Here is a 144,179-nt window from a genome sequence, read left to right as displayed (position 1 = left end):
TTACGAAAAAAATATATTTGGCACAAACAATGCGCTCTTGCAACAGCTGCACAGTGCGGATGCCAGCCTATGGAATAAAAGTGGGGCTTTTATTGCTCAATCATCTGACCTCAACCGAATTGAGTTGGTTTGGGATGAGTTGGACCACAGAGTGAAGGAAAAGCAGCCAACAAACGCTCAGCACATGTGGGAACTCCTTCAAGACTGTTGGAAAAGCATTCCAGGTGAAGCTGGTTGAGAGAATGCCAAGAGTGTGCAAAGCTGTCAGCAAGGTAAAGGGTAGCTACTTAGAAGAATCTAAAATCTAAAATATATTTTGATTTGTTTAACACTTTTTTGGTTACTAGATGATTCCACATGTGTTATTTCATAGTGTTGATGTCTTCACTATTATTTTACAATGAAAAACCCTGGAATGAGTAGGTGTATAAAGGTGTCTAAACTGGTACGGTATCCATTGATTCTTAAAGAATATAACTTATAAATGCCTCATGAGCTTAGTTCAACTGTCACACTCCATGAGAGCCCAAAATGTAAGCTTGTTATTCTCCAATGTTTGTAAACATTGTACATTTAAACAAACACTGTATAGCCTCAAAACATGGTTAAAACAATAATGTGATATCATGGACGGTCAGTACTTGCATCCATAGCTCTGTCTATTAATCTGAAAGTGGTTACATTTCTCCAGGCCCATCCATCAGTTATTTACCAAAACAGAGGCAGGGCGACCGTTTTGTTATTGTTTCATTTGTGGATTTGCCCTTAAAACAGCTGCATATTATCAAGATGACAAAGTGTCACCAACAAAAAGGTAAACAATAGGCCTATAGCTAATGCAGCATATGGCATTCATTTTTCACATGTAAATAGCACTTTTCACTTGTGCTCAAATCTGCCATTCCTTGAGCACAGCATTTATTTTTCAACTCAAATCAATGAGCCCATTCATAAACAACAGAGTAGGGCTGGCTAATAAGTCCTTCGTTGTGGGGTCATGCGCAGGTAAAACAATTTGGCCAATCTATACTTCCATATTTCCAAGTCCTACTCTTGAAGATCAAGGAGTATAACATGTATTGAAATGACTGCAATTCTGATAGACTTTGGTTTTTAATGTAAAGATATAATTTCATTATTATATGTAGTAGAAAACTATGGGTTAAAAGAAACCTAACATGTAACCTTTATTTAACTAGGCAAGTCAGTTAAGAACAAATTCTTATTTACAATAACAGCCAACCCCAGCCAAACCTAGATGATGCAGGGCCAATTGTGCGCCACCCAATCACACCAGATGTGATACAGCCTGGATTCAAACCAGGGACGGTAGTGACACCTCTTGCACTGAGATGCAGTGCCTTAGACCACTGCGCCACTATACTTTTCCACTCGGGTAAATTATATATAAAAAATATATGAACATAACATGTAAAGTGTTGGTCCCATGTTTCAAGAGCTGAAATAAAAGATCCCAGAAATGTTCCATATGCACAAAAAGCGTATTTCTCTCAAATGTTCTGCACAAATTTGTTTACATCCCTCTTAGTGAGCATTTCTGATTTGCCAAGATAATCCATACACCTGACAGGTGTGGCATATCAAGAAGATGTTTAAACAGCACGATCATTAAATCAAATCAAATTATATTATATTTGTCACATACACATGTTTAGCAGATGTTATTGCGGGTGTAGCGAAATGCTTGTGTTTCTAGCTCTAACAGTGCAGTAATATCTAACAATAGTATCTACCAATTTCACAACAATACACACAAATCTAAAGTAAAGGAATGAAATTAAGAAAATGTTTATTTTACATTTATTTAACTAGGCAAGTCAGTTAAGAACAAATTCTTATTTTCAATGACGGCCTAGGAACAGTGGGTTAACTGCCTGTTCAGGGGCAGAACGACAGATTTGTACCTTGTCAGCTCGGGGATATGAACTTGCAACCTTTCGGTTATTAGTCCAACACTCTAAACACTAGGCTACCCTGAATATATAAATACTTGGGCGAGCGGCAAAGACTAAAATACAGTAGAATAGGATAGAATACACTATATATATATGAGATGAGTAATGCAAAATATGTTTAAAAAAAATTGTTTTTTATTATAATTTTTGTTTGTTATTTATTTTTTAATTTATTTTTTAAATGTATTATTTATTACAAGAAACACAAGAAAGGGGTAACATTAAAGTATTAGAACATGGACAAACAATACAGCATCAAGACACTCAAACATGTATCAGTCTTTCCACAACAGAGCCATCCTTATGTGTGAGGGTGCGTGTGCATGATAGTGATATAAAATATATGTCCTAGACTCCTTTTTCATGATCACAATCTTGAGAAACCCGAACCCTCCATCACACCCTTTGAGTTCCTTTGTCCATGACAGGAAATGATTTCACCACCCCATTCCTTTTTCCACGCAACATCATCTAAGGATGTAGAGTAAGTTTCCTGTAAACAGTATATGTTATATTCCTTTTCTTTTCGCCATGTAAAATCGTATTTTTTTATAATCTGCCAAACCGTTACAATTATAACTAGCTATACTTATTTCAACCCTTACCATAACTAGATACTATTCTCAGGCTAAATTGACCATAATTAGTGCTTGTAAAGTTACTGCCATCAGAGATATTATGAAGGTCAAAACTAGAGCTTTCAAATGTCTGATATTTAGAATTCAAGAAATAGGTTCTGGCAATATTTGTTTTATTCCCTTGCCTGTTTGCCTGTGAGCCAATGCCACAGATGTTAGAAAATTGAGACAAATTATGTGTCTAACAAATCTGAGTATGTTGATGTGTATGATATTGGATATGATATAATGAGTGTGTATGATGTCTGTATAAGGGTAAGACTATAATGTGTGATGTCCAAATAAATAATAACTCTGCCAATTTGCAGGTTTGAGTGCCTATGTGTGTAACATGTAGTGCGTATAGCCTTAATATTCATAATTGTAATCCATATCGTATCACCGTCATAGTTGCATCATAATTACATTTAACATCATTCAAAAACACACCCCAGCATTTCCATAGCAATTGACGTTTCACATGATCATGGAAGAGACCTTGCATTACTCTAGAGACGGCTTCACTTCAGTACAAATGTATTCCGTACAATATGTTATTATTCCCCAATGCCCCTATTCTGATATCTTCCCCTTGCTTGTTGTAAACATATATAAACGTGTAGACAAATACATTAAAAAAAATAGACAAACACATTCAATTATAAAACAGTTCTCGACAATAGAAAGGGAAAGAAGAGAAGAGAGCGAGATCAGGTGGGTGTGTGTGTGTGTGTGTGTGTGTGTGTGTGTGTGTGTGTGTGTGTGTGTGTGTGTGTGTGTGTGTGTGTGTGTGTGTGTGTAAGCAAGCATGTAGTTCAGTACATGTGTGTTCATATCCACTTCATAATGTTCAGATATTTTCTGAACAGTTCCCATACCTTCCCTGTAGAATTTAGTACAGCCACGGTGTTATGGAACTGTCTCGGAATAGCTGTCCATCTATAAAGAGTTTGTCCACAATGATAAAGGCACGCCTACCATCCTTCCTTTGTGGTCTTTTTACCGGATATAGTCTCTTACAATGTTCGTTTATCTCCTTTGGAAATTGGTCATTGAGACTGAATTTGGTCCCTTTAAGCTCCCTTCCTCTGCTTTTGATCAGCTCCTTTTGTTGGTAGTGTTCAAATTTTGCGATGATCGGTCAGGGACCCTTGGTCTTGTCGCGCTGAGCTCCAAGTCTGTGTACTCGGTGGAAAGCCACCTTGTTTACAGTCTCTATAGGAAGTTTAAAGACGGATTGCATGAATTCTCTGATCGCGCTCTCTGGATTATTGGATGCGTCCTCAGGAATACCAGAAAAGAAAACAATTTTACGCATGCTACGACTTTGTATGTCTAGTAGGGTCTCTTTCATCACCCTGTTTTCCCTGAGTAGACAATCCATGTTGGAATCGTGTATTTTTACCTTGTCTGTGAGTGTCTTGTTTTCTCTTTGGAGCTTGAGAATTTCACTCTGGCTGAATTCCAAACTCCCCCTCAGCCCTGCTACCTCCTCACACAACTTTTCCATTGTTGCATGGATTCCAGCCAGAGCACTAGCCTCTACCTCAATGGTAAGTAAATCGTCCGCGTCTGTAGATTAATCTGTTTTTCTTTATTTTGTAAAGGTGGTCGGATCTTTCCACGAAGGAGTATGTTGTTCCTCCGTAGCGTAAAGCTGTTGGTACTCGTCGATTTCCCTCAGGATCTCCTTGGTATCCTGATTGGCTCTATACTGCAACTAGTTGATTTACGAAAAGATAACAATGAGTCTTTCCCACGATGACGACAGGTGTCTGTAGTACAGCCAGTTAGCATTTGCGGATTCCACGCACAAAAAAGTAACACAAACTTGCAGTCCCAGCCGTAAAGGCTAACCGCTTCCATTATTAAAGTGGCCAGTGATTCCAAGTCTATGTATATAGGGCAGTAGCCCTATTGATGACTATTTAACAGTCTGAAGGCCTTGAGATAGAAACTGTTTTTAAGTCTCTCAGTCCCAGCTTTGATGCACCTGAACTGACCTCGCCTTGTGGTTGTTGTCTTTGATGATCTTTTTGGCCTTCCTGTGACATCGGGTGCTGTAGGTGTCCTGGAGAGCAGGTAGTTTGCCACCAGTTTTGCGTTGGGCAGACCGCACCACCCTTTGGAGATCCCTGTGGTTGCGGGCGGTGCAGTTGCCGTACCAGACGATGATACAGCCCAACAGGATGCTCTCAATTGTGCATCTGTAAAAGTTTGTGAGGGTGTTAGTTGCCACGCCAAATTTCTTCTGCCTCCTGAGGTTGAAAAGGCTCTGTGCTGCCTTCTTCACTACACTGTCTGTGTGGTTGGACCATTTCAGTTTGTCACCGAAGGGTACAACGAGGAACTTGAAGCTTTCCACCTTCTCCACTGTGGTCCCGTCAATGTGGATAGGTGGTGTTTCCTGAAGTCAAAGATCAGCTCCTTTGTCCCGTTGATGTTGGATGAGATTGGGGCGGAGCTAGCATGTTGGAGTGAACGGCTGTGCGTGAGAGGCTCCTGCAACTTTTTTGCGAAATAATCTAATTTAACCTACTTTATGGCACTTTTTACAACAAACGTTTCTTTCTAATACAAGATTGTAACTTTTTATATGAAAATGCCGAGTAATAAGCGACCAAAGGACAATAAATCCACAGCGGAGGCCTACTCCCCACTAAACAACGAGACAGACATGGCGGGAGGCACCTGCAACAACGTGACACTTACAGAACTTACCCGGGCTTTGGGGGAGCTACGTGTTGCTATAGCTGAGGATCTTAAGACCACTATTGCTGAACTGGACACCAAAATCGAGAGCATCATTTGAACGGTCGCTTCGCATGGCCAGAGTATTGTGGACCTTGAGAAAGCTTCTGAATTCAACGCTGGTAGGATCGACGAGTTAGAGAAGCTATGCACGTCATTGCAGGATACTGTGCAGAGGCTCTCTGTGAAAGTGGTGGACCTGGAGGGCCGATCCAGACGTAATAACCTTCGCGTTGTTGGTCTGGCAGAGGGGGTAGAGGCGGGCTCTCGCCCCACCGACTTCTTCGCCAAGCTATTGAAGGATGCAATGGGATCGGATGTTTTGGATTCGGATCCCCAGCTGGACCGCGCACATCGCTCCCTTGTCCCAGTGCCTGGACCGGGCAAACGTCCTCGCCCAGTAATCATCTGCTGTCACAGTTTCAAGACCAAGGATCTTATCCTGCGTGAAGCTCGAATGAGGGGCAACCTGTCACATAAAGGACATCCATTCCGTGTCTATGAGGATTATGCGCCCGATGTGGCAAAGCATCGCGCCGACTACAGAGATGTCATGACCAAACTCTACAAACTCCATCTTCGCCCAGCCTTACTCTTCCCTGCAAGGCTAAGAATTACCCCGCCTTCCGGTGAGAAGATTTGGCTCTCCTCGGTTTTGGACGCAGAGAAGTTTATCCGGGGATATACACCAATCCCCCGTACAGGTTAGAGTGCCTTGTTATTGCGTGTTAGGGTCTGCTCATGGACTCGAATCCATACTATACCATACTGGGTGAAAACGTATTAAACGGGCTCAACAAGGGCTACCGAACATGTAAAACGCTGAGCAGACCAAGGGATGGCGGTCAGAGCTCTCAATTAACGTTACATTCACTTTCATCCCGGCTGTGCTCAGCGATGCATATTTTTTACTTCCAGGTTTGATCACTGACACCTTCGGACGGATATACTTATATTCCCCCACTTTTGTTTTGTTTCGTTGTTTATTTTACAATCCTTACATTATTCTTACTACCATACCATTTATTTATTGCTTGCAGGGGACTGGGGGTGATGGTTGGGAGGGGGCAGACACCTGGTTAGCAGGTTGATGTTTTGTTCCGTTCTGCCTTTGTCTGGCCGTGGGCCTCTCTCCCGACTAGAGTCCCACCAGCCCGCTGTAGGGTTTATGTCTGTGTAGGTGTGCGTACATATAATTACTATTTGTACTTTATTACTACTTTCTCTTAATACTAAAATGCTATGTATGTGTATATTTTAAATCAGGGTAGATTGTTATTCTGAGGTATGAATGTTTGTATGTGTATGTGTGCATGTGGATGTATATACATATTCTTTAAATATATATTTTTATATATGATTTTGTTTTTTGTGTATGTATACATACATGTATATATGGGTGTGTATATGTGTGTATGTATGTGTGTATGTATGTATGTGTGTATATATGTATGTATGTATGTATGTAAGTATGTGTGTATGTGTATGTATGTGTGTGTGTGTATGTATATGTATGTATGTGTATATGTATATCTGTGTGTGTATGTATGTGTATATGTATATCTGTGTGTGTGTATGTGTATATGTATGTATGTGTATGTGTGTATGTATGTATATATATATATATATATATATATATATGTATGTGTGTATGTATGTATATGTGTATGTATGTGTGTACGTGTGTATGTATGTATATATGTGTGTGTGTATGTGTGTGTATGTGTATATATGTATATATATATGTATATATATATATATAATGTATATATTTGTATTTATTTTTTATTAAACATATTTTGTTTATGGGGGGAACGTTTAATTTAACAAATCCTTGTTCCGATCTCCTGACCCACAGTATGTAAAGGTACGGCTGACTATGTCGGTTGCGGATGGTTTATTTTTTGACCGGCAGTGCTTAGCAATATAATCTTGAGGCTATATCTTGCTTATCTCTGGGATTGACCCAGGATGACGCTTAAATTCGCAATATGTTTAAGTTGCAACTTATTCTGTTTAGGTTTATTAGATGTTAACTGAACACTTAACTCGCGGGAGCCTCCTCAGTTCATATGTTAGTAGAAGTTCTAGGATAGTGAGAGGTGAACGTATAGTTGGGATTTTATTTTTGTTTTACCTCTTGTTCGAGGTCGCGCCGTGCTTTTTTGGCATCGGCCAGACAATGTGTTTATTATTTTTATTTTTCCTTTTTTTTCTCTCCTGTTTGTGCATGCCTGTTAAATGTGGGTTGATGGGGGGGTAAGTGTTGGGGAAATTAGGGGAACAGGGTGGGAAGTAAAGGTGCTTGCAGGGGGGGAGGGGTGGGTTGGATACTGCTCGGGTGTTGGTGCTACATATGCTGATCGTGATGGTTTGGTGCGCTTTCTTACCTTTTTATCAAGTTACATGGTATGCAGGCCACCATAGGAACTACAAACGAGAGGAGGGCGGGGCTTACATTCACTTCCTGGAATGTCAAGGGTTTAAACGAACCAATTAAGAGGGGCAAGGTCCTAGCCCACTTGAAAGCACTCTCGTCTGATATTATATTTTTACAAGAAACCCATCTGAAGAATAACTCTCATGGCAGACTTAAGTGTAGGTGGGTGGGGCAAGTGTATCACTCTAACTTCTCTGCCAAAACTAGAGGCACAGCGATTCTGGTACGGAAAGGAATTCCCTTTCTACATAAAACGACTATTGCGGATAAAGAGGGTCGGTATGTGATCGCAATAGGAGAAATCCACTCTACCTCAGTAACTCTACTAAATATCTATGGGCCAAACATTGACAACCCCTCTTTTTTCAAAAGAGTCCTTGCCCTGATTCCAGATATCTCCCATACTAACCTGGTCATTGGAGGGGACCTTAACTGTGTGCTAGACCAATATTTGGATAGATCCTCTACCCGGCGAACCCCTACCTCCTATTCAAGCGAATTCTTGAATACCTACATAAAAAATTCGAACTTATTTGATATATGGAGGATCGCTAACCCTACGGGTAGGGAATACTCCTTTTACTCTCATGTTCACAAGGTTTACACTCGAATTGACTACTTTTTGTTGGATGCTAGACTACTCCCCTATACCTGTAATGTGAGGTATCATGATATTATAATCTCGGACCACAGTCCACTCACCTTCTCCCTGAGATTGGGTGACATTGTACCAAACGAGAGGGTCTGGAGGTTGAATCCTCAGCTCCTCACAGAACCAACATTCTGTGAATATCTTAAAGACCAAATTACATTTTTCTTTGATACCAACGACAACACAGAGACCTCCCCAGCATTATTGTGGGAAACACTGAAGGCTTATCTGAGAGGCTGTATCATCTCCTTTCAGGCTGCCAGGAGTAGGCAAAACAGAGGAAAACTGGAAGAACTGGAGGGACAAATTCACTTACTGGATAGGGAGAATGCTAGCCACCCATCTATGGAGAAACATAAAAAAATTACCTCTTTAAAATTTGAATATAATCAGATTCTCTCAGCTAAAATTGCTAAATCTTTTCTCTATGCCAAGCAAAAATATTTTGAGTTTGGTGACAAACCACACAAATTACTCGCCAGACAACTTCGAAAAAATGTGAGTGACCGAATGATTCACAGGGTTAAATCTGCATCTGGGGAATTACTCTCTTCCCCCAAAGACATCAACGACAGATTCCGGCAGTTTTATGAGACTCTATATACATCTAAAGCGGATCCTAACCCCTTAATTATGCAAACATTTTTGGAGGACTGTAATCTTCCTGCCCTGAACCAGGAAGATTCTAACTTCCTGAATAAGGAAATATCTCTTGATGAAATTCGAGAAACAATTCAATCTCTAAAGAGTGGCAAGACCCCAGGCCCAGATGGATACCCTGGTGAATTCTATAAAACTTCAGCAACATGCTCTCTCCCTATCTGCACAAAATGTTGGTTCAGGCCAATGAGGATGGAGCTCTCCCTTCTACTTTGGACGAAGCGTTCATTACAGTTATACATAAGAAGGGTAAAGATCCAGAAGAGGTAGGGTCATACAGACCAATTTCTCTCCTTAATACAGACCAAAAGATTTTAGCAAAAACTCTGGCTAACAGGCTTAGCACTTTAATTGGCAAATTGGTCCATTCGGATCAGACCGGCTTTATCCCTAACAGAAACTCATTCTTCAATCTCAGGCGCCTCTTCAATATTATGTATTCTCAGAGGTTACCCAACGTGGACCTTGCCGTCATATCTCTTGACGCCGAAAAGGCCTTTGACCAAGTTGAGTGGCCCTATCTATTCAAGGTCCTACAGAAATTTAATATTGGAGATAGGTTCATAAATTGGATCCAGCTTTTATATAGGAACCCCTGTGCCAGAATACTCACTAACCAATCATTGTCGCCCCGATTTAACCTCAACAGGGGGACAAGGCAGGGTTGTGCGCTGTCGCCTATGCTCTTCGCCCTAATTATCGAACCGCTCGCTCAGACGATTAGATCTCATGCAGCAATACACGGCTATAATACTAAAGATACTCTAAATAAGATCTCCCTATACGCAGATGACATCCTCCTCTATGTAACAGAACCCCAGGCTAGTATCCCAGCTATTCTTGATGTGATCAATTTGTTTGGTACCTTCTCGGGATACAGAATAAATTGGAACAAGAGTGAATTAATGCCCATACGGTCGCAAAATACCTCCTGGCTAGAACATCTCCCATTTAAGTTATCTTCAGAAAAATTTACCTACCTAGGAATTGTAGTTACCAAACAATACTCCTTACTGTTTAAAGAGAATTTCCCCTCTCTGATACAAAAACTCAAAGCAAACATACTATTTTGGAGAACTCTCCCAATTTCTCTGCTCGGAAGAATTAATGCCATTAAAATGGTCTTCCTCCCACAACTGCTCTACCTATATCAGAACATCCCAGTATTCATACCTAAATCCTTTCATAAACAACTGGACTCAATTATCAATCCTTTCATCTGGGATTATAAAACACACAGGATAGGTAAAAAACACCTCTGTAAATCTAAGATGGAAGGAGGATTGTCTCTCCCAAATTTTATATTTCATTACTGGGCCGCTAACCTCCGCATTGTTACGTTTCTGCTGGATGACGTACTTCCGGCATCCAGCTGGCTCAGTATGGAGCGTGAGGAGTGTCACCCCTTCTCTATTGGCGCTGTGATTTTGTCGCCTGTCAATCTGGAGATGTCACTTTATTGTAACAATCCTATTATACATAGCACCGTTCGAATCTGGAAGCAAATTAAAGTCCACTTTGAGCTTAGACCAATGTCATTCATGCTCCCTGTCGCCAGGAATCCCTCCTTTGCCCCTTCTAACCTTGATAACACCTTTGAGCGATGGGGAGAGTTGGGGATAAGTACCATAGGGGATTTATACATAGAAGGGACCTTTGCTTCCTTTGAGTTGCTGAGGGAAACTTATAACCTTCCCAGAAGTAATTTTTTCAGATACCTACAAATTAGAGACTACGTTAGAAAACACCTCCCAACATTTGGGAATGCTAAACCTTCCATGTTTGACGGATGCATAAAAATATGCCCCACCTCCGATAAACTGATATCGCGTCTATATGATGCTTTTCAATCTGTTAGCACACCTTCCACTGATGCCATCAAGGCAAAATGGGAGGAAGAACTAGGGACTGACATCTCGGTGGCAGACTGGGAAGAGAGCTTGGAGTATATCCACACATGCTCCATTAATTCCAGACATCGTCTCATACAATTCAAGGTATTACACAGATTACACTATTCCAAAACTAAACTGCATAGGATATTTCCTGAGACATCCCCTACATGTGATAAATGTCAAGCTACGCAGGGTACACTACTCCACTGCTTTGCCCTATGCTCTAGCTTGCATGGTTATTGGAGTGGAATTTTTGGGATCCTCTCTGAAGTTTTGGAGACTTCAATAGATCCAGACCCGCTTCTGATAATCCTGGGAGTATCTGAGTCCCTAAACGGATTAACCTACCCCCAAAAACAACTAATCTCGTACGGTCTCATCTCGGCAAAAAAACTAATCTTGTTGTTTTGGAAGAGGAGGGAAGCGCCCTCTACCAAATTATGGCTCAGTGAATTGGCAAACACGGTACACTTAGAAAGAATTAGATATATTCTGAACAATAAACTATCAACATTTGATCAAATCTGGCAGCCTTTCCTCTCCTACTTGGACGAGTCGGCGCTATGAATTTGTACTTATTAACGCACTCTCAATTGTAATATTTTAATCTACCTTTGGGCAGCATGTGCTGGCCCCGCCACCCGAGCAGCTGAGCATCTTCCCTCTTTCTTTCTACGTGTCCTTGTTTTGTATGTCGTGTTTTGTATTATTTGTTCTGCACCCAGGACTCTGGGTCTTGTTCCTTTATGCTCTTTTATGTTTAGATGAGAATTGTATACCTGTCTTGTATTCCTTATACACCATTCTTGTGTGTGTTTAATAAAAATATTTGAAACAAGATGTTGGATGAGAGATTATTTTCCTGGCACCACAGTCTGAGGGCCCTCACCTCCTCCCTGTAGGCTGTCTCATCATTGTTAGTAATAAGGCCTAATACGGTTGTGTCATCTGCAAACTTGATGATTGAGTTAGAGGCATGCATGGCCACGCAGTCATGGGTGAACAGGGACTACGGGAGGGGGCTGAGCATGCATCCTTGTGGGGCCCTAGTGTTGAGTGTTTTTTCCTACCTTTACCACCTGGGGGCGGCCCGTCAGAAAATCCAGGACCCAGTTGTACAGGGCAGGGTTCATACCCAGAGCCTCAAGCTTAATGATGAGCTTGGAGGGTATGTTGGTGTTGAATGCTTGGGGCGGCAGGGTAGCCTAGTGGTTAGAGCGTTGGACTAGTAACTGGAAGTTTGCAAGTTCAAACCCCTGAGCTGACAAGGTACAAATCTGTTGTTCTGCCCCTGAACAGGCAGTTAACCCACTAGGCCATCATTGAAAATAAGAATTTGTTCTTAACTGACTTGCCTAGTTAAATAAAGGTAAAAAGAAATGCTAAGCTATAGTCCATGAACAGCATTCTTACATGGGAATTCCAGATGAGATTGTGCAGATCCTTGACTAGTCTCTCAAAGCACTTCATGATGTGCTACGGGTCGATAGTCATTTAGTTCAGTTACCTTTGCTTTCTTGGGTACAGGAACAATGGTGGACATCTTGAAGCATGTGGGGACAGTAGACTGGGATAGGGAGAGATTGAATAGGTCCGTAAACACTCCAGCCAGCTGGTCTGCGCATGCTCTGAGGACACGGCTAGGGATGCCGTCTGGGCCGTGTTACCCTCAAAGCGGATTAAGGTGTTTAGCTTGTTCGGAAGCAAGACGTCGGTGTCAGCGACGTGGCTGGTTTTTGCTTTATAGTTCGTGATTGTCTGTAGACCCTTTCACACACGTCTCGTGTCTGAGCCGTTGAATTGCGATTCCACTTCGTCTCTATACTGATATACTGTTTAATTGCATTATTCCCTCCATAACTACAGTTTGTATTCGGCCATATTCCCAGTCACCTTGCCATGGTTAAATACGATGGTATTTCAGTTTTGAACGAATGCTGCCATTACACAGGTGTACCTGGTGCTGGGGACTATAAAAGGCCACTCTAAAATGTTCAGTTTAGTCAAACAACACAATGCCACAGATGTCACAAGATGAGGGAGCATGCAATTGGAATTCTGACTGCAATGGACAAATGCTCACCTTCGATGACTAGTGGCACGCTGGAGAAAGTGTGTTTTTCACAGATTACTCCCAGTTTCAACTGTACATGGCAGATGGCAGGCAGCATGTATGGAGTTGAGTGGGCAAGAGGTTTGCTGATGTGAACGGAGTGCCCTGTGGTGGTGGTGGGGTTGTTATGGCATAGGCCAGGGGTGGGAAATTCCAGTCCTCGAGGGCCTAATTGGTGTTACAGTTTTGCCCCGGCTAACACACCTGACTCCAATAATCACCTAATCATGAACTTCAGTTTAGTATTCAATTGGATTAATCAGCCTTATTTGCTAGGGATGGAGAAAAAGTGTGACCCCAATCAGGCCCCCGAGGGCTGGAGTTGCCCACCCCTGGTATAGGCAGACATAAGCAACGGACAATGAACACATTTGCATTTTGTCAATGGCAATTTGAATGCACAGGGATACCATGACGAGATCCCGAGGCCCATTTTCATGCCATTCATCCGCTTCCAGCATTATCAGCGTGATAATGCGCGGCTCCATGTTGCAATGATCTATCTGTACACAATTCCTGGAAGCTGAAAATGTCCCAGGTTTTTTTGGGCCCCATTGGACCTTTAAAACAAATGTTCAGCAATTCTACGCATTTTGCCATGGGGTGGATAGAACTTTTTGCCGTTTTCACCTGCAGGTGGAGACATTTAGCAGGAAACGGCTAATGATATCTGAGATGACACGGTTTGACAGATCTTGTTCAAATAAAGTTTCAAAGCAGCACAACAGTAGGCTGAATCAATCTGTTAGCCTCTTAAAATTAGCCTAACATGCCATTTGACAGTCTTATAGGCAGACGTCCAGGCCCTTCTTACATTGCCAGAAGAAGAAAAAAGAATAATAATTATGAATTGGGCGGTGGTTCATGGTCAACAAACATGTTACCTTTTACACAAATACATGAATGAATCACCTCTCAGACCCACTAAAACAAAGCAGCATACATTTATTTTGACATATTTAAAACTTCTTACTATCCAGTTATTTACATAATTTCAAACACATATGAAATGAAAGTACAGAACATCATGATCACACCTATGGCACAGGGGAAATGTTTGTTTTTGAGTTGTGAGATGGCGCAGTGAAAAGTACAGACCTACATGCAGTCCCCCAAAAAATCACTCAGCATTTGCAAAATATACAGCTCATAATAATGGCTGGAATGGAGTATATGGAATGGTATTGGTATAAATTGAACATGACAATGAAATGCAACACTTGTGTCTGAAATATAGTTAGTTCATGGTTATTGCTAGTCAATAGGCTGGTATTAGCAACACAAATTCTCTTTAGAGACTGACACTTCACACAGTATGGCATGACATTACAATACATGTTACTGTTACTTTATAACAGTGTACGAAGTGCTACCCAGCCAATTCACTCCTTACTGGTAATCTGACGTATAATGTACAATACATCAGACATCATAACATTAAAGAATACAGGTAGGAGAACCAATGCCCTATGAATAGGCATGCAGTGCATTTCCAGAACCACCTCAGCTCTATACTGTACATGACCAGAGCCATATCGACACATATGTTTGGCTCCCATATATACATACATGTGGCTTTGTACACGACCCTTCCAGGCAGTGTTTGACACTGCATGTCAAACACTGCCTGGAAGGGTCATGTTCAAAGCCATATGTATATAAAAAATAAACTCTTACAAAAGTATTATATACAGAGCATAAAGGAAGCAGCGAGACTCTTCGTTTTGTACATTTCCCAAGTGTCCTGATCTTCTCCCTTTAGAAGGTGGCAAAACTGAAGAGATCTGCATGGGAGATACAAAATCAAATCAATATTTCATTGAAATGTCACATATGGATGAAAGATGTGGGTCAAAGTATGGTAGTTAATCTGAGCATGATCAAATATAATGTCTTAAGGACACTAAACTAAGACCCAAATCAAGAGAATACAACTGTAGCGGGGAGGACTTATTTCACCTTTATTTATTCACTATAGTTTTATTGGTTCTCCAGACATATTTGTCTTTAATAGATGAGATTAAAAAGATTCCGGAGTCTAGAACGATTGTAGAACAAGAATAAAGGGGCTTACCTTCGTTACAACCTTTAGTTTGCTTGAGATGTTTCAGGTAAACAAACTGATGTGTGACGGGGGGAAGTGAAAATAAATTAAAAGAGCACTCACCAAACCTTGGGTTTATATTTAAAATGTTTTTTTTCAATAGATAATCTCTATGCAGTCAACAAAACATCAACAGTAGTTCATCCTGTAGTATCAGTTATGACAACCAGGTGGCATAAATACATTATACTGAAACCACCATTTTTTTGTTTGTTTAAAGGAAAACTCCACCCAAAAATATGTAACTTTCAAAATACAGAACTCTGCAGCATCATATGATTCAAAATGCATCATAGGGACCAGATTTCTGTATTTTGAAAGTTACATATCTTGAAAACTTGATTGAAACAAATGCCAAAAAGTAGTTTTTGGGTTGTTAAAGAGTTTTCCTTTACTACATGGAGGTAAAAAAATAACGTTTTTTTTCTCTTCTCAATGATCAATTGTGGTTCTTACCAGCTCTCTCTCACTACTTCAATGTCGCTCACTAGATTCTGTGCTAAACAGATCCCAAAAATCTGAAAAAGGGCACAAAGATCAGGCGGGACATCTCTACTTTTGAACGGCTACTGTGGTGATAGATCTAGTTGATTTCAGTGTTTCATGGTCAGTTTTATGATCAGCAATACAGTTTGTTTAATGTCTAAATTATATTCTCAGACAATAACCTAAGTCATCATTTAGTAGCAAGTAAAGTTCACAACCACATTCACCAGCATAGCCAGCTATGAACACAAAAAGCAGATAAACAATGTTTCAAGACATCTTAAGAAATTGAGCATTGACACCACTCTCAAATAATAAAGAAAATCTGGCTATTTCAAGTACATTCCATTCCGACGACAAGTCAGAAGAAACATAATGTTGAAAGTACAGCCCCTTAAAGCTACATTCTGGGATTAGAAAAATTACAACAAAGGGGGTGCCCGCTATTTGTTTGGTTATACATCTGAGGGATGGGGGTTGGGAAATATAACCCCTCTCAAATTCATAGACAGGACTCTAAATGCAAGGTTTGACAGTCGAATACATCTACATGATAATTTCAACCAAAAAACAATTGAAGTCGGAAGTTTACATACACTTATGTTGGGAGTCATTAAAACTTGTTTTTCAACCACTCCACAAATTTCTCGTAAACAAACTATAGTTTTGTCAAGTCAGTTAGGACATCTACTTTGTGCATGACACAAGTCATTTTTCCAACAATTGTTTACGGACAGATTATTTCACTATATCACAATTCCAGTTTAAATACACAAAGTTGACTGTGCCTTTAAACAGCTTGGAAAATTCCAGAAAATTATGTAATGGCTTTAGAAGCTTCTAATAGGCTAATTGACATCATTTGAGTCAATTTGAGGTTTACCTGTGGATGTATTTGTCACGTTCTGACCTTTATTTCCTTTGTTTTGTCGTTATTTAGTATGGTCAGGGCGTGAGTTGGGGTGGGCAGTCTATGTTTGTTTTTCTATGATTTTGGGATTTCTATGATTTTGGGATTTCGGCCTAGTATGGTTCTCAATCAGAGGCAGGTGTCATTAGTTGTCTCTGATTGAGAATTATACTTAGGTAGCCTGGGTTTCACTGTTTGTTTGTGGGTGATTGTCTATGTTAGTTGCTTGTGTCAGCACAGTGCTCGTTATAGCTTCACGGTCATTATTTGTTTATTGTTTTGTATAGTTTGTATTCAGTGTTCAGTGCTTTCTTTAATTAAAAACTTCATCATGAATACATACCACGCTGCATTTTGGTCTGTTCCTTACGACGATCGTGACAGTATTTCAAGGCCTACCTTCAAACTCAGTGCCTCTTTGCATGACATCATCGGAAAAAATCTAAATAAATCAGTCAAGACCTCCGAAAAAAAATTGTAGAACTCCACAAGGTACCAATGGTAGCAATGTCCAAACGTCTGAAGGTACCACGTTCATCTGTACAAACAATAGAACGCAAGTATAAACACCATGGAACAACGCAGCCGCCACACCGCTCAGGAAGGAGACGTGTTCGGTCTCCTACAGATGAACGTACTTTGATTTGCACTTTTCTCACCAATCCCAGAACAACAGCAAAGAGCTTTTTGAAGATGCTGGAGGAAACCGGTACAAAAGTATCTATATCCACAGTAAAACGAGTCCTATATCAACATAACCTGAAAGGCCACTCAGCAAGGAAGACGGCACTGCTCCAAAACTGCCATAAAAAAGCCAGACTATGGTTTGCAACTGCACATGGGGACAAAGATCATACTTTTTGGAGAAATGTCCTGATCTGATGTCCTGGTCTAATGAAACAAAAATAGAACTGTTTGGCCATAATGACCATCGATATGTTTGGAGGAAAAAGGGGGAGGCTTGCAAGGCGAAGAACACCATCCCAACTGTGAAGCACGGGGGTGGCAGTATCATGTTGTGGGGGTGCTTTGCTGCAGGAGGGACTGGTGCACTTCACAAAATAGATGGCATCATGAAGATGGAAAATTATGTGGATATATTGAAGCAACATTTCAAGACATCAGCCAGGAAGATAAAGCTTGGTCGCAAATGGGTCTTCCAAATGGACAACGACCCCAAGTATACTTCCAAAGTTGTGGCAAAATGGCTTAAGGACAACAAAGTCAAGGTATTGGAGTGGCCATCACAAAGCCCTGACCTCAATCCTATAGAACATTTGTGGGCAGAACTGAAAAAGTGTGTGCGAGCAAGGAGGCCTACAAACCTGACTCAGTTACACCAGCTCTGTCAGGAGGAATGGGCCAAAATTCACCCAAATTATTGTGGGAAGCTTTTGGAAGGCTACCCGAAACGTTTGACCCAAGTTAAACAATTTGCTACCAAATACTAATTGAGTGTATGTAAACCTCTGACCCACTGGGAATGTGATGAAATAAATAAAAGCTGAACTAAATCACTCTACTATTATTCGGACATTTCACATTCTTAAAATAAAGTGGTGATCCTAACTGACCTAAGACAGGGAATTTCTACAAGGATTAAATGTCAGGAATTGTGAAAAACTGAGTTTAAATGTATTTGGCTAAGGTGTATGTAAACTTCCGACTTCAACTCTATGTCGTTTGTTCACATTATTCTTGTTTGTAAACAATGGAATAATGAAACCTTGGAGGGGATTCAACCTTGGGGTCGATTTATCCTATGTAGAACCCTTTTTCGCTGTCGACAATGTGCCTTTTAAAGCCAATGTTACCACATACATGGAGATCGCATTCAAAGTAAACATGGCAGATGTCGTCTCAATTGGAAATTATCTTAATATGTCACGTGCCCCATAACGCAGTTTCGGATTGAATTCCGTCCCTTATATTTTGGATTATGGTGAAGACAGACAGTTGTGCTAAACTCATGAGGCATTTACACATTAAATTCTATCAATGCGTCAAATATCAAGAATTGAAATGACCATTGAACAGCTTCCCAAATCCCAGGCTGTAGCTTTAAGACCCAAATGCAATGAAAGGAGACCCAGGTAAAACCAGGGTTCATACGCCGGTGTATTTGGGGCTTATGCATCAGACATGTGTTCCCAACCTGTAGTAAAGCGATTCCTATGAAGATCCCCGCCACCACTGTCAGGTTGTCTTGAAGCCACTTCTCAAACTGAGGCACACAGCCTTTGATGTAGATAAAGGTCCTCTGCTCCGAGACCTAACACAGCAGAGACGACACAAAACAATGACCTTTAATGCTAACACTTTTCTCTTACAGTCTATAATTGAATTGGTGTTTACTCTGTCATCAAGTGTAGCTCAGTTGGTTAGAGAATGGCGCTACCACCACCACGGTCGTGGGTTAGATTCCTGCGGGGGTTACATATATATAAAAAACAGTTACTATACTAGAAGTCGCTTTGGATAACTGGGTCTGCTAAATGGCACAGCTACTTTCTAGTATCGTTATATTATTATGTGAACTGTACACCAGGTTAATCACGCTTCAGTAGCCTAGATGTTAAAGGTCAGCTTTTGTTAGCCACCTTATGAGTCACCTCAAGTGTTTTCACTAGGGGGTGAAGTTTCTCCTAGGTATAGATCTAGGATCAGCTTCCCCTCCCCCAATCCTGAACGCAAAACAGACCAAAGATCAGCGTGTAGGGGCAACTTCAACCTGACCTGCATGCCATATACAGTGAGCTCCAAAGGTATTAGGACAGTGACACATTTTTTGTTGTTCTGAATCATAGGGGACCAAATATTACACTTTGACTACTTTAAACATGTCACAATTACGGCTTGGCTGCAGGTGATTGTCAAGCAAATAACTGTCTGTCTCACGGTAATTGACCGTTAATTAACAAACACATTAAGCATCTACTGGCATACACACACAGCCTACAAGCCACTGATGCAGACCAGAGGAACATCTACACTTTTTTTTAAAGTCTAATTAATCCATGTAATATAGCCTACACCATCACAATAAATCCATTATTTATTTTAGACAGGTCTAAAGAAACATGATATGAAGAAAATCTAGTCTGTTCCAGAAGAACTGAATAGCATACTGTGAGTTGTCCTTATGTTAGGTACTGATCTGGCTATGGGCTACACTAGTTCATTTAGCAGACATGATTTTCTTAGAATTCCATGGCATTGTTGTATAGTATGAAGAATGCAATTGAATAAAATAGAAATGTTATTTTCTCCAAACGATTTGAGGGAGTGAGCACATGTGGCTATTCTGTGTTGATAGGTTAACAAAGAAACAGGTACTCCTATATGCTTCATTTAGAGTTACTAATGTAACTTTAGTTGTGATACAAACATTGAGCTGCTATATGTTTTGATGTTTAATACATTCTAAGGCTGCATGATGCGACTCCAATGATGATTTGAAAGGCATGAGCTCTGCTTTGTTTTTTGCACAGGCTGTACAGTCGTGGCCAAAAGTTTTGAGAAGGACACAAATATTCATTTCCACAAAGTCTGCTGCTTCAGTGTCTTTAGATATTTTTGTCAGATGTTACTATGGAATACTGAAGTATAATTACAAGCATTTCACAAGTGCCAAAGGTATTTATTGACAATTACATGAAGATGATGCAAAGAGTCAATATTTGCAGTGTTGACCCATCTTTTTCAAGACTTCTGCAATCCACCCTGGCATGCTGTCAATTAACTTCTGGGCCACACACTGATGGCAGCCCATTCTTGCATAATCAATGCTTGGAGTTTGTCAGAATTTGTGGGTTTTTGTTTGTCTTCCCGTGTCACACTCTGACCATTATTTGCGTTGATTGTTTCTATGTTTTGTTTGATCAGGGTGTAATATGAGTGGGCATTCTATGTTTCTATGTGTTTTGGCCTGATATGGTTCTCAATCAGGTGCAGGTGTTTGTCGTTGTCTCTGATTGGGAACCATATTTAGGCAGCCTGTTTTGTATTGTGGTTGGTGGGTTATTGTCTATGTGATGTTGCATGTTTGCATACAGTAGTGATAGCGGTCGTCTTATTATTTTGTTTGTTTGTTTGTTTGTTTAGTGTTTCATTCGTCTAACATTAAAAGTATGTATTCACACCACGCTGCGCTTTGGTCTCCTCACTACGACGATCGTGACAACCCGCCTCTTGAGGATTGACCACAAGTTCTCAATGGGATTAAGGTCTGGGGAGTTTCCTGGCCATGGACCCAAAATATCGATGTTTTGTTCCCCGAGCCACTTTTGCCTTATGGCAAGGTGCTCCATCATGCTGGAAAAGGCATTGTTCGTCACCAAACTGTTCCTGGATGGTTGGGAGAAGTTGCCCTCGGAGGATGCGTTGGTTCCATTCTTCATTCATGGCTGTGTTCTTAGGCAAAATTGTGAGTCCACTCCCTTGGCTAAGAAGCAACCTGATATAAGAGAAATTCATATGATTTATATGTTTAAGGTAATGGTAAGATAATGACAATTATTTATATGTTAAAGGTAATGTTAAGGTAATGACAAAGTATTCCACCCTGTCACTGTATAATGGAGTGAAATGTAATGGAATCATAAGACTAGAATTGTTATGATTGTGTGTGCATAGGACAAGTTAAGACTTACCATTTGAAGTATAGGCGAGACAGTGTGTGCCTAAGAAAATACCGAGAACAATTTCAACTGTGTTTGACCCGACCTGGCTAGAACTCTGAGAAATGTATGATAGGACATGGAGTACTTCTCAAGGTTTCTCTAATCTCGGGGGAATGGAACTGTCGGCTGGGTAATGATACACAGTGGTGAGAACTCTGGAGAAGGACACAACTCACCTACTGTTCGTGTGTATGTATGTGCGTAGGATATCTACTGTTTGTGTGAAAGTATGTGCGTATGTAAGGAGCAAGGTATAAAATGGATGTCTTTGTATAATGGACTTCAGAACGTTCTCGTGAAACTGTACTAACCTTTTGCATAAGCTGAGTCTTTGCCTAATTATTATTAAACCCATGGTCTTACAAACCTTGGGGACTGGTCAAAGTTATTGATTGTTAGTTATTATCATTGGGATTGAAAATTCGTATGACACAACCCCACACATGAATGGTCTCAGGATGCTTTACTGTTTGCATGACACAGGACTGATGGTAGCGCTCACCTTGTCTTCTCTGGACAAGCTTTTTTCCGGAAACAATTTTGCCCCAAACAATCGGAAAGGGGATTCATCAGAGAAAATGACTTTACCCCAGTCCTCAGCAGTCCAATCCCTGTACCTTTTGCAAAATATCAGTCTGTTCCTGATGTTTTTCCTGGAGAGAAGTGGCTTATTTGCTGCTCTTCTTGACACCAGGCCATCCTCCAAAAGTCTTCGCCTCACTGTGAGTGCATGCCTGCTGCCATTCCTGAGCAAGCTCTGTACTGGTGGTGCCCCGATCCCGCAGCTGAATCAATTTTAGGAAGCACCGCTCACTCACATGGCTACAAGTGAAGACAGACACGTCGGGGACACAACTGTCCTTATCTGATTCCGAGGCGCAAATTGAAGATACTGGAAGAACTGTCCACATTTACATTTTGTCAGTCAACAAGAGAAGTAGGCCGAACGAACAGCAAAAGCACTAGCCTATGTCAATCTACTATCCCCCATAGAACAAAAGTTGACCTATTCTGTGCGAGAAATAAATATTCCAAACATCGTCTGGGACAGTTGTGGGATGCGATAGATCCCAAATTAATACAACCACTAGCATCAAAAAAACTTTAAGTAATGATGCTGAAGCAACAGATCAGAACATTTAGCTTCAAATGTTGATAAACTATTAGAATATTTTTTCACATTCAAAGCTCAGCAATGTGCACAATGCAGTAGGCTATAAGCACAAATGTTCCATGAAAACGCGGGAAAACACCATTATCAAAAGTGACTGCAAATGCGATTATGCATTTTTATTTTTTTGAATTTTACCCCTTTTTCTCCCCAATTTCGTAGTATCCAATTGTTGTAGTAGCTACTATCTTGTCTCATCGCTACAACTCCCGTACGGGCTCGGGAGAGACGAAGGTTGAAAGTCATGCGTCCTCCGATACACAACCACGCTGCTTCTTTAACACAGCGCACATCCAACCCGGAAGCCAGCCGCACCAATGCGCCAGAGGAAACACTGTGCACCTGGCCACCTTGGCTAGCGTACAGTGCGCCCAGCCCGCCACAGGAGTCGCTGGTGCGCGATGAGACAAGGACACCCCTACCGACCAAGCCTTCCCTAACCCGGGCGACGCTAGGCCAATTGTGCGTCGCCCCACGGACCTCCCGGTCGCGGCCGGTTACGACAGAGCCTGGGCACGAACCCAGGACTCTGATGGCACAGCTGGCGCTGCAGTACAGCGCCCTTAACCACTGCGCCACCCGGGAGGCCCATGCATGTAATGCTTTTATTATAAATGTGTATTTTTTTGGTGCATGAAAGGCATGAGCTCTGCTTTGTTTTTTTTTGTGCAGGCTGTACACACTTCATCAGTCTCTCATTCACAATTTGACAAGCCCTTGATTATGTCTCGAATTTTCCGGCAGCAAATATATAATTCACAGGCTAATATGGTCAACCATCAGACTATTCTTGTTTTAATCTTGTCTTTACATATATTATTTAGTATGTGTGAATTTTATTTATTTAGACTGGACAATTATCATATCTCGAAGCAGGGGCAAAAATATATGTAATCTATGCACTTAAATAGACAGTACCGTGCAGTATCGAAGAGCCCTCACTGCTGCTCAATCATCCTATTTTTCCAACTTAATTGAGGAAAATAAGATCAATCTAAAATGTATTTTTGATACTGTTGCAAAGCTAACTAAAAAGCAGTATTCCCCAAGAGAGGATGGCTTTCACTTCAGCAGTAATAAATTCATGAACTTCTTTGAGAAAAAGGATCACGATCATTAGAAAGCAAATTACGGACTCCTCTTTAAATCTGAGTATTCCTCCAAAGCTCAGTTGTCCTGAGTCTGCACAACTCTGCCAGGACCGAGGATCAAGGGAGACACTCAAGTGTTTTAGTACTATATCTCGTGACACAATGATGAAAATAATCATGGCCTCTAAAACTTCAAGCTGCTTACTGGACCCTATTCCAACTAAACTACTGAAAGAGCTGCTTCCTGTGCTTGGCCCTCCTATTCCAACTAAACTACTGAAAGAGCTGCTTCCTGTGCTTGGCCCTCCTATGTTGAACATAATAAAGGGCTCTCTATCCACCGGCTGTGTACCAAACTCACTAAAAGTGGCAGTAATAAAGCCTCTCTTGAAAAAGCCAAACCTTGACCCAGAAAATATAAAAAACTAATCGGCCTATATCAAATCTCCCATTCCTCTCAAACATTTTAGAAAAAGCTGTTGCGCAGCAACTCACTGTCTTCCTGAAGACAAACAATGTATACAAAATGCTTCAGTCTGGTTTTAGACCCCATCATAGCTCTGAGACTGCACTTGTGAAGGTGGTAAATTACCTTTTAATGGCGTCAGACTGAGGCTCTGCATCTGTCCTCGTGCTCCTAGAACTTAGTGCTGCTTTTGATACCATCGATCACCACATTATTTTGGAGAGATTGGAAACCCAAATTGGTCTACACGGACAAGTTCTGGCCTGTCAGGATCTTATCTGTCGGAAAAATATCAGTTGGTCTCTGTGGATGGTTTGTCCTCTGACAAATCAACTGTACATTTCGGTGTTCCTCAAGGTTCCGTTTTAGGACCACTATTGTTTTCACTATATATTTTACCTCTTGGTGATGTCATTCGGAAACATCATGTTCACTTTCACTGCTATGTGGATGATACAGCTGTACATTTCTATGAAACATGGTGAATCCCCAAAATTGCCCTCACTGACAGCCTGTGTTTCAGACATAAGGAAGTGGATGGCTGCAAACTTGCTACTTTTAAACTCGGACAAAACAGAGATGCTTGTTCTAGGTCCCAATAAACAAAGAGATCTTCTGTTGAATCTGACAATTAATCTCGATGGTTGTACAGTCGTCTCAAATAAAACTGTGAAGGATCTCGGCGTTACTCTGGACCCTGATCTCTCTTTTGACGAACATATCAAGACTGTTTCAAGGACCGCTTTTTTCCATCTACGTAACATTGCAAAAATCTGACATTTTCTGTCCAAAAATGATGCAGAAAAATGTATCCATGCTTTTGTCATTTCTAGGTTAGACTACTGCAATGGCTCTACTTTCCGGCCATCTGGATAAAGCACTAAATAAACTTCAGTTAGTGCTAAATACGTCTGCTAGAATCCTGACTAGAACCAAAGAATTTGATCATATTACTCCAGTGCTAGCCTCACTACACTGGCTTCCTGTTAAGGCAAGGGCTGATTTCAAGGTTTGACTGCTAACCTACAAAGCATTACATGGGCTTGCGCCTACCTATCTTTCCGATTTGGTCCTGCCGTACATACCTACACGTATGCTACGGTCACAAGACGCAGGCCTCCTAATTGTCCTTAGAATTTCTAAGCAAACAGCTGGAGGCAGGGCTTTCTCCAAAAGAGCTCCATTTTTATGGAATGGTCTGCCTACCCATGTGAGAGATGCAGACTCGGTCTCAACCTTTTAAGTCTTTATTGAAGACTCATCTCTTCAGTAGGTCCTATGATTGAGTGTAGTATGGCCCAGGAGTGTGAAGGTGAACGGAAAGGCACTGGAGCAACGAACCACCCTGCCTGGCTGGTTCCCCTCTCTCCACTGGGATTATCTGCCTCTAATCCCCAGGGGCTGAGTCACTGGCCTACTGGTGCTCTTCCATGCCGTCCCTAGGAGGGGTGCGTCACTTGAGTGGGTTGAGTCACTGACATGGTCTTCCTGTCTGGATTGGCGCCCCCCCTTGGGTTGTGCTGTGGCGGAGATCTTTGTGGGATATACTCAGCCTTGTCTCAGGATGGTAAGTTGGTGGTTGAAGATATCCCTCTAGTGGTGTGGGGGCTGTGCTTTGGAAAAGTGGGTGGGGTTGTATCCTGCCTGTTTGGCCCTGTCCTGGGGTATCATCGGATGGGGCCACAGTGTCTCCTGACCCCTCCTGTCTCAGCCTCCAGTATTTATGCTGCAGTAGTTTATGTGTCGGGGGGTTAGGGTTAGTCTGTTATATCTGGAGTATTTCTCCTGTCTTATCCAGTGTCCTGTGTGAATTTAAGTATGCTCTCTCTTTCTTTCTCTCTCTCGGAGGACCTGAGCCCTAGAACCATGCCTCAGGACTACCTGGCATGATGACTCCTTGCTGTCCACAGTCCGCCTGGCCGTGCTGACCTGTTGCACCCTCGACAACCACTGTGATTACTATTATTTGATCATGCTGGTCATTTATGAACATTTGAACATCTTGGCCATGTTCTGTTATAATCGCCACAGCCAGAAGAGGACTGGCCACCCCTCATAGCCTGGCTCCTCTAGGTTCCTTCCTAGCCACCGTGCATCTACACCTGCATTGCTTGCTGTTTGGGGTTTTAGGCTGGGTTTCTGTACAGCACTGAGATATCAGCTGATGTAAGAAGGGCTATATAAATTTGATTTGTAGCGAATGGAGGACGCTATTCCTGTGGTTAATCTTCATGCCATCCTGTTGTTGTCACGTTCTGACCTTAGTTCCTTTGTTTTTGTCTTTGTTTTAGTATGGTCAGGGCGTGAGTTGGGGTGGGCAGTCTGTTTTTTCTATGTTGGTTTTTGTGTTCGGCCTAGTATGGTTCTCAATCAGAGGCAGGTGTCGTTAGTTGTCTCTGATTGAGAATCATACTTAGGTAGCCTTTTTTCCACCGGGTTTTGTGGGTGTTTATTTTCTGTCTAGTGTGTGTTGTCACCTTACAGAACTGTTTTGGTTTTGTTGATTCACGTTTATTATTTTGTTCCAGTGTTCAGTTGTGTTTTTGAATAAATCAATATGGACACTTACCACGCTGCGTTTTGGTCCGATCCTTACTCCTCCTCAGACGAAGAGGAGGAAATCCATTACAGTTGTAAAGAGAAGCAATGTGCTTAATATTAGAAAAGTTGAGAAATAAATATAGTAGGCATAGCTTATAGAAAACTGATGGGATCCTGCTCTTTTCAAGAGACCATCACTCTGTTTTCTCACGCAATTAATTGCATAACCTATAGAAATGTTGCGATCTCATGAAGTGCTTGATTAGCTTTTCGATCATATTTGCATTGATGTCAGAGTGATTAAAGGGACAATATAGTGCTGAGTACCAGGTAGTTTGCAAGTTTGGTAGGCTACTGATGACCATCAACAGCATCCGAGCTTGGAGAAGCCTAATTACTGTGACACAAACGTTCACGTGGAATTTGACTCGTGACCGCCGGTTTAGCGGTAATACAGTCACGGTAACAGCCCTAGTCACAATACTCTTGGTCCCCCTAAAATGGGGGGGACTATGTACAAAAGAGATGCTGTAATTTGTCAACAGTTCCTCCGATATGAATGAAAATACCCTCAAATTAAAAGCTGACAGTATGCACTTTAACCTAGTTTTCTTTGTATCATTTCAAATCCAAAGTGCTGGAGTAGAGAGCCAAAACAACAAAACATTTGTCACTGTCCCAATACTTTTGGAGCTCACTCTCTCACCAAATGGCCATTCCATTAACATCCTGTAGTTCCCCGTGTCCTTTTGTTGAAATATCTCTAATTTCCCTGAACTGAATCTTGTCAAAACAGCTTCTACATTATGCTTTTCTCAGTTTGAGGGTAATCATCAATACCCTCTCCCATGGTACTTGGCCAAAAGCACATTTCTCCATTTCTCTCATTTCTCCATGAGTAATTCCAGGCAACCCATAGTACTGAGGGAACCAGCTGTTGTCAAATGGGGGCTGGGAGAGTGGTGATGGACTGTGAGACCAGTGTTGTGACTTAGACTTGGGTGGGGTGCAGTAAGAATGACCTCATCTAGCTCAACCAACCTGCCATTGGCATTTTTCTTTTAAATGTAACCTTCATTTAACTAGGAAAGTCAGTTTAAGAACAAATTCTTATTTACAATGACAACCTACCGGGGAACAGTGGGTTAACTGCCTTGTTCAGAGATAGAACAAGGCATTTGTACCTTGTCAGCTCTGGGGATCGATCCAGCAACCTTTCGGTTACTGGCCCAACGCTCTAACCATTAGGCTAACTGCCTCCCCTAATGGGAAACAGTTTTCCACAATTCCTATTTTGCAATTCCACTGTTTTATTTTGAGGACTGCCTTTTGATGAAACAACCCATCCCCATGCTGTGGAAAAAACTCTGGAAGCTTGCTTCCAAGTGAACTGATACCTGGCTGCCATAATGATGGATTCTGGGTCTGTTTGTATCAAGTGTCTCAGAGTAGGACTGCTATTCTAGTATAAAGTCCCCCCTTTCCACGTGATGGATTCTGACTCCTAAACTTGGAATAGTGTTAATTATCAGGTATCCAATTGAAATATTGAGTGCTATGGTCTAGAGGGTCTACACTAGAAGTTAATGGTTATCTGTAGGAGGAATGTATATGGTAGAGGCAATAAAGCTTGGAATGTACTGAGTGCAGGGAAGACGATCATATGTTCGCAGGCACTGATAAGGGTGAATAGGTGTGGATTAGTGAGGAAGGGTGTCGAGGTCAGGTCACATTAAGAGAGAAGGAACAGTTTACTAATTGTCTGTGAGTTTAAATAAGTTCATTTAGAAATTAACACATGTAATATTATTCCTTTTGATCTAAGAGTCAAGACAGCAGGTCTCTGAACAACGTTTTCCCCTCTAATACTAAGGCATTGCACCGGCCTCAGTGTGTCAGCTCAACACAAATAACAGCAACTTTCAAATTAGAATATTGGTGCAGACTCTTTGACAAAGTACTTCACAGCATTTCCAGGAATCTTAAATAACATTTTCTGCAATAAGAACGATTCAACTCACCGCTTTAGCTCGAATGTCGTAGCCACACTGGGTGTTAATGACATCCTCCTACAATACGAAAGAGAGGATATTTATAAACGGTATATTCACAGCATTCGCCTAATTGACTCAATACCAAACCTGTGACAAGTTTGCAAACAGTAGATAGAAATGGATGCAGGGACTGCTAAGTGAGAGGATGGTTTAAAACAGGGGTTATTAATGAGCTTGATATAGGCATATGTATATTGACCTGTATAGTGAGCCAAACCATTAGCTTTTTTTATTTTATATAATGGATAATGTCAATGTCAAGGACTTATATTTTGTATGTGCATGTAGGCAAAGAAATGTAATTTGAAACTACATGCCATCTGGTCTTGTTGCATGCTAAAAAAAAAGAGATTTCATCATAAACATCTTCAAATAAGGCTCAGCTAGGGTTATGTAGCCTATTTGTATGCCGTTTGGCTGTAGTATGAGTGAATTCTGTGCGGCACAGGCTGGTTGTGTCCCTCCTTGTGTGTGTTGTATGAGTATGATTTATGGTTATGTGAAGTTAGCAACCGTGAAACGTTAGCCCCTTAAAAAGGGATTTGAGCTAAAATAGGAACACTGCCATCTAGCCAGTGCTTTTGACAGAGAGCGATTACGACATGGCTTCTGACTAGTCACAGAGAAACAACTAGGAAGGTATTGAGCTTTAAGCTACAGACTCTGCTAAGTGTGTTTGCAGGCCACTTTACTATTTCAAGTGTATTGGTATGGACTAATGCAATACGCTGGTGGCTGGACATTAGAATGGAGCATTTTGATAACTCCTCCAAATTAGTTTTTGCAATTGCACTAGTGATGTACTGACTGATCAACTCCAATAAAAGCAGTCTGTATTTCAGAGGATACTGGGTATAGTTCAGTGAAGTGAGAGTGGTGAGAGAACACGTACTGCCGGGTCTTTGGTGCAGCATGAAAAGGGCACTCCGCACTTCTCGCGACTTGGGTTGGAATCTGTGCAGTTGAAGTAGATGTTCAAGTTCCAGTCATCTGCCCCAAAGGCTCCACAACACTCCCACTGGAAAGGCCAAAGAGACAGAACAACATCCCGTTCAGACATCAACAACCTCTTCAAAGGGATATTCAGTGTCTTTTTTTATTTTTACCCATCTACCATTAGGTGATCTCTTTGCAAGGCATTGGAAAACCTCCCTGGTCTTTGCAATTGAATCAGTGTTTGAAATTCACTGCTCGACTGAGGGACCTTACAGATCATTTTATGTGACTTGTTCAGCAAATTTTTAGTCCTGAACTTATTTAGGTATTTCCGCTTTTAATTTTGTATTCATTTGTACAAATTTCTAAAAACATAATTTCACTTTGACATTATGGGGTATTGTGCGTAGGCCTGTGAAACAAAATCTCAATTGAATCCATTTTAAATTCAAGCTGTAACACAGAAAAATGTGTAAAAGGTCAAGGAGTGTGAATACTTTTTAAAGGCACTGTAGTTTTTTCTAGGTGTTCACTCTCAAAATCACACTTTTTAATTTTTTTATATAACAAAAATTGGATGTTCTAAGTCCACAACAATGCTTAAACCATATCAGGAGACCATTTTTGGATGTCTGTGAAATTTTGTGAAATCTATAAAACCTATTTTTTTGGAGGGTGCAGTTGCCCTTTAATTCAACTGAACACTGAGCAACTGATCATTTGGCTAGTGGTGTTTCTGTATTGGAGGCCTATAACAATGTTAGGAGCTGATGGTGGACTATAGGAAAAGGAGGGCCGAACAGGCCCCCATTAACATCGATGGGGCTGTAGTGGAGCGGGTTGAGAGTTTCAAGTTCCTTGGTGTCCACATCACCAACTAACTTTCATGGCCCAAACACATCAAGGCAGCTGTGTAGAGGTCAAGAGACTGAAAAAGATTTGGCATGGGTCCCCAGATCCTCAAAAGGTTCTATAGCTGCACCATCAAGAGCATTCAGACCAGTTGCATCACCGTCTGGTATGGCAACTGCTCGGCATCTGACCATAATGCGCTACAGAGGGTAGTGCGTATGGCCCAGTACATCACTGGGGCCAAGCTTTTTTTTATTTTTAAAGACTCGTCACCAAAGGCATAGACTGTTCTCTCTGCCACCACACGGCAAGCAGTACTGGAGTGCCAAGTTCCCCTTTGTTTTTACACTGTTGCTACTCGCTGTTTATTATCTATGCATAGTCACCTTACAAATTACCTCAACTAACCTGTACCCCCGCACATTGACTCGGTACCGGTACCCCCTGTATATAGCCTCGCTATTGTTATGTAATTTTTTTGTGTTACTTTTGACTTTATTATATTTTTTGACTTTAGTTAATTTAGTAAATATTTTCTTAACTCTTATTTCTAGAACTGCATTGTTGGTTAAGTAAGCCTTTCACAGTAAGGTCTACACCTGTATTCGATGCATGTGACAAATAAAATTTGATTTGAATGTAGACCCATTCTGTGGCAGCTTGCCCGTTAGGGAATTAGGGCTGCGCCCCACTTTTGATTGCCTCCCCCGCACCCCAAAAAAAATGGTGATTAAAAAAAAGTTATATTTTTCAATAAAAATAGTGTATTATATAATTCATAGATTATGTTTTAAATTCTCATAAAAGTGTGGTAAATGTTCAAAACAAGCTGTTGAGCTACTCTGCACCTCAGTGACTGCCAGCAGCAGCAGCTTCGACTCTGTGGGCGCATAGACTGTGCGAGCATTGCTTGGATTGTTTTGCCAGCTATTTGCTATGATGGGGAACTACCCTGGATTGTATTACAAAGCACCGGGTGTATCACAAAGCATGATCAATTAGCCAGCTACAGTAATTTTCAGAAACAGTTTGATGTTTTTGTCAAATTAACCAGTTATCTACCTATAAAAAGCAGCTAGCTAGCTAGCTCCCATGCCAATTTCAAGTCTTTCTAAACTAATATGAAAGTTAACTGGCTAGCGAATCATGCTTTGTGACATTGTTAGCTATTAGTTACATAATGTGTTTTCACTAATTGCATCTGCATGCTTTTTGCATTCTCCCTGGTGCACTTCTTCGTTGGTGAGCTGGCTGTTCGTTCTAAATAGTACAATCTAATCGGTTCAAAAAAAGCGGCAGCATGTGCAGCAGTGGTCATTCGGTTTCTGACATACAAAAGTGAAATAGGTGTATTTATACTTTTGTTCAAATGCACAGATCACTTCATACAGTATATATTTTCTAAGAAAATAACGGTAGTTAAACTTTGCATCATGTTTCTGTCATGCTGCTTTGTTGACAACTACCTTGCGCCGCGGATATTCAGCCAATAAGCAGGCCGCCGCTGCCCACAGTTTGTGAAACAAATGCCCTCCGATTGATACAAATCAACATGATATCATTCTGCCTTGAAGTATCAAAAACATATATAAAAAAAGAAAGATTTAATTAACATTTTTTATTTGGCCTTACTGCTATTAGCCCATACAAACGCATTGAATAACAGATTCCCCAAATGGAACAACAGATAGTTACCCCCCCAAAAATCTAAAGGAAGTTTGTTCTGAAGTGTCTGTCCTATATCTGAGAGATATTTTTTATTAAATGTTTACATGTATTTTATACCTTATTTTTGGCACTAAACAGTCTCCATATATACAGTTGAAGTCGGAAGTTTACATACACGTTAGCCAAATACATTTAAACTCAGTTTCACAATTCCTGACATTTAATCCAAGTAAAAATTCCCTGTCTTAGGTCATTTAGGGTCACCACTTTATTTTAAGAATGTGAAATGCCAGAATAATAGTAGAAAGAATAATTTATTTAAGCTTTTATTTCTTTCATCACATTCCCAGTGGGTCAGGAGTTTACAGATACAACTATTTTCTTTCTCATCAATTTACACACAATACACCATAATGACAAAGCAAAAACAGGTTTTTAGAAATGTTTTCAAATGTATTAAATAAAACACTCAAGTACCTTATTTACACAAGTATTCAGACCTTTTGCTATGAGACTCAAAATTGAGCTCAGGTGCATCCTGTTTCCATTGATCATCCTTGAGATGTTTCTACAACTTGACTGGAGTCCACCTGTGTTAAATTCAATTATCTGGACATGATTTGGAAAGGCACATATCTGTCTATTTAAAGGTCCCAGAGTTGACAGTGCATGTCAGAGAAAAAAAACAAGCCATGAGGTCGAAAGAATTGTCCGTAGAGGTCCGAGACAGGATTGTGTCGAGGCACAGATCTGGGGAAGGCTCTGCAGCACTCCAACAATCAAGCCTTTATGGTCGAGTCGCCCAACGGAAGTCACTCCTCTGTAAAAAGGCACATGACAGCCCGCTAAAGTACTAGGACCATGAGAAACAAGATTCTCTGGTCTGATGAAACCAAGATTGAAATCTTTGGCCTGAATGCCAGGAAACCTGGCACCATCGCTACAATGAAGCATGGTGGTGGCAGCATCATGCTGTGGGGATGATTTTCAGCAGCAGGCCCTGGGAGACTAGTCAGGATCGATTGAAAGATGAACAGAGCAAAGTACAGAGATCCTTGATGAAAACCTGTTCCAGAGCGCTCAGGACCTCAGACTGGGGGCAAAGACCCTAAGCACACAGCCAATCAACGCAGGAGTGGTTTCGGGACAAGTCTCTGAATGTCCTTGAGTGGCCCAGCCAGAGCCCGGACTTGAATGCGATCGAACATCAAAGGAGAGACCTGAAAATAGCTGTGCAGTGACGCTCCCCATCCAACCTGACAGAGCTTGAGAGGATCTGCAGAGAAGAATGGGAGAAACTCCCCAAATACAGGTGTGCCAAACTTGTAGCGTCATACCCAAAAAGACTCATCTGTAACCGCTGCCAATGGTGCTTCAACAAACTACTGAGTAAAAGGTCTGAATACTTATGTAAATGTGATATTTCAGTATTTTATTTTTTATAAATTAGCAAAAATGTATAAAAAACTGTTTTTGCTTTGTTATTATGGGGTATTGTGTGTAGATTGATGAGGGAATGATCATTTAAAAAAAAACAATTTTAGAAAGAGGCTGTAACGTAACAAAATGTGGAAAAAGTCAAGGGTTCTGAATACTTTCAGAAGGCACTGTACCTGCGTATAGCCCACACTACACCACTGGGTGCACCAGTAAATTATTAATCTTATCACACAGAAAGACAGTTCTGAAAAGATAACTGCTCTTACGTATTCTTGGGTGAAATCTATGAGATTCTGCAGGTCAATGTCATCCCGGTACGCCCGGATGTTGTTGTTGATGAAGAAGTTGAGCTGGTCCTTGATCCAGTCCTTGAAGACGAAGGCCAAGACTCCAGCTGTCAATTCCAGGAAGAAGATGATCCCCAGGAACACGGAGAACTGGAACAGAGCAATGTTGGCCAACACTTAATATGGGATACCCAGACAGAAAAATTGGCTCAAATTACTTATGATCAGGTGGTATACTGTTTTGCGATAGGACATTTTGTAAATGTATTTTTTGTTATTTTCTATTTAAAAATGTTTGTGGCCCATCCCCCCTCTTCGGAGGACAAAAATAACATTATTTGTTTTGTTACATGTACATTCTACACAGGTTTACGTATATGGCACTTTTTTCACACTAGTTACATAGCAAGAATATAGTTATTTGATATACAGTTGAAGTCGAAAGTTTACATACACCTTAGCCAAATACATTTAAACTCAGTTTTTCACAATTCCTGACATTTAATCCTAGTAACAAGTCCCTGTCTTAGGTCAGTTAGGATCACCACTTTATTTTAAGAATGTGAAATGTCCGAATAATAGTAGAGAATGATATATTTCAGTTTTTATTTCTTTCATCACATTCCCAGTGGGTCAGAAGTTTACATACACTCAATTAGTATTTGGTAGCATTGCCTTTTAAAAATGTTTAACTTGAGTCAAACGAGTCGGGTAGCCTTCCACAATAAATTGGGTGAATTTTGGCCCATTCCTTCTGACAGAGCTGGTGTAACTGAGTCAGGTTTGTAGGCTTCCTTGCTCGCACATGCTTTTTCAGTTCTGCCCACAAATTATCTATGGGATTGAGGTCAGGGCTTTGTGATGGCCATTCCAATAACTTGACTTTGTTGTCCTTAAGCCATTTTGCCACAACTTTGGAAGTATGCTTGGGGTCATTGTCCATTTGGAAGATCCATTTGTGATCAAGCTTTAACTTCCTGACTGATGTCTTGAAATGTTGCTTCAATATATCCACAATTTTCCTCTCTCATGATGCCATCTATTTTGTGAAGTGCACCACTCCTTCCTGCAGAAAAGCACCCTCACAACATGATGCTGCCACTCCCATGTCCGCGGTTGGGATGGTGATCTTCGGCTTGCAATATCTCCACCTTTTTCCTCCAAACATAACAATGGTCATTATGGCCAAACAGTTCTATTTTTGTTTCATCAGACCAGAGGACATTTCTCTAAAAAGTACGATCTTTGTCCCCATAGTCTGGATTTTTTATGGCGGTTTTGGAGCAGTGGCTTCTTCCTTGCTGAGCGGCCTTTCAGTTATGTCGATATAGGACTCGTTTTACTGTGGATGTAGATACTTTTGTACCTGTTTCCTCCAGCATCTTCACAAGATACTTTGCTGTTGCTCTGGGATTGATTTGCACTTTTCGCACCAAAGTACGTTCGTCTCTAAGAGACAGAACGTGTCTCCATCCTGAGCGGTATGACGGCTGCATGGTCCCATGGTGTTTATACGTGCATACTATTGTTTGTACAGATGAACGTGGTACCTTCAGGCATTTGGAAATTGCTCCCAAAGATGAACCTACAAAAAAAAAAAAATTCTCTGAGGTCTTGGGCTGATTTCTTTAGCTTTTCCCATGATGTCAAGTAAAGAGGCACTGAGTTTGAAAGTAGGCCTTGAAATACATTCACTGGTACACCTCCAATTGACTCAAATTATGTCAATTAGCCTATCAGAAGCTTCTAAAGCCATGACATAATTTTCTGGAATTTTCAAGCTGTTTAAAGGCACAGTCAACTTAGTGTGTGTAAACTTCTGACCTACTGGAATTGTGATACAGTGAATTATACGTGAAATAATCTGTCTGTAAACAATTGCTGGAAAGATTACTTGTGTCATGCACAAAGTAGATGTCCTAATCGACTTGCCAAAACTATAGTTTGTTAATTAACAAGAAATTTGTGGAGTGGTTGAAAAACGAGTTTCAATGACTCCAACCTCAGTGTATGTAAACTTCCGACTTCAACTGTACATTATATCTGGATAGATAGTACTTAAACACATTCGGTAAACATTATATATCGTGTTTTCAGTCATAACTATTATAGAATATGAGCTTTTAAACCCACCCCACAGCCCATCCCACCTATCTCCGTAAACCACCCCTTTATGATTTCCATGTGCCATATATTTTTCAACTGCTGTTTCACATAAATTCTGAACCTTTCTAAATCGCATAGTATCTACAGATTGTAAGTTAAATATGAATATTTCTAATAAAAGTATTATATTGTTGACTGATTTCAATATGGCTTTCCAAATCTCCAAACAGTGCTAAACATCTTTTTAGCAACCAGAAAAACATGTCCTTTAACTGGTTGTTATCTGACTTGGATATGTCATCGTGAAAAAAATTATGTGATTTCTACAACCAGCAAAACAGTTTACAGCCAGGACATGAAGTCATTATTTAGCATTCCAAATGTTTCCCACTGGATCAAAGCATATCACAGTATATGAAACATGAACATACATATTTGTAGATAAAGCAAATTAACTTTAAAAAAACTGAACTAATCAACACTGCCAGCCAAATATATTATGCAAACACATTAGTAATCACTTGTTGTTTTCAAGCTTTCTACTTTCAGCTACCCCCTGCATCACCCAGTTCAAGAGAGAGAATGAATCCATTCTGGACCTCTAACAATTCATTGCCAATCCATTCAACATTCCATTGACATTTTATAATAGAGCTCTTCTAAGATGTTGACTTGGTTTATAAGACTCAATATAAAACTTTTTGTCATAAACCTAAAACCCCCTTTCCTCTACACTCTTTGAAAAAAGACTTCCGAAAGGGTTCTTCGGCTGTCCCCATAGGATAAACATTTTTGGTTTCAGGTAGAAGCCTTTTGAGTTCCATGTAAAAATCCTCTGTGGAAAGGGTTCTACCTGGAACCAAAAAGGATTCTTCAAAGGGTTCTCCTATGGGGACAGCCGAAGAACCCTTTTAGGTTCTAGATAACACCTTTTTTCTAAGAGTGTACCTCATTTCTATCAAAGGCCCACCAATCCCCAGGGGGAAAAATGTTTCTGGTTGTTAAACTGGTTTTCTGGTTGAGAAGTCATCATATAACCAGGTTACAACCAAATGGTCTCTGTTACCCAAGGTCTCTTTCAAGACGACATCAAGAAGTCATGGGATAGAGGTCATATTTTGGTTGATATTACAACCTGATAAAGACATTATTTTCTGGATGTTAAAAAGATGTGAACAAAACGCCCTTATACTGACATAACCATGACTTCATAAAATACATCACAATGTAATAAAGAAGTCATTAAGACATAATTGTGAGCAATAATTCACCAGTCCAAACAACAAAAAACACACACTTGCTCCGTAAAGCTGTGGTTTAGTACACACATTGAGTGGCCCTATAATTGCTTGGTAGGGTAGGGTTAAGTATTGACAGGGGGATGAAAAATACTTCCAATGTTATGTCATATCAATGTAAAATATAATGCTCTCGTATAACAAGGAGAACATACAAACTTGAGAAGGAAAGAGTTCTCCCTCAGTGCTCCGATACAACCAGCAAAGCCAAGGATAAACATAACTCCTCCCACCACCAGGAAGAGCCAGACGGGGTCAAAGCCCCCCAGGTCTGTGATGGATGAGATGTTGGAGAGCACACCCTGGGGGGGAGAGAGAGGGGGGGGGGGGGTCACTAGATATAATAGTCAATAAGTTATGTTTTTTATTCATAGTCAATCATGTCAACTGTTTTATAGAGTTTGAAACACAAAGCTTGAGCAATGGAGACCTAATTGGACATACTAAAATGATTCCACTCTAGGATTCTCATGACAAAGACACAAGCATACAGTATATTGTACAAGGGCTCACACATGCACGCATGCACAAATCCACGCCCGGATATGTACACGCACACACATATATGCATGCACATACACACCGCCTTCATGACAGCTTAGAAATATAAGCCAAAATAAGAGCAAACACAATGAAGAAATTGGGATCCCTAAAAAATACAAATGAACCTGTGAATGTGTCCAATCCATTCAGGAGTCATTGTGAAGTCATGCTTCCCACTGGAAAACTCCAGTGTTTTTTTTTTTAAACATAAATAAATCACATGCAGGGCAGATGGGTGTGGAACACTATTTAACATGGGTCAGTCTCGTCATAGACTTATAAACCTGTGATCTATTAATATGACATATGATACTTCTTTATTGGTAGAACAGAAATAATAAATAACACTAGTATCTCTTCAGTAACACTTTACTTAAAGCCTGCAAGCATAATGCTTTATAACTTGTTATAAGCATGTATATGAGCCTTTATAATGTCTTATAAACAGGCTTATAATGTCGAAAGTCTATGTATGAACATTTCAACTAACTCAAATTGGCTGGTATGTAGTGTGGATCACTATTAAATAATTCTAAGACATTATGCTCAAAAAGTCTTACAATGCATTATAAGTGCATCATAATGCACTATTCCTGCAGACACTTGAAAGTGTTACAAATTCTTTGAGCAGTCAGCTAGCAGATCTTTTTTTTCTCCGCCTTTATTTAACAAGGTAGGCTAGTTGAGAACAAGTTCTCATTTACAACTGCGACCTGGCCAAGATAAAGCATAACAGTGTGAACAGACAACAACACAGAGTTACACATGGAGGAAACAATAAACAAGTCAATAACACAGTAGGGGGGAAAAAAAAGAGTCTATATACATTGTGTGCAAAAGGCATGAGGAGGTAGGCGAATAATTACAATTTAGCAGAATAACACTGGAGTGATAAATGATCAGATGGTCATGTGCAGGTAGCGATACTGGTGTGCAAAAGAGTAGAAAAGTAAATAAATAAAAACAGTATGGGGATGAGGTAGGTAAATTGGGTGGGCTATTTACCGATGGACTATGTACAGCTGCAGCGATCGGTTAGCTGCTCAGATAGCAGATGTTTAAAGTTGGTGAGGGAGATAAAAGTCTCCAACTTCAGTGATTTTTGCAATTCGTTCCAGTCACAGGCAGCAGAGAACTGGAAGGAAAGGTGGCCAAATAAGGTGTTGGCTTTAGGGATGATCAGTGAGATATACCTGCTGGAGCGCGTGCTACGGGGTGTTGCCATCGTGACCAGTGAACTGAGATAAGGCGGAGCTTTACCTAGCATGGACTTGTAGATGACCTGGAGACAGTGGGTCTGGCGACGAATATGTAGCGAGGGCCAGCCGACTAGAGCATACCGGTCGCAGTGGTGGGTGGTATAAGGTGCTTTAGTAACAAAACGGATTGCACTGTGATAAACTGCATACAGTTTGCTGAGTAGAGTATTGGAAGCTATTTTGTAGATGACATCGCCAAAGTCGAGGATCGGTAGGATAGTCAGTTTTACTAGGGTAAGTTTGGCGGCGTGAGTGAAGGAGGCTTTGTTGCGAAATAGAAAGCCTATTCTAGATTTGATTTTGGATTGGAGATGTTTGATATGAGTCTGGAAGGAGAGTTTACAGTCTAGCCAGACACCTAGGTCCACATATTCTAGGTCGGAACCATATAGGGTGGTGATGCTAGTCGGGCGTGCGGGTGCAGGCAGCGAACGGTTGAAAAGCATGCATTTGGTTTTACTAGCGTTTAAGAGCAGTTGGAGGCCACGGAAGGAGTGTTGTATGGCATTGAAGCTTGTTTGAAGGTTAAATAGCACAGTGTCCAAGGAAGGGCCAGAAGTATACAGAATGGTGTCGTCTGCGTAGAGGTGGATTATGGAATCGCACGCAGCAAGAGCAACATCATTGATATATACAGAGAAAAGAGTCGGCCCGAGAATTGAACCCTGTGGCACCCCATAGAGACTGCCAGAGGACCAGACAACATGCCCTCCGATTTGACACACTGAACTCTGTCTGCAAAGTAGTTGGTGAACCAGGCAAGTCAGTCATTAGAAAAACAGAGGCTACTGAGTCTGCCGATAAGAATATGGTGATTGACAGAGTCGAAAGCCTTGGCCAGGTCGATGAAGACGGCTGCACAGTACTGTCTTTTATCGATGGCGGTTATGATATCGTTTAGTACCTTGAGCGTGGCTGAGGTGCACCCATGACCGGCTCGGAAACCAGATTGCACAGCGGAGAAGGTACGGTGGGATTCGAGTTTCTGTTTGTTGACTTGGCTTTCGAAGACCTTAGAAGACCTGTTTGTTGACTTGGCTTTCGAAGACCTTAGATAGGCAGGGCAGGATGGATATAGGTCTGTAACAGTTTGGGTCCAGGGTGTCTCCCCCTTTGAAGAGGGGGATGACCGCGGCAGCTTTCCAGTCCTTGGGGATTTCAGACGATATGAAAGAGAGGTTGAACAGGCTGGTAATAGGGGTTGCGACAATGGCGGCGGATAGTTTCAGAAATAGAGGGTCCAGATTGTCAAGCCCAGCTGATTTGTACGGGTCCAGGTTTTGCAGCTCTTTCAGAACATCTGCTATCTGGATTTGGGTAAAGGAGAAGCTGGGGAGGCTTGGGCGATTAGCTGCGGGGGGGGTGGAGCTGTTGGTCGAGGTTGGAGTGACCAGGAGGAAGGCATGGCCAGCCGTTGAGAAATGCTTGTTGAAATTTTCGATTATCATGGATTTATCGGTGGTGACCGTGTTACCTAAACTCAGTGCAGTGGGCAGCTGGGAGGAGGTGCTCTTGTTCTCCATGGACTTTACAGTGTCCCAAAACTTTTTGGAGTTAGAGCTACAGGATGCAAATTTCTGCTTGAAAAAGCTGGCCTTTGCTTTCCTGACTGACTGTGTGTATTGGTTCCTGACTTCCCTGAACAGTTGCATATCGCGGGGACTATTCGATGCTATTGCAGTCCGCCACAGGATGTTTTTGTGCTGGTTGAGGGCTGTCAGGTCTGGAGTGAACCAGGGGCTATATCTGTTCTTAGTTCTGCATTTTTTGAACGGAGCATGCTTATCTAAGATGGTGAGGAAGTTACTTTTAAAGAATGACCAGGCATCAACTGACGGGATGAGATCAATATCCTTCCAGGATACCCGGGCCAGGTCGATTAGAAAGGCCTGCTCGCAGAAGTGTTTTAGGGAGCGTTTGACAGTGATTAGGGGTGGTCGTTTGACTGCGGACCCATAGCGGATACAGGCAATGAGGCAGTGATCGCTGAGATCCTGATTGAAGACAGCGGAGGTGTATTTGGAGGGCCAGTTGGTCAGGATAACGTATATGAGGGTGCCCTTGTTTACAGATTTAGGGTTGTACCTGGTGGGTTCCTTGATGATTTGTGTGAGATTAAGGGCATCTAGCTTAGATTGTAGGACTGTTAAGCATATCCCAGTTTAGGTCACCTAGCAGAACAAACTCTGAAGCTAGATAGGGGGCGATCAATTCACAAATGGTGTCCAGGGCACAGCTGGGAGCTGAGGGGGGTCAGCAGCAGGCGGCAACAGTGAGAGACTTATTTCTGGAGAGATTAATTTTTTAAATTAGAAGTTCGAACTGTTTGGGTATGAACCTGGAAAGTATGACATTACTATGCAGGCTAACTCCTCCCCCTTTGGCAGTCCTATCTTGACGGAAAATGTTTGGTGGCCTTCCTAAGCCAGGATTCAGACACAGCAAGGACATCAGGGTTGGCAGAGTGTACTAAAGCAGTGAGTAAAACAAACTTAGGGAGGAGGCTTCTGATGTTGACATGCATGAAACCAAGGCTTTTTCGATCACAGAAGTCAACAAATGAGGGTGCCTGGGGACATACAGGGCCTGGGTTTACCTCCACATCACCCGCGGAACAGAGGAGGAGTAGGATGAGGGTGCGGCTAAAGGCTATCAAAACTGGTCGCCTAGAGCGTTGGGGACAAAGAATAAAATGAGCAGATTTCTGGGCATGGTAGAATATATTCAGGGCATAATGCGCAGACATGGGTATGGTGGGGTGTGGGTACAGAGGAGGTAAGCCCAGGCACTGGGTGATGATAAGAGAGGTTGTATCTCTGGACATGCTGGTTGTAATGGGTGAGGTGTGGGAGGTGGGACTAAGGAGGTATCAGAGGTATGAAGAGTGGAACTAGGGGCTCCATTGTAAACTAAAACAATGGTAACTAACCTGAACAACAGCATACAAGGCATATTGACATTAGAGAGAGACATACAGCGAGGCATAAAGTAATCGCAGGTGTTGATTGGGAGAGCTAGATAAAACAACAGGTGAGACAACAACAGCTAATCAGCTAACACAACAACAGCAGGTAAAATGGCGATGACTTGGCAGAGAGGGTCGGATTAACTACACACAGAGCCTGAGTTCGCGACTGGGGCCGACAGATAAAAAATAAATAAACAATTAGTTATCTAATGATACAGGACACCCAGGGATCTCAGCTGGACTCACCTTCTCGCTCCATGCCCAAAGCCCTATGCCAAGGAACGCCACTCCAAGTAACTGTGAACAGACAGACAGACAAGTATTTTTGATATGAGTTATTAATATAAAACTAAAGACATGCTCTCTGGCTTATCGACTGAGTTGTGGTTAAGGAAAATGATTCCAACATTAAATCAACCATCAAGATATGAGAAATGTACTGAATGTTGTTAAGGTTAACATCAACCAATTATTTCTCAAATGTAGGAGGATTCGTGCAATTTTCCAGACAGGAATTTAGAACTGCCATAACTCTATGGAGTGGGACTAAAATGCAAAATTGTGTAACCCTAAAATAATGTGAACAAAAATATTAAAGAACAACAGCCTCCTGCATTTCCATCAATGCATACTACCAACACCCCTAAAAGCTATTGATGAGGGAAAACAGATCTTAGACCAGGCTCGACTAGGCCTGGACTAATTCTGGACTAAAGAACACTCTAAGGGCCAGTTTCCTTGATACAGATTAAGTCTACTAAAAACCATGTTCAAATTGAGATTGTCCATTGAAAATTATTCTTAGTCAAAGAGGCATATATTCAGGAAACTGGCCCAGAATCTCCAAATAGAAAGCGCTTTTTAGTCCAGGACTATGCTTAATTGTGTCCAGTGAACCTGCCTATAGGTTTTATTTCAATGGATGGATCTACATCCTTACAGCAGAAGTCAAACATAAGTGAATTAATATAGGGCACATCCATCTGTAACAAATAGATTTGCCTCACAGTGTATTAGAGTGCTGTAGTGTACATTTAACCTGAAGTTCATATCATCTGTCAGGTTATGCTGTACAAGATGTGAGGATCTACAGTACATGAAAATAAATAATTAGCCCAAAATTATTTGTATTATTTTTTGAAAAGACAAGGATTCCGTCAGTAGTCTATTGAATGTAGAATCTAACCTATCAATCAGCACGGGAACATCTTACAATGGCAACAAATGGTAGGCACTGTGTCAACAGATATCACAGACTATACTGTACGACTCAAACAATCAATCCGATGTATAATGGTTCACTTCAGAAGACATAGTCGAAACACGTCGCATGCACCATATCTGCATTTGCTTTCTGGTCTTTTTGGAGTGTATTGATGGTAAAAATGATATAATGTGTTACAACGTCAATACATTTGTATTTACATGTAATCTCTTATCTCTTTAGATATACTGTAGATGTAATTCATGCCCCCTTATCCTTTAGTGCCACTCAACCTATTGTCACTTGGCAATCATGAATTTTGGGTCCCACATTACATTGTCCCTTAGGATAGATTTGAATAGAATAGATACACTATTGTCCATTTCATAAGAAACTGAAATTTGTATACTGTATATATCAACCTGCCCCCATATACTGTATATATACACACATGTTGAGAGGTGCAGTGTCAGCCACAGAGCTGGAGAGCAGTTTAAGTGTAAATGGCTTGCTCAGATGCACAAATGCAGTTGATGGTACCTGCCAGTATACTTCTGTAATATTTGTGTTGTGGAGAAATGACCAGGCAGGAGACGGGAGTACAGTTAGTTTTCGTTTAGTCAAAACCCCTCGTGCTCTACAGTTCGCGGTACCCCAGTGCGCATGTGCATTTCCTATTAGGTGTAGTAACGTAACACTGCCGTAATGCATTACTGCTTAGTAACAGCACAGTAACTAATATAAACAGATGTAGATCCCAGATACTACACTCCTCCCCCATAGTGTTTAACTCCCAGAGAACAAGGTAAATATGTTAGGTAACTACTAATGCAATATCTGAGCAATGCATTCTTAAACATGTTTCAACTACTGGGTTGAAGCAGACTTTTCAGAGCCCAGCACAAATCCAGGGGATTATTCTGCCCCGAAGATGGAGTTTGTGTCCTAATAACTAACCCAGGTAATGTCCTTTTTCTTTCCTTTTATCTAGGACATATTAAAGTGTTTGTTTTACTGTCCGTTACCTCCTTAACCAGCTCAACTCACAGGTCAAGCTTTTGAGGTGCCCTTCGCTGTCGAATAGGATATCTCCGCTCCTCCTGGGCTTCCTGTGGTGGGCCAGGTTCGGGTGGAAGGTCAGGCTCTGTCTCCGTACGTCCACAGTCAGGAGAATAGTCCTGGGGGTCGTTATTGTTCTTGTTCTCTCGGCATGTCTCTGCTGGGGCGTTGGACCGTAGCAGATGATCCACATGAACGTTGACCTGGCGATGACCAATTTGGACTTGGTAAGTCAAAGGTCCTCTGCGTTGCAAGATCACACCTGAGTTCCACAGGCGCTTGGGGTGTCTGAAATCACGTACCATCACCCTCTCTTCCTCTTTGAATTCTCTGACAGTCTTTGAGTGTCTGTCATGAGCTTTCTTCTGCTGTAGCTGGTGCTTTGCCACAGTGCTTGACAAGTCTGGTTTCAACAATGTCAGGCGGGTACGTGGTTGGCGTTTCAGAAACAGTTCAGCTGGTGTACATTCCGTTACTGTGTGTGGTGTGTTACGGTAAGTAAACAGGAACCGCGGAAGCCTTTGGTGGGTGGGCACAGACTGAACCTCGAGTCTAGTCCAGGCCTTCTTAAAGGTTTGCACAGCTCTCTCCGCTGCTCCGTTTGATGCCGGATGGTAAGGTGGTGACAGGATGTGCCTTACTCCATTGTTCTTGAGAAACATTTCAAAATCGTTTGACGTGAACGGAGGGCCATTGTCCGATACGAGCTCCTTGACTAGTCCAAAGGATGCAAACAGGTGTCTGAGAAGATTGATGGTCTTCTCAGCTGTGGTCAGTTGAGTAGGGAACACTTCCATCCACTTGGAATGGACATCAACGACAACAAGGAAATGTTGCTTGTCAATTTCGGCGTAATCCACATGGATGCGTTCCCAAGGTGTAGCAGCCCAGGACCATGGATGAAGAGGCGCAGCAGCAGGCTTGTTGCGAACAGCTTCACAAGGTGAGCAGTGGCCTACATGCTGTTGAATGTCCTGATCCAGTCCAGGCCACCACAGATAACTGCGAGCGAGTGCTTTCATTCGAGTGATCCCTGGATGTCCCTCATGCAGGTCAGATAGCAGTCTCCTCTGGAATCTGTGAGGTACCACCACCCTTGATCCCCACAGAACACACCCTTGATCAGTGGACAACTGGTCTTTCTTGGAGATGAATGGACGAAGGTTATCGTCATTTACGAAGGTTGGCCAACCGCCTAATGTTAAGTCCAAGACTTTGGAAAGCACTGGGTCTTTCCTTGTTTCCTCTGCTATGTCAGAAGCAGATATGGGCAGTTCATCAATGAGATAGATCTGGAAGACTGCTCTATCATCTTCACTGTCGGAGTCACTATTGCATGGTAGTCTTGATAGTGCATCGGCATTTGCGTGATCACTGGATCGTCTGTACTCAATCTCGTAGTCGTAGGCTAACAATATCAGAGCCCAACGTTGCATTCAAAGTGCAGCAAGGGTTGGTATAGCTGATTTTGGTCCAAGGATGGCCAACAGAGGCTTGTGATCTGTCAGCAGTTGGAACTTCCTTCCGTACAGGTATTTGTGAAACTTCTTCACTCCGAATATTATGCTCAGGGCTTCCTTCTCAATTTGAGCATAATTTTTCTCGCTTGGTGACAGAGTCCGTGATACAAATGCAATAGGGTGTTCTTCACCTGACGGTAGAACATGTGAGATGATGGCTCCTACTCCGTATGGAGATGCATCACACGCAAGTCTCAGCTTAATCTCTGTGTTGTAGTGGGCAAGCCACTTGCTCTTTAGCAGATGCTGTTTGCAAGTCTTGAATGCTTCTTTGCATTGTGGGGACCAATTCCACTTTGTATTGGCCTGCAGCAGTTGGTGAAGCGGATGCAACAATGTGGACAAGTTTGCCACAAACTTTCCGTAATAGTTCAGGAGCCCCAAAAATGACCTCAGCTCTGAGATATTAGTGGGTGCTGGTGCGTTTACGATTGCTTCCACCTTGCTGTTGGTTGGGTGCAGGCCTTGTGCATCAATCTTGTATCCGAGATACTCCACTGAGTCCTGGAGGAACTCACACTTGCTGCGTTTCATTCTCACTCCGTATTTCTCCAGTCTTGACATCACTTTGTCCAGCACTACAAGGTGCTCTGCAATGTTTGGTGCTGACACGAGGATGTCGTCCATGAAGCACACAACATTGTCTATACCGTCCAAGATCTGATCCATTTTGTGTTGGAATATCGCTGGAGCTGTCGAGATTCCATAGGCCAAGCGATTGAATCTGAATAGCCCCTTGTGTGTATTGATGGTCAGATACTGTTCTGACTCCGGATCCAGCTTCAGTTGCTGATAAGCGAATGCCAGGTCCAGCTTACTGAAAACCTTCCCACCAGCTAGAGTGGCAAACAGATCTTCAGCGTTTGGTAGTGGATATTCCTCTGGTAGTATGCAGCGATTTACTGTGACCTTGTAGTCACCGCACATTCTGACGGTCTTGTCTTTCTTTGGGACTACAACAATCGGAGCGGCCCAGTCGTTCCTCGCTACTTTCGTGATTATGTTATTCTTCTGTAGGCGGTCCTGTTCCTTCTCTACTGCTTCCTTAAGAGCATAGGGAACTGGACGTGGTTTGTGAAAGATAGGCTTGGTTCCTTCTTGCACTCTGACTTTTGCTGTGAAGTCTTGTATTTCACCGTAGCCATCTTTGAAAAGTTATTTGTGCTTCTCCAGCATGTTAGTGAGTGTAGCCTGACTCACTGGTTTGTCATTTCTCAGACTGAAGATTTCTCCCCAGTTCAACTTGATCTTTTGTAGCCAGTTTCTGCCTAGCAAGGCTGATTTTTCTCCTTTAACAATGACAAGCGATAGCGTCCACTCCTTCCCTTCATACCGGACTGGTACCTGGATCTGCCCTAACACAGGAATAGTGTCACCAGTGTATGAAGAAAGGCAGATGGACGCGGGCTGTAGAGGGCACTCTTTCAGTTTTTCTTTGTAGAGTCTCTCTGGAACCAGAGATACAGACGCTCCGGTGTCCAGCTGCATTTTAACCTGTTTTCCAGCTAACTCCATATTGAGATAGATTCCATATTTTAGTTGTTGAGCTGTGTACACTGTGAACAGTTCCACTACTGTTTCAGTTGTACCTTCCTCGTCTTGTGCTGCGTCTGACACTTTGTGCGCTCTTGCTGTGCGTTTTGAGGCCTTACACACTCTCTGTAAATGTCCAACCTTTCCACAATTGTGGCACTTTTCATTTTGGAATCGACATTCACTGTGCTGATGATTATCTCCCCCACATCTGTAGCAAATTGGCTTAGACCTTTGAGATGTGGGCTGCTTTGTTCTTGTGTAACCTTGAGGACGGGACTGAAAAAAGTGTGACTTTTGTGAGCTTTTTCCACCACGTGCATCACTGACCTTGTGAACACCTTTCTGACGTTCTGCATGTCCCGATAGCTCAACAGTATCCCTGTGGGCAAGCTCGAGTCCAAGTGCTATATCACAGGCTTTCTTAAAGGTCAGGTCCTTCTCTGAAAGGAGCCTTCTGTGATATGCTTCACCTGTGAGACCACATACAAACTTGTCTCGGAGAGCATCATCAAGAAATCGTGCAAACTCACATGTACTTGCCAGCCTTTTCAAAGCAAGGATGTAGTCAGCCACGGTTTCCCCTTGACTCTGGTGACGTTGGTAAAATCTGAAACGTTCTGCAATGAGAATTGGCTTAGGCTTGAAATACCTTGAAAGAGTTTCAGTCAGTTCTGCATAGTTCAACTCCACTGCTTTCATTGGTTCAATGAGACCTTTCAGCAATCCATACTCAGTTGGACCCAAAACACTGAGAAATACGTCTGCTTTCTTTTCATCTTTGATTTCATTTGCAGCCAGCCAACGCTCAAAACGCTCCAAATAGGAATCAAAATCCTCTTTTGTAGCCTCAAACTCTGGTACTCGACCAATGGTTGCCATTTTCACAGTTAATTGTTCAGTTTCCTTATATTCCTTAATTTTCTGAATTTTCATCTAATTCTTCACTTCAGAAGTTTCTGCAATTACTTCATTCACTGCACTCATTTGTAATAATGTACACACCGTGTTACGTTCCTTCTTCCTTTTTCTTCTTGCCAATATTTCTCCACTGAGATCGCCTAATTTCAATGGGTTCAATGAGACAGTTTTTTTATTTAACCACCAGAGGGCAGTGTCGCTATTCTGGACTCCAATAGTCTTGCTACTTGGCAGCTCCTGAATACTGTACTAGCAGTGCTAGCAGTGCTTAGCCTTCTCTACTGGCGAAAATAATAATAAAATAACTGACGAATTACATAATTATTTTGAGTTTCATTACTCACGCAACATTCTTCCCTTCAAGCAATGTCCGTTTATGTAGTTTAATCACCTCGTCGCCACTGTAATATTTGTGTTGTGGAGAAATGACCAGGCAGGAGACGGGAGTACAGTTAGTTTTCGTTTAGTCAAAACCCCTCGTGCTCTACAGTTCGCGACACCCCAGTGCGCATGTGCATTTCCTATTAGGTGTAGTAACGTAACACTGCCGTAATGCATTACTGCTTAGTAACAGCACAGTAACTAATATAAACAGATGTATATCCCAGATACTACAACTTCCAGTTCAGTTGCCACTTTTTTGCTTGAACCAGAAATATTCCAGTTACTGGTCCATCTAGGCAACCTGCCGCCATGGTAGGCAGGCACAATGAAATTACCGTAGAGAAAAATATGAATATGATAGAGTATTGTGACAGTAGACTACTTAGGCTATAACTTGAGTAATTACATGTTAACATTACATTTGAAATTTTGCATGTTGCAAACATGTACGTTGAAAACGTTGCGCTGTAGCCGACCTGCCAGTTTATTAGGTACACCCATCTAGTACTGGGTTGGACCCCCGTTGCCTCCAGATCAGCCAGAATTCTTCTCGGCATGGATTCTACAAGTCGGAAACATTCCACAGGGATGTTGGTCCGTGCTGACACGATGGCATCATGCAGTTGCTGCAGATTGGACAGCGGTACACCACCACCACTAGCCTGTGCCGTTGATACCAGGCAGGATGGGTCCATGGAATTATGTTACTTACACCAAATCCTGACTCTGCCATCAGCATGACGCAACAGAAACCACGACTCATAGGACCATGCAATGTTTTTTCCCACTCCTCAATTGTCCAGTGTTGGTGATGGCGTGCCCACTAGACTCGCTTATTTTTGTTTTTAGCTGATAAGAGTGGAGCCCCGGTGTGGTCGTCTGCTGCAATAGCCCATCCGTGACAAGGATCGAAGAGTTCCGAGATGCCGTTCTGCACACCACTGTTGTACTGCACTGTTATTTGTCTGTTTGTGGCCCGCCGGTTAGTTTGCAAGATTCTTGCAATTCTCCTTCAACCTCTCTCATCAACAAGCTGTTTTTGCGCACAGGACTGCCGCTGACTGGATGTTTTTAGTTTGTCGCACCATTCTCAGTAAACCCTAGACACTGTCGTGCGCGAAAAGCCAAGGAGGACAGCCGTTTCTGAAATACTGGATCCAGAGCTCCTGGCATTGACATACCACGCTCAAAGTTGCTTGTTCTGCCCATTCTAATGTTCAATCCAACAGTAACTGAATGCCTCGATACCCGTCTGCCTGCTTTATATAGCAAGCCATGGCCACTTGACTCACTGTCTGTAGGAGCAATCCATTTTCATGAATGTGGTGATGTACCTAATAAACTGTCCGGTGAGTGAAAATCTACTCTAGGCCATAATTACATATAGGCCCCAATGCAGTATGGCTATAGGGTTCAGTGGAGAATGCAATTCATTTTCACAGATTTGGAGGCAAGGCCTCAGTTCATGCATTCTACAGCCTACTGACAATTGATTAGATGTACGGCCAGAAGGAAACATTGTATCAGATAAAGTCGTTATTTTTCTAAATACCCTGCATGTTGACATAATTGTCATGGACAGTGATGTTGCCAACTTTCTCACTACCAAATAAGGGACAAAATGTGGCGTGGCGCCAAGGCGGTGTGGGTATGGTGTTGTGTGAATAAATATACAGTGTATATCATATTCTTATTCAATTGGAAAGGCAAAACATTTGTATATTCCATTTACTCAATAGCTTTACTAAAACTGTATCATTATGTAAACTTATGTGAATAAACCTCAAAATAAATGATCAAAGAAATCACAATTTGGACCTTTACAGCTATTTTTTTTTTTTTTACAATTCAAATGCAAAACAGGAAGAAAGGGCATGAGTCACTCACCAAGTCTACTTTTTCTATGGATATTTGTTGCTGCTCTTGACTGATTCAAGCAGCCCTTTGTATAGCCAGAGAGAAGTCATTACATGACAAGTCACAGTTCACAGATATTTGAAGTTCATCAGAGAGAAAATCCTCTCCACAAAGGCATTTGAGCCTCCTGGCACACTGAGGACAAATGAGACAATCCTGAACATGTTGATCAAGTTGGCTTTCCCTAGGTTTTGGAAAACTGCCACCCACTTCTCACTGGTGGATGTTCTGGTATCCTGTCTGGCTTTCTGTATTTCCTCCCAGCTAGCACAAAACTCTTCAGAGTTGGTCCATACTGACTGTCTCTGTCATTTTGAGGGCTGCTCCAGGTCAGTGAAGGAGAGCTCCCCAAAGAGGACGATTGGTTTCAGTTTCACCATTACATATTCTGGTGAGAAATCAAACCACTTGTCAATGTATGTAATGACAGTGTCATAGAACTTCCCGTTGCTGCTTGGAACTTTGTGCTGACAGTTGTTTGTCAATCAGCTGCTTGGTCTGTGATCCCAAAAAACAAAACTGTCCTGTTTCCGCTGAAGCATCTTCATTTTGAACTTTTAGACTTCCTCGTAAACATCTGATGCAGAGCGTTGATTCCTCCAGGTTTTTTATGAGTTGGTCAAAAACACACCCCACGTTGTGGAGAAAGCACAGATAAATCTCAGCAGCTTCATACTCATATTGCTAGCACCGATATTGCTAGCACCTTTAGCTAGCGTGGCTTTCTTGTGCATTTCTGTGGCTGCATGCTGAGTTAGGTCATTCTTCCCTCCATGGCCAATTGAGAATACAAGACGGAATAACGCCGCCACCTCTTATTTCCTTGATATGCCACACCGACCGAACAACAACAGACATGACTTTGCAGGAATTGCCGCGTTTACGCTATACTGTGATTGGATGAATATAGGACAAACCAATTTCGCCCAGTATAAATCCTGGCTAATACGAGACAGTTGGCAACCCTAATTCATTGTTATATGATGTAAACTATAGCTTGCATTTAATTTAAGGAATGCCATGAGCAGTAGGACCTACAGATTTAATGACCAAAAACATATCCAGTATGACGTAATCACATATGGATACTTATAATGACAACGAGCAGCAGGGGGAAAGCTGTCTGTATAGGTCCGGACCCCGCGTTTATCAAAATAAACCATAATTATACTATTTCAGTTCAACATTGCTGCACCTACCATCGATTCGGCTATTATTGGAGTCCCGTACGTTAGTCTCCTGATAAAGCCCCTATTCAACGCTAATAACGGTCGACCAATAACCTAATGTGCACTGCATTCATATTTCAATTCGTTCAATTATCTTATTTATTGCATCCCTTGATGTAAGACATAAAAAACATTCATGACACAAATTCCTTGCCCATTTGCCCCCATATATGAAACGCAGGCCAAGGTTAAAAAGCATTTCAATATGATGTAGGCTAGTCTACAAAGCCATTATAGACACTGAACACGTGATTTAGCACACTTACTTACCCAAAATATTATATTGAATCCAAATATGAAATATTTGATACAGCAACTGACTTCATGAGCCTTGAAATGCTTTCCGGACATCATTTAGCTCGTATTTACAAATGTCGCCCACCAGAATAGGGTTAAATCATATCCAATCTGGTTTACTTTCGACAGATCGTTTCGTAAAACCCACAGTTAACGGTTCAACCAGTAGAAATGCTCTGACAATTGTTCAACATCTTGCTTCCTCTTTGACATGCGTAGGGTCACAAACTATCTGCTTCAAAACAAATACAGAAGGTCGTATCCTAAATATATTTTTCCACCATACAGTATATAAACCGGACCAAATTAAAACCTTTCGTCATTCGAGTCTAGTCCATGATCTAGACATGGCTGTTATTTGATAGACGTGTCCGCCGACCAACGAGAGTTATATATGCTACGTTCAAAACAACCGGGAACTCGGAAATCTACAACTGCCGAATTCAGTGCGTTCAGAAACACTGGGAAAATCGATTTGAACGGTTATTCAACTCTGAATTCCTTTTTCTCGAGCTCCGACTTTCCGACCTGAAATTCACTGAGGTCATGATTTTACCTGATTTTACACTGAGGTCGAGTTCCCTGTTATTTTGAACAAGGCAATAGATCTATACCAAATATGTTTATAACTAACCCAAGATAGATCACAGCCTGTCGTTTCCAGTGGGAACAAATTAGTCATAGTTGGCAGAACAATTAGGAGGGGGGCAGAGCCAAGCACCATCTAGCGAGATCCTATTGGCGCGTTCTAGCAGTATTTGCATATTTACGTAAGAGAACGCCTACTCTGTGAAGTGCGCGTGTGCAAAACTAGATTCGCCCTAGCACTCCTTCAAATCAACGCTTCTTTTTTTCCCTTTTTCCTGGACTAAATTAGTTTAATTGTTTAGAAACTATGTAATCTGGACAATTGTCAAATTGTTGTTTGGGGACATGTGTGTGTGTGCGTGTGAATGGGGGGAATTGTAAATTTATGCCCGGATTTTATCCCCAGATGTTGTGTTAAACACTATACAACAAAGCTTTCTTAGTGTCCTACAAGCTTTCTCTGCCCTTAACCTTGTTCTGAACACCTCCAATGTGGTTTGGTAAGAAGAATGCCCTCTCACCATAGGTGTGATTACTACCTCTGAGGGTTTAGAGCTTGAGGTAGTCACCTCATACAAGTATTTGAGAGTATGGCTAGATAGTACACTGTCCTTCTTTCAGCACATATCAAAGCTGCAGACTAAAGTTAAATCTAGACTTGGTTTCCTTTATATTAATCGCTCCTCTTTCACCCCAGCTGCCAAACTAATCTTGATTCAGATGGCCATCCTACCCATTAATCGCTCCTCTTTCACCCCAGCTGCCAAACTAACCCATCCTACCCATGCTAGATTACGGAGACATAATTTATTGATCGGCAGGTAAGTGTGCTCTCGAGCAGCTAGATGTTCTTTATAGGTACTGAGAGAAGGACAGTATACCACCTAGCCATACTCCCAAGTACTTGTATGAGGTGACTACCTCAAGCTCTAAACCCTCAGAGGTAGTAATCACACCTGTGGGGAGAGGGACATTCTTCTTACCAAACCACATGGCCTTTGTTTTGGAGGTGTTCAGAACAAGGTTAAGGGTAGAGAAAGCTTGTAGGACACTAAGAAAGCTTTGTTGTGGAGCATTCAACACAAAATCTGGCTAGGGGCCAGCTGAGTATAAGACTATATCATCTGCATATAAATGGATGAGAGAGCTTCCTACTTTCTGAGCTATGTTATTGATGTAAATTGAGAAGAGCGTGGGTCTAGGATTGAGCCTTGGGGTACTCCCTTGGTGACAGGCAATGGCTGAGACAGCATATTTTCGGACTTTATACACTGCAAAGGTAGTTAGCAAACCAGGCCAAAGACCCCTCAAAGACACCAATACTCCTTAGCCGGCCCACAAGAATAGAATGGTCTACCATATCAAAAGCTTTGGCCAAGTCAATAGAAATAGCAGCACAACATTGCTTAGAATCAAGGGCAATGGTGACATCATTGAGGACCTTTTAGGTTGCAGTGACATATCCATAACCTGAGCGGAAACCAGATTGCATACCAGAGAGAATACTATAGACATCAAGAAAGCCAGTCAGTTGAAAGTGTTTTTCCCAACACTTTTGATAAACAGGGTAAAATAGAAATAGGCCTATAACAGTTAGGATCAGCTTGATCTTCCCCTTTAAATAAAGGACGAACCGTGGCTGCCTTCCAAGCAATGGGAACCTCCCCAGAAAGGAGAAACAGATTAAAAAGGTTGGAGATAGGTGTGGCGATGATAGGGGCAGCAACCTTAAAGAAGAAAGGGTCTAAAACATCTGACCTAGATGTTTTTTTGGGGTCAAGTTTCAGGAGCTCCTTTAGCACAGACTCAGTGACTGCCTTTGTAGCGGGCAAGGGAAAAAGAGGGAGAAGGGTTGGGAGATGAGGAAATGTTGGACGGGCAAGGAGGCATGGCTGAGTCAAATAGGAATCCTGACTTGATGAAGTGGTGATTAAAGAGCTCAGCCATGTGCTTCTTGTCAGTACCAACCACATCGTCAACATTAAGTGACCTGGGCAGCTGTGAGAAGGGGTTATTTTCCAGAACTTCTTGGGGTTAGACCCACAGAGAGAGATCTGCTCCTTAAAGTAACTAACTAGACCCTCCTCAATCCCCAAATCACATTTAAATCCCCCCCACCCCAGTCCAACCTCAATGACACTATACTTCGATCTTTCTCTCTCTTCAACATACTTACAACAATATAACAACTAATAACAACATGCTCCACCGTTTCATGGACCATACATTCCAGACACAAACCATTCACATGCTTGCCAACCAGATGTAATGACGAGTTCAATGTGCAATGTCAATTGCACAATTGAGCAAACACCACCTCTTCCTTCCTAATCTGACCTTTGAATCTTGGTCCACAACCTTTCTTTGGAGGGCATATAAATGCTGGCGCTTGGGCTCCGAGTCCCATCTTTTCTGCCACACATCTATCAAAATGGCTCTGATCTAACATTTGGCCTCACCTCTACCCAGTGGAACATTAATATCAATTATATATTGTTTCAAAGCTCTTTTTGCTAACTGGTCTACAATTGAATTTGCTGTAATTCTTCTTCTTCTTCTGTGGATTTTATATGGCAGTTGGCAATCAACTTCGATGTGCATTACCGCCACCAACTGGACTAGAGTGTTGACCAGAGACAGGGAATGTCTAAATTCTACCCATTATTCTCGTCTCCTGAAGGAAATGGAATACATAATTAAATACTAAATCCCTTGAAGATTTCCTCAGCATTTCACTTAATCTTGGCTCTTCCACCCCATTACTCCATAAATCTACCTTTCCCTCCATGTTTCTGGCACTGAAGTGTGGTGTAATCTCTGGTAGGCCTACTCTTGAATACAGCAACAAATTGTAACACATGCATGATGATGCAGAAGTATACTTTTCCAGACAGACAAAAAAAGTGAATTTCAGTATATTGAAAAGCCTATAGTTGACAATAAAGAAGGCTGGGGAAGGCTGTCATTGTAAATAAGAATTTGTTCTTAACTGACTTGCCTGGTTAAAAAATGTTATTATTAGAGACCAGGTTCATGGAGGATTTAGTTTTATATTTACATGTTTCATTTAGGAGTATTAAACTGAATGTTTCCATTACATTTATGCATGCAGTTTAAAATACTGATGAATCATCTTTTAGTCTTTGCTAGGTAAAGCTCCGTCTCACTGTTCTCGATAACAACACCCACACGAAGCACGCGCTCTAGCAGGTATATCTCACTGGTTATCCCCAAAACCAACACCTCTTTGGACGCCTTTCCTTCCAGTTCTCTGCTGCCAATGACTGGAACGAATTGCAAAAATCACTGAAGCTGGAGACTTACATTTCCCTCACTAACTTTAAACATCATCTATCTGAGCAGCTAACCGATCGCTGCTGCTGTACATAGCCCATCTGTAAATAGCCCATCCAATCAACCTACCTCATCCCCATATAGTTTTTATTTACTTTTCTGCTCTTTTGCACACCAGTATTTCTACTTGCACATCATCATCTGCACATCTACCACTCCAGTGTTAATTTGCTCAATTGTAATTACTTCGCTACTAAGGCCTAGTTATTGCCTTACCTCCGCACGCCATTTGCACACACTGTATATACACTTTATTTGTTTATTTTTGTATTATTGTAGGCTTGTTTATTCCATGTGTAACTCTGTGTTGTTGTTTGTGTCGCACTGCTTTGCTTTGCCTTGGCCAGGTCGCAGTTGTAAATGAGAACTTATTCTCAACTAGCCTACCTGGTTAAATAAAGGTGAAATAAAAGTAATAATAAAAAATGATTCATATGAGAAAAACGCAACGTTGTAACTTCATCACGTGTTATCGCGATAGCCTATGTTGCCTATGTGAGACTGCGAAGCCAACATCCGGTCTCTTTCGGTGGCAGGCTGTCGTCGAGTCAGTTTTAGAAAATGAAGGTAAGAGAAGTCAACTCATGTACTAAATAACAAATCTCTCCCTGTTAATGTCCAGGCCGAATTGAAGTAGTCCATTCAAATATTATAAATCCGTATCTCGTTTAGTCAGATATTGCATCGTCTTTTAGGATGCATATTGATTTTGTTGCTAGTTAGCTAGCTGGCTAGCTATGGCTGACAACGTTAGTACATGAACCTGAAAATATGTCCGTGTGCATGCATGTTTGACGGGCGTCATTCATATAACGGCAACAAAGTATATTCTGTTCTTGGGTGGGGGAATACGAATATTATCCTTGATGTGGGTTTGTTCACGTCCATATTTCGCGAATCCGTTGCAACATAGTCACCCTCAAGGCCACTTCCAGCCAACTAGCTTCCAACATCACTTAACTGCGTGTCATTTGATCGTTCCAAATAGTGTAGCTGCAGAATTAATTTCTGTATAACTATTATTGTTTCTAGGAAACTAGCTAACAAGAGTTAAACCAATTGCATTAACTAGCCAACATGCTAGTATCTGCCAATTGCCCGCATCCCGTTTACAGCTGCATCATGTTGAACTCAATTCAGAGGTCTCGCCATACAGGCATGTGGTTAGGTAGTAGTTAATTATTTGACTCATCTAAATTTGTTATGGATGGGTAGCTTAGGTGTAAGGTGATCGTCTAGCAGGTAATCTGCCTGATGTACATTACTATGTCCTCAACTAGGAAAGCTTGCTACATCTGGTCAATCTACAAGCACTGATCTGTATGTCTGTCTCTCAGCTGAATATCTCGTTTCCTGCCACTGGCTGTCAGAAGCTCATTGAAGTTGATGATGAGCGCAAGCTGCGAACCTTCTATGAGAAACGTATGGCAACAGAGGTGGCTGCTGATCCCCTGGGAGATGAGTGGAAGGTAAGCTGTGGACCCTAAGAAAGCTACTCAGTTTTCAGATCCTTCTGGTTATGTTTTTTTTAAATTTTTTTTAAATATAGTTCAATTAATTAGTCCCAAGCTCGTGATTGTGATCTTCACTTTATGTCAAGTTCATTGACTAACATTGGGTAATTTTGGAATAGTCAACTTAATGCCTTGGATCCCAGTGTCTTGAAACAGAATGTTGATACTGCTCATGTTCAACTCAACATGATCTTGCACACCTTAGTAGACCCTTTCTGGCTGGTCTAGCCTCAAAGGGGGGACAGTGTTGTGCTACAGAAACTGCAGAGCTGCTTTACCAGATGCAACCTTACCCTCTGACCATGGCTGGTTGAACTGCATTGCTCTCCCAAGCCTTTGCCTATTAAATTCCACTAAACAAATGTCTAACTGTTGTGCGATAAACAAATCCTTGTACAGAACAAGTTTTTCTTCATTTTGGCACATCTCTCCCAGGGCTACATGGTGCGCATCAGCGGAGGTAATGACAAGCAGGGCTTCCCCATGAAGCAGGGTGTGCTGACCCACGGCCGTGTGCGCTTGTTGCTTGCCAAGGGCCATTCCTGTTACCGCCCCCGTAGGACAGGAGAGCGCAAACGCAAGTCTGTCCGTGGCTGCATCGTTGATGCCAACCTCAGTGTGCTGAACTTGGTTATCATCAAGAAAGGTATGGAGTTATAATGATGGTAACCACTTGCTCTGGCACACCTTAGTAGACCCTTTCTGGCTGGTCTAGCCTCAAAAGGGGGACAGTGTTGTGCTACAGAAACTGCAGAGCTGCTTTACCAGATGCAACCTGACCCTCTGACCATGGCTGGTTGAACTGCAATGCTCTCCCAAGCCTTTCCCTGTTTAACATTTGGTTGTTTTAAAGGTTATACATTTTTTATTAAACCTTTATTTTGACAGGGAAGTCCTACTGAGACTAGGGCCTGTATTTTTATTGATTAAAAAATATTTTTTTTTACAGATGAGTCCTGCATCACACATAAAATATACCTTATACAAAAAGACAAAACATATTAAGAAAAACGACATGCGCATGTTTCATGACTATTTACCATTGAAACTTACTTGAACATCATCAGTGCTGGTCTGTTTCCGCTGCCAGCGCTTGGATGTGGTTAACCATTTGGGTGGTGACTCTGTATAGACTGTTTTGAATCTAGTGGCTTCACATTTTTTCCTCCATCTCCCAGGCGAGAAGGACATCCCCGGCCTGACCGACAGCACCGTGCCCCGCCGCTTGGGACCCAAGAGGGCCAGCAAGATCCGCAAGCTCTTCAACCTGGCCAAGGAGGACGATGTCAGGCAGTACGTTGTGAGGAGACCACTGACTAAAGAAGGTGAGCCCAGCACTGCTTCTAAGTGGTTCTGTTAATGAATGGATCGGTAAACTCATCGGTGCTCATAAACCCTTGACTGTGATTTTTATTTTTAACTCCTATTATTTCTCCTTGCCAAATTGTGCGAAAATTGTCTGGCACACCAGTAGACCCTTTCTGGCTGGTCTGTAGTCTCTAAGGGGGGACAGTGTTGTGCCACAGAAACTGCAGAGCTGCTTTGCTAGATGCAACCTTACCCTCTGACCATGGATGGTTGAACTGCAATGCTCTCCCAATAAGTCTCTATTCAATACGTGTATTGTCTAAAATCTGATTTGAGTTAACTTATAATTCTGTGTGGGACATATTAGAAATTAATGGGATGTTTTGTCTGTCATATGTGAATGTTGGTTGGCCAAATGAGTTGACACACACAAAATGGTCAAACATTCCCAAACTATTCAACATTTGGGAATACTGGCTAGACTGAATAACAGCTGCAACTCTCAATCGCTAATCTGGACAGACATTTCATAAACATTGAAACCCATAACACTTTTTCCCTTGTTCATGCTTTGTAGTAAATTCCACTGGTAACACCTCTCCTCCCACACCTTTTGAAGGTAAGAAGCCCAGGACCAAGGCTCCCAGGATTCAGAGGCTGGTGACACCCCGTGTGCTCCAGCACAAGCGCCGCCGCATTGCCCTGAAGAAACAGCGCACCCAGAAGAACAAGGAGGAGGCTTCCGAATACGCCAAGCTGCTGGCCAAGAGGATGAAGGTATGGAAAGGGAGACCACTAAGGCATTTAGCTGTAATATTAGTCATTATCTGTTCTAATGTGTAATGAATTGCCCTGAATGTTGTGAATCCCATTCATTTTAATCCTACAATTGCAAGCGAGTTGATATGGTTGCAAGTTGATTCATAAAATGGTTAAAATATTACAATTGAAATGTCCATAGGTATAATATCACCCATGAAGTCAGCAACATTGCCATTGAATAACTTTTAGTCCGTAGGAAGGCTAACACATCCCGTTTGTTTGTAGGAGGCGAAGGAGAAGCGCCAGGAACAAATTGCCAAAAGGCGCCGTCTCTCCTCCCTTAGGGCCTCCACATCCAAATCTGAGTCCAGCCAGAAGTGAAATGTGGAATTGAATTAAAAAATGTTTTGCTGAAATTCTGCTTCTGGTGTCTTTACTCAGATCAAAAAGAATGTCCATGCCTGAAACACATCCTGATTGTATTTCTAGTGATCAGTCACATCCCTAAGAGGCTCCATGGCTCTCAAAACTGCTAAATAATTGGTGAACGCTAAAATCTAATCTGTAAAGGCCTGTAGAGAACAAGACTTGTGATGGTATCTGTTTTAATGACTGCTGCAAACCAAAGGGCAATCAATCGTAAATAAATGTAGGTATCCACTGCTATGATTTGGAGTGGATTCTCATTCAACTGTGGCCATCTTTTGGGTGCTGTGGTAATGAACAAAGATTGCATGACACTCATGCTGATTGATGTGCCTGAAGCTGGGGCCAGACTGAAAAATCGGTTTGTGCGTTGACGTGGAACTTTTGCATATACATAACTACATTTCAGATTCTCTTGTTAAATTAAATTGTTCTCTTAGTGTGTGTCAATATTAGTCCTGCACTTCCACTGTCTGCTGAACAGGAGGATCTGAAAATGGTGATGCTTGTGGATAAGCAGTCTAATTCTGATCATTTTCAATTGGTATTTTGACCAATCTGAGCTTGGGCTGCCTGTGTAAATGCAGACATAACGTGACCCAGATATACTGACTAGGGAGAAACTACATAGTGGCTCTGGTAGAAAATTCGAGGATGTCCTGAGGCATGGATAACATCCACAAAGAAACGGGATGAATTTATTCTGTCAAATTAGGAATTGAACAGGTTGGCAACTCTGGATCATTCATGCTGTGGGTGTCAGGTTGATGGCTGCATGCTGGTGTTGTATACCAATAGAGTATGATTTAATTTGAATGAGGTAAAGGTCAAGTAGTACACAGTATTGTAGGAAGGATCCCATGGCTGCATTTAGTCTTTTCACGTTAGAAACATTTCGTTAGAAACATTTCATTTCAGGAATTAGCCCTGTCATTCGTTTGATCTCAATCTCGTGGACAGACACGTAACTGGTGTTGAAGCATCAGTCAAGACTGGAATGTGACGGTTAATGTGGAGCTTTGCTCCTGTACGCAGATTTTTCAGCACTGATCATTTTGCCTGGCTTGGTTAACAGGCTAGACCTTTTGACATAACCTCATTCCACTCCTTATCATGCAAAACAGTTTTGCATGACAGTGTATTTGCACCACTGGTGTAAAGTACATAATTAAAAATACTTTAAAGTACTACTTAAGTAGTTTGGGGTATCTGTACCTTACTATTTATATTTTTTACAACTTTTACTTCGCTACATTCCTAAAGACTTATGAACTTTCTACTCTGATTTTCATGACACCCAAAAGTTGTTTATGCTTTCCACCGTCGAATCCAGTGCTTATCAGTCGTTCATACACCTCTGATGAGTGCATACTCGGAAAGCTGTGACTGTTCAGCTGAACTCCAGGCCTGCAGTTGATACAGATTGTTACATCAATGTGATTTAACTGGGAGTTACAGGTTAGTTACTGTTTGGTATAGGACAGTGAATTTGACCAACCTTAACTTGGCAATACTATCTTCGTTCTCGATTCGGTCAAGCATATCTTCTAAAATGTGTCCAGTTGCAGGTGGGGCATTTGAATTTAGAAAATGCTGAGTTTATTTAAAATGGGTAATCCAACAATTGTACGCTGCCATCTTGTCTATATAAAATCTTCTCTCATTGAGATGGGTGGGTCCACCCCAAAGTGCTGCATGTCATAATCAATGAGAGAAGATTTGAAATAGACAAGATGGCTGCGTACACCAGGATTGAATATTTTCCTGGTATTTTACATATGTCCCATCCTGAGAATCAATCACTTTTCTTCTGGGTAACCCGGTATGTCATTCAAAGGCATTATAACGCATATAAATATCTGGAGGGCCTCCCGAGTGGCGCAAGGCAGTGCTAGCTGTGCCACTAGAGATTCTGGGTTCGAATCCAGGCTCTGTCACAGCTGGCCATGACCGGGAGACCCATGGGTTGGCACACAATTGGCCCAGCGTCTTCCAGGTTAGGGGAGGGTTTGGCTGGCGGGGACGTCCTTGTCCCATCGCGCACTAGCGACTCCTGTGGCGGGCCGGGCGCAGTGCACGCTGACACGGTTGCCAGGTGTACGGTGTTTCCGCCGTCACATTGGTGTAGCTGGCTCCCGGGTTAAGTGTCAAGATGGGGCGGTGGGGCTTGGTTGAGTTGTGTTTCGGAGGACGCACGGCTCTCGACCTTTGCCTCTCCCGAGTCAGGGGCGTGAGATGCAGCGATGAGCCCCAAAAAAAGTCTGGATTTGATTAGAGCTTTGATCAACATGAAAATGCTAACCTGATGCTACTTGAGCCATATATAAAATACATTTTAGAAGCCCTACATTAATGACATGTATCAAGCCCAAGCCCCAAAAAAGATTACATGATTGTGCATTTGGAAAGTTTTCAGACCCCTTGACTTTTTACACATTTAGTTACGTTACAGCCTAATTCTAAAATAGATAAAAATCCTCAAATGACAAAGCAAACAGTTATTTTTTTTATTTTTGCAAATGTATAAAAAAAATTTAAAAAATAAATATTTACACAAGTATTCAGACCCTTTGCTGTGAGACTCAATTGAGCTCAGGTGCATCCTATTTCAATTGATCATCCTTGATGTTTCTACAACTTTCTTGGAGTCTACCTGTGGTCAATTCAATTGATTAGACATGATTTGGAAAGGCACACACCTGTCTATATAAAGGTACCACAGTTGACAATGCATGTCAGAGAAAAAAACCAAGCCATGCGGTAGAAGGAATTTTCCATAGAGCCCCCGAGACAGGATTGTGTCTAGGCACAGATCTGGGCAAGGGTACCCAAAAATATCTGCAGCACTGAAGGTCCCCAAGAACACAGTGGCCTCCATTATTCTTAAATGGAAGGCGTTTGGAACCACCAAGACTCTTCCTAGAGCTGGCCCCCTGGCCAAACTGAGCAATCAGGGGAGAAGGGCCTTTTTCAGTGTGGTGACCAAGAACTCGATTGGAGGTCTGTCAGAGCTCCAGAGTTCCTCTGTGGAGATGGGAGAACCTTCCAGAAGGGACAACCATCTCTGCAACTCTCCACCAATCAGGCCTTTATGGTAGTGGCCAGGCGGAAGCGACTCCTCAGTAAAAGGCACATGACAGCCCGCTTGGAGTTTGCCAAAAGGCAACTAGATTCTCTGGTCTGATGAAACCAAGATTGAACTCTTTGGCCTGAATGCCAAGCGTCACATCTAGAGGAAACCTGGCACCATCCTTACTGTGAAGCATGGTGTTGACAGAAACATGATGTGGGGATGTTTTTCAAAGGACCTCAGACTGGGGCTAAGTTTCACCTTCCAACAGGACAACCCTAAGCACACAGCCAAGACAAAGCAGGAGTGGCTTCGGGACAAGTGTCTGAATGTCCATTGAGTTGCCCTGATCAAACTCCTCTGGAGAGACCTGAAAATAGCTGTTCAGTGACGCTCCCCATCCAACCTGACAGAGCTTGAGAGGAATGGGAGAAACTCCCCAAATACAGGTGTGCCAAGCTTGTAGCGTCATACCCAACAAGACTCGAGGCTGTAATCACTGCCAAAGGTGCTTCAACAAAGTACTGAGTAAAGGGTCTGAATTGGGGCTGGGCGATGTGGCCAAAATATATCATATGGTATTTTTCAAATGTTTATGTTTTTATTTGATGTATTTTATGCTTTTGATTTAAAAGTTCTAAATTTGCTTTATGAGTAGTGCACGACCCTTGGGTGGCAACACATATATTCTAAATTATTTCAATGGGTCTTTCTCCATTTGGATTGGTTTATACTGTTCAATTCAACTTGAAACTAAAATAATTTCCCGCATTTCCATCAATTTCTGCATTTCCTTCACTCATTTGAGATAACTTACACTGCCACAATATGGCCAAAAATACTAGGCCTTATTTTTAACCAAGTTGCAATTGCGATTAAAATAAACACTTTGGTGAACTTTTGGAATCATGGAAATAGGATGTTTATTATAACTCTATAGTTAGAATATAAATAATAGTGGGCACTTTGAATTCAGTGTTGTTTGACATGACGAATGAAAATGCCATGGATGAGTTATTAGCTAGCCAGCTAACTAGCGATTAGCATTAGTGGCTAACACGATTTAGCTTAACTTGCTAAGAAAATACAAACTAGCTGTTTGCAGATGTAAGAAACACAAAACTAACATTGTAATTATAGAACGCTTGTGGATTTATATTTAATGGAAACAACATCGTTGTCATCAACATTGTTGCATGTGCTGCATTGTGATGACGACGACTCTTTCAAGCTGTTGGTGGGAGATGGCTTGAAAGAAACAAAAGTGATGACGACGACTCTTTCAAAGTTATCAAAATTCAGCTCACTGCTGCATACAAGCACATCATTCAAAGAGGTGTTTGAGGCACCCCTGCTGCTGTCAACAAAAGATGGAACTCAAAACAAGTGAAGGCAGTTATCCAATGAGACCATCTAAAGCTCTGTCATATTCTGGAAAAGTCTGGGCACAAGGAGTTGTTGTTCACAGTACGGGAGTGGAATGAATACGTTGAAAGAGTTGGGCATCCTGAAGCCATTTGGAGAAGCAACAGATTTGACACAGGGGGAGAAGATAGTCACAATCAGTTCCGTTGTTCCCCCTGTCCTGTCCCTGAATCACTGCCTGGAGCAGCGGAAGCCTCAAGTAAATTTCCTGAGTGGCCTGCTCAGAAGTCTCCAGAACAAAACATTTTAAAACAAAACAAGACATTTCTTGGAATCTTCATCAATGTGAAAATATCCAGGACACAAGATGGAATCACTGCTCCTTTTTAGATCCAGTCTACCTCAAAGAAGCTGCCTTGGCTTTTTCTCTATGAGTGGAGCACCATGTGCTGGTCAAGGAGGTGGTGGCACAAAGAGTGAAAGGTAACTTTTTATCATAATTTAATCCAATTGACTGAAACAATAATACTTTTTCAGTTTAACCCACTGGTCTTTTTGTTTCTGCTTTTACATGTTTTTCCAGAACCGATTCTGCAAGATGCTGTAGGGACTGAGCAAGCTGTGCCTCTTGTTGATGAGGAAGAGCGAGAGGACCATAGTCTTAGACAATAAGGGCTGTTTGCAGCATACTGTAAGAGGCAGAAGAAAGCTGTTGGGACCACCCCAGCACTACAGCTAAGTCACTACCTTGACATATGCGAAGGACAAAATGCCCTCTTGTTCTGGGCAATGAACATGAAGGCTCTTTCTTCACTGTCCCGAGTGGCCATCAGGGTCTTGGTAGTGCCTGCCTCCAGTTCTCCAGTGGAGCGTGTCTGCAGCCATGGTGTCATTGTGCACAAATGACTGAGACTTTTATCGATTTGGTCTTTTGCAAATGCAATGCATCATAGGGCGCGGAGATAAGAGGAAAAAATGAAACTGTTTATGCATTACACACACGTAGTCTCCATGTTCAGGTTTATTCTCCCATCTTTGGGATCTGTATTTCTCTCAGACATTCAGGCCAGTGTTCAAATTGTAGGCCTACTCAAAGTTCAGTAGCAGTTGTTTTGATGTACCTTTTAATAAATGTATGGCAGGATTGTTTTAGGTGCCTAGATTATATCTGGAGAGGGAAAGCACTACAATATTTTGTTATATTGATGTCTTTCTCATGGCTACCCATGTATTTCCATGGAAAAGCATTCATGATTTGTATATACTAACTTACTCGTTAAAAATATGAAATGGTATTCAATTTGGTGAAGAGCACATTGACTTCTTTAGGACTCGAAACTTGACTTGTCGGTCTTTACTTCAGACTTGACTCGGGACTTGAGTGCTAAGACTTGAGACTTTACTTGACTTGTAAAACAATGACTTGGTCCCACCTCTGCCATTTACTGAGGTAAAAGGTATGAGACTTCAAGAATGACTAGCCATTAAGTTTACACCCAAGACACTTAAAATAATTGTGACAGTCACAGCACATAGATACCAATAGCAGAACGTATTGAGGCCTATTGAAAGTTTATTTACAGTTTGACTAATTCCCATGACGAGTGGTAGAATTAAACAGATTAGACAACTCTAGATCGCACAAATGGGCTAAATAATATTTTCCATCGTCAGTTGAACATAAACAAGTATGCCATACTACAGAAGATAGGATGATTCAGATGAAGAACCACAATGCCAATGTGCATTTTATGAAATGGAGATAAACATGCATCATTACATCATTATTAAAAATGAATAAAAACAAAATAGTGTATTATTTGGCAAGTATCTTTCAACTATGCTAATGTGGAATACAAAAACATTTCATTATTCTAAAATGGACCAATATGCACAAAGGCCTATATGGTTCTTCACTGCGAGGATTCAATTAGGCAACATGAATTATAGCTTCCAACTATCTTATTTTGTGACCTTTGGAAGCAAAAAAAAAACTAAGACAGCGGGTGTTCAAAACCTGCTAATATACAAACACTTTAAAAAAAAGTCAGTGACAGCATCCATAGCGCTTCCAAAATCTCAATCTAAGGAATTTAACCAGAAATTGATTTCATCCACTCAGGCACACGATCCAACTAAAAGGCAGCCAAGTCGCATTGGAACGTAGATCCAGGTATCAGGCCCAAAGGACCGCTTCAGCACCACAGTTAGCATTGTAAGTTAAGAGAATAAAAAATTAAAGATGCAGATTGTGCACGTTTCCGGAGGGGCCTGGGGTTAGAGGTTGGAGTGAGGTGATGGGGTCTTATGAGGTCTGGCACTGGACCCCACCAGCAGACGGGTAGTCATCCTCCACCATGTAGTGGTATTGACTGCGTCTTACTCTGGCCGGGTCGCAGTCTTCCAGGTCGGCGTAGATGTAGAGGTCGTCGTCCATACTCTCGGGCTGCTCCGCCTCACTCTTGGCAGGAAGGTAGTGCTCTAGCTCCTTCAGCTTGTGCTTGGGGAGGAAGTTGGCTGTGGGGAATACCACCTTTGGAAAAAACAAAACAAAAAGGAAAATGGTTTTAATTTCTACACCATAACTTTTTCTTTAAATGTCATGAAATTAAGAACCAACTGAAACATTCACAAATCAACGGTTAAAGTGCAGACTTTATAGTGTCAATTACATAATCAAAATAAAAGTGCTACGACAAAATGGCCACTGGCCAGTAGTTTTCCAGTGGTTTAATAAAACAACAATACTGTCTGTTGCAGTTTAAAACTGAGGGAGTGAATTAATATATATATAATATATATATGCAAGTCCTCAATGGGCTCGGGAGAAGCGAAGGTCGAGTCATGCGTCCTCCGAAACAAACTACTCGCTTGATCCGAATGTCATCCACACCAATGTGTCGGAGGAAACACCATTCGATTGACGACCGAGCTGAGTCAGATCGCAGGCGCTCGTCACAAGGAGCACGATGAGCCAAGGAAAGCCCACCGGCCAAACCCTCCCCTACCCTGGACGGCGCTGGGCCAATTGTGCGCCATCCTGTGGGTGTCACAGCTTAATTAGGACGCCATTTCAATAAGATAACCCAATATAAATCCAAACAACTTCACAGATCTTCAAGGGTTTAAACACTGTTTCCCATGCTTGTTCAATGAACCATGAACAATTAATGAAGACACAGCTTACAGACAGACGTAAGGCAATTAAGGTCACAGTTATGAAAACTTAGGACACTAAAAGAGGCCTTTCTCCTGACTCTGAAAAACACCAAAAGAAAGATGCCCAGGGTCCCTGCTCATCAGTGTGAAAGTGCCTTAGGCATGCTGCAAGGAGGCATGAGGATTGCAGATGTGGCCAGGGCAATAAATTACAATGTCCTTACTGTGAGATGCCTAAAATAGCGCTACAGGGAGACAGGACAGACAGCTGATCGTCCTTGCATGGGCAGACCACGTGTAACAACACCTGCACAGGATCGGTACATCCGACCTGCGGGACAGGTACAGGATGGCAACAACAACTGCCCGAGTTACACCAGGAATGCACAATCCCTCCATCAATGCTCAGACTGTCCGCAATAGGCTGAGAGAGGCTGGACAGAGGGCATGTAGGCCTGTTGCAAGGCAGGTCCTCACCGGCAACAACGTCGCCTATGGGCACAAACCCACCGCCGCTTGACCAGACAGGACTGGCAAAAAGTACTCCTCACTGACGAGTCGCGGTTTTGTCTCACCAGGGGTGATGGTCGGATTTGCGTTTATAGTCGAACGAATTAGCGTCACACCGAGGCCTGTACTCTGGAGCAGGATCGATTTGGAGGTGGAGGGGCCGTCATGGTCTGGGGCGGTGTGTCACAGCATCATCGGACTGAGCTTGTTGTCATACAGGCAATCTCAACTCTGTGCGTTACAAGGAAGACATCCTCCTGCCTCATGTGGTACACTTCCTGCAGGCTCATCCTGACATGACCCTCCAGCATGACAATGCCACCAGCCATACTGCTCGTTCTGTGCGTGACAGAAATGTCAGTGTTCTGCCATGGCCAGTTTAGAGCCCGGATCTCAATCCCATTGAGCACCTCTGGCTGGGACCTGTTGGATCGAAGGGTGAGGGCTAGTGCCATTCCCCCCAGAAATGTCTGGGAACTAGCAGGTGCCTTGGTGGAAGAGTTGGGTAACATTTCAAAGCAAGAACTGGCTTATCTGGTGCAGTCCATGAGGAGGAGATTTAATGCAGCTGGTGGCCATACCAGATACTGACTGTTACTTTTGATTTTGACCCCCCGTTTGTTCAGGGACACATTATTCCATTTCTGTTAGTCACACTGAAATTGTTCAGTTTATGTCTCAGTTGTTGAAACTTGTTATGTTCATACAAATATTTACACATGTTAAGTTTGCTGAAAATAAACGCAGTTGACAGTGAGAGGACGTTTATATACACACACTGGTGAGGATGATGAGCATGCGGATGAGCTTCCCTGAGACAGTTTCTGACAGTTTGTGCAGAAATTCTTCAGTTGTGCAAACCCAGTTTCATCAGCTGTCCGGGTGGCTGGTCTCAGACAATCCCGCATGTGAAGGTCCTGGGCTGGAGTGGTTACACCTGCGGTTGTGAAGGCCAGTTGGAAGTACTGCCACATTCTCTAATATGACTTTGGATGTGGCTTATGGTAGAGAAATTAACATTCAATTCTCTGGCAAAAGCTTTGGTGGACATTCCTGCAGTCACCATGCCAATTGCACGCTCCCTCAAAACTTGAGACATCTGTGGCATTGTGTGGTGACAACTGCATATTTTAGTGGGCTTATATTGTCCCCAGGACATGGTGCACCTGTGTAAAGATCATGCTTCTTGATATGCCACACTTGTCAGGTGGATAGATTATCATGGCAAAGGAGAAATGTTCACTAACAGGAATGTAAACAAATTTGTGCACAACATTTGTGAGAAACAAGCTTTGTATGTATGGAACATTTCTGGGAACTTTTATTTCAGCTCATGAAACATGGGACCAACACTTTACATTTTATGTTTTGTTCAGAATAAATACTAAATAGTTCAACATCTACAGTTTCAAGTCCTGAATGGTGTGTGTGTTTTACCGAAAAGAGGATAATAAGGCGTCCCTTTTCAAACGGCCGGCGGTGTATGGGCATCCCCTCATTCAGGACACACTTCTTGTCGCCAGGTTTGATCAATTCCCCTGCAAAGGTTAAAAAAAAATATATATTTTAGAAACTATCAACTGGTACGGTCACAATACCAACATTTTACTAAACCGAGTAGTATAGCGATACCATTGGGAATTTTTTTTAGTGGCCTAGCATCCTGTTCGCCCCCCGGACACTTGTTCCCATTTTCTAAACATTATGTGCTACCCAAAAACCCTGTCACTGATATTCACACTTCTAATCAATACAACACATAAGGAATGAACTTCACACTGTTCACTGCATAATAGAATGCTGCGTAGAATGTCTGATTATCTCATATTTGCAAAGGCTTACATCTAATCTGGCTGTAGCAATGGGAGGAAGGAATATACTGTACATGCATAATGATGTGCATGTCAAATAAAATCTAATATTATGCAGTAATATTATGCAGTTCAAGAAATAGAGTTTAACATTTGTTTACTAAATAAAACAGAAAATAAATAAACAATAAAATGACATATCAATAACGAGGCTATATACAGGGGGTACCGGTTCTGAGTCAATGTGCAGAGGTACAGGTTAGTCGCGGTAGTTTGTACATGTGGGTAGGGGTAAAGTGCCTATGCATAGATAATAAACAGTGAGTAGCAGTTGTGTAAAAACAAGGGGTGGCCAATGTAAATGATCCAGGTTAATTGTTTAATTGTTCAGCAATCTTATAGTTTGGGGGTATAAGCTTGCCATGCGGTAGCAGAGAGAACAGTCCGACTTGGGTAACTGGAGTCTTTGATAATTCTTTGGGCATTACTCTGACCCCGCCTCGTATATAGGTCCTGGATGGCAGGAAGCTTGTCCCCAGTGATGTATTGGTCTGTACGCACTACCCTCTGTAGCGCCTTACAGACGCCGAGCAGTTGCCATACCAGGCGGGGATGAAACTGGTCATGGCGCAAGCTGTAGAACTTTGAGGACCTGGCGACTCATGCCAAATCTTTTCAGTCCCCTGAGGGGGAAAAGGCCCTCTTCACGACTGTCTTGGTGAGTTTGGACCATGATAGTCTGTTGGTGATGTGAACACCAAGGAACTTGAAACCCTCAACCCACTCCACTCCAGCCCTGTCGAATTTAAAGAGGGGCCTGTTCGGCCCTCCTTTTCCTGAAGTCCATGATCATCTCCTTTGTCTTGCTCACATTGAGGGATATGTTGGCCTACCACTGTTGTGTCGTCAGCAAAGTTAATGGTGTTGGATGCTTGGCCATGCAGTCGTGGGTGAACAGGGAGTACAGGAGGGGACTAAGCACACACCCGAGGGGCCCCCGTGTTGAGGATCAGTGCGGCAGATGTGTTTTTGCCTACCCTCACCACTTGGGGGCGAAATTGTGTTATGATAAACTGTAAGCTCTCCTCTTCAGGAGACGTGTGTGTGTGTGTTAAAACCTGTTTTGAGTGTTGTGCCCTTCAGACACTATCAGAAGACAGAAACCGTCTACAGTACGTTCATACTCCTCCTATCTGGGCCCCACCTGGCTATCTGAGGTTCTGAGAATAGGACTGGTTTTCTGAGAACACAAGGCTACCGCAGGCCTGATGAAAACAGCCACCTGTCGGAAGATGCTTGGACTCGTTCACCTTGTTATGACTCTATACTTGTGATGAAAGGTCAAGTTTTGGCAAACCCACTTCTGAGCTTTTAATTGCTGATGTCAGGGGAAGGTTAGATTTATTCAAATGTTGTTACCAGGGAAACTCACGCAAAGAGGACTGGGAGAGGCTATATGAGTTTCAGGATGTCTTAGACATTTTGCAGAACCTGGGGAGGAGAGCTATTATGTACTGTACTCTGTTCCAACTTCTGCCTACAATTGTATTAATAAATTAGTATTTTAATACTTAAACAAAGAGTCTGTTTCCTTTCCATTACTAATGTATGTTTGATAATTATTTTGACCTGATCATTTGTTGAAGAAATTGACCAACACTAGTTGGTCAGCGCATGCTCAGAGTACACGCCCTGGTAATCCATCTGGCCACGCGGCCTTGTGAACGTTGACCTGTGTAAAGGTCTTGTTAATATCTGTTACGGAGATCACACAGTCGTCCGGAACAACTTGTGCTCTCATGTATGCTTCAGTGTTGCTTGCCTCGAAGCGAGCATAAAAAAGCATTTAGTTCATCTGATAGGCTTGCGTCATTGGCTGGGTTTACCTTTGTAGTCCGTAATAGTTTGCAAGCCCTGCCACATCCAAAGAGTGTCAGAGCCGGTGTAGTAGGATTCAATCTTAGTCCTGTATTGACGCTTTGCCTGTTTGATGGTTCGTCTGAGGGCGTATCGGGATTTCTTATAAGCGTCCGCCTTGAAAGCGGCAGCGCTTTCCATGGCTTCTGATTCGGATATGTACAGTCTGATGTGGTAGCACAAAAAGGGGCTCTGAGGACACCTCCTTCGCTGGATCAGCACACACCGTCACCACCGGCTCCGCCTCGAGTGGGGGCCGGATAGCTGGCCTGAGGAGATGCCTTGCATTTGGGCACCGCCCCCAGAAGGGGGAGAGAGCGTGCCATCGATGGAACGAGGAAGAGCTAGACTAGCAGTAGAATTTGAATGGGTTAAACTGATGCAAGGGTTGGAGATAGAGGATGCATCTGTCATTAGTAATGTTTCACAGTAACATGTCAAACTAACCCTTTACAGAAATAGCTCGCCACAAGGTTAGAATATGACCTGGTCCCGAAAAGGGTATAAGGAGAGTGCCTTCCTTAAGAGGGCATGATAGTGCTGCTTGGCTTATCACCGACAGACAGCTCGTGATACTTCAACTATCATCAACCTAAAAAGGTCATATCTGACTTTCATACTCTAGAACATTTGTATCTCTTGACTTCTGAACGAGACATACTGAGACAACTACTCTCCACACTCCCCGTGCTGAATAAATCCGCCTCCTGGTGGTGTTATAATTTTTTTTTGTCTCGAACCGTTCTCTTCACTAATCAGTAAATCATAGTACAAACTTCTAGTAGGAGAAACAGATACTAAGTGATTGGATAAGCCTCTGGAGAAATTGTGAGTGGAAGAACATACTCTTTGGGGACCAACCAGGTCAACCTGCGCTAAGGTAATTAACCGCTTGTTGTAATACATACATAAAGGCATTAATAGTAGTAAGTGTTTTGAGGATTGTTGATGTTATAAATTAAGGACAAAGAAGAAACTGTAATAACGTGTAGAACTGTGTGACTTGCAAACATTGAATAAAAAGTAGAAACTAGACCCAAAACCCTAGGGGAGAGAACGCCTCTGACACTGCCGTTCTAGGGGAACAAGTCTAGTTTCTACACAAAAGACAATTTAAAGGATTGGACAGCCAACTCATTTATATTGTAAAAAGCAAAGTTACTCTATATTAATATTCAAGCAGTATTAACCGACGGGTGTAGGAATTAAATCGTAAATTGTTTGTCTAGATACTAGAGTGATTGGGAACCCTATAGAGCAACGGCGAGTTGAAGAGTCTACTCTTTGAGAACTAAAGATGCCTGGTAAAGGTACCACAGGGAAGAGGTACTCTAAGTCTGATTGATATTATCTAAGATCCCGAAACACGCCTAACGGCACCACATAAGGCTAATCTCTGAATAAAAGTGCAGGATACATAACCAGGCCAGTCCGGCGGGCCTGTGAATCACCTGTTAGCCGGGTGACAAAAGAACTTGAGTGAGACGACTTGTATCATTCTCGACAGGGGGTACCTTAACGGTCCTATAGCAAAATCCCCTACCGTGACAAGTCGTGGCCAAAAGTTTTGAGAAGGACACAAATATTAATTTTCACAAAGTCTGCTGCTTCAGTATCTATAGATATTTTTGTCAGATGTTACTATGGAATACTGAAGTATTTTTCATTTACATTTTATTTCACCTTTATTTAACAAGGTAGGCTAGTTGAGAACAAGTTCTCATTTGCAACTGCGACCTGGCCAAGATAAAGCAAAGCAGTGTGACACAGACAACAGAGTTACACATGGAGTAAACAATAAACAAGCCAATAACACAAAGAAGTCAATAACACAGTAGAGAAAATAAAGTCTATATACAGTGTGTGCAAAAGGCATGAGGAGGTAGGCTATAAATAGGCCATAGGAGCAAATAATTACAATTTAGCAGATTAACACTGGAGTGATAAATGAGCAGATGATGATGTGCAAGTAGAGATACTGGTGTGAAAAGTAAATAAAATAAAAACAGTATGGGATGAGGTAGGTAGATTGGGTGGGCTATTTACAGATGGACTATATACAGCTGCAGTGATCGGTTAGGTGCTCAGATAGTTGATGTTTAAAGTTGGTGAGGGAAATAAAAGTCTTCAACTTCAGCGATTTTTGCAATTCGTTCCAGTCACTGGCAGCAGAGAACTGTAAGGAAAGGCGGCCAAATGAGGTGTTGGCTTTGGGGATGATCAGTGAGATATACCTGCTGGAATGTGTGCTACGGGTGGGTGTTGCCATCGTGACCAGTGAACTGAGATAAGGCAGAGCTTTACCTAGCATAGACCTATAGATGACCTGGAGCCAATGGGTCTGGCGACAAATATGTAGCGAGGGCCAGCGGACTAGAGAATACAGGTTGCAGTGGTGGGTGGTATAAGGTGATTTGGTAACAAAACGGATGGCAGTGTGATAGACTGCATCCAGTTTGCTGAGTAGAGTGTTGGAAGCTATTTTGTAGATGACATCGCCAAAGTCGAGGATCGGTAGAATAGTCAGTTTTACTAGGGTAAGTTTGGCGGCGTGAGTGAAGGAGGCTCTGTTGCGAAATAGAAAGCCGATTCTAGATTCGATTTTGGATTAGAGATGTTTAATATGAGTCTGGAAGGAGAGTTTACAGTCTAACCAGACACCTAGGTATTTATAGTTGTCCACATATTCTAGGTCGGAACCGTCCAAGGTGGTGATGCTAGTCGGGTGGGCGGGTGCGGGCAGCTAATGGTTGAAAAGCATGCATTTGGTTTTACTAGCGTTAAAGAGCAGTTGGAGGCTACGGAAGGAGTGTTGTATGGCATTGAAGCTCGTTTGGAGGTTAGTTAGCACAGTGTCCAAAAAAGGGCCAGAAGTATACAGAATGGTGTCGTCTGCGTAGAGGTGGATCAGGGAATCGCCCGCAGCAAGAGCGACATCATTGATATATACAGAGAAAAGAGTCGGCCCGAGAATTGAACCATGTGGCACCCTCATAGAGACTGCCAGAGGACCGGACAACATGCCCTCCGATTTGACACACTGAACTCTGTCTGCAAAGTAGTTGGTGAACCAGGCAAGGCAGTCATCAGAAAAACCAAGGCTATTGAGTCTGCCGATAAGAATACGGTGATTGACAGAGTCGAAAGCCTTGGCCAGGTCGATGAAGACGGTTGCACAGTACTGTCTTTTATCGATGGCGGTTATGATATCGTTTAGTACCTTGAGCATGGCTGAGGTGCACCCGTGACCAGCTCGGAAGCCAGATTGCACAGCGGCGAAGGTACGGTGGGATTTGAAATGGTCAGTGATCTGTTTATTAACTTGGCTTTCGAAGACTTTAGATAGGCAGGGCAGGATGGATATAGGTCTGTAACAGTTTGGGTCTAGGGTGTCACCCCCTTTGAAGAGGGGGATGACCGCGGCAGCTTTCCAATCTTTAGGGATCTTGGACGATACGAAAGAGAGGTTGAACAGGCTGGTAATAAGGGTTGCAATAATGGCGGTGGATATTTTTAGAAAGAGAGGGTCCAGATTGTCTAGCCCAGCTGATTTGTACTGATCCAGGTTTTGCAGCTCTTTCAGAACATCTGCTGTCTGGATATGAGTGAAGGAAAATCTGGGGAGGCTTGGGCGAGTAGCTGCGGGGGGGAGCTGTTGGCCGGGGTTTGAGTAGCCAGGAGGAAGGCATGGCCAGCCGTTGAGAAATGCTTATTGAAATTTTCGATTATCATGGATTTATCAGTGGTGACCGTGTGACCTAGCCTCAGTCCAGTGGGCAGCTGGGAGGAGGTGCTCTTGTTCTCCATGGACTTTACAGTGTCCCAAAACCTTTTGGAGTTAGAGCTACAGGATGTACATTTCTGCTTGAAAAAGCTAGCCTTTGCTTTCCTGACTGACTGTGTGTATTGGTTCCTGACTTCCCTGAACAGTTGCATATCGTGGGGACTGTTCGATGCTATGGCAGTCCGCCACAGGATGTTTTTGTGCTGGTCATGGGCAGTCAGGTCTGGAGTGAACCAAGGGCTATATCTGTTCTTAGTTCTGCATTTTTTTTGAACGGGGCATGCTTATCTAAGATGTTGAGGAAGTTACTTTTAAAGAATGACCAGGCATCCTCAACTGACGGGATGAGGTCAATATCCTTCCAGGATACCCGGGCCAGGTCGATTAGAAAGGCCTACTCGCAGAAGTGTTTATAGGAGCGTTTGACAGTGATGAGGGGTGGTCGTTTGACAGCGGACCCATAGCGGATACAGGCAATGAGGCAGTGATTGCTGAGATCCTGATTGAAAACAGCGGAGGTCTATTCCTTGATGATTTGTGTGAGATAGAGGGCATCTAGCTTAGATTGTAGGACTGCCGGGGTGTTAAGCATATCCCAGTTTAGGTCACCTAACAGAACGAACTCTGAAGCTAGATGGGGTGGCGATCAATTCACAAATGGTGTCCAGGGCACAGCTGGGAGCGGAGGGGGGGGTTGATAGCCGACGGCAACAGTGAGAGACTTATTTCTGGAGAGGTACATTTTTTAATTAGAAGTTCAAACTGTTTGGGTATAGACCTGGAAAGTATGACAGAACTTTGCAGGCTCTCTCTGCAGTAGATTGCAACTCTTCCCCTTTTGGCAGTTCTATCTTGACGGAAAATGTTGTAGCTGTGTATGGAAATCTCAGAATTGTTGTTGGCCTTCCTAAGCCAGGATTCAGACATGGCAAGGACATCAGGGTTGGCGGAGTGTGCTAAAGCAGTGAGTAAAACAAGCTTAGGGAGGAGGCTTCTGATGTTGACATGCATGAAACCAAGGTTTTTTCGATCACAGAAGTCAACAAATGAGGGTGCCTGGGGACACGCTGGGTCTGGGTTTACCTCCACATCGCCCGAGGAACAGAGGAGTAGGATGAGGGTACGGCTAAAGACTATCAAAACTGGTCGCCTAGAGCGTTGGGGACAAAGAATAAAAGGAGCAGATTTCTGGGCGTGGTAGAATATATTCAGGGCAAAATGTGCAGACATGGGTATGGTGGGGTGCGGGTACAGCGGGGGTAAGCCCAGGCCCTGAGTGATGATAAGAGAGGTTGTATCTCTGGATAAGCTGGTTATAATGGGTGAGGTCAACACATGTGTGGGAAGTGGGACAAAGGAGGTATCAAAGGTATAATAAGTGGAACTGGGGGCTCCATTGTAAACTAAAACAATGATAACTAACCTAAACAACAGTATGCAAGGCATATTGACATATGAGAGACATACAGCGAGGCATAAAGTAATCACAGGTGTTGATTTGGAGAGCTAGCTAAGACAACAACAACAGCTAATCAGCTAGAACAACAACAGGTAAAATGGCGATGAATGGGCGGAGGGTCGGTTAACTACACACAGAGCCTGAGTTCGCCAGATAAAATTAAAATAAAAAATAAAAGTAAATAAATATATAAACAGAATGGAGTACTGTGAATAATGGACAGTCCAGCGTGCATCAGCTATGTAGCCAAGTGATCATAGGGTCCAGGGGGCAGCAATAGATGGAACAGGGAGGCCGCGGAGTAGTCGTTACTACGCTAGCACGCGGGTGACGCAGCGTTTAAAGTTAGTAGCCCGGGGCTAGTAGAAGTGTATGCTCCGACGGAGGCTGGTTGAAGGCACAGCGGATGGAGTATTTGTCGGCAGACCTGTCGTGGTGGTGCGGCAGGGCGCTGTGTCGACTAACGATCCAAGCCAGGTGGCGAAAGAGGTATTGTAGTAATTTAGTTCTGTCCGGGAGATGCGCCTGGCTCACGGCTAACTGGTGCTAGCTTCCGCTCGGTAGCAGGGGTGTTCCGGTGCCACGGTCCAGAGCTTACGGAAAGGATCCGGTGGAGTAGTGTGTTCTAGCCGTGTTTCGGTGGAGCCCGGTTGAACAACTGAGTAGGCCGGGAGGTGGGCCTCAGGGATAGCTTTGGTACTGGGTAACTCGGTGGGTGCTAGCTAGCTGTGAAGATCAGGAGAATATTCCAGGGATTACGGCAGGAATCCGGCGTTATAGTGGAGAGACAGTCCGATACTGGTTGGCTGGCGAGTATTATCCAGGCTAAAAAAAAATATATATATATATATATATATATATATATATATATATATATATATATATATATATATATATATATATATATATACATATATATATATATATATATACAGTGCCTTGAGAAAGTATTCGGCCCCCTTGAACTTTGCGACCTTTTGCCACATTTCAGGCTTCAAACATAAAGATATAAAACTGTATTTTTTTGTGAAGAATCAACAACAAGTGGGACACAATCATGAAGTGGAACGACATTTATTGGATATTTCAAACTTTTTTAACAAATCAAAAACTGAAAAATTGGGCGTGCAAAATTATTCAGCCCCTTTACTTTCAGTGCAGCAAACTCTCTCCAGAAGTTCAGTGAGGATCTCTGAATGATCCAATGTTGACCTAAATGACTAATGATGATAAATACAATCCACCTGTGTGTAATCAAGTCTGGTTGATTCAAGTTGATTCTTCACAAAACAATACAGTTTTATATCTTTATGTTTGAAGCCTGAAATGTGGCAAAAGGTCGCAAAGTTCAAGGGGGCCGAATACTTTCGCAAGGCACTGTATATATATATATATATATATATATATATATATATATATATATTTTTTTTTTAAAGGGCTGGTACTTGTGCAGAAGGTAAAGGCCGCTAGCAGTGGCTAACAATGACTAAATAGCTTGTAGCTAATTAGCTGGTGGCTGTGGTTCCTGCTATAAGGTCTAAAAATGACAATAGCGGTTCCGTATTACATTGGGTGAGGCAGGTTACTGGAAGGTATAAATGAACTAAAATGGAGAAGAGATTGAAAATAAAATTGAAATATATACCAAAAAATAAAATAAAAATACAAAAGTACACGAGAGGACGAACAAAACACGTCTGCACTGCTACGCCATCTTATAATTACAAGCATTTTTTAAGATGTCAAAGGCTTTTATTGACAATTACATGAAGTTGATGCAAAGAGTCAATATTTGCAGTGTTGACCCTTCTTTTTCAAGACCTCTGCAATCCGCCCTGGCATGCTGTCAACTAACTTCTGGGCCACTGATTGGCAGCCCATTCTTGCATAATCAATGCTTGGAGTTTGTGAGTTTTTGTTTGTCCACCAGCTTCTTGAGGAATGACCACAAGTTTTCAATGGGATTAAGGTCTGGGGAGATTCCTGGCCATGGACCCAAAATATTGATGTTTTGTTCCCAAGCCACTTAGTTATCACTTTTGCCTTAGGGCAAGGTGCGCCATCATGCAGGAAAAGGCATTGTTCATCACCAAACTGTTCCTGAATGGTTGGGAATAGTTGCTCTCGGAGGATGTGTTGGCACCATTCTTTATTCATTGCTGTGTTTTTAGGCAAAATTGTGAGTGAGCCCACTCCCTTGGCTGAGAAGCAACCCCACAGATGAATGGTCTCAGGATGCTTTACTGTTGGCATGACACAGGACTGATGGTAGCGCTCACCTTGTCTTCTCCGGACAAACTTTTTTCCGGATGCCCCAAACCATCGAAAAGGGGATTCATCAGAGAAATGACTTTACCCCAGTCCTCAGCAGTCCAAACCCTGTACCTTTTGCAGAATATCAGTCTGTCCCTGATGTTTTTCCTCGAGAGAAGTGGCTTCTTTGCTGCACTCACACCTGCCTGCTGCCATCCCTGAGCAAGCTCTGTGTACTGGTAGTGCCCCGATCCCGAAGCTGAATCAACTTTAGGAGATGGTCCTGGCACTTGCTGGACTTTCATGGGCGCCCTGAAGCCTTCTTCACAACAATTTAACCTCTCTCCTTGAAGTTCTTGATGATCTGATAAATGGTTGATTTAGGTGCAATCTTACTGGCAGCAATATCCTTGCCTGTGAAGCCCTTTTTGTGCAAAGCAATGATGACGGCACGTGTTTCCGTGCAGGTAACCATGATTGGCAGAGGAAGAACAATGATTCCAAGCACCAACCTCCTTTTGAAGCTTCCAGTCTGTTATTCAAACTCAATCAGCATGACAGAGTGATCTCCAGCATTGTCCTCGTCAACACTCACACCTGTGTTAACGAGAGAATCACTGACATGATGTCAGCTGGTCCTTTTGTGGCAGGGCTGAAATGCAGTGGAAATGTTTTTGGGGATTCAGTTCATTTTCATGGCAATTAATTGCAATTCATCTGATCACTCTTCATAACATTCTGGAATTTATGCAAATTGCCATCATACTAACTGAGGCAGCAGACTTTGTGAAAATTTCTATTTGTGTCATTCTCAAAACTTTTTGCCCACGACTGTACATACGGTCACTGTGGGGACGACATCATCAATGCACTTATTGATGAAGCCGATGACTGAGGTGGTATACTCCTCAATGCCATTGGATGAATCACGGAACTGTACTGCAGTCTGTGCTAGCAAAACAGTCCTGTAGAGTAGCATCCACATCGTCGGACCACTTCCGTATTGAGCGAGTCACTGGTAGTTCCTGCTTTAGTTTTTGCTTGTAAGCAGGAATCAGGAGGATCGAATTATGGTCAGATTTGCCAAATGGAGGCCGAAGGAGAGCTTTGTATGCATCTCTGTGTGTGGAGTAAAGGTGCACGTTTCCTTCTGGTTGCACGTGAAATGTTGGTAGAAATTAGGTAAAACGGATTTAAGTTTGCCTGCAATAAAGTCCCCGGCCACTAGGAGGGCAGCTTCTGGATGAACATTTTCCTGTTTTCTTATGGCCTTATACAGCATTGGTTTGTGGCTACGGATAACATAGATGAGAACTCTTGGTAGATAGTGTGGTCTACAGCTTATCATGAGGTACTCTACCTAAGGCGAGCAATACCTTGAGACTTCTTTAATATGAGACATCGCGCACCTGCTGTTGTTGACAAATAGCCCCTCGTCTTACCAGATGCCGATGCACGGAAAATCCAGCCAGCTCTATATTACCGTGTCGTCGTCCAGCCTCGATATTGCAGTTAATGTCCCGCTGGTAGGACAGTCTCAACCGTAGATCCTAAAGTTTTTTTTCCAATGATGTTGCACGTCAGCCAATAGAACCGATGGTAATAGGGATTTACTCACTCGCCTACGAATCCTAACAAGGCATCCCAACCTTCTCCCTCTGTATCTACACCTTTTCTTCAACGCAAATGACTGGGATTTGGGCCTGGACTCTGGAGAGCAGTATATCCTTCACGTCAGCATCATTAAATAAAAACAACTTTGTCAGGTACAAGGTGAGTAATCGTCGTTCTGATGTCCAGAAGCTCTTTTCGGTCATGAGAGACGGTAGCAGAAACTTAGAAAAATAAGTTAAACAATGCGGGGAAAAAAAATAGCACAGTTGGTTAGAGGCCCGTAAAACGTCAGCCATCCCCTCCGGTGCCATTATAATGTAATTGTGGCAGTAAGGGGAAAACACTGCATGAAACCTTTACTCTTCAGTTAACACTCTCCCTCCCTCCATTTCCCTCTCTCTCCCCCAAACACTTACGCACAGCGCTCCCAACTTTAAAAACATTAGGTACCAAACATAATTTAAGATGTAAAGTCCCCAGTTTAGGGGACCTGTGTGGTTCTGGTACCGGTTCCGACCAACATTTTCATTTAAATCGATCTGTGGACACCATAGATCGAAATGGCTTGCATTGAGCGTTCTTAAGGACACAGGAAGGAGTATGTCTCTTGCCTGTGTGAAGCAGGATGTGAAATCTGACATCACTTGAGACTTGAGGGATGTCCCTCCTAACATTTCATTCACTCTTCAGACTGTCCATCAACTCCTGGCTGAACTCTATGTCACAGCCACTAACAACATTAAACACTAACACCATATGCCTGAAATCCTTACATTGTAACACAGGAGAGAGTGGTTTCATCGCTGTAGCACATTCAGAGAGATTTATAGTCAGTAATCAAAAATACTTCAGATTTGAAACAAAAAACACTCATAGACAAGATTAATATGAGATGAAAGGCGAATTCAGGAAGCTAGAGCTATGGGAGATGTTCACAGCGATGGGGGCAGACATTTTGATCAAGAGAGACCTTTAGAAAATATGCACACTAACACTAAATATACAAATACGTATTTTACAGTTGTAAGGAAGGAGAAATCTTATAGTTGGTCGTTTTATGAATTGAATATACTATATTTAGAAAAAATGTAAGTAATTTCAAGCCTTATTCATAGAGTTGTCGAAATATTTAATATTTTCATACTTTTATCATTTGTACTGTACTTGAGCTTGTGTTCTCAAGTGACTACACCTAAGCAATTTATAGTAATTTTTTACCTGAAAGGTTAGATTTTAACCTTTGTTTTGGAGTATGCAGCATTACTAGTTATTGTTTATGGCCCTTTCATGATAAATAATTACTTTTGGGGATTCCATTTATTTACATTTGAGGTTAATGAGCACCAGAAATATATATTTTTTATATATACAGTGCCTAGCGAAAGTATTCGGCCCCCTTGAACTTTGCGACCTTTTGCCACATTTCAGGCTTCAAACATAAAGATATAAAACTGTATTTTTTGGGGAAGAATCAACAACAAGTGGGACACAATCATGAAGTGGAACGACATTTATTGGATATTTCAAACTTTTTTAACAAAACATAAACTGAAAAATAAGGCGTGCAAAATTATTCAGCCCCTTTACTTTCAGTGCAGCAAACTCTCTCCAGAAGTTCAGTGAGGATCTCTGAATGATCCAATGTTGACCTAAATGACTAATGATGATAAATACAATCCACCTGTGTGTAATCAAGTCTCCGTATAAATGCACCTGCACTGTGATAGTCTCAGAGGTCCGTTAAAAGCGCAGAGAGCATCATGAAGAACAAGGAACACACCAGGCAGGTCCGAGATACTGTTGTGAAGAAGTTTAAAGCCGGATTTGGATACAAAAAGATTTCCCAAGCTTTAAACATCCCAAGGAGCACTGTGCAAGCGATAATATTGAAATGGAAGGAGTATCAGACCACTGCAAATCTACCAAGACCTGGCCGTCCCTCTAAACTTTCAGCTCATACAAGGAGAAGACTGATCAGAGATGCAGCCAAGAGGCCCATGATCACTCTGGATGAACTGCAGAGATCTACAGCTGAGGTGGGAGACTCTGTCCATAGGACACCAATCAGTCGTATATTGCACAAATCTGGCCTTTATGGAAGAGTGGCAAGAAGAAAGCCATTTCTTAAAGATATCCATAAAAAGTGTTGTTTAAAGTTTGCCACAAGCCACCTGGGAGACACACCAAACATGTGGAAGAAGGTGCTCTGGTCAGATGAAACCAAAATTGAACTTTTTGGCAACAATGCAAAACGTTATGTTTGGCGTAAAAGCAACACAGCTCATCACACTGAACACACCATCCCCACTGTCAAGCATGGTGGTGGCAGCATCATGGTTTGGGCCTGCTTTTCTTCAGCAGGGACAGGGAAGATGGTTAAAATTGATGGGAAGATGGATGGAGCCAAAACAGGACCATTCTGGAAGAAAACCTGATGGAGTCTGCAAAAGACCTGAGACTGGGACGGAGATTTGTCTTCCAACAAGACAATGATCCAAAACATAAAGCAAAATCTACAATGGAATGGTTCAAAAATAAACATATCCAGGTGTTAGAATGGCCAAGTCAAAGTCCAGACCTGAATCCAATCGAGAATCTGTGGAAAGAACTGAAAACTGCTGTTCACAAATGCTCTCCATTCAACCTCACTGAGCTCGAGCTGTTTTGCAAGGAGGAATGGGAAAAAATGTCAGTCTCTCGATGTGCAAAACTGATAGAGACATACCCCAAGCGACTTACAGCTGTAATCGCAGCAAAAGGTGGCGCTACAAAGTATTAACTTAAGGGGGCTGAATAATTTTGCACGCCCAATTTTTCAGTTTTTGATTTGTTAAAAAAGTTTGAAATATCCAATAAATGTCGTTCCACTTCATGATTGTGTCCCACTTGTTGTTGATTCTTCACAAAAAAATACAGTTTTATATCTTTATGTTTGAAGCCTGAAATGTGGCAAAAGGTCGCGGGGGCCGAATACTTTCGCAAGGCACTGTAGTTTAGGCTTACATTAGGCCTATATGAATCCTACCTTTGAAGCACATCTCATGAGTAGCAGAGTCTTTTCCTTTCTTCCTACACCTAGGGAATTTGCCTAGACTTACTGTAAAGTGAGCAGGTTGTTAGCTAGCTAGGTAACTTGACAGAACGTTGTTTGTTATCAAACCAATAATTAACGACCCAGGATTAGTTTGAAACATCCCGCAACACGGTTGTGAAATTCTAACCAAATGCATGACCGCAAACTTGCTATTGCATAGTATAATTAGACTGGCCTGTGCTCTTGATTATACCAGGCAATAAAATGTTCCAATGTATCAACTTTGCTCGCTCTGCTCCAATGTAACAGAAGAGTCATCAGGGTCTGCGTCCCCGCTCGCCATTAAATTATATATTTTTTTAAACTGATGGAGGAATAGAGATGAGCAGGAAGAGTGGACAGAGACAAGCAGGTGATGTTGGTATAAGTATCATGACGTTTTGGTACCGTTATATTATGATGGTACCGGTATAACGTGCAATACGATCAACAACAAAAATAAAATGCATATTTATTTTAAAAAATTGCCCAGTTTCTGTTAAGTGAAATAATCTAGGAAGTGTACCTGGGTGGCAGGTGATGAGGAGGCTTCGGTTGTCCAGAGTTTGAACAGGCTTCTGGAAACCACACAGGGCCTCCACCAGCTGCAGCTCCACAGTCATGGTCAGATTTTCCCCTTGCCTGGAGAATAGAGCACAGTCAATAGGGCTGCGATCGATTGCATTTCAATTCAGGAAGTGAAATTCAAGAACTTATTGGCTGTCAATGAGGATTTTTTTGTTGTTGTTGTTGAATTGGCCAAATTTAAATTTTGCTACATGCCTGGATGCATAGACCTTTTTTCCAGTACACGACACACTGACGTCACACAGATGCGTGCGACTCTTGGAGCATTAAGAAAGCCATCGCTATCTGTGCCCATTCAACAGCCTAGATTTACGTTTTTATTACTGCTAAACAAAATATATTTTTGGGGTTCAAATACGCTTACAATGATGTTTGGATCCTTGCTTGAACAGTTGCTAAGATTATATTTGGTTGTGATTTTTGCTAAATAACTTTGATCCACAGTTGTTAGCTAGAATGCCAACCCTCATTGATATAGGCTGAAGCAAAAGCTAGCCAGAGAGCCATTTTACTGGTTGACGTGTTTAAGTAAATCCTATTATAATCCAAGAGTAGTGTGAAATGCACTCATAAGCAACATGTAAATAGAGGCTTTTTTGCTGGCATTCTATAAGAACTCCCCCTTGTTCTGCCACCAACTTCCGCGCATCGCCCTCATGCGGCAATGTTTGCAAACACAGAAAGAGTTCTATAGGCTAGTACAGAATACAGACCAATACAATACTGAAGAATATAAAAAGTATTGAGTAGAACAATGGAACTGCCAAATTTGTGCACAAACACATTTGTTGGTCCAATTAGACAATGTAATATAGACATAGGGTTGAGGCTGGTAGTGAATAAGGACTAGCATGAGAGGTTTCATCTTTTACCTGGTGAAGACAGGATGGACTCTCTGATCCAGGACAATAATGATGTCACCAGGCTCTAGTTCTGGCTCCTGATCTCCCTCCCCATGGAAAACTAACTTCTGTCCATCCTTCATACCTGCAACAAAAATGTACGATTTATTTAACTCAACTGGCCCATATTTAACTGCATTAAGAGAAGACGGATCAGAATTATCTGGTAAACGCCGTTGACACGCAACCATGCCTGGAAACATTTAGGGCACTTCCACATATCCCTAGATGATTTGGATCCTGGAGCGTTTGGTAACCAGATCCACGCTATAAAGCAGATGTGGAAGTGCTAACCAAACCTGGCCCTGTAATGCAGTAGTGCTTGTCGCATGAAACTTAGTTACAGAAATTATATCCGGAACCTGTACATTTCCATTATTGTCAAAGCAAACCTTTAGTTGAATTCTCAAAAATGCTCCAGGGTACCAAATTCATATGTGAAAAAGTCCTGACTGTTGCCTTGGACAACCAGCGCCAAAGAGTAGGGGGACAACCAACCACAACAGAATTCACAGTACACACTACAGTTTGCTTCAGTATAGGGATGTCACTATGGCTGTCTATTGGATAAATTCACAAAAAGGTTTTAGTATCACAACTCAAGGATACACTAAGTGAACTTGCTGAATGAGCTTTCTTAAATGGGCAATTCCACCCCTTTTGATTATTTCCAGCACAATACCAGTGTCTACATGTGAAAACGGCACATTTCTACATTTTGTAGAAAAAAAAGTTAGTTCTACCGATGACATCAAAAGTTAACATTGATTTTCAAACAGGTTCGTGGGGAGCAAGAAAATACCCTCCTTCTGGCTAGAAACTTGTTGCAGGTTTTGAAAATTAACGTTTGAATTACTTTTAATCAAACCCTGCAATGTTATAGAAACATGTATTTTTACTTTTTAACTACAGATCATAGAAACACCATTTTCACATACAGGTAACTACCAAAATAAAAGAAAATGCAAACATAGTGTCTTAATAGGACGTTGGGCCACCCAAGCCGCCAGAACAGCTTCAATGTACCTTGGCCTAGCTTCTACAAGTGACTGGAACTCGAGGGATAGAGTTCCAGACCATTCTTTCATAAGATATTCCATAATTTGTTGATGGTGGTGGCAACGCCGTCTCAAGCACCGCTCCAGAATCTCCAATAAGTGTTCAATTGGATTGAGATCTGGTGACTGACACACTTTAAACCCCCTATGCTCCTTTGAGAACCATCTTTTAAAATCACAGATCTTTGCTAGCCATGGTAGGCAAAAATAATGTGCAACTGGGCATTTTTATACATGACCCTAAGCATGATGGGATGCTATAATTGTCTAACTCAGGAACCACACCCTGTGGAAGCACCTGCTTTCAATACACTTTGAATCCCTCATTTACTCAAGTGTTTCCTTTATTTTGGCAGTTACCTGTATGTAGACACTGATTTGGTGCTGGAGAAAAATGAAAAGGGAGGTTGAAAAGTGACCCTTTAAGCTGTGTGTGAAGTACAGTGCATTAGGAAAGTATTCAGAACCCTTGACCTTTTCCACATTTTGTTACATTACAGTCTTATTCGAAAATGAATGAAATCGTTTTTTTCCCCCAACACACAATTCCCCAAAGCAAAAACAGTTTACATTTTTGGGAATGTATATAAAAAAATAGAAATATCCCATTTACATAAGTATTCAGACCCTTTACACAGTACTTTGTTGAAGCACCTTTAGCAGCGATTACAGGCAAGTCTTTTTGGGTATGACGCTACAAGCTTGGCACATCTGCATTTGGAGAGTTTCTCCCATTCTTCTATGCAGATCCTCAAGTACTGTCATGTTGGATGGGGAACATTGCATTACCGAGGAGCGTCTTCCGTCTGGCCTCTACCATAAAGGCCTGATTGGCAGTGCTGCAGAAAGGGTTGTCCTTCCAGGAAGGTTCTCCCATCTCCACAGAGAAACTCTGGAGCTCTGTCAGAGTGACCATGGGGTTCTTGGACACCTCCCTGACCAAGGGAGGTCTCCCCCAATTGCTCAGTTTTGCCTGGCGGCCAGCTCTAGGAAGAGTCTTGGTGGTTCCAAACTTCTTCCATTTAAGAATGATGGAGGCCTCTGTGTTCTTCAATGCTTCAATGCTGCAGACATTTTTTGGCACCCTTCCCCAGATTTGTGCCTCGACACATTCCTGTCTCGGAGCTCTGCAGGCAATTCCTTCGACCACATGGTTTGGTTTTGTCTGACACTGTCAACTGTAGGACCTTATATAGACAAGCCTTTCCAAATCATGTCTAATCAATTGAATTTACCACAGATGGACTCCAATCGTTGCAGAAACATCAAGGATGATCAATTGAAACAGGATGCACCTGGGCTCAATTGAGTCACATAGAAAGGGTCTGAATACTTGTGTAAATAACGGTTTTGTTTATTTTTTAAATACATTTACAAACCTTTCTAAAAACATGTTTCCGCTTTGTCATTATGGGGTATTATTTGTAGATTGAGGAAACATTTTAATTTAATACATTTTAGAATAAGGCTGTAACGTAACAAAATGTGAAAAAAGTCAAGGGGTCTGAATACTTTCCAAATGTCGGCACCTGTTAAATCCACTTCAAATCAGTGTAGATGAAGGGGATGAGACAGGTTTAAGAATGATTTTTTAAGCATTGAGACAATCGAGACATGTATTGTGTGTGTGTGTTTGCCATTCAAAAGGTGAATAGGCAAAACAAAAGATTTAAGTGGTTTTGGACAGGGTACGCCAGGCGCACCAGTTTAAGTGTGTCAATAACTGCAATACTGCTGGGTTTTTCGTGTGTGTTTTCGTGTGTGTTTTCGTGTGTATCAAGAATGATCCACCACCCCAACGACATCCACCCAAACTGTCAACTGTGGGAAGTCAACATGGACCAGCATCCCCTTTCGACACCTCAAGGCTGTCCTGAGAGCAAAAGGGGTGCAACTCAATATTAGGAAGGTGTTCCTAATGTTTTGTACACAAGTTGATATGTAGCCAGCATTTTGTCAATTGACTGCCATTCTACACTATAGGGTCAAACTGAGCTGTACGGGGCTGGCCTGGTTAAGGATCCGCCACAGATCCTGGAAACGTTTTGGAAAGGACAATGTGAAAAGGAAATATGTGAGCCAGCACACAGTATGCTTTCGTTGGCCCTGTATGGTATAAATCAGGAACTGATATGTCACTCCCTATGTCATCTTATCACAATGCTCTTCATTCCTGGTCCTAGAAGACTGCAGTGTGTTGCATGCCTTTTTCTAGCCCTGGGCAGAGACATACTGATCCAACTAATAATCAAGATTTTGACTTCAAGAATCGGGTGTATTAGCCATGTAGCTCTCCAGGACCAGAAGTGAAGAAAATGTAGGTTGTATCACATAACAGACATCCAAAACTCTGGTTAAATGGACAAACATCTAAAACCTCCTACATCCTCAAAATGGAGTAAGAAAATCTTCACAATTTTAACTGGAAAATTGGCAGTCACTCTGCTAGCATTCCCATCCACAGGTAGCTTGGTCTGTCAACTAACGATGTCAACAGGGCCCAGGGCCATGGTGCATCCCGTGTCAACATGCTTAACCCCCCCATTGCTAAACAAAAAATACATTGAAATAAGTATATGTAAATTGTAAGCTGTGGAAAGGCTTCTCTTGATGGACAACAACGAATCAACCGCCTCACCTTTATCAATGTGGACCTCCAGGATCTTCTTCTGCCGCAGGATCTTGCGTCCACTGCAGGCCTTGCAGCGGTCCTTGTGGCTGATGCGCTGACCCTGGCAGCCCCCACACACGGTGGACACCTGCTGCACCATGCCCGGGCCCAACTGGTGGAGGCGCACCTGTATGCCTGTGCCCCGACAGGACATGCACATCTCCACCGCGCCCTTCCTTCCCCCGCGACCTACCCCAAAACACAGCCATGTCAGTCCATATCACCCCGGTTGTTTGCAGCAATAACTCTATTATTACATCACCTTTTACTATGCATGCATGTATGCATTTTAAATGTATGCATTTTATAATCAGAGCAACAAAAACAATGGAACCAAACAATACAGTTTGGGCATCGTATGACAATGATCTTGGAAATGTTTTATCCTAGCAGAGGCATTTACCTCCCTCTAACAGTCAATTGTTTAATGTGATCTTGTAAAAACCTTAAATCACTACAACAAAGTAGAATGACATCCAATCCATGCACGATCACACAGGGCTATTGAACCCGATGACTTTAGGGTCACTACACTGGTCATTTTCATCCTTTTAATAAGGGACTGATCAAGACCTAGGTTAACCAACAATGTAACATGTGTAGTAATGTAGCACCTTCACATCGCTCGCAAATAACATTCTTCTGGACAGCAAGTTTCCTCGTGGCGCCATTGAAGAGGTCTTCCAAAGAGACAGTGAGCTGATGAACAACATTCTTTCCTAGGTTTAGAGAGCACATTGGGGCAAAGCATTAGCTTTATAGATGTTAAGAAGAACCACAGAAAACCAAAGGCCAGAATTTGAAGTCTGACGTCTGTGGAAGGTAATATTTGTCTCTGTACTATTCTGTACTATTTTGTTTTACCTCTCCTCTCCCGGTGCATTCGGCCACCTCCTCCAAAGAACATGTCAAAGATGTCCATGGGGGATCCAAAACCCCCGCCACTGCCCCCTCCTTTTATGGCTTTCTCCCCACCCCGGTCGTACACCTCTCTCTTCTGGGAGTCCGATAGCACTTCATATGCCTGAGAGATCTGCTTAAACTGGGAAGAAAAAACAGAATTATCAATTCTCAGAGCACAAACTACTAATAGAAATCTCAACTAGTACTCAAAAATATTAATGTCTCACAGAACTGTAGAAACAATGTATGTATTTTCCATATTCATCTCTTAAATTAACCTTGCACAACTGGTATCAGTGTGCTGGATTAGCATATAGCTGCCTCCCTGAACTTGCCTCTGACTGGGCTTGAACCAGGGTCCTCTACCTTGCCAACACACGTGACCACCCGCTCAATAATGTGCAAACCGTTTGTGCTATACAAAATGTACCAATTGGATAGCCCCGTCTGCGACATTTCAAGCTGGCTGTGGAGTGAGTTTACTGTAAGTTCTTAATACCGCTACACTGGCATGCATAACTTTTCTCCACTCAACCACTGGTAATAAATCAGAACCTATTCACAGAAGCAGTCTCACATTGTTTATAACATACACAGCTCAGAAAAGTTAAAGGTGGTATGGAAAAATTTACTCTGTGACTATGGTGGATGCAAAGTGGTTTTCTGAATAAATCCACTCACTTTCTCCCCCTCCGTAGGGTTCTTGTCAGGGTGGTACTTCAAGGCCAGCTTACGATAAGCCTTTTTCAGCTCATCTGGAGTGGCATTGGGCTTAACACCCAACATATCATAAAAGCCGGTTTCCTTCACCATTGTTGTTTGTTACAGACTGCAGAGGGGGAAAAATGCTGTTCACACAAGTGTCCGTTTCTCTTCCTGTATGACATATAGTGCTGAGCCATGTACTTTTTGAGGTCGGTTCAGTTATGGCTCGATTAAAAAAATGTGTGGGGGGGGGGGGGGGGGGGGTCTTACGCAGTCTTATGAAATCACTATTTAGTAGTTCAAAGTAAATTTGGCATACTTTTACGACTGCTGAATACCAACTATCAATCTCTATCTCTTTCGATCGTGCGTTCTTGTCTCTTCTCTCCGTCTCTTACCGGACAAGTAGGCGCGCAATTGGTTATGTTCATTGCAGTTAATTACCACCTGTTTTGTTCTAAACTATGTAGAATATTGGCCTGTTGGAAACATTGCACAGTTTGGGCTTGATCTGATCAAGAAAAACTGCAGATTGCACTCTCACAGAAAAAAAACCAAAATGGAAATCAAATAATTGAACCGAACTTAGACAATTAGTTGCTTAAAAAAAACAACATTTTGGTTAATCGCTCAGAACTAATGACATTATTTGCATTTGTAACCGCTTCTTGGTATGACAACTTCCTCCCCCACCACAGCAATTTGACAATAGAAATCTCCAATCAGATAGCATTAGAAACCAAAGTTGGTGAATAGCAACATGTATTTCAACATGAAGGGTTAGCTCTTAACATCTGATCTAACCAATACCACAAGAGTTTCTGAACCCAGAAGCGCAACATGGTGAGACTTCTGAGAACGCTTGTGAAACAGGTCAGAGGGGTGTCCTACAAAGCAAGCTAGATCTACTCAGGGTTTTCTAAAGCCAACCAGCTTCGGTTAGCTTCACATTCCACCTTCATCCGTCCTACAAAAGTATTTATTGCTCATCCACCTGCCACTAACTCTAGCAGGCTTGTAAGTGCACATGGCTAGTCAAAACACTGAACTCTTCATTGAGACTATGCTGAAAAAATCCATGGGCAAGTCCATGCCACATTCATTTGTGCCGAAATCAAAATGGGAAAAATTATCTTGCAAATTTGGCAGGCTATGGTGTAAAATAGAAGTGCCGTCTTTATTATTTTTTTCTTACCATTAATGCTGTCTTGCACTTTTCAAAGCACAACAAGTATATTCCCCCCTCTCCTATCGATCAAATAATTGTATTGTCAAACAAAAATATTACTGTGTGTGAAGTTTAAAATGCATTCTGTCTTTGCTAAATGTGCAATGTGATTTTAACATTACTCTTTTTTTAACACAAACATTTGATTTTTCCCTACAGTTTTCAGCCGTCAGCTTCGCCCAGGACTTGTTCATGTGAACTACAATCCTGACGCTGTGTTTGAACATCAATAATCATCCCTTGGGAAACGGCTTTCAAAACATATGGCTTTCATCAGCAAGAAATAATCTTTAAATAAAGAGATACACTTACTGTAGCAGTTATGCACAGATCCATACAGCTATGGTAGCCCAATATTGGACTAAAGGAGCCTAACACTACTCCTTAAATAAAGGATATTAAATGTTCTGTTTAAAGGGCGAATTGGCTCTTTCAGCCAAAACAGCCAAATGTGCCATTTAAACGTGAATCGATTCTCAATTGCGGTATGGTTCTAGAAATATAAATAGCTTTACTTTCATATTAACAAAATAATTTCACAAATGCTAAAAACAATTACTGTACACTTTTAACACAATTGCAGAGGACAGTATTTTCAGTGACACATTTGGGGCCCCGAGAGGCACATCGGTCTAAGGCACTGCATCTCAGTGCAAGAGGCGTCACTACGGTCCTTGGTTCGAATCCAGGCCGTATCACACCCAGCCGTGATTGGGAGTCCCATAGGGCGGCGCACAATTGGCCGTCATTGTAAATAAGATGTTGCCTAGTTAAATGAAAGGTTAAATAAATAAAGTTTTTTTTAAAATGTGGCGTTTGTCTTCAGTTTACTCACAGGTAACACGTTAGGTGTTCAGAGACGAAGATAGCTAAGTAATTAGAACAGGTAGTCCACTGACTTGTGTCCGTAAACAAAAGCGCTATTAATATCAAATAAAAATCCTCATGCTTCCACGCATTCTTCCAATTACTCTTGTATGTTTATTGGAACTGTGTCATAATCAAGGGCTAGTAGTAATGGAAGGGAACTGTGTCGTGATCAAGGGCTAGGAGGTGATCTCTCGTATTGGAGAAGCAGTTTCTGCCAATCTTCATACTGTAACGTTACTGTCTTTGCCAATACTCTAGAAGCGCTAGCTAGCGTCGAGCGTTAGCTACAATAACGTTAGCTAACGCTGGCAAGCTACATTATTTTACAAAACGCTTAAAGGACAAGAGACCAATCTAGCTAGTTTCCAGTATCCAATATAACATTAAGTTAGCTAGGTAACTTACCTAGGTTTGATAGCTAGCTAGGCTAACGTTAGCTGGCTAGCAATCCCAGACCTAGCTGAGAGTGATAGTAGTAGCTTAGCTAGTAGTTTGTTACCAATTAGGAACACTACTTTTTTTGCAGAAAGAAAACACCATTATATTAGCTACCTGTTACAAAAGACGTCTGTAGAGAGAAATTATTATTATTATTTTTACTTAGACCCCCCCCTCTCGTCCTGGCGATGAACTTCCAGAACCTTCGACTTGCGCCGCCTACTTTGATGCTGCTTTCAAGACAACTCGGGAAAAAACGAGGTCAAACCATGATGTCGGTAATCTTCAGGGCGGAAAGTCGGAGCTATAGAAAGATGCCCTAGTTTCCGACTTGGGATTCCGAAGTTGATGGCCGTTCAAAACGATTTTTTCCAGTCGGAGCTCGTTTTTTTGTCCAGAGTTCCCAGTTGCCTGTAACCCACTAAAGTCGGAGATTTCCCAGTTCAGAGTTCCCAGTTGTTTTGATTTCCAAGGGAAGCCAGGCCTCACAAAAAAATTGACCAAGGATTTTTAATTAAAAAAATAAAAAAATTGTGTTTCATAATTTTCCTTAAATTCACAAGAGGCTGAATGTATATCACCAGAAAAAGCATCCGAGCGGGTGAAACAGAGCCCCGCTGTCTCTATGTGTAGGCCATCTATCTGATGCTGGCTGGACCAAAAGAGTAATAGGCTGACCACACCGGTTGCGTCACGTACAAAATATATTTAGAAATCAATGTTATTCAATTATTGCAACCACACTGCTCGCACGCGCCAACGAGCGCCTTCGTTACCAAGGGCTAAAATAGAAACCAGTTCTATTTCTGACGCAGATCACGCTGCAAGTCCTGCCTCTCCCATCTCCTCATTGGTTTGTAGAAGCAGGTACCCACATGCCTTCTCTTCATTGGTTATACCCACATGGGTGATCATCCTACCCTGCCTTTCTAAAGTATTTCGAAAGCTAAGTTAACAAACACATCACCGACCATTTAGAATCCCATCGTACCTTCTCCGCTATGCAATCTGCTTTCCGAGCTGGTCATGGGTGCACCTCAGCCACGCTCAAGGTCCTAAAAGATATCATAACCGCCATCGATAAAAGACAATACTGTGCAGCCGTATTCATCGACCTGGCCAAGGCTTTCGACACTGTCAATCGCCGCATTCTTATCAGCAGACTCAACAACCTTGGTTTCTCAAATGACTGCCTCACCTGGTTCACAAACTACTTATCAGATAGAGTTCAATATGTCAGATGCCTCCAACTGCTCTTAAATGCAAGTAAAACTAAATGCATGGTCTTCAACCCATCGCTGCCCGCACCTGCCCCCTTGCCTAGCATCACTACTCTGGACGGTTCTGACTTAGAATATGTGGACAACTACAAATACCTAGATGTCTGGTTAGAATGTAAACTCTCTTTCCAGACTCACATTAAGCATCTAGAATGCATCTCATGCTGCCAAACATACCCTCAAAAAATGGACTATCCTACCGATCTTTGACTTTGGCGATGTAATTTACAAAATAGCCTCCAACACTCTACTCAGCAAATTGGATGTAGTCTATCACAGTGCCATCCGTTTTGTCACCAAAGCCCCATATACTACCCATTACTGCGACCTGTATGCTCTCGTTGGCTGGCCCTCGCTTCATATTCGTCGACAAACCCACTGGCTCCAGGTCATCTATAAGTCTTTGCTAGGTAAAGCCCCGCCTTATCTCAGCTCACTGGTCACCATAGCAGCACCAACCCGTAGCATGCGCTCCAGCAGGTATATTTCACTGGTCACCCCAAAGCCAACTCCTCCTTTGGACGCCTTTCCTTCCAGTTGTCTGCTGCCAATGACTGGAACAATTTTTTTTTAAATCACTGAAGCTGGAGACTTATATTTCCCTCACTAACTTTAAGCATCAGCTGTCAGAGCAGCTTACCGATCATTACACCTGTACATAGCCCATCTGTAACTAGCTCACCCAACTACCTCATCCCCATATTGTTATTTTTTTTGCTCCTTTGCACCCCAGTATCTCAACTCACATTCATCTTCTGCACATCTATCACTCCAGTGTTTAATTGCTAAATTGTAATTATTTCACCACTATGGCCTATTTATTGCTTTATCCCCTAATCTTACATTTGCACACACTGTATATAGACGTTGTGTTATTGACTGTACATTTGTATATCCCATGTGTAACTGTGTTGGTGTCACACTGCTTTGCTCTATCTTGGCCAGGTCGCAGTTTTAAATAAAGGTTAAATAAAAAATAAATATTATACAATCTCAATCGTACTCCACACTGCCCTTTCGCACGATGAGACAGCCTATAGGGAGGTGAGATACCTGGCTGTGTGGTGCCAGGACAACAACCTCTCCCTCAATGTGAGCTGATCGTGGACAATAGGAAAAGGAGGGCTGAACAGGCCTCCATTAACATTGACAGGGCTGTAGTGGAGTGGGTCGAGAGTTGCGTTCCTTGTTTGACAGTTCTGCAAACAATTTTACTTAAAGAGTGCATTAAAAATGATTTAGACCTTGTTTATGGAAAAGTGCTTATTTCTGTATTTCATGGATTCAGCTTGCTGAAAATTGTCCACAGTGTTCCTATCATCTAGTTCAAACAGCACTGCACAAATAATTACTTAGAGTGTATCAAACATGATTTAGACCGTGTTTATGGAAAAGTGTTTATTTCTGTTTTTCATGGTTTCAACTTGTTGAAAATTGTCCACTGTGTTCCTATCATCTCGTTTAAACTGTACTGCAAAAAGTTTTACTTACAGAGTGCATCAAACATGATTTAGACCTTGTTTATGGAAAAGTGTTTATTTTTGTATTTCATGGTTTTAGCTTGCTGAAAATTGTCCACAGTGTTAGTATAATCTAGTTCAAACAGTACTGCAAAAAAAAATACTTACAGGTTGCATCAAACATGATTTAGACCTTGTTTATGGAAAAGTGTTTATTTCTGTTTTTCATGGTTTCAACTTGCTGAAAATTGTCCACAGTGTTCCTATCATCTAGATTCAACAGTTCTGCAAGACTGTTGTTGTGGTCTTCATGGACTGTTGTCATTTTCATTGTCCATTTAATTATAGACCAATGCTATAATTTAGCGTTGTTGCCTTCCATTGAACAAGACTTGTATTCCCCAGTTAACAAAGACTAATCTCAAATCAAATGAATAATCACAGAAATGGCTGTTATTTAACCCAACACTATATCTGCGTCACAAATGACACCCAACTTCTTATGGTTGTACTCCTTTTGACCCTATGGGCCCTGGTTTAAGGTATTACACTATGTAGGGAATAGGGTGCCATTTGGGATGCACAATATATCGTGGGAGGACTTTATTGTCAGTCATTAAGTCCATAATATCCTTTGACATTATGGATCATCCAAATACTCTCTAGCAAACTTCAGACGGGCCTGGACATGTACTGGCTTAAGCAGGGGGACACGTCTGGCACTGCAGGATTTGAGTCACTGGCGGCGTAGTGTGTTACTGATGGTAGGCTTTGTTACTTTGGTCCCAGCTCTCTGCAGGTCATTCACTAGGTCCCCCCGTGTGGTTCTGGGATTTTTGCTTACCGTTCTTGTGATCATTTTGACCCCACGGGGTGAGATCTTGCGTGGAGCCCCAGATCGAGGGAGATTATCAGTGGTCTTGTATGTCTTCGATTTCCTAATAATTGCTCCTACAGTTGATTTCTTCAAACCAAGCTGCTTACCTATTGCAGATTCAGTCTTCCCAGCCTGGTGCAGGTCTACAATTTTGTTTCTGGTGTCCTTTGACAGCTCTTTGGTCTTGGCCATAGTGGAGTTTGGAGTGTTACTGTTTGAGGTTGTGGACAGGTGTCTTTTATACCGATAACAAGTTCAAACAGGTGCCATTAATACAGGTAACGAGTGGAGGACAGAGGAGCCTCTTAAAGAAGAAGTTACAGGTCTGTGAGAGCCAAAAATCTTGCTTGTTTGTAGGTGACCAAATACTTATTTTCCACCATAATTTGCAAATAAATTCATTAAAAATCCTACAATGTGATTTTTTTGATTTTTTTTTCTCATTTTGTCTGTCATAGTTGAAGTGTACCTATGATGAAAATTACAGGCCTCTCTCATCTTTTTAAGTGGGAGAACTTGCCCAATTGGTGGCTGACTAAATACTTTTTTGCCCCACGGTATCTGCACTTTTTGAAAAGGAGACTGTGTTTCTTGGTGTGAGGCATCTCAACTTGAAATTTGCGGGCAATGAATTCAATCTACGCTTGTACAATTGCCCTTATTGGTACAGCTCACGCAATTAACTTCTATAAAAGCCTTCCCAGTCTGTCCATCCATCCATCACACATGACCTGATTCTAATTCCTCTAGATGTCTACTAGCCTCCCAAGCATCCTGGTAGTCATGCAGTACTGTCCAGAGCCGTGGTCAAGTGAGTAACACTCCTGGCCAGTACATGCCTCCTCACTGGAGACCAGGCTTCAATCTCGATCTACACTCTTCCTCCTGTGTCTCCTTTTTTTAATCTCCCTATCGGTTTCATGCTATCTAAACATACTAAAGATAAGAGGGAAATTCTTGCCTGAGTACCAGTCTGTTTGTTCCATCATGCCACTCCTTGGCATGACAAGGAATTCCACTTTCCTTTTTAATCATAGTACTTAAGGACCTGCTCAATGAGGTGACAGTGTCACCCTAATAATGAATTAAGTGGAGAGTGGGATGAAACCTGGTATTTCATTACGCAAGAGCAAAGAGGGTGGTTTGTCCCAAATGGCATCCTATTCTCTACATACAGTAGTGCACTCCTTTTGAACAGGAACCAGGGACTATAATAGAGAATGGGATGCAGCCCAAGTCTATGCAGAAGGCTTGAATTGTCACGTGCATACTGTCATTTTTCTGGATGCCCTTTCAATATTTGATAGCTCTTCACTGTAGTTATAGGCTATGTTATCTAGGCAGAAGCCATCAGCTTTGACATATCTTAGTTTTTTTGTGATCAGATGAAGTGTCTTGTGATGTCTTCTAATGATCGTACTACGTAGCGAGTTTCCGTTGACCTTAATTCCCTTCTGTCGCTGTTTAATGTTGACATTTGCATGCATGTGTGTGTGTGTGTGTGTGTGTGTGTGTGTCCAGCTGTGTCTGCGAGTCACAGTCTGTGTGCGTGTTTATCTATGTGTGTGTGTCTATTTGTATGTGCATGCATTGTGCCATTGAGGCTGCCTTTTTGATCTAAGCCGACTGGCAGCACACTTCTTCTCCGTCTCTCTCTCTCTCGTCCAGTATTTCCCAAACTCGGTCCTCAGGACCTCAAGGGGTGAAAGTTTTGGTTTTTGCCCTAGCATTACTCTCATTAGTCAGCAATATGTGTATACACACGCGCACTGCTGCTCCCTTTAATCATGTTAGTTTCTGCCTCATTGGTTGCCGAGCTGACCCACGCCGGCTACTCCCTGTCTCATTGGTCGCTCTTCAAGATGCCAGCCAATCCGCACCCTGCAGCTTACTGACGCTGCTGCATCCCTTTCCCAGGAACCCTTGTTAGCTCTTCTGCAGTGAGCCAGCATTAACTTGAGAGAGAGAGAGAGAGAGAGAGAGAGAGAGAGAGAGAGAGAGAGGAGAGAGAGAGAGAGAGAGAGAGAGAGAGGAGGGAGGGATGAGGAGAGGGGAAGTGTGAGGGGGAAAAGAGGGGTAGAGGGTGAGTGGGAAACAGGGGAGGGAGACAGAAAGAGGGTGAGGGGAAAAAGGAAAAGCGACAGTAAGAGGGAGGGAGGAAAGCAACAGAAGGAGGGAGGAAGAGGGGAAGAGATGTAAGAAATTGATTGGCTAAGAGTCCAGACATAGGTCCACACTGTTGGCTCTTGCTATTAATCCTGCTCTCTCACTCTCTCTCCTCTTGATATGTGTCGTCATCTCTTTTCAAGTTTAGCAGCTCTTTATGCAGCTCCTAATTTCTCTGCTACCTGGACAGGAGCGTCTTTAGGGGGCAGAAGCATGCGCTGCGTTTTACTCAGAGGATGACTCAGCGATGGTAGGGCTCCTACAGAACGTGGTGGGTAAATGGCATGGTGGCACAGTCTTATGTTGGCAAGGGTAGCACTGGGTGGGTGACAGTGTCACTGACTTTATCAGCTTGGTGGTGACGCCTGTTGATTGTTTCACAGATGCTGTGACTGTGTTTGGGATAGGGATTTTAGAGTGATTCATATAGTGTCTTTGCAATGTCGTCATATAGTCGGGGGATGGACTGTATATGCTTGAGTAATGGATTTGTGGTTTTGTTTATTGACTTGATTGATTAATATTGGGCATTTTCAAATAGGGTCATTGTTAATGCTGATATCTACAGGACTTAAGGACTTTTAACAAATATGTTTGTTCATGTAAGTTGCACTCGGCTTCTCTGATTGGTCAAGATAATTTGACATCTTCAACAGTAATGTACCTTTGTCATCTGTCATCAATCATCTTTTGCCCATGAGACTCTGCTTGTGGTAAATTGATGGATTAATCAAGCAAGATTTATTTAGTTGCATTTCAAGCTGCCTTACATAAAGATTATGTAACAGCGAGACCTCCCTTTCTGAGACGACAGGAGTTTTGTATGTGTTCTGTATGTTGTTTGGTGTTGTTTTCGTTTGTCTGTTGTGTCTGACTTATTGTGCCCTTGTTGTGTCTGTGTGTCTCTGTTGTGGCTGTGCTGTGTCTGTGTCTGAGAGAAGGATTTGTGGAATAGTTTCATAGACACATTCATGCGCTGCAAATCCACCTAGATATGCAGCTACATTTCATGGGAATTGATAAATCAGTGAAGGAGCTGGATTTTGATTAATCAAATCATCTATTTGATTGACGAGGCTTTCGAGAGATATTGAGTGTTATGATAAAAAGCATGAGCTGACGCACACCCAAAAATATTCCTACATAACCTGGTTCAAGCATTCATTATGCAACCCTGAAGAAGGCACTGCGTTGCCAAAACATTGGTTATTAGGTTTACCCATTCAATTGTTGGGAGCATATAAGAGTGTGCAACTTTCTTTCTTTATGTTTGAGTGTTATGGTGTCATAAATATTCGGTGGTATCTCAATACACCATGAACCAGATTGTCATTCTCTGAAAGGTCCCCAGTCCCCACATGTGGAGCGTTAACCCTTAGTTGACACAGGAAGTGAAAAGGATTGTGCATTGATGTCTTTCCAGATAAATCTAGCTTGATTTGACCGCAAATCTTTTTTTTGTAAATTTGTAAAATATTTTTTACATCAATCCACCAATTTGTCTGAAACCCACTAAGCTTCAAGGGCCGCACAACCAAAGTTATGTAAATATTGTAGGTTAGATAAACTAGCGACAGACACTATGAATGACTTGACCCCTGCTGTGTACTGTCGAGTAGTTAGCATTTAAGATTTAAACAAACTATACGTAAAGGGTTAAACCAAGGGTCTCCATCCTGGTAGCTATGGCAATGGTATTTTTCCTGTCAAGCTATTTTCTGGCACATACTATACGAGACATCTGCAAGGGAAGGAGAGTCTCCCTCAGGGCCTTTTTCTACAAGCGGGCAGAGGCATCCTGTTTCTTTGCCTGTCTTAAATACATCCTGAGACCGCTAGCTAGCTGACACACATGCTTTGCTTACTCTGCTCACACAGTCTTGTCTGACAAGTGTCCCCTATCCTCTAGCCAGCCTTGCAACATGTCAGAAAAAATATGCTTTTACTGACTGTGGTAAGAAACTACTATCCTTATGACTGGCACATATGAATCTGATGATTCATGATGACAGTCTAAGAGAAAATGACAAACTGCACGTTGACAATGTAAAGTCCTATGGTGGTGGTAGCTGCATTACATTAATTTAATTTAATAAACTTTATTCATAAAGGAAGAAATTGGATTCTTCAAAAAACAGCAACAACATATGCATACATGCATATAATACAGTAGGGTATTTCCTTCGAAAAGGACCCATGAACACCAACATGTGAAGTTCATAGGAGCATGTCAAATTAAAGCATGCACTCAGTGGCCAGTTTATCTAGTACTAGGTCAGACCCCCCTTTGCCTCCAGAACATCCTGGATTCTTCGGGGCATGAGAACGTTGCTCAAATGGTATTAAGAGACATAATGTGTGCCAGGAAAACATTTCCCACTCCATTACGCCACCAACCTGTACCGTTGACACCAGGCAGGACGGGGCCATGGACTCATGCTGCTTACGCCAAATCGATGATCATTTTTAAAAAATGTATTTCACCTTTATTTAACCAGGTAGGCAAGTTGAGAACAAGTTCTCATTTACAATTGCGACCTGGCCAAGATAAAGCAAAGCAGTTCGACACATACAACGACACAGAGTTACACATGGAGTAAAACAAACATACAGTCAATAATACAGTATAAACAAGTCTATATACGATGTGAGCAAATGAGGTGAGATAAGGGAGGTAAAGGCAAAAAGGCCATGGTGGCAAAGTAAATACAATATAGCAAGTAAAACACTGGAATGGTAGATTTGCAATGGGAGAATGTGCAAAGTAGAAATAAAAAATAATGGGGTGCAAAGGAGCAAAATAAATAAATAAATTAAATACAGTAGGGAAAGAGGTAGTTGTTTGGGCTAAATTATAGGTGGACTATGTACAGGTGCAGTAATCTGTGAGCTGCTCTGACAGTTGGTGCTTAAAGCTAGTGAGGGAGATAAGTGTTTCCAGTTTCAGAGATTTTTGTAGTTCGTTCCAGTCATTGGCAGCAGAGAACTGGAAGGAGAGGCGGCCAAAGAAAGAATTGGTTTTGGGGGTGACTAGAGAGATATAACTGCTGGAGCGTGTGCTGCAGGTGGGAGATGCAATGGTGACCAGCGAGCTGAGATAAGGGGGGACTTTACCTAGCAGGGTCTTGTAGATGACATGGAGCCAGTGGGTTTGGCGACGAGTATGAAGCGAGGGCCAGCCAACGAGAGCGTACAGGTCGCAATGGTGGGTAGTATATGGGGCTTTGGTGACAAAACGGATTGCACTGTGATAGACTGCATCCAATTTGTTGAGTAGGGTATTGGAAGCTATTTTGTAAATGACATCGCCAAAGTCGAGGATTGGTAGGATGGTCAGTTTTACAAGGGTATGTTTGGCAGCATGAGTGAAGGATGCTTTGTTGCGAAATAGGAAGCCAATTCTAGATTTAACTTTGGATTGGAGATGTTTGATATGGGTCTGGAAGGAGAGTTTACAGTCTAACCAGACACCTAAGTATTTGTAGTTGTCCACGTATTCTAAGTCAGAGCCGTCCAGAGTAGTAATGTTGGACAGGTGGGTAGGTACAGGTAGCGATTGGTTGAAGAGCATGCATTTAGTTTTACTTGTATTTAAGAGCAATTGGAGGCCACAGAAGGAGAGTTGTATGGCATTGAAGCTTGCCTGGAGGGTTGTTAACACAGTGTCCAAAGAAGGGCCAGAAGTATACAGAATGGTGTCGTCTGCGTAGAGGTGGATCAGAGACTCACCAGCAGCAAGAGCGACCTCATTGATGTATACAGAGAAGAGAGTCGGTCCAAGAATTGAACACTGTGGCACCCCCATAGAGACTGCCAGAGGTCCGGACAGCAGACCCTTCGATTTGACACACTGAACTCTATCAGAGAAGTAGTTGGTGAACCAGGCGAGGCAATCATTTGAGAAACCAAGGCTGTCGAGTCTGCCGATGAGGATGTGGTGATTGACAGAGTCGAAAGCCTTGGCCAGATCAATGAATACGGCTGCACAGTAATGTTTCTTATCGATGGCGGTTAAGATATCATTTAGGACCTTGAGCGTGGCTGAGGTGCACCCATGACCAGCTCTGAAACCAGATTGCATAGCAGAGAAGGTATGGTGAGATTCGAAATGGTCGGTAATCTGTTTGTTGACTTGGCTTTCGAAGACCTTAGAAAGGCATGGTAGGATAGATATAGGTCTGTAGCAGTTTGGGTCAAGAGTGTCACCCCCTTTGAAGAGGGGGATGACCGCAGCTGCTTTCCAATCTTTGGGAATCTCAGACGACACGAAAGAGAGGTTGAACAGGCTAGTAATAGGGGTGGCAACAATTTTGGCAGATAATTTTAGAAAGAAAGGGTCCAGATTCTCTAGCCCGGCTGATTTGTAGGGGTCCAGATTTTGCAGCTCATTCAGAACATCAGCTGAGCAGATTTGGGAGAAGGAGAAATGGGGAAGGCTTGGGCGAGTTGTTGTGGGGGGTGCAGTGCTGTTGACCGGGGTAGGAGTAGCCAGGTGGAAAGCATGGCCAGCCGTAGAAAAATGCTTATTGAAATTCTCAATTATGGTGGATTTATCAGTGGTGACAGTGTTTCCTATCTTCAGTGCAGTGGGCAGCTGGGAGGAGGTGTTCTTATTCTCCATGGACTTTACAGTGTCCCAGAACTTTTTTGAGTTAGTGTTGCAGGAAGCAAATTTCTGCTCCTGTAAAAGCTAGCCTTGGCTTTTCTAACTGCCTGTGTATAATGGTTTCTAGCTTCCCTGAACAGCTGCATATCACGGGGGCTGTTCGATGCTAATGCAGAACGTCATAGGATGTTTTTGTGTTGGTTAAGGGCAGTCAGGTCTGGGGAGAACCAAGGAACCAGGAACCAGTATCTGTTCCTGGTTCTAAATTTCTTGAATGGGGCATGTTTATTTAAGATGGTTAGGAAGGCATTTAAAAAAAATATCCAGGCATCCTCTACTGACGGGATGAGGTCAACATCCTTCCAGGATACCCCGGCCAGGTCGATTAGAAAGGCCTGCTCGCTGAAGTGTTTCAGGGAGCGTTTTACAGTGATGAGAGGAGGTCGTTTGACCGCTGACCCATTACGGATGCAGGCAATGAGGCAGTGATCGCTGAGATCTTGGTTGAAGACAGCAGAGGTGTATTTAGAGGGGAAGTTGGTTAGGATGATATCTATGAGGGTGCCCGTGTTTAAGGCTTTGGGGAGGTACCTGGTAGGTTCATTGATAATTTGTGTGAGATTGAGGGCATCAAGTTTAGATTGTAGGATGGCTGGGGTGTTAAGCATGTTCCAGTTTAGGTCGCCTAGCAGCACGAGCTCTGAAGATAGATGGGGGGCAATCAGTTCACATATGGTGTCCAGAGCACAGCTGGGGGCAGAGGGTGGTCTATAGCAGGCGGCAACGGTGAGAGACTTGTTTTTAGAGAGGTGGATTTTTAAAAGTAGAAGTTCAAATTGTTTGGGTACAGACCTGGATAGTAGGACAGAACTCTGCAGGCTATCTTTGCAGTAGATTGCAACACCGCCCCCTTTGGCAGTTCTATCTTGTCTGAAAATGTTGTAGTTTGGAATTAAAATGTCTGAATTTTTGGTGGTCTTCCTAAGCCAGGATTCAGACACAGCTAGAACATCCGGGTTGGCAGAGTGTGCTAAAGCAGTGAATAGAACAAACTTAGGGAGGAGGCTTCTAATGTTAACATGCATGAAACCAAGGCTATTACGGTTACAGAAGTCGTCAAAAGAGAGCGCCTGGGGAATAGGAGTGGAGCTAGGCACTGCAGGGCCTGGATTCACCTCTACATCGCCAGAGGAACATAGGAGGAGTAGAATAAGGGTGCGGCTAAAAGCAATAAGAATTGGTCGTCTAGAACGTCTGGAACAGAGAGTAAAAGGAGGTTTCTGGGGGCGATAAAATAGCATCAAGGTATAATGTACAGACAAAGGTATGGTAGGATGTGAATACAGTGGAGGTAAACCTAGGTATTGAGTGATGAAGAGAGAGATATTGTCTCTAGAAACATCATTAAAACCAGGAGATGTCATTGCATGTGTGGGTGGTGGAACTAATAGGTTGGATAAGGTATAGTGAGCAGGACTAGAGGCTCTACAGTGAAATAAGCCAATAAACACTAACCAGAACAGCAATGGACAAGACATATTGACATTAAGGAGAGGCATGCTCAGTCGAGTGATCAAAAGGGTCCAGTGAGTGGAGAGGTTGGTTGGGGGTCACGGCGATTTAGACAGCTAAATCGGTAGCAAGCTAGCATAGGAGCAAGCTAGCATAGGATGGAGGTCTGTTATTAGCCAACTCTTGCGTTCCGTCAGTAGATTAGTGGGTTTCCGTGTGGTAGAGGGGATTAATCCAAATCACACAACAACAACAAAAATAAAAACAATAGATATAGTTATAGAGGCCCAAGAAGAAAAATAAATAAATCAATAAAAATAAAATAAAATAAAAATCGTACCACGTTCAAGGTTGCTACGGTCACTCGTTTTGCCCATTCTTATGTTGTCGAACAGTAACTGAATGTCTCAATGCCTGTCTGCCTGCTTTATACAGAAAGCCACGGGCATGTGACTCACTGTCTGTAGGAGCGAACCATTTTTGTTAACGGGGGGGTATGCCTAATAAACTGGTCAATGAGTCTATAATACTGCCATACCAAGCAAAATAGCAGTAACTCCACATTTGGTCAAAAAATAGGTTGACATTTTCTATCCATTAATAAATATGTTTAAGGATCTGACCCTTTTTAAAATGTTCGCCTAAAATTACATACCCAAATCTAACTCCCTGTAGCTCAGGACCTGAAGCAAAGATATGCATATTCTTGATACCATTTGAAAGGAAACACTTTGGAGTTTGTGGAAATGTGAAATTAATGTTGGAGAATATAACACATTAGATCTGGTAAAAGATAATACAGACACAATACATGCGTTTTCTATATATATTTTTTTGAAAGGCAAGAGAACAGCGATACATTAACATAGGAGCCTTGATGTCATTTCGATTTTGTCTGCAAGTTGGCAGCAGTGTGTGTGCAAAGTTTCAGACTGATCCAGTAAGAATTACCTCACTACACAACATTTTGCACCATAACTATAGAGAACATTCAAAAATGCTATGGTAATACAAATTTAAGTTTACACACTCCCAGGAATGTCATATATGATGGATCATTAGCTTCCCTACAGAAAAGACACATCTAGATGGCAGAGTGGGATGGGTGTGGAGCCAGAGACAGCAGTGGGGTCAAACTGTAGAACCCAGTTCCTACATTTGAATTATTTTTTCAAACAAAACTACCTACATTTTATCTCTGGGACCCTCAGGACGACAAATTAGAGCAAGATTACTGAATGTTATACATTAGTTACCTTTAGAGGTGAATGTATCAAACCAGTTGCCGTGATGGTGTTTTGTTGTTGTGCACTATCCTCAAACAATAGCATGGTCTTTTTTTTAATGTAATAGCTACTGTAAATTGGACACTGCAGTTAGATTAACAAGAATTTTAAAGCTTTCTGCCCATATATATGACATGTCTATGTCCTGGAAATGTTTTCTAGTCACATTATCGCATATTGAGCAACAACCATCCCGGTTTAGGGACACCGATCCTGTTAAGTACATGCTTTATCATGTGGACAAATACCATGCCTCCATTGTATAGTGTTATGGAGGAAATGGGGGGGGGGGGTCATGTTTGCAGTAACTGCAAAAAAGTTACAGTGATCAGTTCAGGTACTGCCTTTTATATGTGTGTGTGAACCCCTCTAACCCCCCTCTCTCTGTCTCTCTCTGTAGGGCACAGGGTGAGAGGAAGAGAGAACTTTATGACAGAATATTAGGATGGCCAGTGAAGGCTCCAGTAGCATCTCCAGCCCTGTGGTGCGACAGATCGACCAGCAGTTCCTGATCTGCAGCATATGCCTGGACCGCTACGACAACCCCAAAGTGTTGCCCTGCCTCCATACCCTCTGTGAGAGGTGAGTTGTGTGTGTGTGTGTGTGTGTGTGTGTGTGTGCGTGCGTGCGTGCGTGTGTGTGCGTGCGTGCTCCCTGCCTGTCTCATTTTGTTCTTCATGTCCAGTTTGGGAGAGTGCGTGAGCTTGATTGTCTTTGAGATTAAATGTGATTAAATTAAATGTGAAATTAAATGTGAAAGTCACATTTCGGTTAGGTCATATTTAAGGAAAGGGGGACGGACACCTTGTCAGTTGAATTCCACAGGGAACAGTGACCAGTTCCAATTGGTGCCAGTTGGGATGCAGGCATGTAGCCTGTATTTTCTGTCATGACAGGTATTAGGGCTGTGGCGGTATAAAAATAGTCTAGAAACACTAGTAAGTATATCCACATCTCAGACATTTGACTCCACCCTTCTACCCTCCCTCTCCCCTATCCAGGTGCCTGCAGAACTACATCCCCGCCCACAGCCTGACGCTGTCGTGCCCCGTGTGCCGTCAGACATCTATCCTGCCGGAGAAAGGCGTGGCGGCGCTGCAGAGCAACTTCTTCATAACCAACCTGATGGATGTGCTGCACCGGCCCCCCAGCGACAGCTGCAGCCAGGAGAGCGCAGTGTTGGAGACCATCAACTCTATGGCCACGGGACAACCGCTCTCTTGCCCCAACCACGTAGGATATAACGACAGACAGACTCTCTCTCTCTCTCACACACACACACACACCTAATAATGTCCATCCATCAGTGTCCATATAACGTTATTGCAGGAGTAAATTATTCTACCGATCGGTCACCTTATTGAAATTACAGTGATGGTCGGGGGGAGTGTGATCGATGGCATTTAACAGTCTAGACATGTCTGTGGCACCTCAGCAGGAGATTCCATGACATTCAACTTTCTTGCTTATCGCTCTAGCTCGTCACCATAGCAACAGGTTTATTTTTATGGGATACTGGCTGGATGGATTCTCATACCGTTTCTTCACCTTGACCTTTAAACTCTTGCCTAGGTGGTGGAGTTCCACTGTCCACCGTGTGAGACAGCCATGTGCCAGGAGTGTACGAGCGCCGAGCACTCCACTGTGCCCCTCAAAGATGTGGTCGAGCAGCACAAGGCCTCGCTGCAGGACCAGCTTGATGCCGTCAAAAACCGGTAGGGGCCAATACATACCCCTGGGGGACACCAAGACGTTATAAAACATATTTACAACAATAAAAACAAATTACAACCCCAAAAAATAAACATGTAATAATAATTATGACATCCAATTGTATTGGACAAAGTAAAAAAAAAGGTAATGGCCCAACACACACCCCTGGGGAAAGTGGGTTAATGTGGGTTAATAGACTCAAAGTTCTTCATCTACCCAAGTATTCAGACCCCTTGACTTTTTACACATGTTGTTACGTTACAGCCTTATTCTCAAATGGATTAAATAAAACAAATTCCTCAGCAATCTACACACAATACCCCATAATGACAAAGCGAAAACCGTTTTGGGGAAATCTTTGCAAATGTATTAAAAATAAGTAAACCTTATTTACATAAGTATTCAGACCCTTTGCTATGAGCCTCAAAATTGAGATCAGATGCATCCTGTTTCCATTGATCCTCCTTGATATTTTTCCAGAACCTGGAGTCCACCTGTGGTAAATTAAATTGATCGCACATGATTTGGAAAGGCACACACCTGTCTATATAAGGTCCCACAGTTGACAATGCATGTCAGAGAAAAAAACCAAGCCATGAGATCGAAGGAATTATCCGGAGAGTGCCAAGACAGGATTGTGTCGAGGCAAAGATCTGGGGAAGAGTACCAACACATTTCTGCAGCATTGAAGGTCCCCAAGAACACAATGACCTCCATCATTCTTAAATGGAAGAAGCTTGGAACCACCAAGATTCTTCCTAAAGCTGGCTGCCTGGCCAAACTAATCAATCGGGGGAGAAGGGCCTTGGTCAGGGAGGTGAGTTCCTCTGTGGAGATGGGAGAACCTTCCAGAAAGACAATCATCTCTGCAGCACTCCACCATCAGGCCTTTATGGTAGAGTGGCCAGACGGAAGCCACTCCTCAGTAAAATACATGAAATCCCATTTGGAGTTTGCCAAAAGGCACCTAAAGCCTATCAGACTATGATAAACCAATATTTAAGTATTTGACCTGAATGCGAAGCTTGACATCTGGAGGAAACCTGGATTGAGGTAAAGATGAACAGATCAAAGTACAGAGAGATCATTGATGAAAACATGCTCCAGAGCACTCAGGACAACGACCCTAAGCACACAGCCAAGACAACTTAGGAGTGGCTTCGGGACAAGTCTCCGAATGTCCTTGAATGGTCCAGCCAGAGCCCGGATTTGACACTGAGCGAACATCTCTGGAGAGACCTGAATATAGCTGTGTAGTGACGCTCCCCATCCAACCTGACAGAACTTGAGAAGATCTGCAGAAGAATGGGAGAATCTCCCCAAATAGAGGTGTGCCAAGCTTGTAGCGTCATACCAAGAAGACTCAAGGCTGTAATTGCTGCCAAAGGTGCTTCAACAAAGTACTGAGTAAAGGGTCTGAATACTTATGTAAATGTGATATGTTTTTTATTTTTAATAAATTAGCAAACATTTCTAAAAAAAAAAAACAATGTTTGCTTTGTCATTATGGGGTATTGTGTGTAGATTGAGGGACAATTTTAGAATAAGACTAACCTAACAACGTGTAAAAAGTGTAACCTAACAACATGTGTAAAATATGTGTCAGAGGCAACCTAAGAATTATCTCCGATGGCCCAATAGTTTGAGGGTCAAAACACTCCAGCTAATTTTGACCTATGACTGATCGCACCCACCCTCTGACTCCCTTCCTTCAGGCTGCCTGAAATCGACTCAGCTCTGCAGGTGCTGTCGGAGATCCTGCAACAGCTGACCAATCAGGAGAGCTCCATCGAGGGGGACATCAACACCACGTTCGACGAGTTGCAGAATACCCTGAACGTCCGCAAGAGTGTCCTACTCATGGAGCTTGAGGTCAACTACATCCTCAAGCAGAAAGTGAGGCCCCAATGTTTGATAAATGGGGGGGGGGGGGGGAATTTATTAGAACCTTTTCTTGTGGGTTTCTGTTTCGTCAATCTGTTTGGTGCACACAGACAATATGATACGAAATTAGAGGCAGGTGGTCCATGAAAGTAAACAGATATATGATTAGGAGAAAGGAAAAACATTTCTAAACATGGGCATAGTTTTTAAACCAAGAATGAACGGCATTATACTCATCATGTGAACAAGAAAAATACTGAAAATAGATGCTTCCCAATTTGAAAATGTAGTATATATTGAAAGTAATAGGTGGTAATTTTACAACAACTGAAACATTTTCTGTGCCTTCCTAAAAGAGATTGTTTAATCTCAATTAAATTAAACCTGTACTAATAAAGGATAAATAACATAGAAATAAAGTCCTCAGTTAGTTCTACTATCCCACACAGCTGCAGAGGCTCTGTTTACACTGTTTCTACTTTGCATGCCTGTGGCTCAGCTGTCGATGAGGCAGTTCTCTGATAAATTATTAAATAAAACATGGATTGGGGAGGGCTGGAGAGACGGACTGCCAGGGCAGAAAAGCTGATGCCTTACCCAGCCCAGAGAACCAATCACCCAGGCTGGCCTAATAGGAATGATTCACAAGTAGGACCGGCTGGCTAGAGCAGGCAGAGTGCTGCATAAAGGAAGATAGGACTTTTATGTGTCTGCCCTTTCCTATAGGGAGTGGACACTTTCTACTGTTCTTTGGTGTTGTCATTATGTCTATCTAGTTGGTAATTTAGGCTTTGAAAGTGCTGTATCTTCTAGCTAGCTAGCTGAGCTGTTCATGTTTAAAGAGAGGGTGAGTCTTGGAAGCAGAGAGGGGTTATTCTGCCCTTGAGTTGCGTTCTCATGCAAAACTAGACAGATAGCTAACAACTAAGTCTTCAATAAAACTCCCAAGGCGTGACTTTTCTTGAATGAATATATTGAAAACGTTTGTTGTGAAACTGCAAAATATAGAAAATAATATACTTTAGACATACTGTAGCTGTACATTATACATTTGAAGTTGCATAAATACAAAACACGTGCTAAGGTACCATGCATCTGGCATGATGCCAAACCATATAGCTAATTGTTACTCATATGGTAATTGGATAACTCCTTTCATTACTCTAATGTACAACCATCTATGTAGAATAACAAAGCATATTACACTAGAAACAGTAACAAAACTACAGTATTGTATATTTTACAATTCGTTTACGAGCAAAGTAATACAGCTAACGACATACATGAAAGGCATTGCAATTTGTATGAGTAAATTCAACCAACATTGATATGTAAGCAACTCTATCAATAACAAGATTATAATCATTAGCTAAATGCTTGAATCGAACTTACAAACAATTATTTTCCAAGGCTGAAGCATGACAAGAAATAACTACACTGAAGGACCTGCAGTTTTTAGCTGCTTCTATGCGTGCAGAACAAATGATCTACTTCCTGTTTGCGTAGTCTTTCTAAGTACCAGAAAGCTCCACTATGGGGGCGAATAACACCATGGAACACAATGAAAATACATTTTAACCATTGTGATAAAATAATATGTTACCTTCTAACAGGATGGCAGCACAGGGGTTGATAAAGTGGGTAGGTACAGTGGTGTAGGTTTCCACAGTGCACTGCACTGAGTAAGTGTGCACTGCACTAAGTAAGTGTGCACTGTATCTCCCTGCCTTTATGGCGTCCTCTTTCTCTATCTGGAATATATTTGTGTTAGTCTTTCAGAGTGTGAGTCTTATACAGTATGAAGCAAGGGTTGATATAGATAGTGGTGGAGAAAGTCGTTTTGGCTGGGGGCTTTGATAGCTCAATGGCCGCTCGTGTTGTCGAAGAGGATGAGTGTGGTAGCCAGATGCAGGTGAGTGTGTGTGTGAGGGAGACAGTGAGACTGTGTGCGTGTGTGCAATGCTCAGTGTTTTGACCCAACCCTGTAGCATTTTTGTGCTGTGGTGTTATGTTAACAAGTGATAACTATGATAGTTAGTCAACACTCTACCATATGCCTATACCAGTGGATGTGTCAAAAGTACACTTAGCATATTCTGCACTTCTATGCTTATTCTTGGTAATGGAAAACGTAGCTTTATTCTCAATACAGCAAATTGACTGGTATTCATGTGGCATGTGGACAGCTGTCTAAAAGAAAATGTGTGTTTTAATTTGTTGTGTATGTTTCCAGTGCCCTGCTTACAGTATATATTTGCATGTCTGTGTCCGCACATTTGTTAGGTGAATGTGTTTGTTGATCAGATGTTTGTGTGTTTACATTGACAGATTGCGTGTGTACATTGACAGATTGTATACAATGTTTGCACATGCGTGTGTGTGTGTGTGTGTGTGTGTGTGTGTGTGTGTGTGTGTGTGTGTTGTCAGCCCCTCACACTGACAGATGTTTGCATGTCCACATGTGCATCTCCATTCACACCCACCTGACACCCTTATACACCCTCACCCTCTCTACTATCCCACCCCTTCACTCTTTTTCCTCTCTCTACATCGTGTTTCTCTCAGGTGCTCCAAGCCCAGCTGGACTTGTTATTCCAGGGCCAGGATGGCATCAACAGCAGCTGCAACTTCACCGAGCAGGCCCTGAGCCACGGCGCCGAGGTCCTGCTCGTCAAGAAGCAGATGAGCGAGCGGCTCAGTGAGCTGGCCAGCCAAGGGCTCCCCCTCTAGCCCGGTGAGAATGACCAGCTGTACTTCCTGGTGGAGACAGAGGGCCTCAAGAAGTCCATCCACAACCTGGGAACTATAGTTACCACAAATGCCGTGGCGTCCGAGACGGTGGCCACAGGCGAGGGCCTGAGGCAGTGCGTAGCGGGTCTGCCCACCTCTGTCACCATCACGACCAAGGACAAGGACGGTGAGCTGTGTAAGATGGGGAAAGCCAACATCACGGCGGAGATCGCCACGCCGGACGGTAGCGTGGGCGACGGCGAGATACTGGACAACAAGAACGGGACGTACGAGTATCTGTACACGGCGCCGAAAGAGGGTAGTTTGACGCTGTCGCTGCGTCTGTACGACCAGCATATTAAGGGGAGTCCATTTAAGATTGAAGCGACAAAGTCGGCGGATGTGTCGCCCAGTACGGAGAGCGCTAAGAAGAGGCTGAAGTCACCGGGGAGTAGCCACGTCAAGCAGAAGGCCATCAAGAGGCCAGCCAGTATGTACAGCACGGGGAAGAGGAAAGAGAACCCCATCGAAGATGACCAAATTTTCAGGATCGGTAATTGGTGTTTAACACATTTAAAAGGAACAGTTCACCTAAAACATTTAAAAGGATAGTTCACTTATGGTCTGGCGGACTCACTAAACACAAATGCATCTTTTGTAAATAATGTGTTGGAGTGTGCCCCTGCCTATCCGTAAATTTTTAAAACAAGAAAATGGTGCCGTCTGCTTTGCTTATTATAAGGAATTCGAAATTATTTATACTTTTACTTCTACTTTCAATACTTAAGCATATTTGAGTAACTTTTAATACTTTTCAACTTTTACTCAGGTAGTATTTTACTGGGTGACTAACACTTTGACTTGAGTTTCTATGAAGATATCGTCACTTTTACTCAAGTATGACTATTGGGTACTTTTTCCACCACTGCGGTATACCGAAACATCAGTACTTTTTCGATACTAGAACATGAAAATTGGTTTGGTACTTGAATTTTCGTGATGTTCAGTACTTCTGTAAAAATGTATCTCACGGATCAACTCTATCAGCTCAGCGATGTCCAGTTATAGTGTGAGGCGCGCGTCGTGCCTGCTACACTTACTCATTGCTAGCCTGCACTGGGAATCTGGACTGCATCATGTTAGCTCCCCACTCTGCACAGAAGTTAACACACTTGAATAATGCGAAACGGCATGTTGAAATGTTGAAACTGTTAATTACTGTTCTCAAAACAATGTCCATACAGGCTGAACACTTTAAAATGCAAGAAGATACGAGATAGAAGAAAACCGTTACAGAATCACCCACCACCAACGGACCAAGCAGCGTGCCAACAGGCAGGAGCAGCGCGAGGAGAAGCGCAATAAGGATTTCTGGACATGGGAGGAAATCCTCGACGGGAGAGGACCCTGGGCTAAACCAGGGGAGTGTAGCCGCACTAAGGTGCAGCGGGAGAAGAAACAACAACAGCAGCGTAAAGAGGAATGGACATGGGAGGACGTTTTGGATGGCAAGGGCTGTTACACTTGGGAGGAGATACTGGCTGGAAGAGATCGCCTCCCATGGGAACAGGTGGAGGCACTTAGGAGAGCTGAGGCAGCCGGAGAGATGAGCCGGCGATATGAGGGAACACGGCTGGCAAGGAAGCCCGAGAGGCAGCCCCAAAAATTTCTTGGGGGGGGGCTAACAGGGAGTATGGCTACGCCAGGTAGGAGACCTGCGCAAACTCCCTGTGCTTACCGGGGGGCTAGAGAGACCGGACAGGCACCGTGTTATGCAGTGGTGCGCACGGTGTCTCCAGTGCGGGTGCATAGCCCGGTGCGGTATATTCCAGCTCCGTGTGTCTGCCGGGCTAGATTGAGCGTCGAGCCTAATGCCATGAAGCCGGCTCTACGCAGCTGGTCCCCAGTGCGTCTCCTTGGGCCGGCTTACATGGCACCAGCCTTGCGCTCGGTGTCTCCGGTTCGCCTGCATAGCCCAGTGCGGGCTATTCCACCTCTCCGCACTGGCAGGGCGACCGTGAGCATTCAACCAGGTAAGGTTGGGCAGGCTCGGTGCTCAAGAGCTCCAGTGCGCCTGCACGGTCCGGTTTTTCCAGTACCACCTCCACACCCCAGCCCTCCGGTAGCAGCTCCCCGCACCAGGCTTCCTGTGCGTGTCCTTGGCCCAGTACCACCAGTGCCAGCACCACGCATCAGGCCTACAGTGCGCCTCGCCTGTCCAGCGCTGTCGGAGCCCTCCTCCTCTCCAGCGCTGTCGGAGTCTCCCGCCTGTTTAGCGCTGTTAGAGCCTTCCTTCTCTACAGCGCTGCCGGAGTCTCCCGCCTGTTCAGAACTGCCAGTTAGCATAGAGCTGCCAGTTAGCATAGAGCTGCCAGTTAGCATAGAGCTGCCAGTTAGCATAGAGCTGCCAGTTAGCATAGAGCTGCCAGTTAGCATAGAGCTGCCAGTCTGCAAGGAGCTGCCAGTCTGCAAGGAGCTGCCAGTCTGCAAGGAGCTGCCAGTCTGCATGGAGCTGCCAGTCTGCATAGAGCTGCCAGTCTGCATGGAGCTGCCAGTCTGCAAGGAGCCGCCAGAGCTGCCTGTCTGCAGGATGCCGCCAAAGCTGCCAGTCTGCAAGGAGCCGCCAGAGCTGCCAGTCTGCAAGGAGCCGCCAGAGCTGCCAGTTAGCATGGAGCAGCCAGGGCCGCCAGTCAGCATGGAGCAGCCAGGGCCGCCAGTCAGCATGGAGCAGCCAGGGCCGCCAGTCAGCATGGAGCAGCCAGGGCCGCCAGTCAGCATGGAGCAGCCAGTCAGCATGGAGCAGCCAGTCAGCATGGAGCAGCCAGAGCAGCCAGTCAGCATGGAGCAGCCAGAGCTGCCAGTCAGCATGGAGCAGCCAGTCAGCATGGAGCAGCCAGAGCTGCCAGTCAGCATGGAGCAGCCAGTCAGCATGGAGCAGCCAGAGCTACCAGTCATCATGGAGCAGCCAGTCAGCATGGAGCAGCCAGAGCTGCTAGTCGTCCAGACTCTTCCAGATCTGCTAGTCGTCCAGACTCTTCCAGATCTGCCAGTCGTCCAGACTCTTCCAGATCTGCCAGTCGTCCAGACTCTTCCAGATCTGCCAGTCGTCCAGACTCTTCCAGATCTGCCAGTCGACCAGACTCTTCCAGATCTGCCAGTCGACCAGACTCTTCCAGATCTGCCAGTCGACCAGACTTTTCCAGATCTGCCAGTCGTCCAGACTCTTCCAGATCTGCCAGTCGTCCAGACTCTTCCAGATCTGCCAGTCGACCAGACTCTTCCAGATCTGCCAGTCGACCAGACTCTCCCAGATCCGCCAGTCGACCAGATTCTCCCAGATCCGCCAGTCGACCAGATTCTCCCAGATCCGCCAGTCGACCAGATTCTCCCAGATCCGCCAGTCGACCAGATTCTCCCAGATCCGCCAGTCGACCAGATTCTCCCAGATCCGCCAGTCGACCAGATTCTCCCAGATCCGCCAGTCGACCAGATTCTCCCAGATCTGCTAGTCGACCAGGATCTGCTGAAACCGCCAGCCAGCCAGGTTCTGGTAGTTTCTACTACCTGCCTGGGCTTCCTCTCAGTGCTGAGCTTCTTCTCAGTGCTGAGCTTCTTCTCAGTGCTGAGCTTCCTCTCAGTGCTGAGCTTCTTCTCAGTGCTGAGCTTCCTCTCAGTGCTGAGCTACCCATCTGTCCCGAGTTACCTCTGTCCCGAGCTGTCCCTCTGTCCCATGTTATCATTGTGGTGGGTAACCTATTTAGGGACGTTTAGGAGGGGGATTAAAACTGTCATGGAGTGGGGTCCACGTCCAGCGCCAGAGCCGCCACCGCGGACAGATGCCCACCCAGACCCTCCCCTATAGGTTCAGGTTTTGCGGCCGGAGTCCGCACCTTGGGGGGGGGGGTACTGTCACGCCCTGACCATAGTTTACTTTGTATTTTCTATGTTTTGATTGGTCAGGGTGTGATCTGAGTGGGCATTCTATGTTTCATGTCTTGTTTGTCTATTTCTATGTTCAGCCTGATATGGTTCTCAGTCAGAGGCAGGTGTTCGTCATTGTCTCTGATTGGGAACCATATTTAGGTAGCCTGGGTTTCACTGTGTGTTTGTGGGTGATTGTTCCTGTCTATGTGTTTTTCACCAGATAGGCTGTTTTTTCGGTTTTCATTACATTTATTATTTTGCACTGTTTGTATTTTGATTCGTGTTTTACGTTTGTTCATTAAAACATGGATCGCAATCTACACGCTGCATTTTGGTCCGATCCTTGTTCTACCTCTTCATCAGAGGAGGAGATAGAAGAAAACCGTTACAATACGGGTAGCATCAAGCTTTGTAGGCTAACTTTGCTAGTTTACAATGGAAGCAAACATCAATTTACTACCATAGTACTTTGTTTGTGATTGAATATGGAAACTATAATGCAAAATGTACGGATTTCAAAACGGATTGCCACCAAAACTATATTCATTCACTTTATTGGTCTCCTATTTATTATGCATTCACCTGTATTGTGAATAGGCCTAGGCTACATTTACATTTGAGTAATTTAGCAGATGATCTTATCCAGAGCGACTTACAGAGTGAGTACATACATTTTGGAACCAAACCCACAACCCTGGCATTGTAAGCGCCATGCTCTACCAACTGAGGAACACGGGGCCTAATTTTATCAATAGAGATTTACAATTTAAATGAATTATTACCATTTGTGTTATTTCGTTTAGATTGGTAAAAACAAAGTCAAATTGATTTCATGACTGTATAATTGATTCAAACATTTTGATGTAAAAAAAACCTCAAAAGATGCCAAATGATTGAACAGAGCAGTAGCTGAGTTTCTCTGTCTGGATCAAGTGCCATTCAGTGACTTTGGCTAATATACCTTTTTTTGTTGCTGTGGTATGTTTTTGGTGTAGATTATTGTGATGGTATTGGGTATCATGATACTAAACCTGGTATTGGTATCGAAGTCAAAATTCTAGTATCATGACAACACTAATATGTTATGAGTTACTTGTCAAAGTTATACATGGGTGGAATTGGAAAAAAGTTTCTCCGGGAACTGACCAATGTAAGAATAATACAGTTCACCTTAAAAAAAATAATATGTCAAAATGTTTTCACTTTGGAAACTTAATCTACACTCATATGATGAATAAGCATTACGGGGGAATTTGACACTTGTTTATTTCATGCCTTCCAGGTACAAAGCAAAGAAACAAATGGGAATTTACCAATCTACAGGGTGTGGCTGCCTCCTCAGTAGGCAAGGTGTTGATAGCAGACAGCAATAACCAGTGTGTTCAGGTAAGGGAACTGTCTGGAGAATGCCATCTCTAGCTTCATTTCATAGATCATTAATTAAACCCATGTTATTGACGCGACTCAAGACCATGTCTGAATCCCAAATAGCACCCTATTCCTTAGTGCACTGCTTTTGACCAAGGCCTGTTAAGCTAATGCTTTACTGTTAGAGCTAACAGAGGTCTCAAGGCAAGGTTACTTGTCACACAAATGTAGTTCAGCCAACTACCTCACTAAAATAATTTGGCTTCAAAAGATAACTAGCGGTCATATAATGGATTGCAATAATAGATTGAGTTTACATCTCAAAGTGGTTAACAATGTACAGTGGAATGTCTTATATTCGGATGATACCAGTTGTTCAGGGTAGGATCAACAAACACATTATGCTTCTTCTCATGGCCTGAGGGAAATATCTGAAGGAATTGTGGGATGCCGGTAGGCTGAGGACAATGACTCATCATCGCTATTGAACATAATCAGCTTGGTGAGAGCTGCACTTTGTCATCATCATGGAGACCAAACATCAGCTGTCCGTCCTCCCTTTAATGCATTTGAGTTGAACAGGGCTGAGAATATGTTCCATCAAATGAACATACAGGCACTTGTGTCTTGATTTTCTTTTGTAGATTTGCGATGTTGATCTGTGGATTTGCATGGCTTGAATACCAGATGAATAATAGAAATTGACAAAGGTTTTAATTAATTAATTTACTACAGCACACATTCATTTTGAGTGAGCACATAACATTTCTTATTTCATGTAATACAAGTTAGTGGGGCACGGCAATGGTGAGTGTACTAACCAGTATCAAGACTTTTGATACGGGTTTTTGATCGATCTGTAGGAGGCTTCCACCCTGTCTTCCCTATGTCAAGGCAATCGATCCATAACAGACTACTCTTTATTTCCACTCTTGCTGTCTCCAGTGGCTGGAACGAGCCGGCCTTGCTCGCTCGTCTTCTGGAGGGTTTCCGCGCAGAGGTAAAGGATGAGATTCCAGGTTCCTTCCAATTCCTTGAAACTCGCTATTCGCATTGAGCGACGGGTTGATCTTCTTCGTGGAAAGGAGCTCGCGCTCTCCGTCGCCTCCCTCTCCGCATCACTACCATCTTCCTCTGCCGGCTCGGGTGCTGAGTCCATGCAGCTGGGAGGTATCCGCATCTCGACTGAGGAGAGGGAACGGAGAATCACCAACCGCCTCTGTCTCTATTGCGGTTCCGCTGGTCATTTTGTCACTTCATGTCCAGTAAAAGGCCAGAGCTCGTCAGTAAGCGGAGGGCTACTGGTGAGCGCTACTACTCCTGTCTCTCCTTCAAGATCCTGCACTACCTTGTCGGTCCATCTACGCTGGACCGGTTCGTCAGCTTCCTGCAGTGCCTTAATAGACTCTGGGGCGGAGGGCTGTTTTATGGACGAGACCTGGGCTCGGGAACATGACATTCCTCTCAGACAGTTAAAGGAGCCCACGGCCTTGTTCGCCCTGGATGGTAGTCCTCTCCCCAGGATTCAGCGTGAGACGCTACCTTTAACCCTCACTGTTTCTGGTAATCATAGTGAAACCATTTCTTTTTTAATTTTTCGTTCACCTTTTACACCTGTTGTTTTGGGCCATCCCTGGCTAGTTTGTCATAATCCTTCCATTAATTGGTCTAGTAATTCTATCCTCTCCTGGAACGTCTCTTGTCATGTGAAATGTTTAATGTCTGCTATCCCTCCTGTTTCCTCTGTCTCTTCTTCACAGGAGGAGCCTGGTGATTTGACAGGGGTGCCGGAGGAATATCACGATCTGCGCACGGTGTTCAGTCGGTCCAGGGCCACCTCTCTTCCTCCACACCGGTCGTATGATTGTAGTATTGATCTCCTTCCGGGAACCACCCCCCCCCGGGGTAGACTATACTCTCTGTCGGCTCCCGAACGTAAGGCTCTCGAAGATTATTTGTCTGTAGCTCTTGACGCCGGTACCATAGTCCCCTCCTCCTCTCCCGCCGGAGCGGGGTTTTTTTTTGTCAAGAAGAAGGACGGGTCTCTGCGCCCCTGCATAGATTATCGAGGGCTGAATGACATAACAGTGAAGAATCGTTATCCGCTTCCTCTTATGTCTTCAGCCTTCGAGATCCTGCAGGGAGCCAGGTTTTTCACTAAGTTGGACCTTCGTAACGCTTACCATCTCGTGCGCATCAGGGAGGGGGACGAGTGGAAGACGGCGTTTAACACTCCGTTAGGGCACTTTGAATACCGGGTTCTTCCTTTCGGCCTCGCTAACGCTCCAGCTGTCTTTCAGGCATTAGTCAATGATGTCCTGAGAGACATGCTGAACATCTTTGTTTTCGTTTACCTTGACGATATCCTGATTTTTTCACCGTCACTCCAGATTCATGTTCAGCACGTTCGACGTGTCCTCCAGCGCCTTTTAGAGAATTGTCTTTTTGTGAAGGCTGAGAAGTGCACTTTTCATGCCTCCTCCGTCACATTTCTCGGTTCTGTTATTTCCGCTGAAGGCATTAAGATGGATCCCGCTAAGGTCCAAGCTGTCATTGATTGGCCCGTCCCTAAGTCACGCGTCGAGCTGCAGCGCTTTCTCGGCTTCGCGAACTTCTATCGTCGTTTCATCCGTAATTTCGGTCAGGTGGCAGCTCCTCTCACAGCCCTTACTTCTGTCAAGACGTGCTTTAAGTGGTCCGTTTCCGCCCAGGGAGCTTTTGATCTCCTCAAGAATCGTTTTACATCCGCTCCTATCCTTGTTACACCTGACGTCTCTAGACAGTTCGTTGTCGAGGTTGACGCGTCAGAGGTGGGAGTGGGAGCCATCCTTTCTCAGCGCTCCCTCTCTGACGACAAGGTCCACCCATGCGCGTATTTTTCTCATCGCCTGTCGCCGTCGGAACGTAACTATGATGTGGGTAACCGCGAACTGCTCGCCATCCGGTTAGCCCTAGGCGAATGGCGACAGTGGTTGGAGGGGGCGACCGTTCCTTTTGTCGTTTGGACTGACCATAGGAACCTTGAGTACATCCGTTCTGCCAAACGACTTAATGCGCGTCAGGCGCGTTGGGCGCTGTTTTTCGCTCGTTTCGAGTTCGTGATTTCTTATCGTCCGGGCTCTAAGAACACCAAGCCTGATGCTTTGTCTCGTCTCTTCAGTTCTTCAGTAGCCTCCACTGACCCCGAGGGGATTCTCCCTGAGGGGCGTGTTGTCGGGTTGACTGTCTGGGGAATTGAGAGGCAGGTAAAGCAAGCACTCACTCAAACTCCGTCGCCGCGCGCTTGTCCTAGGAACCTTCTTTTCGTTCCCGTTCCTACTCGTCTGGCCGTTCTTCAGTGGGCTCACTCTGCCAAGTTAGCCGGCCACCCTGGCGTTCGGGGTACGCTTGCTTCCATTCGCCAGCGTTTCTGGTGGCCCACCCGGGAGCATGACACGCGTCGTTTCGTGGCTGCTTGTTCGGTCTGCGCGCAGACTAAGTCCGGTAACTCTCCTCCTGCCGGCCGTCTCAGGCCGCTTCCTATTCCCTCTCGACCGTGGTCTCACATCGCCTTAGATTTTGTCACCGGACTGCCTTCGTCAGCGGGGAAGACTGTTATTCTTACGGTTGTCGATAGGTTCTCTAAGGCGGCTCATTTCATTCCCCTTGCTAAGCTTCCTTCTGCTAAAGAGACGGCACAAATCATCATCGAGAATGTTTTCAGAATTCATGGCCTTCCGTCAGACGTCGTTTCGGACAGAGGTCCGCAATTCACGTCTCAATTTTGGAGGGAGTTTTGCCGTTTGATTGGGGCTTCCGTCAGTCTCTCTTCCGGCTTTCACCCCCAGTCTAACGGTCAAGCAGAACGGGCCAATCAGACTATTGGTCGCATCTTACGCAGTCTTTCTTTTCGCAACCCTGCGTCTTGGTCAGAACAGCTCCCCTGGGCAGAATACGCCCACAACTCGCTTCCTTCGTCTGCGACCGGGCTATCTCCTTTTCAGAGTAGCCTCGGGTACCAGCCTCCGTTGTTCTCATCTCAGTTCGCCGAGTCCAGCGTCCCCTCCGCTCAGGCTTTTGTCCAACGTTGCGAGCGCACCTGGAAGAGGGTCAGGTCTGCACTTTGCCGTTATAGGGCGCAGACTGTGAGAGCTGCTAATAAGCGTAGAACTAAGAGCCCTAGATATTGTCGCGGTCAGAGAGTTTGGCTCTCCACTCAGAACCTTCCCCTTAAGACGGCTTCTCGCAAGTTGACCCCGCGGTTCATTGGTCCATTCCGTATCTCTCAGGTCATTAATCCTGTCGCAGTGCGACTTCTTCTTCCGCGATATCTTCGTCGCGTCCACCCGGTCTTCCATGTCTCCTGTGTTAAGCCCGTTCTTCGCGCCCCCGCTCGTCTTCCCCCCCCCCCCCCCCCCCATCCTTGTCGAGGGCGCACCTATCTACAGGGTCCGTAAAATCTTGGACATGCGTCCTCGGGGCCGTGGTCATCAGTACCTAGTTGACTGGGAGGGGTACGGTCCTGAGGAGAGGAGTTGGGTTCCCTCTCGGGACGTGCTGGACCGTGCGCTGATTGATGATTTCCTCCGTTGCCGCCAGGTTTCCTCCTCGAGTGCGCCAGGAGGCGCTCGGTGAGTGGGGGGGTACTGTCATGTACTGTCATGTTGTCTTGTCTCTGTCCTTTCCCTTCACCCTGTCTCCCTCTGCTGGTCGTGTTAGGTTACCTTTTCTCCCCCGCTTTCCCCCAGCTGTCCCTTGTCTCCTCTAACTACCCATTCACCCCGTTCCCCACCTGTTCCCTTTTTCCCTCTGATTAGGTCCCTATATCTCTCTCTGTTTCTGCTCCTGTCCTTGTCGGATTCTTGTTTGTTTGTGTCATTCATGCCTGAACCAGACTGTCGTCATGTTTGCTGTAACCTTGTCCTGTCCTGTCGGAATCTGCCGGTCCATCTGAGCCTACCTATGTTTGGTAATTAAAGAAGCTCTGTTTAAGTTGATTCGCTTTTGGGTCCTCATTCACGCACCGTAACAAGTTAGGCATGGTAAAATACTTTTCTACTGTAGTTACTCTTTCATTCTAATATTTTATCCCATTTACAGTACCAGTTAAAAGTTGAGACACACCTTCTCATTGCAGGGTTTTTCTTTATTTTTTACTATTTTAAAAATTGTAGAATAATAGTGAAGACATCAAAACTATGAAATAACACATGGAATCATGTAGTAACCAAAAACAATGTTAAACAAATCAAAATATATTTGAGATTCTTCAAAGTAGCCACCCTTTGCCTTAATGACAGCTTTGCACACACTTGGCATTCTCTCAACCAGCTTCTTGAGGTAGTCCCCTGGAAATCATTTAATAATTAACAGGTGTGCCTTGTTAAAGTTAATTTGTGAAATTTCTTTCCTTAATGCGTTTGAGCCAATCAGTTTTGTTGTACGGATGGTATACAGAAGATAGCCCTATTTGGTAAAAGACCAAGTCCATATTATGGCAAGAACAGCTCAAATAAGCAAAGAGAAACGACAGTCCGTCATTACTTTAAGACATGAAGGTCAGTCAATGCGGAAAATGTCAAGAACTTTGAACGTTTCTTCAAGTGCAATCACAAAAACCATTAAGCGCTATGATGAAACTGGCTCTCATGAGGACCGCCACAGGAAAGAAAGACCCAGAGTTACTTCTGCTGGCAGGAAGCTTGGCCCGGTGATGTACTGGGCCGTACGCACTACCCTCTGTAGTTCCTTGCAGTCGGAGGCCGAGCAGTTGTTATACCAGACAGTGATGAACCGCATCAGGATGCTCTCGATGGTGCAGCTATAAAATCTTTTGAGGATCTGAGGACCCATGCCAAGTCTTTTCAGTCTCCTGAGGGGGAATAGGTTTTGTCGTGCCCTCTCCTCGACTGTCTTGGTGTGCTTGGACCATGTTAGTTTGTTGGTGATGTGGACACCAAGGAACTTGACGCTCTCAACCTGCTCCACTACAGCCCCGTCGACGAGAATGGGGGCATGCTCGGTCCTCTTTTTCCTGCAGTCCACAATCATCTCCTCTGTCTTGATCATGTTGAGGGAGAGATTGTTGTCCTTGCACCACACGGTCAGGGCTCTGACCTCCACCCCAACAGTCTGTCGGTGATCAGGCTACCACTGTTGTGTTATCGGCAGACTTAATGATAGTATTGGATTCATGCCTGGCTGTGCAGTCATGCGTGAACAGGGAGTACGGGAAGGGGCTGAGCACGCACCCCTAAGGGGAGCCCGTGTTGAGGATCAGCGTGGCGGATGTGCTGTTACAGTGGGGCAAAAAAGTATTTAGTCAGCCACCAATGTGCAAGTTCTCCCACTTAAAAAGATGAGAGAGGCCTGTAATTTTCATCAAAGGTACACTTCAACTGTGAGAGACAAAATGAGAAAATAAAATCCAGAAAATCACATTGTAGGATTTTTTATGAATTTATTTACAAATTAAGGTGGAAAATAAGTATTTGGTCACCTACAAACAAGCAAGATTTCTGGCTCTCACAGACCTGTAACTTCTTCTTTAAGAGACTCCTCTGTCCTCCACTCGTTACCTGTATTAATGGCACCTGTTTGAACTTGTTATCAGTATAAAAGACACCTGTCCACAACCTCAAACAGTCACACTCCAAACTCCACTAATGCCAAGACCAAAGAGCTGTCAAAGGACACCAGAAACAAAATTGTAGACCTGTTACGACAGAACCTGGGCGCGAACCCAGGGTCTCTGGTGGCACAGCTGGCGCTGCAGGACAGCGCCCTTAACCACTGCGCCACCCGGGAGGCCATGACCAGCCTTTCAAAGCATTTCATGGCTACAGACGTCAGTGTTACGGGTTGTTAGTCATTTAGGCAGGTTTTTGGGCACAGGGACTATGGTGGTCTGCTTGAAACATGTTGGTATTACAGACTCAGACAGGGATAGGTTGAAAATGTCAATGAAGACACTCCAGTTGGTCAGCGCATGCTCGGAGTACACGTCCTGGTAATCCGTCTGACCCTGCGGCCTTGTGAATGTTGACCTGTTTAAAGGTCTTACTCACATTGGCTGCGGAGAGCGTGATCACACAGTCGCCCGGAACAGCTGATGCGCTCATGCATGTTTCAGTGTTACTTGCCTCAAAGCGAGCATAGAAGTTATTTAGCTTGTCTGGTAGGCTCGTGTCACTGGGCAGCTCTCGGCTGTGCTTCCCTTTGTAGTCTGTAATAGTTTGCAGTGGTTCACCGATGGTTCATCGGAGGGCATAGTGGGATTTCCTATAAGCTTCCGGCTTAGAGTCCCGCTCCTTGAAAGCGGCAGCTCTACTCATTAGCTCAGTGCGAATGTTTCCTGTAATCCATGGCTTCTGGTTGGGGTATGTACGTACAGTCACTGTGGGGACGACGTCATTGATGCACTTATTGATGAAGCCAGTGACTGATGTGGTGTACTCCTCAATGCCAATGGAAGAATCCCGGAACATATTCTAGTCTGTGCTGGCAAAACAGTCCTGTAGTTTAGCATCTGCTTCATCTGGCCTCTTAAAAAAAAATGTATAGACCAAGTCACTGGAGCTTCCTGTTTAAATTTTTGCTTCTCAGCAGGAATCGGGAGGATAGAATTATGGTCAGATTTGCCAAATGGAGGGTGAGGGAGAGCTTTGTACGCATCTCTGTGTGTGGAGTAAAGGTGGTCTCGAGTTTTTTCCCCTCTGGTTGCACATTTAACATGCTGATAGAAATGAGGTAAAACTGATTTAAGTTTCCCTGCATTAAAGTCTCCGGCTACTAGGAGCGTCACCTCTGGATGAGCGTTTTCCTTTTTGCTTATGGCGGTATACAGCTCATTGAGTGCAGTTTTAGTGCCAGCATCGGTCTGTGGTGGTATGTAGACAGCTATGAAAATACAGATAAAAACTCTTGGTAGATAGTGTGGTCTACAGCTTATCATGAGATACTCTACCTCAGGCGAGCAAACCTAGAGACTTCCTTAGCACCGGCTGTTGTTTACAAATATGCATAGGCCCCTGCCCCTTGTCTTAACAGAGGCTGCTGTTCTATCCTGCCAATACAGTGTATAACCCACCAGTTGTATTTTATTAATGTCGTCGTTCAGCCACGACTCGGTGAAACCTAAGATATTTGTTTTTAATGTCCCGTTGGTAGGATGTACGTGCTTTCAGTTTGTACCGTTTATTTTCCAGCGATTGAACGTTAGCTAACAGTACGGATAGCAAAGGCAGATTAGCCAATCGTCGCCTGATCCTATTTCCCAGAAATCTCAGTTTCTTTCTCCAGCGAATGACGGGGATGAGGGCGAGGGTGTTGAGTATATCCTTCCCGTCCGACTTATTAAATAAAAATTATTCGTTCAATTCGAGGTGAGTAATCGCTGTTCTGATGTCCAGAAGCTCTTTTTGGGCATAAGAGAGCAACATTATGTACAAAATAAATAAATAAAACACAATAGCTTGGTTGGTTAAGAGCCAATAAAATGGCAGCCATCCCCTTCGGCGCCATCACAACCAATGAGTGGTAGTTAGAATCTAGCTCAGGGCTGTTCAATTCCAGACCTGGAGGGCCAAAACATTTTTTTTTTCTACCTGGTAGTTAATTGCACTCACTTAGTGTCCCAGGTTTGAATTAGTCCCAAATGAGAGGATGAAAAACATAAGTGTTTTGGCCCTCCAGGAACGGAATTGAACAGCCCTGCATCTAGCTCATCTCTTTGAAGTCGTTCTGCCTTGACTTAGTCCCAGTGATATCTTTTGACTGTGAGTTCTCACCAGAGCTCTTTGAGGTGTGTCTGAAGAATAGTCTTCTGATATAGACTGGATGATAACAAGACTTGGTTAGGAGCTCTGACTGCTCAGATGGTTTGTATTGATTTGCTGTATATCATGGTACTTTTGCAAATTTGCAAGTATGGCAAACATACCAACTCTAAATTGGTATTAGGGCAATAACAATTCCAGTTCATAAAAATTGAAAAGTGTCATTTATCATATCAAAGAGGATTTTCTAATTATTTCCTTAAAGGACCATTCGGCATGATGGCACTGACAGAGACGGTCGCCTCGCTTTGAGTTCTTAGGAAACTATGCAGTATTTTGTTTTTGTATGTATTGTTTATTTCATTGTTACCCCAGGACATCTTAAGTCTTATTACATACAGCTGGGAAGAACTATTGGATTTAAGAGCAACGTCAACTTACCAACATTATGACCAGGAATACGACTTTCCCGAAGCGGACCCTCTGTTCAGACCACCACCCAGGACAATGGATCTAATTCCAGTAGTCGACCCAAAACAGCGGAAGGGGCAGACGAAGCGACTACCTGGTCAGGCTCCGTAGACGAGCACATCGCCCAACTCTCCTGAGTATACTACTAGCCAATGTCCAGTCTTGACGACAAGGTAGATGAAGTTCGAGCAAGGGTTGCCTTCCAGAGAGACATCTGAGATTGTAACATTCTCTGTTTCACGGAAATATGTCTCTCTCGGGATATGATGGCGGGAATCGGTTCAGCTACCGGGCTTCTCCATGTATTGCGCCGACAGAGATAAACACCTCTCTGGGAAGAGGAAAGGAGGGGTGTATAATTCATGATTAACGACTCATGGTGTAATCTTAACAACATACAGGAACTCAACTCCTTCTGCTCACTGACCTAGAATTCCATACAATCAAATTCCGTCCATTTTACCTCCCAAGAGAATTCTCGTCAGTTATAGTCACAGCTGTGTACATTCCCCCTCAAGCAGACACTAAGATGGCCATCAAGGAACTTCACTCAACAATATGCAAACTGGAAACCATATATCCTGAGGCTGCATTTATTGTAGCTGGGGATTTTAATAACAAAGCAAATTTGATAACAAGGCTACTTAAATTCTACCAGCATATTGATTGTGCTACACATGCGCAATACCCTCAACCACTGCTACTCTAACTTCCACGATGCATACAAAGCCCTCCCCCGTCCTCCCTTTGGAAAATCCGACCACGACGCCATCTTGCTCCTACCGTCTCATAGGCAGAAACTCAAACAGGATGAACCAGTGACGAGAAACATCCAAAGCTGGTCCGACCAATCGGAAGCCACGCTTCAAGATTGTTTTGATCACACATACTGGAATATGTTCCGGACAGCCTCAGAGAACAACATCGACCTATATGCTGACTCTGTAAGTGTGTTTATAAAGAAGTGAATTGGAGATGTTGTACCCACTGTGACTATTAAGACCTACTCTAACCAGAAACTGTGGATGGATGGCAGCATTTGCCAAAACTGAAAGCGCGATCCCATGCCACGATTTAACCATGGAAAAAGGTCTGGGAATATGACTGAATATAAACAGTGTAGTTATTCCCTACACAAAGCAATCAAACAAGCAAAATGCTACTATAGGGACAAGGTGGAGCCGCAATTCAACGGCTCAGACCGTATGTGGCAGGGTCTACAGGAAATCACGGACTACAAAAAGAAATCCAGCCACATCACGGACACCAACGTCACACTTCCAGACAAACTAAACACCTTCTTTGCCCGCTTTGAGGATAATACATTGCCACCGTTGCGGCCCGCTAACAAGGACTGCGGAAGGCCAAAAAGATCATCAAGGACATCAACCACCCGAGCCACTGCCTGTTCCAAACGCTACCATCCAGAAGGCGAGGTCAGTACAGGTGCATCAAAGCTGGGACTGAGAGGCTGAAAAACAGCTTCTATCTCAAGGCCTAAACAGCAACCACTAACTCAGAGAGACCGCTGCCTACATTGGGTCTCAATCACTGCCGCTTGAATAAATGGTTCACTAGTCACTTCATACAATGCACTCTAAATAATGCCACTTTCATAATGTTTACATCTTACATTATTAATATCACATGTATATACTGTATTTTATACCATCTATTGCACCTTGCCTATGCCGCTCGGCCATCGCTCATCCATATACTTACATGTACATATTCTCATTCACCCTTTTATATTTGTGTGTAGTTGTTGAGGAATTGTTAGATTACTTGTTAGATATTACTGCACTGTCGGAACAAGAAGCACAAGCATTTCACTACACTCGCATTAACATTTGCTAACCATGTGTATGTGACAAATAAAATTTGATTTGAATAAAAAAGAGCCCTGACTATCCATTGATTTAAGTTTTATATTTCAAAGCATTTTGACAATCAGATCATCTTCAGTCATGTGATTCGGCCCTGTGTTTCTTTCGCAGATTTTCTCTAACGACGGTCTGTTCAAGAGCCGCTTTGGGGTGCGTGGACGGTCTCCAGGGCAACTGCAGCGGCCCACAGGAGTGGCGGTCCACCCCAGCCGACTACAACAACAAGTGGGTTAGCATCTTCTCCAGTGATGGGAAGTTCAAGGTGAGTTCAAAGTTTATACAATGCTGTCATTTATCCTGGAATCCACATTAGATATCGCTCTGTTCCACCGTACTGATTCAGTCTGGACCTGCCTTCATTGAAATCCGTTATGCTGCTTTCTAGCTGCCCCAATTGTCGGTCCGAGTGCCTCTCTGTTGGAGCAGGTCCAGACTTCATCATTTACGTGAAAATATATTGAAATGGAGGGCTATTCAGTTTGGATTCCAGTCTTTTCCGTCATATCAACTAATAACTGCTGTCAGAATTGCTTTATCCTAAGTGATGCTTTGGATGGCTGATGCTTACTGATAATGGATAGCTCAATGTGGGTATGTTTTCTGACTTAATTAGTCTTTTTCTACCCAGCAGCACCTGGAAAATATGTTCCCATGCCACTATGAGACTTTGACGTTAGCCTGAAACATTAACTTGCGAGAACCTGTTTGTTATTTCTTTATATAAAATCACCAACAGCAATACTGGGGTATTATCCCACTGTCCTTCTGTAGAAAAGGCCCATGGAGTTGGTGGAATACTCCTTTAATTCATTGCCATTTACTCAGCTGGACCAGGGGCGCTCTAATTAGGTCAGGTGGAAATGTCCGACAGATCTCAACTCCATAAAAGGAGGAAATTGCCATCGCCTGATCTCGCTGCTTTCTCTTCCTTAACTCCATCTGATCCAGAAGTTCTGTGCGTCCATGAATCCACGTAAGTCCACCGACTATGTTACCTTTCATCTGAATTATCTGTGGCGATCGGGAGAGTGGGCCATTCAGTTATTGTTTATAGGTTTTACCGCGGAGCGCACGCTTCAAACATATTGTGTAATGTGAATTGTCAATGATCACGGCCCTACGGATCCTCATAGGCCAATTATGCAATCGATATGGTTCATATGTATTGAAACGAATTATATGTACACATGAAGACAATTGAAAGAGTGAAATGAGAAACGTCATTGTTTGCTAACTGATTGACTTTGATGGGGATTATAGATTGTATAACTGATAAATAGTTACGAGCCTAAATGACTCGCGGATGATTACTATTGACTTAATGAACTGAACTGTTGACCTCCCTAACTTGTGTTAATAATGAATGATATGATTTGATCTTTGATTATGAATCTGATTGGATACATGTTATTTGTTTCCTTTGTGATGCAGCACAGACTACTCAGTAAATATACCACTTTATGGTTAAAGGAATTCCTGCCTCAGTCTCATCCATTCCTCTGTCACCTGACACGTGACCACCTGTTCACCTTCACTGTCAGTCATCCTACCTGTCCAGCTACTCACACAGATTCCACTAATCTTTCACCTTCTATCTCAGAATAAGATTGGCTCGTGCAAGCTGTTGGGCCCCAAAGGCGTGTCGGTGGACAGGAACGGCCACGTCATCATCGTGGACAACAAGGCGTGTTGCGTCTTCATCTTCCAGCCCAACGGAAAGCTGGTCACCAAGTTTGGTAACCGTGGAAACGGCGACTGGCAGTTTGCAGTTACACTCAATGGTAATGGTGTTGCACTCCCCTCTCAGCTCCCTCTCTTATGCTCTCACCAAATGCATGCGGAATGAGGACTCCCCCAGGCGAGTGACCTTTAGAACGTGACCGTGACCTTTGACCTTTTATTTGATCAAGGGGGACTTCCCTTATGCTCTTCCTACTGTCTCGAAGCCAATTGCTTTTGTCAGTCATGTGTGTTTGTGTGTGTGTGTGTTTCAATTCAATGTTTCAATTTTAAATTAACCTTATCTTAAAGGGGCAATCAGCAGTTGTGACATCCATTTTTGTACTTAATGATATGTACCCATTGATTCCTGAAGAATGTAACTTTTGCCTCATCAGCTTACTTCAACAGATATACCCAATCAGAACCCAAAATATAGCTTGTTTAACTCCAATGTTTGTAACCACAGTAAATGTAAACAAACACTGTATAGCCTCAAAACATGATTAAAACTATACATATTGAATTTGAGTGGTTACATTTCTTCTGCTGCATCCCCCCCTTTTTACAGAAACAGTGGTGGGGAGTACGCTTTGTCATTGTTTCAACTGCTGATTGCTGCTTTAAAAAGGTATGGGTTAACCTTACCTAGACGTGAAAGAGTCCACTGGATCACTTGTCACTTTATACAATGCACTCTAAATAATGCCACTTTCATAATGTTTACCTATCTTACATTACTCATATCACATGAATATACTGTATTTTATACCATCTATTGCACATTGCCTATGTAGGGTTGCACATTTTGGGGAATATTCAGAGGTGGAATCATTCCGTGGGAATTAACGGGAATATATGCAAATGAATATAAATACCATTTAAATATAGATGTTTTTGCATTGGATATATTTACCATATCATATGGAGAAACTGAAAGGGAATATTGAATGATCCCAAATGATCCATCGCATCTCCCAAAAACGTTTTCAACATACATCTGTAAAATGATAGTCTAGCTTTGGTTGTCTTCCTCTCAGGCTTCCATGTCTTCGCCCTGGACCTCCTCAATGTCCACTTCTGAACATCAGACTCTGAGGCCTCATCTTCACTGTCACTTTCCAACCTTGTGGATGATGGCTCGTTGTCAGGCTCAAATTTGCCCGGATGGCCGTCCATTTTTCAACCCTTGTATTGGTCAGCCTATTGCGTGCTTTTGTGTGCGTGTTCCCAAACAAGGACCAGTTGCAATCTAAGGTGGCTGATGTTGGTGGGTTTGGAGGATGATGGAGGCAACAGGGGAAAGAGCCTGAGATCCACAAAGTCCCTTCCACCAGGTGGCTGATGAGATGTGTTGGCATCTCCAACCCAAAGCCCTTGCTTGGAAGTGTACTTCGCAAGACTGCCAAGAACCGAGACACGGTAGTGATGACACCATAGGCCTTGTTGATCTCTGCACCAGACAGGATTCTATTGTCAGCATACTTGGGGTTCAACATGTACGCTGCGGCATGTATGGGCTTCAAGCAGACGTCTTCACGCTTTTTGATGTATTTCAGAACTGCAGTTTCCTCTGCTTGGAGCAACAATGAAGTGGGCATGGCAGTACGGACTTATTTTTGTACATCTGCAAACAGAGTCTGAACATCACAATAGATGGCATTGTTTCCCTCAATCAGTGCAATGGCTACTGCTATAGGTTTCAGGAGTTTCAGGCTGCTTTACCGCTCTCTCCCAAAATACATCATCCAGGAGGATCCTCTTGATTGGGCTGTCCATATCGGCAGACTGTGATATGGCCATTGCTTGGAGAGACTCCTTCACCTCCAGGAGACTGTCAAACATGATGACAACACCACCCCAACAGGTGTTGCCAGACAGCTTCAATGTGGTGCTCTTATTCTTCTCACTTTGCTTGGTGAGGTAGATTGCTGCTTTAACTTGATGACCCTTCACATTTCCATGGCTCTTGTAGTGTATCCATTGTTTTCAGTGCCATGATGTCCTTGAGGAGCAGATTCAATGCATGTGCAGCACAGCCAATTGGTGTGATGTGAAGGTAGGACTACTCCACTTGAGACCAAGCAGCCTTCATGTTTGCAGCATTGTCTGTCACCAGTGCAAATACCTTCTGTGGTCCGAGGTCATTGACTGCCTTCAGCTGATCTGCAATGTAGAGACCGGTGTGTCTGTTGTCCCTTGTGCCTGTGCTCTTCAAGAATACTGGTTGAGGGGTGGAGATTATGTAGTTATTTATTCCTTGTCCACGAATATTTGACCACCCATCAGAGATGATTGCAATACAGTCTGCTTTCTCTATGATTTGCTTGACCTTCACTTGAACTCTGTTGAACTGCATCCAGAAATTGAGTAGATAAAGCATGTCTGGTTGGAGGGGTGTATCATTGTTGCATTCTTTACATATGATTTGGCACAGTATTTGCAAATGTACACAGCTTTTACTTCTACATTAGCTGCAGTGAATTGTCTCCACACATCAGATGGTGCCTGTGGCATTTTCCTGTAAAGATTAGAAACAAATGAGTAAAAAAATAACAAAATACAATTCCATGTACAGATAAATAGTTAAGCAGTTAGAATATACAACTCCTTTGTAAGGTAAATGTTTTCAAATTAAACATGTATGGAAACAGGTGAATTGACAGTCCTCAGTTAGCAGGCTCAAGCAAGCTAAAACCCACATGGTAGCAAAAACTAACATGCAGAAATTGTTAAGTTGGAAATTATTTAAACACACTTTGCTGTAGGCTACTATTTACTAGTTAACAAAAAATCATGTATGTCATAAAATATATTCACCCCGCCCAGTATTGTAATCAAAACTTACCAGAAAGCATGTAGTCCTTGGCTCATACAGTGTAGTAGTTAGTGTGGGTTCAATAGCATCTCATTAGTGTGCAAGATCTTAAGAATCAGCTGTACATGTGTACTGTGCATGCAGAGGGTTGCAATTCCATTGAATAGTTTAACCAAAATATGCCACAAGACCTAGAATTGCCTGCCTTGTGTATCCCACAAAAAAAGCTAACTTAAAAAAAAAATGAAAAAAAAATGTAAGCAAAATTCCCAAAAGTTTACCAGAAAGTTTACAACCCTTTGCAACCCTACTTCCATGTACATATTCTGATTCACCCCTTTAGATTTGTATGTATTAGGTAGTTGTTGGGGAATTGTTAGATTACTTGTTAGATATTAGAAGCTCAAGCATTTCGCTACACATTACCATCTGCTAACCATGTGTATGTGACAAATAAAATGTGATTTGATGTTTTTTTTTTTAAAGAAATGCTTTATTGAAGTTGCTTCATTTGTTTTCTTCTCCTGATGTAATTGTCCTATATAATGTACTATTCTTAATTCACATGACAAATTTAAATGTCGAAATATTGTCCACTTGAAATCCAATCATTTGTATTTAACTTAGTGGCAGCCATGAAATACCCATTTGGAGCAGCAGGCTGGTTGGAGATGATCACCAGGTTAGGGTTGGTCCTCTCCTTGTAGCGGTCCATCCTCTCCTTGTTTTGGTTCGTGAGGAACTTGACACGCTGAGCCTTGTGCTGGGGCCACATATATTGGCTTGGTGTCCACAAATGACCTCTGCCTTGCTAGCACACATGGCCACCCTACTGCAGCATCTTACCAGTCTGCCCCATGCAAAAAGTGAACTATTCTGTGGCGCAAGTGGGGACACTTTAGGCTGAAGAGTAAGCGCTACACTGTGCTACACTAGCAGCATTCCGTTTAATTTTGTTATAGCTCTTTCAGAAGTCTCCTTGGACGAAGGCATAGCCTTTAGACTGCCTATTCTCGTCACAAACCAGCTTACTGGACACAATGTCTGAAGGCAGATGGTCTTGTCCAGGTTCTTCACAAAAGTATTCCCTCTCTGCTCTTTCTCAAGGATGGGTCACGCTGAGACCACATGATCCGCATAAGTTTTACATGGATGCTTTCAAAGTTGCTCGTGTCCAGGGCACGCTCTGTATTGGCTGGGCTAAGAAAGTTGACCTATGTGCTTGTCATTGAATAATGGGTGATTTGGTCCCTAACGACCTGGATAGAGTGTATACCCTGAAAGGCCTAAACTTGCAATACAAAACAGCGTCAGTAACCTCAAAATGAAGATCACCAATGGAAAGGGGAGGCCCTGGGGTTTCTGGGCCCATTGGGAGCCATGTATGACAGAGCATACATTCTTGTGTTGTCCACATTGGTTTGCTGGCAAATCCTGCTGCTGATGTAAAGCTTGGAGAAAAAAAAAGATATTGAAAAGTTTATGCTTTGGCTGTTGACTGATCGTTGCTCAAGATAACAATGACTGGAAAATGAAAGAATCTCAGGTTCTGGAAACCCCGGAATGTCCTCGTTTGTTATGTCATAACGTAAGTCATGTTTGATACTCCAAGTCGATATTCGCGCCATAAGGAATTCCCCTCAACCACGCCCACAAATTGGAGAAAATAAAAATGATTTCCCATTGACCCCCATTGTAAAAGAGCCAACTTCATAGATTGTTTTTGTTATACTGAAATAACAAAACATGCCGAAAAGCTGCATTGTTTTTCAATGTACCCCGGTAAAAAATCCCAACCCACGGCTTCCTGAGTCGCGCAGCAGTCTAAGGCACTGCATCGCAGAGTAGTCACTCCCGTCCCGGGTTCCATCCCAGGCTGTCGCAGCAGGCCCTGAGGGGTGTACATTCTGCCCATCGTCGTCTGGGTTAAGAGAGGGTTTGGCTGGCCGGGGATATCCTTATCCCATCGCGCTCTAGCGATTCCTTGTCGCGGGCTGGGTGCATGCACCTTGAATTCGGTCACCAGTTGTACTGCATTTCCTCTGACACATTGGTGTGGCTGGCTTCCGGGTTAAGCGAACAGTGTGTTAAGAAGCAATATGGCTTGGCAGAGTCTCGTTTTGGAGAACGCACGACTCTCGAACTTCGCCTCTTCCGAGTCCGTACGGGGTTGCGGTGATGGGACAAGATTGTAACTACCAATTGGATATCACAAAATTTGGGAGAAAAAGCGGTTTAAAAAAATCCCAACCTAAAGTAGGGAAATAGAACCTGCGAGAAGAGCCCTGTGGCTTCAGGCTATTCAGCGTGGGAGAGTGAAAAATGTGGTATCCCAGTGTCCAAGTAGGCTACACGTAGTTGTGTGTAGAAAACATTTAATCACAGGTATGACATTAAACTTATTTAGTCCGTTAGTAACTCCACTCACTACATGTAGCAGTGTAGTCCGTTTGTTTGTGTTGTTGGTCTTGGCTAGCAAACCTTTTACGGCTGCTGTCCCTGTACAGGGATCAACATCAGCGGAAATTTGTGACAACTAATAATACTCGATACAACTCAAACTTTCATTAAAACACATGCAGGGTACTCAATTAAAGCTACACTCGTTGTGAATCTAGCCAACATGTCAGATTTTTAAAATGCTTTTCGGTGAAAGCATGAGAAGCTATTATCTGATAGCATGCAACCCCCGAAATACCCAAAGGGGACGTAAACCAAAATAATTAGCATAGCCGGCGCTACACAAAACGCAGAAATAAAATATAAAACATTCATTACCTTTGACGAGCTTCTTTGTTGGCACTCGTATATGTCCCATAAACATCACAATTGGGTCTTTTTTTCGATTAAATCCATCCATGTATACCCAAAATGTCCATTTATGAAGCCCGTCTGATCCATGAAAAAGCACCGTTCCAAAACGCACCGTCATTTTTTTAAATTAAAAAAGTTACCTATAAACTTTGACAAAACACTTCAAACTACTTTTGTAATCCAACTTTAGGTATTAGTAAACGTTAATAATCGATCAAATTGATCACGGGGCGATCTGTATTCAATAGCAGCACGTTTTGAAATCATGGTCCACATTCTCTCTTTCATAACTTCCTCTGATGTACTCGACGACAGGAAGTGCCTATTCCTCATTTTACCAAGGATAAATTTTAATTTTATCAATTGACAGTACTGGCGACATCGTGTGGAAGCTGTAGGCATTGTAAACTGGGCCCTATATATTTTCCCTTGCCATAGACAATACAGAGACTGGCGGAGGGATATTTTTTGGGGGGTTTTTGTTTTCCTTGGGATTTTTCCTGCTAAACACGTTCTGTTATAGTCACAGACATGATTTAAACAGTTTTATAAACTTCAGAGTGTTTTCTATCCACACATACTAATCATATGCATATACTATATTCCTGGCATGAGTAGCAGGACGTTGAAATGTTGCGCGACTTTTAGCAAAAAGCTGCAAAAATTCGCAGCCTCTTTAACAGGATTTATTAATGTTCTTGTCGGTAGCTAGCTTGCACCATCATGAGGGAAGCCCTACAACATTACGTCTTTGTAAGTAGTCAGAACATTCAGGAGCTGGCAGTGTTGAAAAGTAATCTTTAGGCATGTTGTACTTTTCTTCCATGTAGTTTTGTAATTGCTAAAACAAGCAGACAACAAGAACATTGCGTTTGAAAAAGGTGTGAGCTGTGAGCCAATGGGGGTAACCACAGGTTGTTTTCCCCGCTGGAGGCCTTGATGTTCTAGTACCAACTGGGACTATCAAATATAATCTATACAATACTTTCTTTATTGCATCAAAATCAGAATTCATGATTTACATAATAAAATGTAAATTAAATAAAAAACAAATGAATAAAAAAAACGAACAAACAAAAAGCACTGTAGGCCTAAGCATACACGTAAATAGCAAATAACCTGTCAAAACATCCAATAGGGGAGAGTGGGGTAAATTGAGCCGGTACCCCCGGTATATAGCCTCGCTATTGTTATTTTACTGATCCTCTTTCATTGTTACTTTATTAGTTTTTTTTGTTGTATTTTTCTTAAAACTGCATTGTTGCTTAAGTGCTTGTAAGTCAGCATTTCACTTTAAGGTGAATTATTCGGCGCATGTGACAAATACAATTTGATTTGATTAGGTTTTTTATATTTATCATCATACCGACATATATTTCAGGATGTTGTGTATCCCTGGAAATAAACAGAATTAAAGTAAAGATTACAGTTTTGAAAAGTAGTCTCTTGGCACTTGTTGAGCCGCGGGATAGGGTAAGTTAAGTCGCCTACACATTTTCTCTACTGAATGAAACAGTGCCTTGCGAAAATATTAGGCCCCCTTGAACTTTGCGACCTTTTGCCACATTTCAGGCTTCAAACATAAAGATATAAAACTGTATTTTTTTTTGTGAAGAATCAACAAGTGGGACACAATCATGAAGTGGAACAACATTTATTGGATATTAACTTTTTTAACAAATCAAAAACTGAAAAATTGGGCGTGCAAAATTATTCAGCCCCTTTACTTTCAGTGCAGCAAACTCTCTCCAGAAGTTCAGTGAGGATTTCAAATCAATTTTTCAGGTTTTGATTTGTTAAAAAAGTTTTAAATATCCAATAAATGTCGTTCCACTTCATGATTGTGTCCCACTTGTTGTTGATTCTTCACAAAAAATACAGTTTTATATCTTTATGTTTGAAGCCTGAAATGTGGCAAAAGGTCGCAAAGTTCAAGGGGGCCGAATACTTTCGCAAGGCACTGTATGTGACCGACCGCCTTGATTCATTCAGTCTCATGTAGCAAAATGTAAATGTTTTATTTTTATATTGGATAAAAGCAGAGACAGAGCTTAAAAAAATGGAATATCATACACTACATTTGAGGAACAATGGGAAAGTAATTCTGCTTTTAATATTGATTGCCTTTGAATGTTTTTGTACACCCTTTGTCTACACCCATTCAGCATCGTTCATACCCTCTTAAGCTATAGCCCGACCCATCTCTTTAAGGGTTGAACCGAGCGTTCTGTTCTGTACTAACAGCAGTCAAGCACCCAAGCTAACTGGCTAACTTGCTAGCTACTTCAAAATGAGAGAACAGCTCACTGAACATTACTCGCCCTAGCAGAGCTGGTTAAAGCTGTTTTTATGTTATCCAGAGAGTTGGTGACTGCAACTGTTCTGTCAGATTGTTCATTCTTAAATTCAGAGCGTTTGGCTCTCGGAGCATTCAGAGCGCACACTGGCCGATGAGAAGGGTTGATCTGAGTGTTCGGACCTCACAACGGCAGTCAAGCATCCAAGCTAACTGGCTAACATTGTCAAGCTTGCTAGCCACTTCCAGACACAAATGAGAACACCCTACTCTGACCATTTTACTCGCCCTAGGAGAGCTGGTTAGGCTTTTTTCAACAATTAAACAGTACACTAACTTGAAATGAAAACGACTTTGTTAAAATTAGTAACATGTAATACATGAAAATTTAGCTAGCTAGACTATTTTACCTATTTTACATCATGGTTGGACACTTTTCTGTCACGGATGCCATGGTTGCTCATAGTTTGAAGATGTAATCCGGAGACAGGTGTTTTCTCCATCTCCTTAGGAATCATACTCTAATTCCACTGATTTCAAAACTCAGTCCTCCATAAAGTGGAGATCAACACTTATGCAGTTCTAAACAATATAATATATTGGGGCGGCAGCGTAGCCTAGTGGTTAGAGCGTTGGACTAGTAACCGAAAGGTTGCAAGAACGAATCGCCAGGGCTGACAAGGTACAAATCTGTTGTTCTGCCCCTGAACAAGGCAGTTAACCCACTGATCCTGGGCCATCATTGAAAATAAGAATTTGTTCTTAACTGACTTGCCTAGTAAAATAAAAAATAAAACGATTTTTAAAAGCCACATACCTACACATTCTAACCAGATCAAATAGACAGAAGCTTGCTATATATGGCAGACCAATCCAAACTAATCTCTCGGCATGTCCAGCCCACTCATTATCTTAGCCAATCATGGCTAGCAGGAAGGTTGCTAGCTTTTTCTGTGGCTAAACCAACTAGACTCGTCATTTTAACAATTGTATTTGTATTTACAGATGGCATACAAGTTTGTTATTAAGGAACATGAAAGTTCACATGTCCCAGAAGGCAAAAAAAAACGCATTTAGATAAAAGTTTTTAAAAATCCATTCAAATGGCTCCCGTGTGCAGCAGTGACTCGCAACATAGGCCTAGTTTCCTGAAATGGGTCACATATTACAATTACCTTTTTAAAACCATGTCTCTTTATTTCCCAAACACTATTCAACACAACTACGATCGCTTTTTTGTAAAATAATTTATACAAATTGTCACGAGTTCGACCGAGGGTGGCTCCCCTTCCTGTTCGGGTGGCGCTCGGTGTCGTCGAAGGCCTACTAGCTGCCACTGATTTTCTTTTCCTCCCCATCCTTCTATGTTTATTGTTAGCACCTGTATGTTAGTAATTAGTTGGCCTTTATTAGACCGCCGGCCCGCCTGTTTCTTTGTGCGGGATTAATTATTGTAATCTTCGTGTATGTAGTAGACAAACGTGTTTGTTCCTGGTCGTGTATTCTGCTGTACTGTTTTCGTCCCCCGTGTTTGGGGCATTTGTTTTTGAGCACCAAGTGTTTCGTGAGTGCATTAAATAGCACAGTAGTGAACTCTCTGTTTCCTGCGTCTGACTCCACACCCACGACACCCGGAGCGTTACACAAATAAAAAATGGGACCACTTTTTCCATATGGTTTCTTCCTTTACCGACTCCATGAAATGATAATCCTTCTTAAATATTTGGTCAAATTATGAATGTTGTTTATGGTTTCCTAGAAACAAGGGTGGCTCAACTTACCCCTTTTGCTCAATTTACCCCACTCTTTCCTATAGCTTTCCATTTCAGTTAAATACATGTCTTTTCATTTAAAATTGTGTTAATGATTGTAGTTTATTATATTTGTTTACAGTTTAAATAATAAAATACAAACAGTGGAATCAGTTTCTACATGTGTTTTGGCATGTCTTTCATAAACATATCACATCAAATGATACATTGTTTTAAAGCAAGCCATTTTCAACTTTGTCAGCAGTGTCTTTAGTAGTAGTTTTATTACATTTACATGTAGGCCGTGGTATGCCAGCTTAAAGCTGAATTATGTATACAGCACAAATGTAATTAAACAAGGAAACAAAAACAGTAAATCAGGAAGTCAGGATGGGAGCTGAAGCAGTTGGTCTTGATTGTATCTTGAGTGGTGGGAGGCAGCATCACAGGGATGTGGGTCAGGCCCAGACAGGTCCGGAGCAGTTTAGCAGCGCACCTCGACGTCCCCGATGTCCGCAGCCGTCCGTAGCGTAGCCGCTTTACTTTTGTAGCCATTCCTCCATACAAACAAGTAGCACCCACTTGGGTGAATCCCTGGCGCCAAAAAGCTCACTACTCATCAATAGTACCGAGTGGGCTATGACAATGCTCATGTCTCTGCCATCACCTCAAGCCATCTCTACTTTCCTCTGTTTTGTTGTTTACATTGCCCTAGTACATGCATTTAACCTTGCTCCTATCTCTCTGTTTGATCCAGGTCCTCACTTTGCAGCAGTCAACCATAACAATGAGATAATTGTTACAGACTTCCATAATCATTCTGTGAAGGTAAGACCATCTCATCAATTACAAATTATTTGTACCCTTGTGAAAAAAGTATGTATATTTTCCCATAAAATGTTTGTGTACCTTTCTGAAAAAAGGATGTGCACCTTTCTGAAAAAGGGATATAATAATGCATAATTTATTCAACTTCTATAGCGCTTTTCATGACACAAATTCTGAAAGGCCTTGAAAAAGCTGTAAGATAGTGTATACACTTATTACTATGAGATTATTAACGAAGCACCAGTCCAGTATTGTACTCAAGACCTGGTTCATGAGTTATTTTACCAATAACTCTAGAAGACTAACATTTTAACAATAGTAATTATTGGCTTATCTGAAGGTATGAATTCTCATGAGAATCAATTGGAGTTCTGTCATGACTCTCTATCTCTCTTGGGTGAGGATTATAGGTGCCAGATCAGCTCGGCACAGGGCTGACAGCCAGACACCCCCCCCCCCTTCTCTCTCTTCCACAAGAGTTTTATGACTTAACAACCAGATCGTAAATACCTGGCAGAAACCTTCACTTCTGCTCTGTAGTATTGAGTTAAAAATTCTTTGTGTGTAGAGAGAGACTCTGGCCTAAATACTTTAACATCAAAAGATTGGACATTGAAACAATATTTCTAACATAAATGTGGGAAATGGTCGAGAGGGACAATCATGTCAGATCAGTTATTGTTCTGTGATATCATTAAATAAACTGTAAGAGCTTTTACAATGTATATGTCAGAGTTAAATCTAAATGCTGTAAAACTTATATGATTAAATATGATCCTATCTGTGTGAAGCTGAAATGTGATTTTAAGCATTCTAAATGAGGATTGTTTTCATGTAAAGTTTTACCGTCAGGCATTATGCAAAAAGAATGGAAGGAACACTTTAAAAAAAACTCTTAATGAAATTTACATTGGACCAGTATACAGACGGTAAGCCGGACGTCACAAATGGTTTAAAACTACTATGTAATTCTGTGTGATTATTTAGTTAGTTATTAAATAAATAATTAAGCCAATTTGTGTATCACTGAGTCATCATGTAGACTAGGGTTCGTGCAAATTTAACGGATTATGCAACGTTCAAAATGAGACTGATATGAGGTAAAAATTATGAATGGGTGACTAAGATGATAATGATATATTCTGATATTCTTGAGTTAATTCGGGAAACGAAAACTCATTAAACTTTTTACGTGGTGCCCCAAGACTGCTAATGAGTTAATTGTTACATGATTATTTTATTCATCGTAATAATTAAACATAGTTAATTGATTTGATAAAATAATCATCGCATTAATGGTAGTCACGTCACGACAGTTCTTTACCAGAAAACCAAGACAAACACAATTTCTTTATACAATCAACATTTAATAATACTAATCCAAATATTTAAACATACTGAGAATGATCATGAAAAGGTAGGAAATAGATTTTTAAGACAACAAGTGAAGACCTTGAGATCCTGAACATTAAATGATGTTGTACTCTGTCAGTGATCAAATTCTGTTGTGGCTTCTTGATGGTTCAGGCTGCATGGAGGAGAACAAAGAAAGAAGATGGCTGTGTGTCCAGTCTTGCTGAATTGGGGTTCCTCCATCAGGTTGCTCCTTTGGTCCTGAGTTGGTGTCCTTATGCTTGTTGCTCTTCTCTGTTGGCTCCTTGCTTGAGTTGCAGACACTGTGCTCTAATTGTCTTCTCCTTCAAATCTGGCTTTCTGCCCTTGAGCAAGGCAGTTAACCCACTGTTCCCCGGGTGTCGAAGACGTGGATGTTGATTATGGCAGCCCCACGCACCTCTCCGATTCAGAGGGGTTGGGTTGAAGACTGTTAGCTTACGTGTACCGTTTAGGCTACGCTAACTCTTTTAAGTCTTGTGTTTTCTTCCGAGACTAACTCTTCTTCTAAGCCTATTTAGTGTGTGGGCACTTCCTTCCCAATGTCTGTACTTACAGGCATTATTCTCTAAAATATACTTTTCCCCTAAATGATCAGTTACCAGTTCTGGCTATTAAAGGCAAAGGTCCAGGAGCTATGGTCGGCCTGCTGGTGATGGAGGTCCAAAGAGAAGAGGGTAAGAGATAGGGGAGCAGAACTTTTATAGTCCTGCTAGGTCACATGGTATCACCCCTAGGTGTCGAGCCATTTGTACGACCCATTATCTTGGGGGGAGAAAATCTAAAGTTGGTTAAGCTCAATTCAACATTGTTTTATGCATTGTTCAACATATCAAAGGCATTTCCTCAGAAACCTTTTTGACTGTAGGCCATGGGGAAGAGGAAGAAGAGAAGGAGAATTGGTGATGTGATGTAGGTGGGAGGGAGGGACTATGATTGAGATCTCCGTGGATTGGAGGATGGAGATTTATTCGACTAGTTTCTGTCCCTGCCCTTAATGTGATATACAGAAGTAGTAAGGTGAAGTTGCCCCTAGATGCTGGTCTTGGGTCAGTTTAGCATTTTGCCCACCAATAGTTTAGGTTAGGATTGGTGGAGTGGAAGCTGATCCTAGATCTGAACTTAGGGGAAACTTCACCACATCCCTTTTGTTAAAATGTCCCTTGTTGGGACGATGAGAAATGATAACTGCGTATCATGGTTAGGTTGGACCAATTCTTCCTTTCGTTATTTATTGTTGTGACGTGGCACTTGATATAAAACTGGAAATGAAGGTTTATCA

The 144,179-nt window shown here is 42.8% G+C and overlaps 3 protein-coding genes and 1 pseudogene across 9 annotated transcripts; 2 read left to right on the top strand and 2 right to left on the bottom strand.

The window, feature by feature from the left end:
* Positions 1 to 14,029: 14,029 nt before the first annotated feature.
* LOC139374920 (tetraspanin-5-like) lies at positions 14,030 to 52,409 on the bottom strand. Of its 5 annotated transcripts, XM_071116152.1 has the most exons (10): positions 52,004 to 52,409; positions 42,213 to 42,263; positions 37,352 to 37,498; positions 33,772 to 33,942; positions 29,502 to 29,627; positions 28,577 to 28,624; positions 18,760 to 18,876; positions 15,665 to 15,726; positions 15,179 to 15,224; positions 14,030 to 14,888 (listed from the first exon to the last, which is right to left on the bottom strand). In XM_071116152.1, the coding sequence occupies exons 1-9, from the start codon at positions 52,085 to 52,087 to the stop codon at positions 15,212 to 15,214; spliced, it is 819 nt and encodes a 272-aa protein (XP_070972253.1). In that variant the 5' UTR covers positions 52,088 to 52,409; the 3' UTR covers positions 14,030 to 14,888; positions 15,179 to 15,211. The 5 variants fall into 5 exon arrangements, with proteins under 5 accessions (XP_070972253.1, XP_070972255.1, XP_070972256.1 ...); XM_071116154.1 differs by lacking the exon at positions 37,352 to 37,498 and having other exon boundaries at positions 52,004 to 52,399; XM_071116150.1 differs by lacking the exons at positions 14,030 to 14,888; positions 15,179 to 15,224; positions 15,665 to 15,726 and adding an exon at positions 16,868 to 17,142 and having other exon boundaries at positions 52,004 to 52,338.
* A 4,065-nt stretch (positions 52,410 to 56,474) lies between these two features.
* LOC139374919 (small ribosomal subunit protein eS6) lies at positions 56,475 to 59,972 on the top strand. The gene is made up of 6 exons (XM_071116149.1): positions 56,475 to 56,539; positions 57,310 to 57,441; positions 57,922 to 58,132; positions 58,665 to 58,811; positions 59,414 to 59,571; positions 59,842 to 59,972. Exons 1-6 carry the CDS (start codon positions 56,534 to 56,536, stop codon positions 59,935 to 59,937), a joined length of 750 nt encoding a protein of 249 aa, XP_070972250.1. The 5' UTR covers positions 56,475 to 56,533; the 3' UTR covers positions 59,938 to 59,972.
* Positions 59,973 to 65,972: 6,000 nt separating this feature from the next.
* LOC139374917 (dnaJ homolog subfamily A member 1-like) lies at positions 65,973 to 93,639 on the bottom strand. 3 transcript variants are annotated; one of them, XM_071116148.1, is made up of 9 exons: positions 93,523 to 93,639; positions 90,801 to 90,948; positions 90,081 to 90,258; positions 89,831 to 89,935; positions 89,184 to 89,405; positions 85,458 to 85,572; positions 84,524 to 84,639; positions 69,524 to 69,624; positions 65,973 to 66,950 (listed from the first exon to the last, which is right to left on the bottom strand). In XM_071116148.1, exons 2-9 carry the CDS (start codon positions 90,930 to 90,932, stop codon positions 66,723 to 66,725), a joined length of 1,197 nt encoding a protein of 398 aa, XP_070972249.1. In that variant the 5' UTR covers positions 90,933 to 90,948; positions 93,523 to 93,639; the 3' UTR covers positions 65,973 to 66,722. The 3 variants fall into 3 exon arrangements, with proteins under 3 accessions (XP_070972249.1, XP_070972246.1, XP_070972248.1); XM_071116145.1 differs by having other exon boundaries at positions 93,475 to 93,608; XM_071116147.1 differs by lacking the exon at positions 93,523 to 93,639 and adding an exon at positions 93,328 to 93,503.
* Positions 93,640 to 99,298: 5,659 nt separating this feature from the next.
* LOC139374434 (tripartite motif-containing protein 2-like) lies at positions 99,299 to 143,585 on the top strand (annotated as a pseudogene).
* Positions 143,586 to 144,179: the final 594 nt, after the last annotated feature.

Source organism: Oncorhynchus clarkii, chromosome 19, assembly GCF_045791955.1.
Source record: "Oncorhynchus clarkii lewisi isolate Uvic-CL-2024 chromosome 19, UVic_Ocla_1.0, whole genome shotgun sequence".
Taxonomy (NCBI): Eukaryota; Metazoa; Chordata; class Actinopteri; order Salmoniformes; family Salmonidae; genus Oncorhynchus; species Oncorhynchus clarkii.
Note: the sequence above shows the minus strand (reverse complement) of the source record. Positions and strands in the feature narration are given on the sequence as shown.

Bases quoted from the DNA above. Each gene is read 5' to 3' on its own strand.
- LOC139374920 (XM_071116150.1), bottom strand. From the start codon at position 52,087: ATGATGTCCGGAAAGCATTTCAAGGCTCATGAAGTCAGTTGCTGTATC. The intron at 37,499-42,212 runs GTGAGTCCAGCT...TCTCCCCCCCAG, and splicing joins TTTGGGCATGGAGCGAGAAG to GGTGTGCTCTCCAACATCTC. The intron at 33,943-37,351 runs GTATGTTCTCCT...GCTCTGTTCCAG, and splicing joins ACTCTTTCCTTCTCAAGTTT to TTCTCCGTGTTCCTGGGGAT.
- LOC139374919 (XM_071116149.1), top strand. The intron at 58,812-59,413 runs GTGAGCCCAGCA...CACCTTTTGAAG, and splicing joins GAGACCACTGACTAAAGAAG to GTAAGAAGCCCAGGACCAAG. The intron at 59,572-59,841 runs GTATGGAAAGGG...GTTTGTTTGTAG, and splicing joins TGCTGGCCAAGAGGATGAAG to GAGGCGAAGGAGAAGCGCCA.
- LOC139374917 (XM_071116148.1), bottom strand. From the start codon at position 90,932: ATGGTGAAGGAAACCGGCTTTTATGATATGTTGGGTGTTAAGCCCAAT. The intron at 90,259-90,800 runs GTGAGTGGATTT...TTTTCTTCCCAG, and splicing joins ACCCTACGGAGGGGGAGAAA to TTTAAGCAGATCTCTCAGGC. The intron at 89,406-89,830 runs GTGCTACATTAC...GTTTTGGGGTAG, and splicing joins TATTTGCGAGCGATGTGAAG to GTCGCGGGGGAAGGAAGGGC.